This window comes from Bombina bombina, chromosome 4 (assembly GCF_027579735.1).
Source record: "Bombina bombina isolate aBomBom1 chromosome 4, aBomBom1.pri, whole genome shotgun sequence".
Lineage (NCBI taxonomy): Eukaryota > Metazoa > Chordata > Amphibia > Anura > Bombinatoridae > Bombina > Bombina bombina.
The window spans coordinates 867,116,705-867,260,883 of record NC_069502.1 but is presented as its reverse complement, the minus strand read 5'-3'; the positions used below and the strand labels follow the sequence as shown (position 1 = coordinate 867,260,883).

Below are 144,179 nucleotides of genomic sequence, written 5' to 3'. Positions count from 1 at the left end.
GTCATTTATTTCTAGACAAGACTGAGATAATGCTAGAAGAGACTGACAATATCCCCATGAGGGGAGGGTAAGCTATGTTCACAGACTTAGTAAGGAATTGAATGCTTACATAACAGGGCTAATTATGCTGGTTGACACTTATTCAGGGCAATCGATTGTTTGGCTAAGGAAAAATCGTTTTGCAAGACACTTTGAAAACCCTTTTGGGTTCTTTCTGGGGTTATTACCACATGGCCGTTTTTTAGTCACTTTGGAGTGATTTACTAGGCCTCACAGCTCCGGAGTAGAGTGGGAGGGGCCTAATTTTGCGCCTCAGATGCGCACTTAGAATTGCAGATAAGTTCATGCTGTTTCACATGGAGGGTCCTGCTGATGTTTGAGGGCCTAAAAGAAGCTATATTCCCCCAAATCTGATCCCTAAGGGCAGGTAGGGCCACAGCAAGGCTGTGGCAAGGTGCTGTAGTGATTTAACCGGGTGTTGGCTTTAGGCTGCTCCGGTTTGGGCATTAAGGGGTTAATCGTTTTGAAACTTGTGGTGCAATCTTATTAAGGCTTTAGCTACATACTGTGAAAATTTTAGAAAGATTGATGCATTTTTCACTGTTTTGTAAAATTGTGTGCTCTTTTTATCTCTTAAAGGCACAGTAACGTTTTTTTCAAATTGTGTTTTTTATTTGATTAAAGTGATTTCCAAGCCTGTTTGTGTACTCTACTAGTCTGTTAAACATGTCTGACACTAAGGAAAATCCTTGTTCAATGTGTTTAGAAGCCATGGTGGAACCCCGTCTCAGAATGTGTCCCACTTGTACTGATATGTCTATACACTTTAAAGATCATATTGTTGCACTTAAGAATGTGGCCCAAGATGATTCTCAGACTGAAGGTAACAAGGGTAGCCCGTCTGCCTCTCCCCAAGTGTCACAACCAGTTACGCCCGCACAAGCGACGCCTAGTACCTCTAGTGCGTATAACCCTTTTACATTACAAGACTTAGCGGCAGTCATGGATAATTCTCTTACAGCCTTCTTATTTAAACTGCCCGTGTTACCTGCGTGATAGCTCCGTTTTAAGAACAGATTATGAGCATTCTGACGCTTTGGTAACCGCATCCGATATACCCTCACAACGCTCTGAAGTGGGAGCGAGGGATTTGATGTCTGAGGGAGAAGTCTCTGATTCAGGAAGAGTTCCTCCTCAGACAGATTCAGATACATTGGCTTTTAAATTTAAACTAGAAAACCTCCGTGTTTTACTTAGGGAGGTATTAGCTACTCTGGATGACTGTGACCCTTTGGTGATCCCAGAGAAATTGTGTAAAATGGACAAGTACCTAGAGGTCCCTGTTTACACGGATGCGTTTCCGGTCCCTAAGAGGATTGCGGATATCGTTACTAGGGAGTGGGATAGGCCAGGTGTCCCTTTTGTCCCCCCTCCTGTTTTTAAGAAAATGTTCCCCATATCTGACCCCATGCAGGACTCGTGGCAGACGGTCCCTAAGGTGGAGGGGGCTGTTTCTACACTAGCTAAACGCACAACCATACCAATTGAAGACAGTTGTGCTTTTAAAGACCCTATGGATAAAAAATTAGAGGGTTTACTTAAGAAATTTTTTGTTCAACAAGGTTTTCTTCTCCAACCTATTGCCTGCATTATTCCTGTAACTACTGCAGCTGCTTTCTGGTTTGAGGCGCTGGAAGACTCGCTCTAGACGGAGACCTCATATGAGGAAATTATGGATAGAATTAAGGCTCTAAAGCTAGCTAATTCTTTTATCACTGACACCGCTTTCCAAATAGCTAAGTTAGCGGCGAAAAATTCAGGTTTCGCCATTTTGGCGCGCAGGGCGCTATGGCTAAAGTCCTGGTCGGCCGATGTGTCGTCGAAATCCAAGCTTTTGAACATTCCTTTCAAAGGGAAGACCCTCTTCGGGCCTGAATTGAAAGAGATTATTTCAGATATCACCGGGGGAAAAGGCCATGCTCTCCCTCAGGACAAAGCCTTTAAAACAAAGAACAAAGCTAATTTTCGTTCCTTTCGCAATTTCAGGAACGGCCCCGCTTCATCCTCTCTGGCTGCAAAGCAAGAGGGTAACTCTTCACAGCCCAAGGCAAACTGGAAACCTTACCAGGGCTGGAATAAGGGTAAACAGGCCAAAAAGCCTGCAGCTGCCACCAAGACAGCATGAAGGGGTAGCCCCCGATCCAGGACCGGATCTAGTAGGGGGCAGACTCTCTCTCTTCACTCAGGCCTGGGCAAGAGATGTACACGATCCTTGGGCATTAGAGATTGTAGCCCAGGGATATCTTCTAGAATTCAAGGACTCTCCTCCAAGGGGAAGGTTCCACATTTCTCGTCTGTCTACAGATCAGACAAAGAAAGAGGCGTTTTTTACGCTGTGTAGAAGATCTACATCCAATGGGAGTGATCCACCCAGTTCCAATTGCAGAACAAGGACTGGGGTTTTACTCAAACCTGTTTGTGGTTCCCAAAAAAGAAGGAACTTTCAGACCAATCCTGGATCTCAAAATTCTAAACAAATTCCTCAGAGTCCCATCATTCAAAATGGAGACCATTCGGACAATCTTACCAATGATCCAGGAGGGTCAATATATGACTACAGTGGATCTAAAGGATGCATATCTGCACATTCCTATCCACAAAGATCATCACCAGTTTCTCAGATTCGCCTTTTTGGACAAGCATTTTCAGTTTGTGGCTCTTCCTTTCGGGTTGGCCACTGCTCCCAGAATTTTCACAAAGGTGCTAGGGTCCCTCCTGGCAGTTCTAAGACCACGGGGCATAGCAGTGGCGCCTTACCTAGACGACATCTTAATTCAGGCGTCAACTTTCCAAAGAACCAAGTCTCACACGGAGATTGTATTGGCCTTTCTGAGGTCTCACGGGTGGAAGGTGAACATCAAAAAAGAGTTCTCTCTCCCCCCTCACAAGAGTTCCATTCCTAGGAACCCTGATAGACTCGGTAGAAATGAAAATATTTCTGACGGAGGTCAGAAAGCTAAAACTCTTAACTACTTGCCGAGCTCTTTATTCCATTCCTCGGCCATCTGTGGCTCAGTGCATGGAGACAATCGGACTAATGGTTGCGGCAATGGACATAGTCCCTTTTGCTCGGATACACCTCAGACCACTGCAACTATGCATGCTCAATTAGTGGAATGGGGATTATGCAGATTTGTCTCCTCAAATTCAATTGGACCAGGAGACCAGAGATTCCTTCTCTGGTGGTTGTCTCAGGATCACCTGTCTCAAGGACTATGTTTCCGCAGGCCAGAGTGGATCATTGTAAGGACCGACGCCAGTCTGTTAGGCTGGGGTGCGGTCTGGGACTCTCTGAAAGCTCAGGGCTTATGGTCTCGGGAAGAAACTCTTCTCCCGATAAACATTCTGGAACTGAGGGCGATATTCAACGTTCTTCAGGCATGGCCTCAACTAGCGGCGGCCAAATTCATCAGATTTCAGTCGGACAACATCACGACTGTAGCTTACGTCAATCATCAGGGGGGAACAAAGGGTTCCCTAGCGATGACGGAAGTAACCAAAATAATCAGGTGGGCGGAGGATCAGTCCTGCCATCTCTCAGCAATTCACATCCCAGGAGTAGACAACTGGGAGGCATATTTTCTAAGTCGTCAGACTTTTCACCCGGGGGAGTGGAAACTCCACCCGGGAGCTATTTGCCCAGCTGACTCAGCTATGGGGCACCCCAGAGTTGGATCTGATGGTGTCCCGTCAGAACACCAAACTTCCTATCTACGGGTCCAGGTCCCGGGATCCCAAGGCGGTATTGATAGATGCTCTAACAGCGCCTTGGTCCTTCAATCTGGCTTATGTATTTCCACCGTTTCTTCTCCTCCCGCGTCTGGTTGCCAGAATCAAGCAGGAGAAGGCTTCAGTGATTCTGATAGCGCCTGCGTGGCCACGCAGGACTTGGTATGCAGACCTAGTGGACATGTCATCTGTCCCACCATGGACACTGCCAATGAGGCAGGATCTTCTAATACAGGGTCCGTTCAAGCATCCAAATTTAGTTTAGGATTCCCAGGATATTGTCCTTTCTCCAAGAAGCATTGGAGAAAGGATTGCCAGTTAGTTCCTTAAAAAGGACAAATATCTGCTTTGTCTATCCTGTTACACAAGCGTCTGGCAGAGGTACCAGACGTTCAAGCGTTTTCTCAGGCTTTAGTCAGAATCAAGCCTGTCTATAAACCTGTGGCTCCGCCATGGAGTTTGAATCTAGTTCTTTCAGTTCTTCAAGGGGTTCCGTTTGAACCTTTACATTCCATAGACATTAAGTTGTTATCTTGGAAAGTTTTGTTTTTGATAGCTATCTCTTCTGCTCGAAGAGTTTCGGAATTATCTGCCTTACAGTGTGATTCACCTTACCTAGTGTTCCACGCAGATAAGGTAGTTTTGCGTATCAAGCCTGGTTTTCTTCCTAAAGTTGTTTCTAACGAGAATATTAACCAGGAAATAGTTGTTCCTTCTCTGTGTCCTAATCCATCTTCGAAGAAGGAACGTCTATTACACGATCTTGATGTAGTTCGTGCTTTAAAGTTCTATTTACAAGCAACTAAGGATTTCAGACAAACATGTTCCTTGTTTGTTATCTATTCTGATTAGAGGAGAGGTCAGAAAGCGACTGCTACCTCTCTTTCCTTTTGGCTGAAAAGCATCATCCGTTTGGCCTATGAGACTGCTGGCCAGCAGCCTCCTGAAAGAATTACTGCTCATTCTACCAGAGCAGTGGCTTCCACATGGGCTTTCAAAAATGAGGCTTCTGTTGAACAGATTTGTAAGGCAGCGACTTGGTCTTCACTGCATACTTTTGCCAAATTTTACAAATTCGATACTTTTGCTTCTTCGGAGGCTATTTTTGGGAGAGAGGTTTTACCAGCAGTGGTGCCTTCCGTTTAAGGTACCTGTCTTGTTCCCTCCCTTCATCCGTGTCCTAAAGCTTTGGTATTGGTATTCCACAAGTAAAGGATGAATCCATGGACTGGATACACCTTGCAAGAGAAAACAGAATTTATGCTTACCTGATAAATTACTTTCTCTTGCGGTGTATCCAGTCCACGGCCCGCCCTGGCATTTAAGTCAGGTAAAATGTTTTTGTTTAAACTACAGTCACCACTGCACCCTATGGTTTCTCCTTTTTCTTCCTAACCTTTGGTCGAATGACTGGGGGGTGGAGCTAGAGGGGGAGCTATATGGACAGCTTTGCTGTGTGCTCTCTTTGCTACTTCCTGTAGGGAATGAGAATATCCCACAAGTAAAGGATGAATCCGTGGACTGGATACACTGCAAGAGAAAGTAATTTATCAGGTAAGCATAAATTCTGTTTTTTAGAAAAAGATCTGATTTCTTTAGGGCAATGCCCTACAAAAAAAACCTTTTAAGGGCCCTTGGTAGTTTATTATAGATTAAGGTTTTTTTTTTTAAACAGGGTATTAGAATATGAATAATTTTTTATTGTTTTGGATAATTTTCGGCTAGACTACGAGTTTTGTGTTATGAGGGATGTGGTGCTAACTTGCACGTTTATGTCACCGCTTACTTCCCTACAGCGCTGGTATTACAGGTTTATAAAAACCCGGCGTTAACAGGCAAGAAGTGAGCGTAGAGCAAAATTGAGCTCCATACCGCACTCCAATACCAGCGCTGCTGAAAGCTGCGGTGAGCTGGTTTTATGTGCTTATCACCAATGGGGAGAGCCGGCTAAAAAAAGTCTTAACACCTGCAAAAAAGCAGTGTAAAGCTCCGTAACGCAGCCCCATTGATTCCTATGGGGAAACAAAATTTATGTTTACACCTAACACTGTAACATGAACCCTGAGTCTAAACACCCCTAATCTTACACTTATTAATCCCTAATCTGGCGCCCCCGACATCGCCGACACCTACATTATATTTATTAACCCCTAATCTTCCAGCCCCAATGTCGCCGCAACCTACCTACACTTATTAACGCCTAATCTGCCGCCCCCAACATCGCCGCCACTATAATAAACCTATTAACCCCTAAACCACCCCCGACGTTGGGGGCTGCAGATTAGGGGTTCAAAAAATGTAGGTAGGTGGCGGCGTTGTTAGGGACAGCAGATTAGGGGTTAATAATATTTAACTAGTGTTTGCGATGCGAGAGTACTTTTTAGTTTAGTTATGAGTTTTATGTTACAGCTTTGTAGCGTAAAACTCATAACTACTGACTTTCAGTTTACGGTATCGATCTTGACGGTATAGGGTGTACCGCTCACTTTTTGGCCTCCCAGGCAGACTTGTAATACCGGTGCTGCAGAAGTCCCATTGAAAAAAGGAGTTTTTGAAAGTGCCCCTAAACCTGCAAGACTCGTAATACCCATACCGCAAAACTCGTAATCTAGCCGTTTGTTATTTTTTGTAATTTTAGTGTTTTTTATTTCTTGTAATGTTAGTTGTTTTTTTGTTGTTGTAATGTTAGGTTTTAGTGTAAGGCAGTTAACTATTTTCTAACTAGTCTACCTAGTTAAAATAAATACAAACTTACCTGTGAAATAAAAGCCTAAACTAGCTACAATATAACTATTGGTTATATTGTTGCTATCTTAGGTTTTATTTTTATTTCACAGGTAAGTTTGCATTTAGTTTTAAATAGGTATTATTTAGTTAATAATTGTAACTTTAATTTAGGTCTATTTTTTTTATGTTAAAGTTAGGGGGTTTTAGGGTTAGGTTTAGGGGTTAATATAGTTTAATTTAGGTTGTTTTTGCGATGTGGGGGGCTGTCGGTTTAGGGGTTAATAGGTTTATTTAAGGGTAGTGATGTGGGAGGCCAGAGGTTTAGGGATTAATAGCTTTATTTAGTGGCAGCAATGTTGGGGAGTGGCGGAATAGGGATTAATATCTTTAAAATAGTGTGGGCGATGTTGGGGTATGAGGGAATAGGGGATAATAACTATTATAGTGGCAGCGATATCGGGATCGGCAAATTAGGGGTTAACAGATTTCTTTAGGTGGTGGCGATATCGGGAGAGGCAGATTAGGAGTTGTTAACATTATGTAGGTGTCGGCGATGTCGGGGGCAGCAGATGTGGGGTTTGTTAGGGTGTTAGGTTTAAACGTAACTTTTTTTTTCCCGATAGACATCAATGGGGCTGCGTTACGGAGCTTTTCATTCCGCAATCGCAGGTGTTCGTTTTTTTTCTAACAATCTCTCCCCATTGATGTCTATGGGGAAAGCGTGCACAAGTATGTCAAAGCAGCGCTTGTATTTTGTGCGGTATGGAGCTCAACGCCACCATATCGCACGCACAAGGCGGCTTTTTCAAAACTCGTAATGGCAGCTTTATGGAGGGTGAAATTGTTTTGCACACCCTTTATAGCGCAAAACTCGTAATCTAGGTGAGAGTGTTCTCTACTTTATTATGTAGCTAAAGATGATACGTTTACCTGTCTGCTTAGTATTTCTAAGTTTGTCTCCCTGCTATTATAAGACAATTATCATAGGGTTTAGATGTTATTCCGCAAACTATATATTCTTATAGTATCACAGGGGTTAAAAAGTGGTCCCTTCATATCATTATACCTTCTATACTCCAAGATTACATGTTGTGCGCTAAACCTGGTGCGTAAATAACTAAATATTTAGCGGTGTCACACTTTCCATAGCGCTGCCATTGCAAGTTACAGAAAAACCTTCTTGTGTTGTGCGTTGTGGTGCGATAAGCTCCATACCGCACAAAAGCCAAGTCCTAACGACGTGCTCGTGCACGTTTTCCCCCATAGACATTAATGGAGAGAAAGTGTTAGAAAAAAACTAACACCTGCGGTTGCGGAATGGCGATCGCTATAATGCAATTCTCATTGATGTCTATGGGTACAAGAAGGTTATGTAAAAACCTAACATAAATCCCTAGTCTAGATACCCCTAATCCGCCGCACACTCGCATCGATAACACCTAAACTAAACCTAACACCTCCTAACTTTAAATTAAAGTTACAATATACCTTTTTAAATAAAAAACTTACATGTGAAATTAAAAAAAATACGCTAAAACTATAAACAAACCTAATATAACTATTTAAAAAAACTAAAATAAACAAAAAATAAAAAACCTAAGTTACAAAATTAAAAAATCCTAACACTACGAAAAAATAAAAAGAACCTAACATTAACAAGAAAAACACTACAAAAAATAATAAACAAAATTATCCAAAATAATGAAAATTAAACCTGATCTAATGCCCCTATAAAAACAAAAAAGCTATCCCAAAATAAAAACACACCCTAATCTAACAATAAACTACCAATAGCCCTTAAAAGGTCATTTTATATGGCATTGCCCTGAAGCAATCCGCTCTTTTACATACATTTTTTTTACAAAGTACCCCCTAACAGTAAAACACTCCACCCAACCAACCACCCAAAATAAAAAAACTTACTCTAAAAATACCTAAACTACCCATTGCCCCCAAAGGGGCATTTGTATGGGCATTGCCCTTAAAAGGGCAATCCGCTCTTTTGTTGCCCATTAAAATAAAAAATCCCTAATCTAAGAGAAAAAAAACACCCAAAAAATAAAAACTAAAACCTAACACTAACCCCAAAAAATGTACTCACCGTTCCTGAAGTCTAAAGATGAAGGTCTTCATCCATTGCGGGACCATCTTCTTCCTGGAGGTGTGGAGCGGTCTTCCCCGATGCACGGATCCTGATCGGTGGTCCTCTTCAACAGCGGCGGCCTTCAGCGGCGTGGAGGCTCGTCTTCATGTGATTTCCGCCGCACACTGAAGATTGAATGCAATGTACCCCTTTTATATTTGGGGTACCTTGCATTCCTATTGGCTGAAATGTTCAAATCAGCCAATAGGATGAGAGCTGCTTAAATCCTATTCGTTGATTTGAACATTCAATAGGATTTAAGCATATCTCATCCTATTGGCTGATTTGAAAATTTAAGCCAATAGGAATGCAAGTTACCCCAAATATAAAAGGGGTACCTTTCATTCAATCTTCAGTGTGCAGTGGATATCGCATGAAGAGGAGCCTCCACGCTGGATGTCGCCGCCGTTCCTGCTCAGCGCCGCCACAACTCTGCACTACCGGGATGTCGTCGCCTGGATGAAGATGGATGTCCGGACTTCAGGAATGGTGAGTACATTTTTTGGGGTTAGTGTTAGGTGTTTTTTTGGGGGGGGGGGTGGTGTTTTTTTTTTTTTTTTTTTGATTAGTGCTTTTTTATTTTTTTATAGGAAGCAAAAGAGCTGATTGCCCTTTAGGGGCTATGGGTAGATTAGTTTTTTTTTTAGTTAGGTTTTTTTTTTATTTTGGGGGGTTGGTTGGGTGGGGGGTTTACTGTAAGGGGTTACTTTGTAAAAAAATTTATGTAAAAGAGCTGATTACTTCAGGGCAATGCCATATAAAATGCCCTTTTAAGGGCTATTGGTAGATATGGGGTTGTTTTTATTTTGGGGTGGCTTTTTTTAATAGGGGTATTCAATTAGGTTTAATTTTTATTATTTTGTTTATTTATTTTTTGTAATCTTAGTTCTTTTTTGTAGTGTTAGGAATTTTTAATTTTGTAACATGTTTTTTATTTTAATTTTATTTTGGTAAAATAGTAATGTTAGGTTTTTGTATAGTTTAAGCTTAGTTTTTTATTATTGCACAGTAAGTTCTTATTTATTTTAAGGTAGTTATATTGCAAGTTTAATTTAAAGTTAGGGGGTGTTAGGTTTTGGGGTTAATAGTTTAATTTAGTGTGTCGCGATGTGGGGGTAGTGGTTTAGGGGTTAATAGGTTTAGTTTAGTATTTGCAATGTGGGGGGGTCGGAAGTTTAGGGGTTAATAGGTTTATTTAGTGTTGGCAATGTAGGGGGTTGGCGGGTTAGGAGTTAATACTTTATTTTAGTGTTGGCGATGTGGTGGGTGGGTGGCGGATTAGGAGTTAATAGTTTTAATTTAGTATTTACGATGCAGGGTGTGGTGGTTTAAGGGTTAATAGTGTAGTTTATGGGTGTTAGTGTACTTTGTAACATTTTTGTTATGAGATTTGTGAAACATTTTTGTTTTGCAAAATCTATAACTACTGGTCTCTGATCGCGGAAAGGATTGTGGCGGAATAAGCTATAACGCGATCACAAAAGCCAGACCGCACAACCTGTTATACGGGAGACCCGAAAATTCCACATTCAAAAGCCATTTTTGAGTGCGGAATGGAGAGTTGCGGTATAGGTTAAAACGGTATAAGTACAGCTGTATCTCCGCGACTTGTAATACGGGAGACCTGGCATTCGGTGCGCAAAGGCGAATTTTTTAGCGGTATAGCTGTACCACAACACTTGTAATCTTGCTGATTATTATTTTTATAACCTATTCATCTAAGGTCCAAAGTGGAAGGTTTACATATAGATTGGCATTCTATGTCAGATTATCTGAAATTCTTGTCACATATACTTTAATCTTATGATTTTAATTGGGGTGACACCTTTACTATTTTTGTATTGGGTGATGTTAAACATGCTACTTTATTCCTTATATTTTTCTTATACATATTGTATGTATGCCAAATTTAAAACCTCAATTAAAAAAAAAAGAATAACTTTTCTGTGCATATTGAATGCTACCTCTTTTTATTAATAATATATAATAAACTAGAGGTTTCTTAGTGAAAGGGATTTAAAGTGTGCCAAGATGTACCTATAATGTGGAAGAGCTAGGAAACCATACACACTTAGGGGAAAATATTTCTTTTAAAGGGACATTAAACACTTTGAGACTGTAATATAAAATGATAAATTGTATATATAAAACAACTCTGCAATATACTTTCATTATTTATTTTGTCCTCTTTGCCTGCAATTCCATTCTGAAATTGTGAGCTTTTCAGTTCCTGTTAGAAATGGAAGTGCAGAACACTGTTCTATTCCACACAGCCATTGGCTGCACACTCTAGTGACCTATTTATAACTGTCCCTAATTGGACACAGCAGAGAAGGTAACACAAGTTACAACATGGCAGCTCCCACTGTTTTATAGACACTAAAACTTTACACTTATTTTGTCACTTTTTAAACAACTAATGAAACTTTAAAAAATACATCTACATGTTAGTCATGGACTAATCTTTTCTTTGAATGCATCATTCTATCTAGCGTGTATTTAGTGTTTAATGTCCCTTTAAGAGTATATAAGAATTTGTATAGTCCTCCTGTGAATTATATAATCACTCTTGGACCAATGGCAAACATTTAAACCAAGAACGAGGAAAGAAAAGTAGGGTCCACTTTTGGATCCTTAATAGCTAAAAAGTGTACTGAGACAGAAATCTGCACTATGATAAAGACTGAACACACTAGACTACAGTATTAATTATTAGATAGCAATGCTTACAAGTAAAATACAGAGCATAGAGAATAGAAAATTATAGCTATAACCGTCAAGTGGTAAAAATAAGGTAGAGTGGTTATCGGGAGCTATAATGCATTATACTATGTTGACTAGAGCCTACATATGAGATAAATTAGAAAGCTAAACAGAGCAGACTCCGACCTCACACTGTTATTGCTGATTTTAGAATTGTAATTACAACACATTGGGACAATTAGTGTTAAGTGAGAAAAATATAAAAGTGAACTTCATACAAAAAAGGGGTGGGGTTTAAACCATCAGCAGGAAAAGATACACTGTACGCGATGTGCGGCTTGCAGATATAAACAAACAATTGTCAGTGTCCATACAGTTATAATACGTGAGTTGCTTCACCCCTATAAGCATTAAGCAACAGTATACATTCAATAAATCAGCTTAAAGGGCCACTAAACCCAAAATCTTTCTTTCATGATTCAGATAGAGAATAGAAATTTAAACAACATTACAATTTACTTCCATTATTTATTTTGCTTCATTTTTTTAGATATCCTTAGTTGAAGAAAAAGCAATGCACATGGTGAGCCAATCACACGAGGCCTCTATGTGCAGCAACCAATCAGCAGCTACTAAGCATATCTAGATATGCTTTTCAGCAAAGAATATCAAGAGAATAAAACAAATTAGATAATATAAGTAAATTGGAAAGATGTTTAAAATTGCATTCTTTCTAAATCATAAAAGAAAAAATGTGGGTGTCATGTTCCTTTAAGCATAGTAAGAAGGGGAACTCACAGTTAAGATCACGTCCACTGACCGTAGTGTACTTCAGCGTCTTGCTGTGTCCTGCAAAAAAGCCGTTATTCCTGGAGTGCTGTATCCTGACACCCTCTCCGTCACGAGCCCTATGGATATCCTAGATGTGTCTGAAGATAAAAGCAGTGAAATCATCCAGTCCGGCTCCAGCGTGATAGGTAAAAGGGTACTTTATTCAACATTATTAAAAATTATACAATAAAACAAACCACTCGCAATTGAGCAAGCCATATTAAAAACACAAGTGCTACAACTCCGGCCCTGCTTACGTCACTGACGCGTTTCAGGATACACCCGTAATCATAGTTGACGTTCAGGTGCCGGAGAATGCATTAAAACCAAGTTAAACAGGTGTGTAGCTTCGTAATTAAACCTGTTCTACTCTGATTGGACGATTCAAATATACTCGCTAAGAACATAACGGGTCATCAAAATGTAATATAATATTACAATCATTTACATTCTACTACATTCTAGCATGTCGAGTATTTTTCTATTATTTTAAATGACAGTAATGGTCAATAATTTCTACATATTGGAACATATGTTAATCCAGACCCCTGAAGTCAATAATAAGGAGCAAAATCATTATGCCCTTCTGGCATTTTTACACTGGATTTGTTAGTTCTATCAGCACCCACCGATCACATATTGTATACATTAAACACACAAGGATGAACAGTGGCACTACTTAGACTTTTCCTCTAATAATAAGTCAAATTCAGAGGTAAGAGTTAGATTAATTCTACTGTGTGTTAGAGGAAATGGTGCTTGTGCACAAATATAAATATGAACACAAAGGAAGAATGGTATGGAGGATACCAGACTACCCAAAGTATGCACTTACAGCACTCTAGGTCTGAACTAAAGGTTGGGATTCCTCAACAGGATATTAAAATATAACTTTTATTGGTATTAAAATTAAAAAACCAAAATTGTTTGGTTAATACATACACGATTAAAATTTGCTCCAGTGCCCAAATCAGTATAATGAGTTTCACGTTAGATCACAATTTATGATAATTCGGCCTGAATAAATTCACTAGTAATAGTGATCTAAATAGTTCAATAAATCAACTCGGTAATGGTTACCATCATAGTGTTAATCTGAATAGTAGAGCTCATGTATAAATTCTGATCAAGGTTGTGTACTCTCAGATTCATAAACTTATGCTATCATCATTCAATATAATGGGTGATAGCAGAGTAATGAGTATTGTATATTAATAATGATTATCCACGAATAGGGGTACTAGTGAATTGAATATTCACAAAAACGAGGGTTTGATCAGTTATAACCTGGGCTATAATTTTAGCCTGTATACTTGTATAAATAGCAATGTGTGCGTGCTTGGTGCTACTGTAGTTTTCAATATTTCATTAGATATATATTCCTAAAAATTGGAATACAGTTATTGTCACAATAAGCCTAGTTCTGTGTCGCCCAGACCTCAGATCTGGCCACTTATGTTCACTTAAAGTTATTAGATAATTTGACCCTGATTAGTCCATGCAGCAATTGCTGCAAAGTTACTATGGCTTATATTAATCCACCTTCATAAATTTTAGGCATATGTTTCATAGAAAACTTAATCTGCTATCCCGGCGCCTCCCAGATTTTATTAATTGACAAATGTCCCAAAGTTTATTCACAGTGCCAAAGATTATTCTGGGCCAGTGTGTGGTAATTCGAATTATGTGCCCTTTGGCAGAGCCAATGTTATGATTCACAAGTATTACAATTATCAGTCATTAGTTTGTAACATTCTTCTAATACATATTCATTCATATACTGGGTTTTATAGCTCTAGTTAAATTTGGCACAACCCACTTTCAATAAATGCTTTCTATGATTTCGTTTAAGTTCAATATCCGTGGTACAATATCTATTAATTTCGAAAGCTCTGAAAGCTGTATTTAAAGTTAAAGCTCGGTCTGGCACAACCCAGATTATATGTATAGAGTTAATAGTCCATTAATTTATAATATGAATCTCCATTGAAACACACATTCATTCTCAAAATTCGATTTAACAATAAAAGTAAATCTAATCTGGTACAACCGAGGTTATATAAGTAATGAATATCTTGCAGTTTTTCAAATGATAAAGCCCAATCGGGCGAAACGCGTCAGGGGAGAGTGTTGAACTCGTTCACGCTCTATTTTCTATGTATTTTAAACTAGCCCAGTACCGCTAAATCATGTGGAGCATAGGGTTACCGCAATCATAGAGCTAATCATAGATATTTGACCTATCTGGGTCAGGGTACCGAATAGGGACCTTTACATGGTGCTTATAGTTAAAAAACCTTTCTTACCATATATGTAATAACGAGTTATAACCATATAGCCTGGGTTGTGCCAGACTTTATTTCATTAATAGTTAACTAAGTCTTTTAATAATTATACGCTACGCCGCAGATACTGTTATAGTAACTTATAGTATACACAATAACAAGTTATACTCATTCAGTCAGTGTTATGCCAGACTTTATTTTATCAATTGCTAACTAAGTCTTTCAATAATTATACGCTACGTCGTGGATATTGTTATAGTAACTGGGTTGTGCCAGTTTTAACTTAAACTACCAAACTGGTGTGTGAATGAGCGTGTATTGTAAGACCTTACAGACGTATGAGTGTGATTGATACTGCCCGATAGTCACAGCATTTGCTGTACCACACAGCGCTCAAACTGAAACATATATATCAACCTGCAACATAGTTGCGAATTAAACAAAAACTGCAAGATATTCATTACTTATATAACCTGGGTTGTACCAGATTAGATTTACTTTTATTGTTAAATCGAATTTTGAGAATGAATGTGTGTTTCAATGGAGATTCATATTATAAATTAATGGACTATTAACTCTATACATATAATCTGGGTTGTGCCAGACCGAGCTTTAACTTTAAATACAGCTTTCAGAGCTTTCGAAATTAATAGATATTGTACCACGGATATTGAACTTAAACGAAATCATAGAAAGCATTTATTGAAAGTGGGTTGTGCCAAATTTAACTAGAGCTATAAAACCCAGTATATGAATGAATATGTATTAGAAGAATGTTACAAACTAATGACTGATAATTGTAATACTTGTGAATCATAACATTGGCTCTGCCAAAGGGCACATAATTCGAATTACCACACACTGGCCCAGAATAATCTTTGGCACTGTGAATAAACTTTGGGACATTTGTCAATTAATAAAATCTGGGAGGCGCCGGGATAGCAGATTAAGTTTTCTATGAAACATATGCCTAAAATTTATGAAGGTGGATTAATATAAGCCATAGTAACTTTGCAGCAATTGCTGCATGGACTAATCAGGGTCAAATTATCTAATAACTTTAAGTGAACATAAGTGGCTAGATCTGAGGTCTGGGCTACACAGAACTAGGCTTATTGTGACAATAACTGTATTCCAATTTTTAGGAATATATACCTAATGAAATATTGAAAACTACAGTAGCACCAAGCACGCACACATTGCTATTTATACAAGTATACAGGCTAAAATTATAGCCCAGGTTATAACTGATCAAACCCTCGTTTTTGTGAATATTCAATTCACTAGTACCCCTATTCGTGGATAATCATTATTAATATACAATACTCATTACTCTGCTATCACCCATTATATTGAATGATGATAGCATAAGTTTATGAAGCTGAGAGTACACAACCTTGATCAGAATTTATACATGAGCTCTACTATTCAGATTAACACTATGATGGTAACCATTACCGAGTTGATTTATTGAACTATTTAGATCACTATTACTAGTGAATTTATTCAGGCCGAATTATCATAAATTGTGATCTAACGTGAAACTCATTATACTGATTTGGGCACTGGAGCAAATTTTAATCGTGTATGTATTAACCAAACAATTTTGGTTTTTTAATTTTAATACCAATAAAAGTTATATTTTAATATCCTGTTGAGGAATCCCAACCTTTAGTTCAGACCTAGAGTGCTGTAAGTGCATACTTTGGGTAGTCTGGTATCCTCCATACCATTCTTCCTTTGTGTACATATTGTATACATACTCATAACATTATCGTGTGCCAACCTTACAGAAAAGAGTTATCAAAGTTTACATAAAGAAATTTACATTAAGAAGTTAGATTCTGATTCCTTTAGCAACGAACCATGGAAAAAGGCATTTACAATATAATGCCAGCTCATTGAGCGATCCAAATTTAAATATATTTTAACCGTATGTAATTACAGTCAAAGCTCTTCTAAATAAGCTCAAAGGAAAACATAAAAGGGATTAATATACTATTATTTTAAATCTTTACTTTTATGATAGATTGAAATGCTAAACTATAAATGTAAATATGTTAGGTAATTAATTTAGTTCTCCCTTTCTGTTATATATCCAAAAACCTTAAGATGGAAATCACTCAAATTATTTTAGCAAATAAATGAGGAATATAGATACAATTTGAAGGTTGACTTAATATTTTTCTGAGCCACTGAATTATTTCCTTGTCCTTTTATAACCAGACCAATAGAGCGAAAGCTATCTATTAAAGTTGAAATACAACAAAATAAATAGTTAAGGAATCACAGGGGATTGAGTTCAGACTTACTCATATCTCACTGTATTGTTGTATTTCAACTTTAATAGATAGCTTTCGCTCTATTGGTCTGGTTATAAAACCAGACCAATATTTAAAAATTTAATCTATTTACAATGTCATGCTCTCCCAAGTGTTTCTCAGATTATTTTGGACATTTTCTCTATCTTGAAAAAATTAAATCACATATTATTGGTTTTGTAGTTCTCTAAACTGTGAATTTGTGCCTGCAGAAATAGCATGCTCCTTATTTACAGCAAAATGTTATAAAATAAATATACAGAGTTTATAAATGGACTTTAAAGGGACATAATAATGAAAGATAACTTTTAGGTTTCAGATAGAGCATACAATGTCCTTCTAATGACAGTGAGAGTGCACAAAAACATTTATAACTATGAGAAATACCTCACCTTGCACCAAGGAGGAGGCAAAGAGACTCCAAACAGAACTTTGAAGTATCCCTCCCACTTCCCCTACCCTCTCAGTAGTTCTTTACCTCGTATCAAGAGAGAGATGCTCTGCTGAAGTTTCTGGATATAATGCTCTAAATGGATTGTTTCCCTCAAGAGAGAGCAGGGGAGCTGTTAGTAGCCATGTAATCCTCTTAGTAAGACTTGTGGTGAATGTAAACTTCTGGATGTCGTTCGGAAGTACCCATGCCTTCTTCTAGTATACTTTGTTATCCTCCCTTTCTTTCATGTAATTAGCAAGAGTCCATGAGCTAGTGTCGTATGGGATATACATTCCTACCAGGAGGGGCAAAGTTTCCCAAACCTCAAAATGCCTATAAATACACCCCTCACCACACCCACAATTCAGTTTTACAAACTTTGCCTCCTATGGAGGTGGTGAAGTAAGTTTGTGCTAGATTCTACGTTGATATGCGCTCCGCAGCAGGTTGGAGCCCGGTTTTCCTCTCAGCGTGCAGTGAATGTCAGAGGGATGTGAGGAGAGTATTGCCTATTTGAATGCAATGATCTCCTTCTACGGGGTCTATTTCATAGGTTCTCTGTTATCGGTCGTAGAGATTCATCTCTTACCTCCCTTTTCAGATCGACGATATACTCTTATATATACCATTACCTCTGCTGATTTTCGTTTCAGTACTGGTTTGGCTTTCTACAAACATGTAGATGAGTGTCCTGGGGTAAGTAAGTCTTATTTTCTGTGACACTCTAAGCTATGGTTGGGCACTTTTTTATAAAGTTCTAAATATATGTATTCAAACATTTATTTGCCTTGACTCAAAAATGTCGGCGTTCCGGATGTGGCGTTTTTCATTGCTTCTGGTTGCTAGAAGCTTGTTCCTTGGCATTTTTTCCCATTCCTGAAACTGTCATTTAAGGGATTTGATCAATTTTGCTTTATATGTTGTTTTTTTCTCTTACATATTGCAAGATGTCTCACGTTGCATCCGAGTCAGAAGATACTTCAGGAAAATCGCTGTCTGGTGCTGGAACTACCAAAGCTAAGTGTATCTGCTGTAAACTTTTGGTAGCTGTTCCTCCAGCTGTTGTTTGTACTAATTGTCATGACAAACTTGTTAATGCAGATAATATTTCCTTTAGTAATGTACCATTACCTGTTGCAGTTCCATCAACATCTAATGTTCAGAGTGTTCCTGATAACATAAGAGATTTTGTTTCTGAATCCATTAAGAAGGCTATGTCTGTTATTCCTCCTTCTAGTAAACATAAAAAATCTTTTAAAACTTCTCTTTATACAGATGAATTTTTAAATGAACATCATCATTCTGATTCTAATGACTCTTCTGGTTCAGAGGATTCTGTCTCAGAGGTTGATGCTGATAAATCTTCATATTTATTTAAAATGGAATTTATTCGTTCTTTGCTTAAAGAAGTACTAATTGCTTTAGAAATTGAGGATTCTGGTCCTCTTGATACTAAATCTAAACGTTTAGATAAGGTCTTTAAATCTCCTGTGGTTATTCCAGAAGTTTTTCCTGTTCCTGGTGCTATTTCTGAAGTAATTTCCAGAGAATGGAATAATTTGGGTAATTCATTTACTCCTTCTAAACGTTTTAAGCAATTATATCCTGTGCCATCTGATAGATTAGAATTTTGGGACAAAATCCCTAAAGTTGATGGGGCTATTTCTACCCTTGCTAAACGTACTACTATTCCTACGTCAGATGGTACTTCGTTTAAGGATCCTTTAGATAGGAAAATTGAATCCTTTCTAAGAAAAGCTTATCTGTGTTCAGGTAATCTTCTTAGACCTGCTATATCATTGGCTGATGTTGCTGCAGCTTCAACTTTTTGGTTGGAAACTTTAGCGCAACAAGTAACAGATCATGATTCTCATAATATTATTATTCTTCTCCAACATGCTAATAATTTTATCTGTGATGCCATTTTTGATATTATCAGAGTTGATGTCAGGTTTATGTCTCTAGCTATTTTAGCTAGAAGAGCTTTATGGCTTAAAACTTGGAATGCTTATATGTCTTCTAAATCGACTCTACTTTCCATTTCTTTCCAGGGTAACAAATTATTTGGTTTTCAGTTGGATTCTATTATCTCAACTGTTACTGGTGGGAAAGGAACTTTTTTACCACAGGATAAAAAATCTAAGGGTAAAAACAGGGCTAATAATCGTTTTCGTTCCTTTCGTTTCAACAAAGAACAAAAGCCTGATCCTTCTTCCTCAGGAGCAGTTTCAGTTTGGAAACCATCTCCAGTCTGGAATAAATCCAAGCCTTCTAGAAAAGCAAAGCCAGCTTCTAAGTCCACATGAAGGTGCGGCCCTCATTCCAGCTCAGCTGGTAGGGGGCAGGTTATGTTTTTTCAAAGAAATTTGGATCAATTCTGTTCACAATCTTTGGATTCAGAACATTGTTTCAGAAGGGTACAGAATTGGTTTCAAGATAAGACCTCCTGCAAAGAGATTTTTTCTTTCCCGTGTCCCAGTAAATCAAGCATTTCTGAAATGTGTTTCAGATCTAGAGTTGGCTGGAGTAATTATACCAGTTCCAGTTCTGGAACAGGGGCTGGGGTTTTATTCGAATCTCTTCATTGTACCAAAGAAGGAGAATTCCTTCAGAACAGTTCTGGATCTAAAAATATTGAATTGTTATGTAAGGATACCAACATTCAAAATGGTAACTGTAAGGACTATCTTGCCTTTTGTTCAGCAAGGGCATTATATGTCCACGATAGATTTACAGGATGCATATCTACATATTCCGATTCATCCAGATCACTATCAGTTCCTGAGATTCTCTTTCCTGAACAAGCATTACCAGTTTGTGGCTCTGCCGTTTGGCCTAGCTACAGCCCCAAGAATTTTTACAAAGGTTCTCGGTGCCCTTCTGTCTGTAATCGGAGAACAGGGTATTGTGGTATTTCCTTATTTGGACGATATCTTGGTACTTGCTCAGTCTTTACATTTAGCAGAATCTCATACGAATCGACTTGTGTTGTTTCTTCAAGATCATGGTTGGAGGATCAATTCACTAAAAAGTTCATTGATTCCTCAGACAAGGGTAACCTTTCTGGGTTTCCAGATAGATTCAGTGTCCATGACTCTGTCTTTGACAGACAAGAGATGTCTAAAATTGATTTCAGCTTGTTGAAACCTTCAGTCACAATCATTCCCTTCGGTAGCCTTATGCATGGAAATTCTAGGTCTTATGACTGCTGCATCGGACGGGATCCCCTTTGCTCGTTTTCACATGCGACCTCTTCAGCTCTGTATGCTGAATCAATGGTGCAGGGATTACACAAAGATATCTCAATTAATATCTTTAAAACCGATTATACGACACTCTCTGACGTGGTGGACAGATCACCATCGTTTAATTCAGGGGGCTTCTTTTGTTCTTCCGACCTGAACTGTAATTTCAACAGATGCAAGTCTTACAGGTTGGGGAGCTGTGTGGGGATCTCTGACGGCACAAGGAGTTTGGGAATCTCAGGAGGTGAGATTACCGATCAATATTTTGGAACTCCGTGCAATTTTCAGAGCTCTTCAGTCTTGGCCTCTTCTGAAGAGAGAATCGTTCATTTGTTTTCAGACAGACAATGTCACAACTGTGGCATACATCAATCATCAAGGAGGGACTCGCAGTCCTCTGGCTATGAAAGAAGTATCTCGAGTTCTGGTTTGGGCGGAATCCAGCTCCTGTCTAATCTCTGCGGTTCATATCCCAGGTATAGACAATTGGGAAGCGGATTATCTCAGTCGCCAAACGTTGCATCCGGGCGAATGGTCTCTTCACCCAGAGGTATTTCTTCAGATTGTTCAAATGTGGGAACTTCCAGAAATAGATCTGATGGTGTCTCATCTAAACAAGAAACTTCCCAGGTATCTGTCCAGATCCCGGGATCCTCAGGCGGAGGCAGTGGATGCATTATCACTTCCTTGGAAGTATCATCCTGCCTATATCTTTCCGCCTCTAGTTCTTCTTCCAAGAGTAATCTCCAAGATTCTGAAGGAATGCTCGTTTGTTCTGCTGGTAGCTCCGGCATGGCCTCACAGGTTTTGGTATGCGGATCTTGTCCGGATGGCCTCTTGCCAACCGTGGACTCTTCCGTTAAGACCAGACCTTCTGTCGCAAGGTCCTTTTTTCCATCAGGATCTCAAATCCTTAAATTTAAAGGTATGGAGATTGAACGCTTGATTCTTGGTCAAAGAGGTTTCTCTGACTCTGTGATTAATACTATGTTACAGGCTCGTAAATCTGTATCTAGAGAGATATATTATAGAGTCTGGAAGACTTATATTTCTTGGTGTCTTTCTCATCATTTTTCTTGGCATTCTTTTAGAATTCCGAGAATTTTACAGTTTCTTCAGGATGGTTTAGATAAAGGTTTGTCTGCAAGTTCCTTGAAAGGACAAATCTCTGCTCTTTCTGTTCTTTTTCACAGAAAGATTGCTAATCTTCCTGATATTCATTGTTTTGTACAAGCTTTGGTTCGTATAAAACCTGTCATTAAGTCAATTTCTCCTCCTTGGAGTTTGGTTCTGGGGGCTCTTCAAGCTCCTCCGTTTGAACCTATGCATTCATTGGACATTAAATTACTTTCTTGGAAAGTTTTGTTCCTTTTGGCGATCTCTTCTGCCAGAAGAGTCTCTGAATTATCTGCTCTTTCTTGTGAGTCTCCTTTTCTGATTTTTCATCAGGATAAGGCGGTGTTGCGAACTTCTTTTGAATTTTTACCTAAAGTTGTGAATTCCAACAACATTAGTAGAGAAATTGTGGTTCCTTCATTATGTCCTAATCCTAAGAATTCTAAGGAGAAATCGTTGCATTCTTTGGATGTTGTTAGAGCTTTGAAATATTATGTTGAAGCTACTAAGTCTTTCCGAAAGACTTCTAGTCTATTTGTTATCTTTTCCGGTTCTAGAAAAGGCCAGAAAGCTTCTGCCATTTCTTTGGCATCTTGGTTGAAATCTTTAATTCATCATGCCTATGTTGAGTCGGGTAAAACTCCGCCTCAAAGGATTACAGCTCATTCTACTAGGTCAGTTTCTACTTCCTGGGCGTTTAGGAATGAAGCTTCGGTGGATCAGATTTGCAAAGCAGCAACTTGGTCCTCTTTGCATACTTTTACTAAATTCTACCATTTTTATGTATTTTCTTCTTCTGAAGCAGTTTTTGGTAGAAAAGTACTTCAGGCAGCGGTTTCAGTTTGAATCTTCTGCTTATGTTTTTCATTAAACTTTATTTTGGGTGTGTATTATTTTCAGTAGGAATTGGCTGTCTTTATTTTATCCCTCCCTCTCTAGTGACTCTTGCGTGGAAAGATCCACATCTTGGGTAGTCATTATCCCATACGTCACTAGCTCATGGACTCTTGCTAATTACATGAAAGAAAACATAATTTATGTAAGAACTTACCTGATAAATTCATTTCTTTCATATTAGCAAGAGTCCATGAGGCCCACCCTTTTTGTGGTGGTTATGATTTTTTTGTATAAAGCACAATTATTCCAATTCCTTATTTTATATGCTTTCGCACTTTTTTCTTATCACCCCACTTCTTGGCTATTCGTTAAACTGATTTGTGGGTGTGGTGAGGGGTGTATTTATAGCCATTTTGAGGTTTGGGAAACTTTGCCCCTCCTGGTAGGAATGTATATCCCATACGTCACTAGCTCATGGACTCTTGCTAATATGAAAGAAATGAATTTATCAGGTAAGTTCTTACATAAATTATGTTTTTAGGCAAACAGTGTTAGTTACACTGATTTTCCTTGTGTCACAGGTCCCTGTCAGGAGGAAAATGCTACTGTCTGACCTGGTGCTACTGAGAAGGCTGCATAGATGGCAGATAAAGATGTTTGACCAGCAAGTCCTGGGAACCCCTTATGGCTAATTGCTTATTCGTGGGACTTTAATGACTGAGGGTAGGGGACTTTTGTTTATTTGCTGGGTAGGCTCCATTGGGGGTGGGCAAGCATGGAAGTGACATTAAGGGCACATTTTATTTTGAAGCTTTAGTGGAAGCTTATTGTATACTGATGCACTTTCTCTCAGCGGCGGTGGCTTCGTTTTTTAGTACAAGAAAGATTGGATGCCAATGCTCGCTGTTGTGATATATGCATGTCATGACCCAGCCTGGAATTGAACCTGGGACCTGTTTTCTATTTCTGCTGCTGTTTTTTCCCAGCCTGTTGTCTTGCCTTTCTGCCACCAGATGGCTTGATCACAGGCTAAGAATATTGGGGTTTTGTGTTTGCTACAACTTTGGCTCTCTGGCTTCACCTGCTTACCAGCTGAAACAAATCAGATAATCAGCAGCCTGCTATATCTGGGAGGTTTGCTGGCAGTTCTGGGCCTTGACATTGAGTGTTATACTCAAAGACCCTCTGGTCCTGTTTCCTGAGTGAAATACAGATTTGTTGGATTTCCTGATTTCTGCTTCATTTCCCGACTACTCTTCTGGATATTCCCTTGGCACTGTGTTTCGTTTTTGGACCGATTTCCTGGCAATTGATCTTGCCTAATTCTCTATTTCCTAAAGACTGACTCAGGTACTTTTGCTTGCTTGTTACCTGATACTATAGAGTTCCAGTTTGCAGTCTATGCAAGTTTACTGTTTGTTTTTACACAGTTCCAGTCTACAGCATATGCAAGTATCCTGCCTGTTATACAAAGATCTGCATTCCTGCCTGTTATTACACAGTTCCAATCTACAGCATATGCAAGTATCCTGCCTGTTATTACAAAGATCTGTATTCCTGCCTAATACTACAGCCTATAGACATTGTCTTATCTAATTGCATATCTCTGCATTGCTAATTATCCTATAAATAAAACATCACCTTTTTTTTCCTAAAACCTTGTACCTGTTTAATTATGCCAAAAAGGAAAGACACACGCAGACAAAACACAACTTTAACCCCAGAACCTGACACCTCTGCACAACAGCTCCCAACTCCTGAACCTGCTCCCTTGCAGAGTATGACAATGCATAAATTCTGAGGTAGATATATGTATAAGAATGCAAATGTGTTAAGAACTTCCCTTAAAAGAGATCACTGGCTGCCCCGGTCCTCCTTAACCGTATAACTTGAAGTGTAGATATGAAGATGGCGGTGCAGTGACTCTTAGGGATATAGCTGTATTTCTGGCTTGGTTCCACTTGTCACGTCAGACTGTATCAACCTTCAAGAGATGAAACCAGATAGTGTAGTAACATCATACACTGGAGAAAACCAATGCAGTACACTCACAAAATAGTTAATGGTAAACAGCCTTTATTTCCATCTTAATGGGAGGAGAGTCCACTGCTTCATTCATTACTTGTGGAAATTAAGAACCTGGCCACCAGGAGGAGGCAAAGACACCCCAGCCAAAGGCTTAAATACCTCCCCCACTCTGCTCATCCCCCAGTCATTCTTTGCCTTTCGTCACAGGAGGTTGGCAGAGAAGTGTCGGAAGATTGGAGTAGTCTCTTATGGAGGGTAGTACTCTTCGAAATGGGACTGGAGTTTTAAGTAGTCCTGTCAGCCTTTCAGTGAAAGCCTGGGTGAAAGTTAGTCTAGAGATGCAGGGGGAGTTCTGCCAAACCAACCCGACTCATATTAACAGCTCCTTAAGCAATCAGCGTTGACGAGTTTCGCTGCCTGCTTTATTCTCTCAAGTCCATGGCAGGAGTGATTCTACTAACCTGTCGCTCTTGAAGGGCCGTGTTCCTGTTCCACGGCATAGATTCTGGTAACCAAACCAGAGCAGGGGAGTACAGCACAGTAATAGAAGAGGGTGCTTGTGAAGACGGAGGACACTGCCAAGTCTCAGACATGTAGTAAAGAAGTTAGTACACAGCACTCCAAAAGTATCTTTCAGCAATTTATTAATGAAAAACATTTCGGGGTCATAGCCCACTCCAAGCATGAATAAGGGGCTGTGACCCCAAAATGTTTTACACTAATAAATTGCTGAAAGATACTTTTGGAGTGCTGTGGACTACCTTCTTCACTACATAGATTCTGGTAAGATTGTTTCATTTTATACACATATGATAACGCAAGAAGACAGGGTCATAGTATGTCTCCTTTTATCTGTATAGAATCATGGGTTAATATCCCTGGAAAGGGGATTATTGAACAGGGGGGATATATGCATAATATTTTATTGTGTTTGATGCTATATCATGTGTGAGATAAGGCTCTAACAATGTGTGAACAGTCAGGCGTAATATCGGCACGGCCTTCTTTTGGCACGTTTTTTCTTAGTGCAGGGGTGGTCCTGCGGGGCACTCAATGTGACCGGGTGTGGCCTCTTTCCCGATTAGCAGTTGCGGGAGACGTAACGGTTTCTCTGTGGTCCGGGTCATAGGAGGTGGTGAGTGCCCCGGCCATTGGTGTATAAAGATGCCATTTAATATCTCTAGTCCGTATTAAAGGTGTAAGCTATAAATCTAATACCTGTGTTTATTGTGAAGAAATACAGGTTGTTCCGTCTGCTCAACTGTGTTCCACATGCTTTGATAAGATTGCAATATCTAAAAAGAATAAGATATTTAGTATTACTGAGCCGTCCACCTCTGAGGATTCTCCGCCCCGCAAGGTGCGTTCACAACATTCTTCTACCATGCCCTGCGAAGCGCAAGCAAAGGGAAAGACACAGCCTTCCGTCCCAAGGGTCATCTACTCTGATGTCTCTCAGCCTTAGAGATTATCCGATGACGCCTCTGACTTGTCGGAATCAGTGTCTTCGAAACCTCCGACTACGGAGGAGCCAGATTTTAAGTGGTGCTTGCTATGTTGGAGGTCCTGGAACCGAAACTCCCGGAAGAATCTTCGATTCCATAACTAGATGGGGGTTTACGAGGACAGAATGTTAGATGTCAGATCTTCCCAGTGCCCGTGAAAATGACTACTATTATTAAGAATGAGTGGGAGTGTGACGGACCCCCTGGTACCACAAATGAGTACCTCGATCAGAACACTTCCCTTGTCCGACATCCCTTTATCCAGAGCAATAGCTCCTGGTATCTCCCTTTGACCGCAGTCTAAAGTTATATAGGTGAACAGAACTAAGGCAACACTCAGTTGTCTGAACACAAAAATAAACACTTTATTTAAAAGTAGCACACATATTTATACACCCTGGCATTCCAGAGTCACAGAGCTTCAGGTTACAGAGGGCATTGGTTAAACAGTAAAGCAAACATATGAACAATACATCAAACCTCTAACAATTGTCTATTCCCAGGTAAAACAGATTAAAATATCAAGTTAATTAACTGGGGAGGAAAGTTTACTCAGACAATCTGATTTTGGGCAGTCTAGTTAACAATCATACAGGATCCCAGACAGACTCCTGAGACACAATCGGATCAGAAACGTAAATAAAATACATCTTATTACAAAAAATAAAAACGTGTTAACTATTAAGTCCTTTATGCCCAATTGGTTTATAGAGTCACAATTGCTCCCACAAGGGGCACTCACACCCTGTACCCATCCTGTATTTATGGATACAGGGTGACATGGACATAAGATAGTTATGAAAGTACATGGGGTGTCCAGCATATAAAATTCCACATTTCCATGCAGTCTCTGGGTATCCTTAAGCCCATGTACCTCCTGCCCAAAGAATGTTCTATAACAGGTCCTAAGATCTTGGTGACTCACTTCACAGGGAGAAATTTGGCTCCTATCTCTTTTAAGAAGTTGTTCTCCGTTCCGGACTCTCAGCTTGAGCTATGAGGGGCCATTCCTAAGGTGGATAGATCTATCTCCACGCTTGCTAAGTATACGACTATTCCCCTTGAGGATATTTCGTCGTTCAAGAAGCCCATGGATAAAAAGTTAGAGTCCATGTTAAGAAAGATGTTTCAACTTACAGGGTGGGTTTTCCAACCAGCAGTTGCAATCACTGCGGTGGCGGGAGCGGCTACCTACTGGTGTGATGCACTGTCCGCTCTGGTCGAGAAGGAGACATCTCCCGAGGAGATACAATTAAAGATTAAGGCCTTAAGGGTAGCTAATTCTTTTATCTGTGATGCAAATATGCAGGTCATTCGCTGGCATGACTTCAAAGTCGAGATTACTGTCCTTCCGGTTTCAAGGGAAAGTTCTCTTTGGTCCAGGCCTGGATATCATATCCACGGTCATGGGAGGCAAGGGTGATTTCCTTCCGCAGGATAAGAAGAATAAGCCTAAGGGCTCTACTTTCATCCCTTTCATTCAGACAACTCTTCGCTCCAGCAGCCTGCTGCGAAGGCCGATCAGTCCAAGGGATCTTGGAAGCCAGCTCAATCTTGGAACAATTCCAAGCAGAGCAAGAAGCCCCCCGAGACAAAGTCGGTATGAAGGGGCGGCCCCGATTAGTCTCTGGATTGTGTAGGGGGCAGACTATCTCTGTTCGCAGAGGCTTGGATGAGAGACGTACAGGATCCTTGGGTTCTGGAGTTTATCGCCCAGGGTTACAGGATAGGGTTCAAGACTCATCCGCCCAGGGACAGATTCCTTTCTGGAGTGTGTGAGGGATCTCTCGGTATAATTGTTCCAGTACCTCTAGCAGAAAGGGGTCTAGGGTACTATTCAAACCTTTTCGTGGTCCCAAAGAAGGAGGGCATGTTCCTCCCCAATTCTGGACCTAATGTGCCTAAAAAAGTTCCTGTCAGTTCCATCGTTCAAGATCGAGACGATCAGGTCAATTCTGCCCCTAGTTTAAGAGGGGCAATTTATGACGACTATAGACTTGAAGGATGCCTACCTTCACGTGCCAATCCACAAGGACCACGTCAAGTTCCTAAGATTCACTTTTCCGGACCAACACTTCCAGTGCCCCAAGAGTCTTTACGAAGGATCTGGAAGCACTGCTCACGGTATTGAGAGCCAGAGGTATTGCGATGGCTCCTTATCTGGACAATATTCTGGTACATGCTCCGTCCTGTAGTCTCGCGGAGGACCAATCGAGGGCTCTTTTTCTCCTTCGATCCCACAGATGGAAGATAAACAAGAGAGAGTTCTCTGGTTCCCAGCAACAGGGTGGAGTTCCTGGGTACGATAATAGATTCCATATCCATGAAGACATTTTTGACAGACCAGAAATATTCCAAGATTGCGTCCAGCTGTCTTGCCCTTCAGATCTCCTCAAGGCTAGCTGTGGCCAGGTGTATGGAAGTAATTGGGCTTATGGTATCCAGCATAGATGTCATTCCATTCGCAAGGTTCAATCTCAGATCTCTTCAGTTATGCATGTTGAGACAATGGAACGACGATCACTCAGATCTATCCCAACAGATATCTCTGGACAACCGAGTGAGGGAATCCCTCTCTTAGTGGATCCGTCCGGGACAGCTGTCCCAGAGGACATCCTTCTTGAGGCCATCCTGGGAGATTGTGACCACAGACCCAAGTCTGTCAGGATAGGGAGCTGTTTGGGGTGCCAGAAGGGCACAGGGCAGGTGGACTTGAGAGGAGTATACTCTATCAATAAATATTCTGGAACTTCAAGCAATATTTAACACTCTGAGGGCTTGGCCCCCCCTGGGGTCATCTTGATTCCTCAGATTCCAGACGGACAACATTACCTTAATGGCTTACATAAACCATCAGGAGGGAACGAGAAGCTCCCTTGCCATGAGGGAAGTATATCGGATTCTGGAATGGGCAGAGGCCCACAATTGTTCGCTCTCAGCGATTCACATTCTGAGTGTGGACAACTGGGAAGCAGATTTTTTCAGCAGACAATCGGTTCATCCCGGGGAATGGTCTCTCCATCCCGAGGTGTTTGCGGAGATCTGCAACAGATGGGGGACGCTGGAGATAGACATGGCGTCCAGACTCAAATTCAAGCTACCTAGATACGGGTCGTGGTCCAGGCATCCCCAGGCAGAGCTGATAGATGCCTTGGCGGTCCCTTGGGAGTTCAACCTAATTTACATATTTCCCTGTTGCCACTTCTTCCTCAAGTGGTGGCCCGCATCAAACAGGAGCAAGCTTCGACCATTTTAATTGCTCTGTTATGGCCACAGAGAACGTGGTTTGCGAATCTGGTGGTAATGTCGTCATCTCCTCCATGGAGGTTACCCTGTCACAGAGATCTGCTGGTACAGGGTCCCTTCTCCACCAAAATCTCGATTCTCTGAGGCTGACTGCGTGGAGATTGAATGGCTAGTCTTGGCCAAGAGAGGGTCCTTGGAGAGAGTGATTGATACTCTCATTCAAGTCAGGAAACCAGTCACTCGTCGCATCTATCATAAGGTGTGGAGGACCTATTTATCCTGGTGTGAGGAACATGGATATCCCTGGCACAAGATTAGGGTATCCAGGATTCTGGCTTTTCTTCAAGATGGTCTGGATAAGGGCCTTGCCGCTAGTTCCTTAAAGGGACAGATTTCGGCCTTATCAGTTCTGTTACACAAGAAGCTAACGGAGCTTCCTGATATTCAGTCCTTTGTTTAGGCTCTGTCCAGAATCAGACCGGTATTTAGACCTTCGGCTCCCCCTTGGAGCTTGAACTTGGTTCTCAATGTTTTGCAGAGGGCTCCTTTTGAGCCTATGCATGCACTTGACATTAAGATTCTTTCCTGGAAGGTTCTGTTTCTTCTGGATATTGCATCAGCTCACAGAGTCTCTGAGTTAGCGGCCTTTTAACATGAGCCCCCTTACCTGTTTTTTCACGCCAATAAGGCTGTGCTTCAAACTGGTTTGGGATTTCTTCCCAAGGTGGTGTCAGATCGTAACATCAATCAGGATATAGTGGTTCCTTCCTTGTTTCCGAACCCTTCCTCGCCTAAGTAACGGTTACTTCATAACTTGGATGTGGTTTGAGCTTTGAAGTTTTATCTTCACGGAGGATTTCAGACAGACTTTGTCCTTATTTGTGGTGTATTCAGGGAAGCGTAGTGGGCAGAGGGCCTCTTCCACTTCACTGTCTTTTTGGTTGAGAAGCATTATCCGTTTGGCCTATGAGACAGCAGGACATAAGCTTTCTCAGAAGGTTACGGCTCACTCAACTAGGGCTGTGGCCTCTTCTTGGGCCTTTAAGAACGAGGCCTCTGTAGAGCAGATTTGTAAGGTGGCTACTTGGTCCTCCTTACATATGTTACAAAATTTTACAAGTTCGATGTTTTTTCTTTGGCGAAAGCTGTTTTTGGAAGAAAGGTTCTTCAGGCTGTGGTGCCCTCAGTATAGGGTCCCCTACTTTTACCCTCCCATTTTTGTTCATTCAGTGTCCTCTAGAGCTTGGGTATTTGTTCCCACAAGTAATAAATGAAGCAGTGGATTCTCCTCCCATTAAGATGGAAAACATAAATTATGCTTACCCGATAATGTTATTTCCATCTGTGGGAGGAGAGTACACTGCTAATTAATTAATTGCGAATTAATGCTTCCTCCAAGTTATCCCCGTTCATGGTGAATTATGGGTTTCAACCATCCTTGTTGCCCGATTCATTCATGTCTCGGGGTATTCCAAGCTTTGGAGGAGCATCTCCGGCAACTCCGTTCCACGTGGGTGCAGATTCAGGATTGCCATCATCATTCTATGCAGCGCCAAAAGTTCCAGGTTGATCGTAGGCGTCTGCCCGCGCCTTCCTACCAGGTTGGTGAGAGAGTTTGGCTGTCCTGCCACAACTTGAACCTTTGTGTGCCTTCCAATAAACTGGCTCCCCGTTATGTTGGACCTTTTTGAATACTCTGACGGGTCAATCCTGTGGCCTACGCTCTTGACCTTCCTCCTGCAATGCGCATCTCCAGTGTTTTTCATGTCTCCCTCTTGAAACCATTGGTTTGTAATTGGTTTACCACTGTGTTGCCTCGTCCCCGTCCGATCTTTGTTGACAACCATGAGGAGTATGAGGTCAGCAGCATTATTGACTCTCGTATGTCCAGGAGCCGCGTACAGTATTTGGTTCACTGGAGGGGCTACGGTCCGGAGGAGCGTTCATGGGTTCCCTCCTCTGATGTTCATGCTCCCGCCCTCCTCCGTGCCTTCCATGCCCGTTTTCCCCAATAAGCCTTTTGTCCTCCCGCGGGGGAGGGGTCGTTGAGGGGAGGGTACTGTCAGGGTTTTTTCCCTGCTTTGAATGCCATGTGCTGCTGGCAGCCATTTTACTCACCTCTCTTGCTGACTCTGGTGCATACTGTGTGATGCTCCTCATTTCCTGCACTTCCTTTTATGACCAGACTGGTGTACATCATCCGTGTGAGACAGGATGCAGTCTCAGAATTGTGATGTCATCACTTATTATTTAAAGGGCCTCTGTTCAGTATGCTTTACCCTTGCGTTGTGTCAGACCTGTTTGTGAGAGCTCCTGTGTATTACCTTGCTGTCTGACGTCCCTCCTGGTTCCTGACTCTGCTGTTCTCCTTGTTCCTGATTCCGGCTCGTCTGACTACTCGCTTTGGCTCCTGACTCGGCTCGTCTGACTACCAGCTCTGGTTTTGATTCCTGGCTTGTTAATTGACTTGTGGGCTTTTTATTATTTTTTGCTACTAATAAAGGTGTGATTATTTTTGCACTTCTCGTCTCAGTCTGATTCCTGGCAATCTGACAGTTTCCTTGCAATGTTATATAGATCCTTATTTATTCATTTCATGACAACTATACCCTATACGTTGGGGTTGTCCTCTGATTAAGGTGTTGTGTTTAGTTATTTCATCAACATATCCGTGTTATTCTCACATGTGTTTCAGATGTGCATAAAATTACCTTGATATATGGTATTGCTTAGTTTCTGAGGCTACTACATAGATCCTCATTTTAGTATTATGGCAATTTATCCCTAATTAGAAATTGAAGGGTTGCCCTCTGATAGAGGTGTTGTAAGTTTCCTCTCTAGAAATTAAGCATTGCATCTTTACATGTGTATGTTCTTTATTGACAGGACAATTGTCTGGGAAAATTCACCATTTTGATATTGCATATTAATCAAATATGTCTGTGCTATGTAATATAGGGGTAAAATTGACCGTGTGTATTTACTTATAGATTCAGGTACACATACACATATATATATTATTTATCAGTATTAATATGTAGCTATCAGCTAGTGTTGCTTGTCAGTATATAATTGCTTACTGTGAAGTTTTTGTACTTTTTCCATAAAATACACACTCACCCACAAAAGGGGGAGAAGGGGACACAAGCAGACGGCACAAGGGGTCACACTAAGCATGCAGGATGACCACACCATATCCAGAAGAGATGGGAGGCTAAGCTGACCAGATAGACAAGTCAGGATAATGGCAAGAGAAGGTCCAGGGGTAACCTAAGAGGGTCTTTTTACACTGAACCCCAGTGGAGGATCCCACAATGTTGATAAGTATGAAACAAACCTATATGAAACAGTTTTATTAATATGATTTATGCTCTTTACATTTATATTCAAAGTTGTATTATTAAATCAGGTGAGTTAATCAATTCTGGTTTGCCCTTTATAGTGACAAATGTTTTTGTTTGGTAATTCCTGTTAACCTGGTCTTATGTGTTGACAATAACACTGGGTCAATCAGGAATCTGGTAATAATATTTTCTTTCTTTGCTAGGATTATTAGTTTACCTGATTCTTGCCAGCTATGCTGATAATTTAAATACAAGTTTATGTTTCTCTATTATACACACAAGCTACTGCAAGTAAAATATTTGGTGCTCTGACAAAATGCAGAAAGACTTTTGGCAGAAGGACATTTATAGAAAATACTTGAGAGGAGCGCTAGACTCGACCCACTTAGCCAACCTCTGGTCCTACCTCCTTCCTAGGTAGTTAAAAAATAGGAGAATCTGAATGTGTGTAGTGTAGGTGGCGCTAAAATATATATTAAGTATACCTAGCAGTGGGCTAATAAACCAACGATACTATGTTGTCCTAGGACAGTTTTTTAACAATCCTCATATAAAAATTCTTGAGTCAATAATTGGAGGTAACTCGTGCCTGGATTAGAATTATGTACAACTTTTTAATGATATAAAAGGTAAAAACACAATAAATCAAAACCACAGTAAAAATAATCCAAGCAATCTCTCATGCAATTAGCCCAAACACTCTTCAATCACAACCGCTTCTAAATAAAATTGCTAATACAAATTACTATATTGATATTAAATCCTCTATGTGAATGGTTAAGGAGATATACGTCTAAGGAAAAAATATGCAGAAAGAGACAGGTATATGTTTGACTATCTGGCTTGGGTTCTATTCCCGATACAAGTCTCTGTGTATAGGGGACTTTCTTCTGTTGCCGTAACAGACAGACGTGTAACTGCCTGTTTCTACTCGGCCCGTAATATCAAATAGTCCTTGTTTTGCCTTGTTACAATGGTACACCTGCTTGAAATCTCATGAGAAGGGGGAGTTCCCCAGATGAAATATGCAATCTTATGCAAATAGGGGCAAATCCCCACTCGGAACAACAGTCTTATGATGTATTCAAAATAGTAACACCGGAGTCTGTATTCAATGAACAGTTTCCACAGACAATCTTAATCCGGTTAGGTGGTATGGATCACACTTTCACAGACAATCTTAATCCGGTTAGGTGGTATGGATCACACTTTAGCGGGGAGTTACTGACATATAGATACTCTCACCTGCTGGTCTTTGTCCGGGTGCATAAGCTCTTATAGCGATATTGAAAGTCTGGTTAAGTAGTGGACCTTCTTGTCCCTGTGGGTAACTATCTTCACTTGCGCAAGCCTTATCTGAGTTACCTTTTCACCGCAGCCTCTCCGTGACACTCTGCTCTTCAAGTACTTCGTACGCAGAGCCGGTTACTGCTGAGTTTCCTCTTTGTCTTTCACCTTTCTACGCGTTTCACCCCTAAGGTGTGGGGCTTTTTCAAGATGCCTTGAAAAAGCCCCACACCTTAGGGGTGAAACGCGTAGAAAGGTGAAAGACAAAGAGGAAACTCAGCAGTAACCGGCTCTGCGTACGAAGTACTTGAAGAGCAGAGTGTCACGGAGAGGCTGCGGTGAAAAGGTAACTCAGATAAGGCTTGCGCAAGTGAAGATAGTTACCCACAGGGACAAGAAGGTCCACTACTTAACCAGACTTTCAATATCGCTATAAGAGCTTATGCACCCGGACAAAGACCAGCAGGTGAGAGTATCTATATGTCAGTAACTCCCCGCTAAAGTGTGATCCATACCACCTAACCGGATTAAGATTGTCTGTGAAAGTGTGATCCATACCACCTAACCGGATTAAGATTGTCTGTGGAAACTGTTCATTGAATACAGACTCCGGTGTTACTATTTTGAATACATCATAAGACTGTTGTTCCGAGTGGGGATTTGCCCCTATTTGCATAAGATTGCATATTTCATCTGGGGAACTCCCCCTTCTCATGAGATTTCAAGCAGGTGTACCATTGTAACAAGGCAAAACAAGGACTATTTGATATTACGGGCCGAGTAGAAACAGGCAGTTACACGTCTGTCTGTTACGGCAACAGAAGAAAGTCCCCTATACACAGAGACTTGTATCGGGAATAGAACCCAAGCCAGATAGTCAAACATATACCTGTCTCTTTCTGCATATATTTTTTCCTTAGACGTATATCTCCTTAACCATTCACATAGAGGATTTAATATCAATATAGTAATTTGTATTAGCAATTTTATTTAGAAGCGGTTGTGATTGAAGAGTGTTTGGGCTAATTGCATGAGAGATTGCTTGGATTATTTTTACTGTGGTTTTGATTTATTGTGTTTTTACCTTTTATATCATTAAAAAGTTGTACATAATTCTAATCCAGGCACGAGTTACCTCCAATTATTGACTCAAGAATTTTTATATGAGGATTGTTAAAAAACTGTCCTAGGACAACATAGTATCGTTGGTTTATTAGCCCACTGCTAGGTATACTTAATATATATTTTAGCGCCACCTACACTACACACATGCAGAAGGACATTTGGCAGACGGACATTTGGCCGACAGACATTTGGCTGACAGACAGAAAGCTAAAGAATGTTCCGATTTCGGCCGAGGGCAGATGCGTTACCAGAGTGCTCTGTTCTAATCACAGCCTCGGGCGCCGCAACTGCCTCTGGGAACCTTACCATGGGTCCTAGGCCGCACGTTTTGTAATTCTCTGTCTGGGAAACTATCTATCTATCAAATCTATCTATTTATCTATCAAATCTATCTATCTATCGTATCTATCAAATGTATCTATTGCATCTATTTCCCTCAGTTATCTATATAACATTTTCAGTGCCTATTGTGTGAAGTGAGGAATCTGAGTTAAGAAGACTTAAGCTGAAAGACAGTCAAATAAGGCATACCAATGGACTGTATATATATATATATGTATACATACATACATATAGGCATCGGAACATGTGAAGCATAAAACAAACATCAACAACGTGAAACAGGGTGAACATAAGGCTAATAAACAGATTTTGAGGTGAGAGAAGCATGATACTAACATTTAACATGGGTATAGCGATCTAACCGTGTGACCCAGTGTATAATCAGCTAGTTAGAGATCGCTCGGCACAGGCAGCTCAGTCAATACCCTGCGTGTCTCTAACTTGCCCTAAGACAAATTTCTGCAGTAAGCTCAGCCAATGCCTAGTTTAGCGACATTTTGTGCTGACATCAAGGAGAGTCCGCATTGCCGAGTGCCCCCAAGCAAGCCACCTTGCAGTGACAACACCAAATGTAGGAGGCCAGAGCAAAGTGAGTCCCATGCTTGAAGACTGTCCGTACTGACATATGGGCAATTCTCTTGCGAGCTCATGTCAGCAGTCCAGACCTTCAATGTTGTAGAACTTTGACTGCTTAATAAAAGATTGTATTTCATTACCGGTCTTAATACTTCCCCTCCATGATCTTGTGGCCCAGCAGGTGCAGTCGCGTCTGTTGTAGTCACCTTTCGCAGTTGAGCTGGGTTAAGGGCTGGTGCCTGCGTTGTAGTCAGACTTTGCTCGCGTTCAGGCTGAGCAGTTCCATATATCGCCCGGTCCGACCATCCGATAACCGGCTTCGTAATAGGAGCGGTCCTTGAAGATGTCAGTTTAATGCTCTGTGCATCTGTGTCTGCAGCTCCTCCCCAAGCCGCCATCATGCTTCTTTCAAGGCTCAAGAAATGATTGCACAGCAGGTCTTGTAGCGCCTCCACAAAAGCATAGCTTAAGAGCTCCATTATATTTATTTATTGTTGCGCTAAAGTCCATAGGAGCCCACTATCTAAATGAGTAAGAGCGGTGATCGTGGCAAGCAGTTCTCAAAAAGTAGATCTGGCCGAGATTCTGATAATGGCCGCTCCCTGGAGTATCTGCAAAAGGGGCCTCATTTGAAAAAAGGTTATCTCGCTAGCTGAAGAGGTGTTCTAGACTACAGGCTTCCCATGCTGGTTCCTTGGGGCTCTGATTGTCATGTTGTTTAAAGTTGAAGTTGATCAGATCAGTCAGTATGAGGTTGAAAAGTAAAAATTTAGCAGAGCTATGTAGGCATGCGACCTCTCTGTTTCAGTGTTGGCTCCGCCCCCCTATTGCATCTATTGATCTATCTATCTAATCTATGTATCTATCTATCTATCAAATCTATCTATCTTGTGCCGGACTGTTATCTGACAGCCACTTGTGTTTCGGCCAAATGTCCGTCGGCCAAATGTCCGTCGGCCAAGTGTCCTTCGGCCAAGTGTCCGTCGGCCAAAAGTCCGGCCACGAAATATTTAGTGATTGTTTTCATTAGTTTTAACCTGATAATCATTAAATCATTGTAATGATGTATGCTTATTGATTTGCTTTATTCAATTATTGCTTATTATTTCTAATAATTATTTTAATAAACTATCGCCTAGATTTAGAGTTTTGCGGCCAAAGGGGTGCGTTAGCTACGCGTGCTTTTTTCTGGCCGCACCTTTTAAATACCGCTGGTATTTAGAGTTCACAGAAGGGCTGCGTTAGGCTCCAAAAAAGGAGCGTAGAGCATAATTTACCGCAACTTCAACTCTCGATACCAGCGGTGCTTACGGACGCGGCCAGCTAACACCTGCAAAAAAGCAGCGTTCAGCTCCTAACGCGGCCCCATTGTTTCCTATGGGGAAACACTTCCTATGTCTGCACCTAACACAATAACATGTACCCCGAGTCTAAACACCCCTAACCTGCCGTCCCCGCTATCGCTGACCCCTGCATATTTTTTTTAACCCCTAATCTGTTGCTCCGTACACCGCCGACCCCTATATTATATTTATTAACCCCTAATCTGCCCCCCACAACGTTGCCACCAGCTACCTACAATAATTAACCCCTAATCTGCCGACCGCATCTCACCGCTACTATAATAAAGTTATTAACCCCTAATCTGCCTCACTCCCGCCTCAATAACCCTATAATAAATGGTATTAACCCCTAATCTGCCCTCCCTAACATCGCCGACACCTAACTTCAATTATTAACCCCTAATCTGCCGACCGAATCTTGCCGCTACTGTAATAAATGGATTAACCCCTAAAGCTAAGTCTAACCCTAACACCCCCCTAAGTTAAATGTAATTTAAATCTAACGAAATAAATTAACTCTTAACTAAAGTATTCCTATTTAAAGCTAAATACTTACCTGTAAAATAAACCATAAGATAGCTACAATATAAATTATAATTATATTGTAGCTATTTTAGGATTTATATTTATTTTACAGGTAACTTTGTATTTATTTTAACCAGGTACAATAGCTATTAAATAGTTAAGAACTATTTAATAGCTAAAATAGTTAAAATAATTACAAAATTACCTGTAAAATAAATCCTAACCTAAGTTACAATTAAACCTAACACTATACTATCAATAAATTAATTAAATAAAATACCTACAATTATCTACAATTAAACCTAACACTACACTATCAATAAATTAATTAAATACAATATCTACAAATAAATACAATGAAATAAACTAACTAAAGTACAAAAAATAAAAAAGAACTAAGTTACAAAAAATAAAAAAATATTTACAAACATTAGAAAAATATTACAACAATTTTAAACTAATTACACCTACTCTAAGCCCCCTAATAAAATAACAAAGCCCCCCAAAATAAAAAAATGCCCTACCCTATTCTAAATTAAAAAAGTTCAAAGCTCTTTTACCTTACCAGCCCTGAACAGGGCCCTTTGCGGGGCATGCCCCAAAGAATTCAGCTCTTTTGCCTGTAAAAAAAAACGCATACAATACCCCCCCCCAACATTACAACCCACCACCCACATACCCCTAATCTAACCCAAACCCCCCTTAAATAAACCTAACACTAAGCCCCTGAAGATCTTCCTACCTTATCTTCACCATGCCAGGTTCACCGATCCGTCCTCGGAAGTGTTGATCCAAGCCCAAGCGGGGGGCTGAAGAGTGACGTCCATCCTCGGGCTGAAGTCTGGATCCAAGCGGCGGCTGAAGAAATCCATCATCGGGCTGAAGTCGGAAGTCCATCATCGGGATGAAGTCTTCTATCAAGCAGCATCTTCAATCTTCTTTCTTCCGGAGCGGAGCCATCTTCTTCCCAGCCGACGCGGATCCATCCTCTTCTAACGACGCCTACTAGCCAAATAACGGTTCCTTTAAATGACATCATCCAAGATGGCGTCCGTCGAATTCCGATTGGCTGATAGGATTCTATCAGCCAATCGGAATTAAGGTAGGAAAATTCTGATTGGCTGATGGAATCAGCCAATCAGATTGAGCTCGCATTCTATTGGCTGATCGGAACAGCCAATAGAATGCGAGCTCAGTCTGATTGGCTGATCGGATCAGCCAATCGGATTGAACTTGAATCTGAATTGAGTCATCTTGGATGACGTCCCTTAAAGGAACCGTCATTCGGCTAGTAGGCGTTGTTAGAAGAGGATGGATCCGCGTCGGCTGGGAAGAAGATGGCTCCGCTCCGGAAGAAAGAAGATTGAAGATGCTGCTTGATAGAAGACTTCATCCCGATGATGGACTTCCGACTTCAGCCGCCGCTTGGATCCAGACTTCAGCCCGAGGATGGACGTCACTCTTCAGCCCCCCGCTTGGGCTTGGATGAAGACTTCGGAGGACGGATCGGTGAACCTGGCATGGTGAAGATAAGGTAGGAAGATCTTCAGGGGCTTAGTGTTAGGTTATTTAAGGGGGGTTTGGGTTAGATTAGGGGTATGTGGGTGGTGGGTTGTAATGTTGGGGGGGGGTATTGTATGTGGGGGGTTTTTACAGGCAAAAGAGCTGAATTCTTTGGGGCATGACCCGCAAAGGGCCCTGTTCAGGGCTGGTAAGGTAAAAGAGCTTTGAACTTTTTTAATTTAGAATAGGGTAGGGCATTTTTTTATTTTGGGGGGCTTTGTTATTTTATTAGGGGGCTTAGAGTAGGTGTAATTAGTTTAAAATTGTTGTAATATTTTTCTAATGTTTGTAAATATTTTTTTTATTTTTTGTAACTTAGTTCTTTTTTATTTTTTGTACTTTAGTTAGTTTATTTCATTGTATTTATTTGTAGATATTGTATTTAATTAATTTATTGATAGTGTAGTGTTAGGTTTAATTGTAGATAATTGTAGGTATTTTATTTAATTAATTTATTGATAGTGTAGTGTTAGGTTTAATTGTAACTTAGGTTAGGATTTATTTTACAGGTAATTTTGTAATTATTTTAACTATTGTAGCTATTAAATAGTTCTTAACTATTTAATAGCTATTGTACCTGGTTAAAATAAATACAAAGTTGCCTGTAAAATAAATATTAATCCTAAAATAGCTACAATATAATTATTTATATTGTAGCTATATTAGGGTTTATTTTACAGGTAAGTATTTAGATTTAAATAGGAATAATTTATTTAATAAGAGTTAATTTATTTTGTTAGAATAAAATTATATTTAACTTAGGGGGGGGGTTAGGGTTAGAATTAGCTTTAGGGGTTAAAAAATTTATTAGAGTAGTGGTGAGCTCCGATCGGCAGATTAGGGGTTAATACTTGAAGTTAGGTGTCGGCGATGTTAGGGAGGGCAGATTAGGGGTTAATACTATTTCTTATAGGGTTTTTGAGGCGGGAGTGAGGCGGATTAGGGGTTAATAACTTGATTATAGTAGCGGTGCGGTCCGCTCGGCAGATTAGGGGTTAATAAGTGTAGGCAGGTGGAGGCGATGTTGAGGGGGGCAGATTAGGGGTTAATAAATATAATATAGGGGTCGGCGGTGTTAGGGGCAGCAGATTAGGGGTACATAGCTATAATGTAGGTGGCAGCGGCGTGCGGTCGGCAGATTAGGGGTTAAAAAAATTTAATAGAGTGGCGGCGATGTGGGGGGACCTCGGTTTAGGGGTACATAGGTAGTTTATGGGTGTTAGTGTACTTTAGAGCACAGTAGTTAAGAGCTTTATGAACCGGCGTCAGCCCAGAAAGCTTTTAACTACTGACTTTTTTTCTGCGGCTGGAGTTTTGTCGTTAGATTTCTAACACTCACTTCAGCCAAGACTCTAAATACCGGCGTTAGAAAGATCCCATTGAAAAGATAGGATACTCAAATGGCGTAGGGGGATCTGCGGTATGGAAAAGTCGCGGCTGGAAAGTGAGCGTTAGACCCTTTCCTGACTGACTCCAAATACCAGCGGGCGGTAAAAACCAGCGTTAGGAGCCTCTAACGCTGGTTTTCACGGCTACCGCCCAACTCTAAATCTAGGCCTATGTTTACTTATTGATATGGTCTCAGCTTAATTAATAGACAAATCAGAACTTAAAGGATTCAGGTTTTACATCTATTATCCTTTGCAAATGATATAATTCAGAGTGTTAATAAATTGCACACATTGCCCTTGCAAAGTTGGTAACCGCTATTATATATATATATATATATATATATATATATATATATATATATATATATATATATATATATATATATATATATATATATATATATATATATATATATATATATATATATAATGAGCTACATTATCAGAATGGTATAGAGGTTCCATAATATTTATTGTGTCTCTAAACACATAATACACTTTGCGCGTACACTACTGATAAAATAATAATATTTATAATAATAAGGATAATATTCACAACAACCCTATACGTTGGTGTTGTCCTCTGATTAAGGTGTTGTGTTTAGTTATTTCATCAACATATCAGTGTTATTCTCACGTGTTTCGGATGTGCATGAAATTACCTTGATATATGGTATTTCTTAGTTTCTGAGGCTACTACATAGATCCTCATTTTAGTATTATGGCAATTTATCCCTAATTAGAAATTGAAGGGTTGCCTTCTGATAGAGGTGTTGTAAGTTTCCTCTCTAGAAATTAAGCATTGCATCTTTACATGTGTATGTTCTTTATTGACATAATTTAATCATATATGTTTTGTTCTTGAGGTTACTACATAGATCCTCATTTGCTTTTCATGGTAAAATATCCCTCATTACAGTTTGTGGGGTTGCCCTCTGATAGAGGTGTTGTAGGTTTCCTCTTTTCAAAACTAATATATTAGTCGAGCTCCTCATTTTATATTACTTTCCCCATAAGAGACGTCTCTCATAGATAAGTTACTTTATTTATTTTTCCTTTTTTCATTATTTGTAATTAATACATTTATTTGGCTTAAAAACACATGGTGGTCTGGAAGTATTATTCACTGTCTTTATTGAGTCTTGCATGTAAGACATTATAACTAGATTTTTCGATTTTTGGGACTTCATTTGGGTATTGAGTGTGCTGAAATCCCTATCTTTTTTAGTATTTAAATGATTTTTATTTTGTTTTTTAGAAAACAAACGTACAGAAATAGCAATCATATTAAAGTTTCCATATGTCGCAACGACAGTTCAACCAGAGTATAAACGGTTACATTTTGAGACAAAGGTGCATGATAACATAAAATGTAAAACAGCCAAGACATCAACATCCCCATCAATAAACCTCAAGACTATGTGTCGAAGCCTAGACAGAATAATGAACCATTATTTTAATTTTGCCTTTGTTCCAGATGTATATCATGTCAGCAATAAAATCTTGTTTAGCCATGAATGTGTAGTATATTTTTTCCAGGGCAAGAACATGTTTCACCTCTCTCTCTAACATAAAAAAATCAGGGATTTGGTGTTTTTTCCAGAATTGTGGTATTAAACATTTAGCACAACAAAGCATGTGTCATTCAATAATACCATGGCAGGAGAAAGTGTGACCGAAATTCCTAAGATTGTATTAATACATTCAGCTATATCTTCCCAATATTTCTGTAGGAGAGGGCAATACCACCAAATACGGGACAAAGTGCCCCTTCCTCCGCAGTGTCTCAAGCACATGGGTGAGGAGTTGGGGAATATACTGTGAAGGCGGTGTGGGGTCAGGTACCACCTGGATAGCAATTTATAATTCATTTCTACGATTTTTTGGTCTCAGAGAAAATATGGTTCCATTGGGAGTCTGAAATATTGATGTCTAATTCTTTGTCCCATTTAGATATGAAGGACGTTTTTTTGGGGGGGAAAGAGCCTCTCAGCAGTTTATAGATTATAGAGATGTGAGACCTAGTCATAGAAGGGGTAATGCATAGGGTCTCTAAGGGGGTGAGAGGTCTGGTGAGGGCCGCTTCATGGGGACTAGTTGCTATGGCGTGCCTAACCTGCATGTATGGAAACCAGAGTTGGAACGGGGGCCCCAAAAACTGGGAGAGTGCTGCCTGGGGGCGGGCAAGTCCTTTATGCAGAACCATGTGTACTGGTATATTAGAAGGAAGACCTGCTACCGTCAGTGTGGGTATGCTGCATGTTTGCAAGAGTGAGGGATTATTTAGAAGTGGTGTAAGAGGAGATGGCTGAGACAAAATCCTACTATCAGAGGCCAGAATTTTATCCCAAACCCGTAGAGTTGCTCTGACTTAATAGTAGGCTTAAGAGTTGGGTGGTCAAAGTTTGGGTGGTATCCAGCACAGGTCTCCAAGAGTATAAGTACCTGTCAAGTGGGCTTCCAGTTGAACCCAGGGTTTGTTAGATTGTGCATGTTTCCAAGCAGTGATACAAGCGATATGTGCTGCATGATAGTAGGCAAGTAGATTTGGGACATCCAGACCGCCATCCTCCTTGCTGAGATATAAGGTGTGCCTAGCTACTCTGTATCCTTTATTTGGGCGCAGAAAAGAACTAAACAGCCTTTGTTGTTTTGTTATAAACATTAAAAGGAGGTCTAAGGGAAGCACTTGAAATTAGTATACATATTTCAGAAGGGACATTTTTATTGCATTAATACGCCCCATCCAAGAGAGGTGACCCTGTCTATGCCATGTCTCAAGGGTAGACCTAGAATGCTCCGGGAGTGGAGCGTAGTTCAGATCAAATAAGTCTGAGTGTTTAGTGGAGATGTCTACGCCTAAGTATCGTATAGTGTTGATAATTTGGAAAGTGTTTTGGGTTGAGATAAGGCTGGTTTCCTCATCCAATAAGTGTAGCGGCATCTGCATGGACTTCTCCATGTTAATAGAGAAGTTTGATACATTTTTATAATCCTCCAACTCTACTAGGAGGGCAGGTAGAGAAGTAGTCGGGGAACGTAGTGTAAAAATATCGTCTGCATAATGTAGACACTTCTGTTGGGCCTCCGCGAAGATGATGCCCTGTACTTGGTTGTTATTCCTGATTTTCGTCACCAGTACTTCCACCACCAGAGCAAAAAGTAAGGGGGAGAGAGGGCATTGTTGTACATGGCTTGTATACAGGTGATCAGAGTGCCAGAGAATTCAAACCTCGACAGCGCAGCCCAGAGAAAGTCCCAGTCCACCCTGTCGTAGGCCTTCTCTGCATCTGTTGAAAGTAAGATTAGGGGAGTCTTGAGATCATTAGTGGTAAAACATAATTTATGTAAGAACTTACCTGATAAATTCATTTCTTTCATATTAGCAAGAGTCCATGAGCTAGTGACGTATGGGATATACATTCCTACCAGGAGGGGCAAAGTTTCCCAAACCTTAAAATGCCTATAAATACACCCCTCACCACACCCACAATTCAGTTTAACGAATAGCCAAGAAGTGGGGTGATAAGAAAAAAAGTGCGAAAGCATATAAAATAAGGAATTGGAATAAGTGTGCTTTATACAAAAAAATCAAAACCACCACAAAAAAGGGCGGGCCTCATGGACTCTTGCTAATATGAAAGAAATGAATTTATCAGGTAAGTTCTTACATAAATTATGTTTTCTTTCATGTAATTAGCAAGAGTCCATGAGCTAGTGACGTATGGGATAATGATTACCCAAGATGTGGATCTTTCCACGCAAGAGTCACTAGAGAGGGAGGGATAAAATAAAGACAGCCAATTCCTGCTGAAAAAAATCCACACCCAGAATAAAATGTTAATGAAAAAATATAAGCAGAAGATTCAAACTGAAACCACTGCCTGAAAAACGTTTCTACCAAAAACTGCTTCAGAAGAAGAAAACACATCAAAATGGTAGAATTTAGTAAAAGTATGCAAAGAGGACCAAGTTGCTGCTTTGCAAATCTGATCAACCGAAGCTTCATTCCTAAACGCCCAGGAAGTAGAAACTGACCTAGTAGAATGAGCTGTAATCCTTTGAGGCGGAGTGTTACCTGACTCAACAGAGGCATGATGAAATAAAGATTTCAACCAAGATGCCAAAGAAATGGCAGAAGCTTTCTGGCCTTTTCTAGAACCGGAAAAGATGACAAATAGACTAGAAGTCTTTCGGAAAGACTTAGTAGCTTCAAAATAATATTACAAAGCTTTAACAGCATCCAAGGAAAGCAATGATTTCTCCTTAGAATTCATAGGATTTAGTACATAATGAAGGAACCACAATTTCTCTACTAATGTTGTCAGAATTCATAACCTTAGGTAAAAAATTCAAAAGAAGTTCGCAGCACCGCCTTATCCTGATGCAAAATCAGAAAAGGAGACTCACAAAAAAGAGTAGATAATTCAGAGACTCTTCTGGCAGAAGAGATGGCCAAAGAAACAAAACTTTCCAAGAAAGTAATATAACGACCAAAGAATGCATGGGTTCAAAAGGAGGAGCTTGAAGAGCCCCCAGAACCAAATTCAAACTCCAAGAAGGAGAAATTGACTTAATGACAGGTTTTATACGAACCAAAGGTTGTACAAAACAATGAATATCAGGAAGATTAGCAATCCTTCTGTGAAAAAGAACAGAAAGAGCAGAGATTTGTCTTTCAAGGAACTTGCGGACAAACCTTTATCTAAACCATCCTGAAGAAACTGTAAAAATTCTCGGTATTCAAAAAGAATGCCAAGAAAAAAGATGAGAAAGACACTAAGAAATATAAGTCTTCCAGACTCTATAATATATCTCTCTAGATACAGATTTACGAGCCTGTCACATAGTATCAATCACAGAGTCAGAGAAACCTCTTTGACCAAGAATCAAGCGTTCAAACTCCATACCTTAAAATTAAGGTAATGAGATCCTGATGGAAAAAAGAACCTTGAGATAGAAAGACTGGTCTTAACGGAAGAGTCCACAGCTGACAAGAGGCCATCCGGACAAGATCCGCATACCAAAACCTGTGAGACCATGCTGGAGCTACCAGCAGGACAAACGAGCATTCCTTTAGAACATTGGAAAATACCCTTGGAAGAAGAACTAGAGGCGGAAAGATATAGGCAGGATGACACTTGTAAGAAGAGATAATGCATCCACTGCCTCCGCCCGAGGATCCCGGGATCCGGACAGATACCAGGGAAGTTTCTTGTTTAGATGAGAAGCCATCAGATCTATTTCTGGGAGTTCCCACATTTGAACAATCTAAGGAAATACCTCTGGGTGAAGAGACCATTCGCCCAGGTGCAACGTTTGGCGACTGAGATAATCCGCTTTCCAATTGTCCATACCTGGGATATGAACCGCAGAGATTAGACAGGAGCTGGATTCCGCCCAAACCAAAATTCAAGATACTTCTTTCATAGCCAGAGGACTGTGAGTTCCTCCTTGATGATTGATGTATGCCACAGTTGTGACATTGTCTATTTGAAAACAAATGAACAACTCTCTCTTCAGAAGAGACCAAGACTGAAGAGCTCTGAAAATTGCACGGAGTTCCAAAATATTGATCGGAAATCTCACCTCCTGAGATTCCCAAACCCCTTGTGCTGTCAGATACCCCCACATAGCTCCCCAACCTGTAAGACTTGCATCTGTTGAGATCATAGTCCAAGTCGGAAGAACAAAGAAGCCCCCTGAACTAAACGATGGTGATCTGTCCACCATGTCAGAGAGTGTTGTATAATCGGTTTAAAGATATTAATTGAGATATCTTTGAGTAATCCCTGCACCATTGGTTCAGCATACAGAGCTGAAGAGGTCGCATGTGAAAACGAGCAAAGGAGATCGCATCTGATGCGGCAGTCCTAAGACCTAAAATTTCCATGCATAAGGCTACCAAAGGGAATGATTGTGACTGAAGGTTTTGACAAGCTGATATCAATGTTAAACTTCTCTTGTCTGACAAGGACAGAGTCATAGACACTGAATCTATCTAGAAACCTAAAAAAGGTTACCCTTGTCTGAGGAATCAATGAACTGAATGGTAAATTGATCCTCCAACCATGAACTTGAAGAAACAACACAAGTCGATTCGTATGAGATTCTTCGAAAATGAGAAGACTGAGCAAGTACCAAGATATCGTCCAAATAAGGAAATACCAAAACCCTGTTCTCTGATTACAGAAAGAAGGGCACCGAGAACCTTGAAAAAAAAAAAAATTCTTGGAACTGAGGCTAGGCCAAACGGTAGAGCCACAAAACTGGTAATGCTTGTCTAAAAAGAGAATCTCAGACACTAAAAGTGATCTGGATGAATCGGAATATGCAGATACACATCCTGTAAATCTATTGTAGACATATAATGCCCTTGCTAAACAAAAGGCAGGATAGTCCTACAGTGACCATCCTGAATGTTGGTATCCTTACATAACGATTCAATATTGATAGATCCGGAACTGGTCTGAAGGAATTGACCTTCTTTGGTACAATGAAGAGATAAAATAAAACCCCAGCCCCTGTTCCAGAACTGGAACTGGCATAATTACTCCAGCCAAGTCTAGATCTGAAACACATTTCAGAAATGCTGAGCCTTTGCTGTGTTAACTGGGACACGGAAAAGAAAAAAATCTCTTAGCAGGAGGCCTTAACTTGAAGCCAATTCTGTACCTTTCTGAAACAATGTTCTGAAACCAGAGATTGAGAACGGAATTGATCCAAATTTCTTTGAAGAAAACGTAATCTGCCCCATACCAGCTGAGCTGGAATAAGGGCCGCACCTACATGGGTACTTAGGAGCTGGCTATAGGTTTCTATAAGGCTTGGATATATTCCAAACTGGAAATAGTTTCCAAACTGATACCGCTCCTAACAGTTGAGATAATAATTTATTACCCTGGAAAGAAAGGGAAAGCAAAGTTGACTTAGAAGACATATCAGCATTCCAAGTTTAATCCATAAAGCTTTTCTAGCTAAAATAGCTAGAGACATATACCTGACATCAACTCTAATGACATCAAAAGATGGTATCACCAATAAAATTATTAGCATGTTATAGAATAATAATAATAATGCTATAAAATTATGATTTCTGACTTGTTGCGCTAAAGCTTCTTAACCAAAAAGTTGAAGCTGCAGCAACATCCACTAAAAATATAGCAGGTCTAAGAAGATTACCTGAACATAAGTAAGCTTTTCTTAGAAAAGGATTCAATTTTCCTATCAAAAGGATCCTTAAATGAAGTACTATCTGCCGTAGGAATAGTAGTACATTTAGCAGGAGTAGAGACAACCCCATAACCTTAGGGATTTTGTCCCAAAAAACTCTAATCTGTCAGATGGCACAGGATATAATTGCTTAAACGTTTAGAAGGAGTAAAAGAATTACCCAAATTATTCCATTCCCTGGAAATTACTTCAGAAATAGCATCAGGGAGATTAAACACTTCTGGAATAACTACAGGAGATTTAAAAACCTTATTTAAACGTTTAGATTTAGTATCAAGAGGACCAGAATCCTCTATTTCTAATGCAATTAATACTTCTTAAAATAAAGAACGAATAAATTCCATCTTGAACAAATACAAAGATTTATCAGCATCAACCTCTGAGACAGAAACCTCTGAACCAGAAGAACCATTATCAGTATCAGAATGATGATGTTCATTTAAAAATTCATCTGAAAAAAGAGAAGTTTTAAAAGACTTTTAAGTAAACTAGAAGGAGAAATAACAGACATAGCCTTCTTAATGGATTTAAAAAATAAAATCTCTTATGTTATCAGGAACACTCTGAAAATTAGATGTTGACGGAACAGCAACAGGTAATGTAACAGTACTAAAGGAAATTTTATCTGCATTAATAAGTTTGTCATGACATGCAATACAAACAACAGCTGGAGAAACAGATACCAAAAATTTATAGCAGATACACTTAGCTTGGTAGCTCCAGCACCGGGCAGTAATTTTCCTGAAGTATCTTCTGACTCAGTTGCAACGTGGAACATCTTGCAATATGTAAAAGAAAAAACAACATATAAAGCAAAATTGATCAAATTCCTTAAATGACAGTTTCAGGAATGGGTAAAAAATGCCAGTGAACAAGCTTCTAGCAACCAGAAGCAATAAATAATGAGACTTAAATAATGTGGAGACAAAAGCGACGCCCATATTTTTTTAGCGCCAAATAAGACGCCCACATTATTTGGCGCCTAAATGCTTTTGGCGCCAAAAATGAAGCATTTTCAGCCCCCGCGAGCCTAACAGCCCACAGGGAAAAAGTCAAATTTTTTAAGGTAAGAAAAAATGATTGGTTCAAAATGCATTAACCCAAATATGAAACTGACTGTCTGAAAATAAGGAATGTTGAACATCCTGAGTCAAGGCAAATAAATGTTTGAATACATATATTTAGAACTTTATAAAAAAGTGCCCAACCATAGCTTAGAGTGTCACAGAAAATAAGACTTACTTACCCCAGGACACTCATCTACATGTTTGTAGACAGCCAAACCAGTACTGAAACGAAAATCAGCAGAGGTAATGGTATATATAAAAGAGTATATCGTCGATCTGAAAAGGGAGGTAAGAGATGAATCTCCACGACCGATAACAGAGAACCTATGAAATAGACCCCGTAGAAGGAGATCATTGAATTCAAATAGGCAATACTCTCCTCACATCCCTCTGACATTCACTGCACGCTGAGAGGAAAACCGGGCCCCAACTTGCTGCGGAGCGCATATCAACGTAGAATCTAGCACAAACTTACTTCACCACCTCCATAGGAGGCAAAGTTTGTAAAACTGAATTGTGGGTGTGGTGAGGGGTGTATTTATAGGCATTTTAAGGTTTGGGAAACTTTGCCCCTCCTGGTAGGAATGTATATCCCATACGTCACTAGCTCATGGACTCTTGCTAATTACATGAAAGAAATATGGTTTGCAGTACTCTTATGGTGTTATCCTTTGCTTCTCTTTCAGGAATAAAACCCACTTGATCAGTGTGGATGAGGGTGGGAATGATTTTGTTTAGTCTAGAAGCCAACAACTTTGCGTATAACTTAATGTCTATGTTAATCAGGGATATTGGGCTATAATTGGTAACATGTTCCGCATTTTTACCTGGTTTTGGCAGTATCGAGATTGTGGCTTCCAGTAGGGGTTGTGAATTGACGCTCATTATCTATAGAATTGTACATCAATAGAAGATGGGGACTAAGTTGGGATTTAAACAGGTGGTAAAATTTCGGCGTGAAGCCATCTGGTCCTGGGGCCTTACCCTGGGGCTTGTCGCAGCTCCTGCACGGAGAATGATTAGTCCAGTGATGCACTGGCCTCCTCTGTAAGGGTAGGGAGATGGGCTTGTGCAAGATAATCTTGGATCATCTGGTGTTTTGTGTTTATATTAGAGGTTGGTAGATTGTATAGAGAGGAGTAGTATTCAGCAAACTGGTTAACTATGTCTGTATTGGTTGTGGAGGAGGATCCAGAGGGGTCAATTATTTTAGCAATAAAGGACTTGTATCGTTTCTTTTTAAGGGATCAGGCAAGAAGACGGCCTGCTTTGTTACTTTCAATGAAAAATTTAGATTTTATTGTGAGGGCCCGCAAATGAGCGTTTTTAATCAAGTATTGTTTAAGGGCCTCTCTAGACTCTTGTGATTGTGCTAAGAGTTGCGGGGAGTTGGGGTTTTGCTTTAGGGCTTTCTCGTTATTTTGGAAGTCTTTTGTTAATGACAGGTATTGGGTTGCTCTTTGATTCCGCAATTTGTGTGTGTGACTCATTATCAACCCTCTTACGATACACTTATACGCCTCCCAGTTATTCGTGGGAGAGGTGGAGGGGTTAATGAAAGAGGAAAAACTCAGTTTTTTCACATATATCTGTAGTGATTAATGTGTCGGAAAAGATTTAGTCATTTAATTTCCAGTATTGGTGATGTTGGGGCTTGGAGGACCATCTGAACGTGGAGCTCACCATGTTGTGGTCAGACCAAGTTGTGTGATGGAGTCTGGAGTCTATTAGGGTAGTCAATGTGTTTTGGTCGCAGAGGATGTAGTCTAACCGGGTGTAAGAGCGCTAAGGGTTAGAGAAAAATGGAAAATCTTTTGTTGTGGGATGGGTTATTCTCCAGGTGTCGAGGAGGGGTAATGCACCTATCGCTTGGCAATTGGCTTTTATTTGGCTGTTTCGCAAGTAGGATCTACCCGATGAAGTGTCAAGTGCAGGGCAGAGGGGGAAATTGAAGTCCCCTCCAAAGAATATTGGGCCTTTAGAGATGTCTAGTAATAGGTTAATGATGATTAGGGGCATTAATATTGGCAAAAGTTATAGGTCTGCTGTAATAAAGTCCCACCAATATAAGTATTCTGCCTTCCTGGTCCTGGGATTTTTGTAGTAGTTAAAAAGATATTCCTTTCCTAAATGAGATACATATACCATTATGCTTAGTCGGGCCAGAGCTCAAAAAATGCTGGTCATAGTAAAATTGTGACAGAGTGGGCTCGTTATTCTTCTCAAAATGTGTTTCCTGTATCATTACTACGTCTAAGTGTTTCTTATAGAAATCATGAAATGCTATGGAACGTTTATGTGGTGCTTGGAAGCCCTTAACATTTTGTGTAGCGACTATGAAGCAGCTGACTGGGGAGAGAGGGTCCATTGCTGTCCAGGTGTGGTGTGGTTGAGGTAGAGATATGGCTAGTTCAGTTGATATAAGCTTCAGCATCAGTAACCAAGTAAAGTGAAAATTATTATGTACTTAATTTCAGAACTCTTAAAACAAGGTAGGCAAAATAAAAAACTAGGAAAGCTAGCAAGAAAGGGGAAGGGGTGATGAATAGGGTGGGCTAAGGGGAATCGGGGGAAGGAGGGTTAAGGAAAATAGGTACTGGAAACGGGAGAGAAGGAAAGTGCCTGACAAGACTCCTGTCCGGCAAGAAATGGAGAGAAAAAAAAAAGAATAAGAACAGTAGGGGAAAGATCGGCTCGACAGAGCCCCCTCTAACAGGCATCAAAAATTAGTAACTTATTTAAACATGTCAAGTGTATGAACATACAATAATGCAACAGTTTATATTACAGGGTGTCAGAGTAAAACAAAACAGGCATAAACTATATTAAACAGTGTAAACCATTTTAAACTGGGACAATGCTGCTCAAATAATTTCAGCAGTCCTTTTCTAGCTACGAGGCCAACCACTGAAATTCCCCTTTGGAAGAAGCTACAAGCTTCGCATTAGGGCCTCTATTATATAGACAAAATATCTCCTACTGATATGAGAAAAATATAAACATTGTAATAATAAACAAGAAATGTCTATTTTCAGTATAACAGCAGCGTACAGTACCGGAGTTATCTTAACTTCTGAGTTCTTAATCTCTCCAGAAGTCCAGAAGTAATATAGGTCGTTAGTCTCTAACAAAGTAAGAACAGAGCATGTGAAGTTGTATTATTCTCTCAGTGTGTGAGATTAGTAGAGTAATTACTTGCAAACATTCTAAAATTAAACAGGAATGTCTATTATTTTATACAGAAACAGAATACAATGACAGGGTTATTTTTCAACTTTTCATCCAGCATAGGTCGTTAGTCTCTATCAGTACAAAGTCAGTGCATGTAAAGTAGTGACATCCTCTCGGTGTATGAGACCAGAAGATTAATACTTACAGGTTCCATGAGACACAGACTGGGTAACCATAAGTTCAGGTAACGTCTAGAGTGCTTGGTGGTTCGATGCATTGTTTTTTTCTTGTTTTGTTTGTTGACAGCTTGAGACCACACTCTTCTCTGTGGTTTAGGCGGCTTTGACGTCTCCTTCTCTGGGAGAGAGGTTGGTGGCTCAGGGAGAGGTATATCCAGCTGATTACAGAAATCTGGCACCAAGGTTGGGCTAGTGTACTCGTATCGTTTCTCATTCTTAACGATTTGCAAGGAGACGGGGAAACCCCATCGGTAGGGTATCTTTAGGGTTTGTAAATGGGCTGTGAAAAAAGCAAACTCCTTTCTCATTTGAAGTGTTCTTATGGAAAGATCCTGGTAGATTTGTATTTTAGCTCCCATGAATGTGAAGGTAGGATTTGCCCTTGCAAGTTGGAATATCTTCTCCCTATCGATGTAACTTTGGAAGCATACAATGATGTCTCTGGGAAGTTGATTGTCCGTAGGTTTGGGTTACAGAGCACGATGAGCTCTTTCGAGGGGAACTTCTTCAATTACTCGTTGATTGGTGATGGCCAGGGACTGAAACAGGTCAGGAATGTCTTCTCCTTTTACTGAAGCTAAGGTATCATAACCTAATGTTGAAATTTATGCCAGTATTGTAAAGAAGATTAACCATGCGGCTCCTGCCTGTCAGTATTATTGGCAAATCACTGCCCCATATTTTCAAACTATCGTAGCCTTATACAGCTAAGGAGAGAGGAAATAGATTCATAAATGAGTTGCAGCTATATTAATGCACTAATTGCGAAATTATCAATGTTCCTGTGACTAGAGCACACTGAACAGTACTTACCGTATCAGTAAGGGGTAAGAAGGAAAAAGTAGTTGCTCCTCTGACTTATCCCGACAATCCGAGTGGGTGATATATGGAGGAGTTTAGGTTTTGAGAGCTATGATGCGCCAGAAAGATGGCTGCCCCCCAATGGCTTCTGTATCTCGATCTGGAGATTGTGATAAATGACTCACTGTTTTCAGACTGATTTCTCCTGGGTGTTAATGGGCTGTAGGCTTGCAAACTAATTCTTCTGTAGATCCCCTCTTTTGCCTAAAAAAAGCATTTTATACAATTCTGGCTATGGAGCTCTATCTCTGTGTGTCCGCTCTGGTCTACAGCTAGCTCCGCCCATTGGCTGATTATGTGTGTTTTTCACGAAGGTCTGCAAAAATCCTTTTAGGTTTTCTCAGTGTAGAAAATTCAGATATTCTGTTTATATTACATACAGAACTTGACTAATCAAACAGCTCAGGGGCTGGTGAGATAGGGCTTAGTGCCAGCAGCAGTTTTATGTACAATAGGTTGTACATAAGGATTATCTAGTTACAGAAGCCTATAGTTTTATTTGACCCTATAACTAATAGATGGATTAATAGGGATTTTGTATTAAAAAATATCATTAATACGAGCAGAATTTTTCCAGTTAATGTCCTTCTGGATGTGTATACATGTCATGTGTTGACGGACTATAAGTGCTATGTTTTTGTGTGTACATGTCATGTGTTCCTGGGGTATAAGTATTGTTATTGTGTATATGCATCATGTATTCCTGGGTTATAAGTACTATGTTATTGTGTATACACGTCATATGTTTCTGGGCTATAAGTACTATGTTATTGTGTAAAAATGTCATGTGTTTCTGGGCTATAAGTACTATGCTCTTGTGTATACACATCATGCAATCCTGGCACCCAGCATGTGCTGCCCCTACTGCCACCTCAACCAATCAGAGAGGCTGTAAAATACATTAAAAATATATATAAAAAAAAGTCTAAAAGTTTGGTCTTTGACAGTAAGAATATTTCTAGTTGTTAAAAAAATAAAACTGATTTATTTTAAATTGATATTAATGCATAAACATCAGTTCAATCTCCACGCAGTTAAGTTTTGAGACTGAAGATTTTGATAAAAGAACGGACCTTGACCAAGCAAATCCTGATGAAGAGGAAGACGCCATGGAGGCGCACTGGACATTCTGATCAAGTCTGCATACTAAGTCCAATAAGACCACACCAGAGCCACTAACATCTACAGAACACCCTCCTGTTTAAGATGAGCAACCACTCTGGGGAGAAGTACAATTGGAGGGAAAAGGTAGACAAGATAACGCCATGGAGCTGTCATTGCATCCGTTAATTCTGCTGGTGGATCCCTCACTCTGGACCAATAGGGAGGAAGTTTGTGATTGAAGCAGGACACCATTGGATCTATTGCTGGCCATTCCCAGTGAACTATAAACTGATCAAATATCTCTTGATTGAGAGGCTATTCCCCTGGATGTAATGACTGGTAACTCAAGTAATCCACTTCCCGGTTGTCCACTCCTGGGATATAGATGGCAGATATAGAGCAAAGATTCACTTCTGCCCATGTCTAATTTTTATACTGGCTTGATCTCAGCCTGTTTAGTGTCCTGAACCTCCTGCATTTTTACATTTCCTTAAGTAAAACTTAAGTTATCCATAGTCATCAGACTCCTTGTCAGGGCCGGATAGGGCCGTCAGGATACCGGGAAAAATCCTGGGGGGCCGGCAGCTGCACAGAGAGAGCACTGTGCACAGCACTCAGCACAGTGTGAGCAGCCGGTGAAGGAGCAGAGCGACCGACTTGATTTTTGAACCTCAGAAAAGACCTCTCCATCAGATGTTAATGAGGATCTGTCCAAATCATAATCCTTTGATTGTCTACGTATTGAAGGATTAACAGATTAAATGCCCTTGGAGGAAGAACTTGAAGTATGTTTTAGCTTGCTTTTGAGCTTACTTGCAGGCGGAATAGCAGCAATAGCCTCTGTAACCACTGATTGAAGTTGGGCCTTAAACTGAGGAGATAATTTGGTCACACCACCATGAGTGACAAATACCGGTGGAGGATCAGATTTAGGAGCTGGACCTGGATCTTGCGGATGGTTCTGCAAAACTGATGCCAGGTAGACGCCACAAAGTGGAGCTGGAGGGCATACTGTTATAGAGTTACACAATAAGCACTTGTCAGGGGGAAATAAAATGTTTGAGGAATCCTTCCCATGAGGATCCTCCCTAATGGCTGAAAAACCTTTCTACCAAAGGCTGCTTCAGAAGAAGCAAAAACATCAAAATGGTAGAAGGCCCAAGAAGTGGCAACTGACCTTGAAGAATAATCAGTTATCCGTTGTGGTGGAGGCTAAAAAGAAAAAACAAACTAAATGTTTGACTAAAGTCCTTAGTAGCATCAATGTAATATTTCAATGCACTAACAACATCCAAAGAATGCAAAGATCTCTCTAAAGCATTCTTAAGATTAGGACACAAAGAAGGAACAACAATCTATTTGCTAATATTGTCTGAAGAAAGGATTTAGCAATCTTTCTGTGGAACAAAACTGAAAGAGCAGAAATCTGCCATATAGGCCCTTATCTAGACCATCCTGCAAGAACTGCAAAATCATGGGAATTCTGAAAAACCATGATCTATACACCAAGAAAAAGGCCTTTCAGACATTGTGATAAATTCTCCTAGTTACAGGCTTATGAGCCCGAATCAAGGTTTCAATCACAGAATCAGTGAAACTGCTATGTCTAAGGACTAAATGTTCAGTTTCCATGCTATCAAGTTCAGAGACTTGAGATTCAGATGAAAAAATTGACCACTCAAAGAGGCTTAATCTGCCCCTACCAGAACCTCTGGATTGGGGACCACACCTTCATACAGTTTTGGTAGTAGGGATAGAATTCTTACCCTGCTTTGAATTGTTCCAACAAGAGGTGGCTTGCTTTTGAGCAGAGGAGTCAAACTTTTGTTCCCTAATCTTATGAAAGGAACAAAAACGATTAGAAGCTCTAGACTTCCTGAGGAAGAAAAGCCCCTTTACCTCCAGTAACAGTAGATATTATAGAATCTAAATCAGAACCAAACAAAAAAAAATTCTGAAAATTTAGAGATAATAATCTGGATTTTGACACCAAATCAGAAGACTAGGATTTAAGCCATAAGGCTCTCCTGGTAAGGAGACTTAATCTTCATAATATCAAGCATCAAATACAAGAATTGGTGTTCTTAAGTAAACCCAAAAGATTTGCACTAGCAGAGTCATCAGAATACTACTCTGAAAGACTAGACAACCAGTAAGTAGAAGCAGCAGCTACATCAGCATTAGAAATAGCTGGCCTGAGAATATAGCCTGCATGTTAAAAGTACCTTTTAAGAAAAGACACTAACTTCTATCTAAAGGGTCTTTAAAATAAGTACTGTCTTCCAAAGGAATAGTAGTACATTTAGCCAGAGTGGGAATGGCCCTGTCAACATTGGGAACTGTTTCCCTCAAATCAATATTAGCAGCAGGTAAAGGATTTCACTTTTTTTTTTTTTTTTATAATAATTTTTATTGAAGTCAAGAGCATAATACAACATACAAATGACATGGCGAACTGCAGGGGTACAGCATACAACAAGCATAATATACATAGTGTTAGAGATACCCGCAACATCACAAACCAGTTGGAATACATACTAGTCTCAACCTCACTATTTTATATTTTTTCTAGCTTAATAACATGACTTAACCCAGAATAGTAGAAAGCATAAGTATCATATGTCGAATCTCAAATTGAGGCCCATAGTAAAAAAAAAAAAAAAGGACCATCAAAAATGGATGTAAACACATCAGGACCTCCTGGGAAAGAATATCCAAAAGATAATTAACATCGTATTAGCCCATAGTAACATAAAACATAAACATTAAACTAAAGCCCACAATAAATGCGGGCCTAAACATAGCAGGGCTTCCTTGAAAAGGGTATCAAATAAAACATAGAAGGGAAGGATACAGATTGCGGTATGCTACAAGGAAAACCGCACAGGGGGACCCCTAACACCGTTCCACAGCGCCAGGACACCCCCACAAGGAAGAGGGGAAGGGGAATGGGGGAGGGGAAGAGGGGGCGGAGAGCAGTCTTATGGCATAGTAAAATTTGACCAAGGTTCCCGATATGAACTAAAACACTTGCTTTGTTTAGCTTCACACTGCACTATGACAGCAAATTGTGTAGCTGCCGATCTAAATTTACCCATAACATTTTTGTCCCAAAGAAATAGCTATAATTTTGGTATTGTATAACAGTGAAAAGCTGTTGAGGTAACTACCAGTTACAGATAAGAACAAAGTTATATATGTGCTGGTAATAAAAGTATTATAAAGCTCTAGCTGTTAAAATAAAAAATCTGCAGTCCCGAGACAAATAAAGTCAGGCCATTTCCAATTTCAGTAAAGAACCTAATTCCAACTATGCTAACCCATGAAAAAACAGAATTTATGTTTACCTGATAAATTTCTTTCTCCTACGGTGTATCCGGTCCATGGCTTCATCCTTACTTGTGGGATATTCTCATTCCCTACAGGAAGTGGCAAAGAACACACAGCAGAGCTGTCCATATAGCTCCCCTTAGGCTCCGCCCCTCCAGTCATTCGACTGACGGTTAGGAGAAAAAGGAGAACCATAGGGTGAAGTGGTGACTGTAGCTTGGAAAAAGAAATTTAAACCTGACCAAATGCCAGGGTGGGCCGTGGACCAGATACACCGTAGGAGAAAGAAATTTATCAGGTAAACATAAATTCTGTTTTCTCCTACATTGGTGTATCCGGTCCACGGCTTCATCCTTACTTGTGGGAACCAATACCAAAGCTTTAGGACACATATGAAGGGAGGGAACAAGTCAGGTAACCTAAACGGAAGGCACCACTGCTTGTAAAACCTTTCTCCCAAAAATAGCCTCCGAAGAAGCAAAAGTATCAAATTTGTAAAATTTGGTGAATGTATGCAGTGAAGACCAAGTCGCTGCCTTACAAATCTGTTCAACAGAAGCCTCATTCTTGAAAGCCCATGTGGAAGCCACAGCTCTGGTGGAATGAGCTGTAATTCGTTCAGGAGGCTGCTGTCCAGCAGTCTCATAAGCCAATCTGATAATGCTTTTCAGCCAGAAGGAAAGAGAGGTAGCAGTCACTTTCTGACCTCTCCTCTTACCAGAATAGACAACAAACAAGGATGATGTTTGTCTGAAATCTTTAGTTGCTTGTAAATAGAATTTTAAAGCACGAACCACATCAAGATTGTGTAACAGTCGTTCCTTCTTAGAAGCTGGATTAGGGCACAGAGAAGGAACAATGATTTCCTGGTTAATATTCTTATTAGAAACTACTTTTGGAAGAAAACCAGGTTTGGTACGCAAAACAACCTTATCTGCATGGAACACCAGATAAGGTGAATTACACTGCAAAGCAGACAATTCAGAAACTCTTCTAGCCGAAGAAATAGCTACCAAAAAAAAAACTTTCCAAGATAGTAACTTAATATCTATGGAATGTAGAGGTTCAAACGGAACCCCTTGAAGAACTGAAAGAACTAAATTTAGGCTCCATGGAGGAGCCACAGGTCTGTAGACAGGCTTGATTCTGACTAAAGCCTGTACAAACGCCTGAACATCTGGCACGGCTGCCAGACGCTTGTGTAACAAAACAGACAGGGCAGATATCTGTCCTTTCAAGGAACTAGCTGATAGACCTTTCTCCAATCCTTCTTGGAGAAAAGATAATATCCTTGGAGTCCTAGTCTTACTCCATGAGTAGCCCTTAGATTCACACCAACAAAGATATTTCCGCCATATCTTATAGTAAATCTTCCTGGTGACAGGCTTTCTAGCCTGGATCAGAGTATCTATAACTGATTCCGAAAACCCACGCTTCAAGCGTTCAATCTCCAAGCAGTCAGTTGCAGAGAAACTAGGTTTGGATGTTCGAATGGACCTTGAATTAGAAGGTCCTGCCTCAAAGGTAGCTTCCATGGTGGAACCGATGACATATTCACCAGGTCTGCATACCAAGTCCTGCGTGGCCACGCAGGAGTTATCAGAATTACCAAAGCCTTCTCCTGTTTGATCCTGGCTACTAGCCGGGGGAGAAGAGGAAACGGTGGAAAGACATAAGCTAGATTGAACGACCAAGGCGCCACTAAGGCATCTACTAATGTCGCTTTGGGATCCCTGGACCCGTAACGTGGAACTTTGGAGTTCTGACGTGACGCCATCAGATCCAGATCTGGAATGCCCCATAGTTGAGTTAACTGGGCAAAAACCTCCGGGTGAAGTTCCCACTCCCCCGGATGGAAAGTCTGACGACTCGGATAATCCGCTTCCCAGTTGTCTACTCCTGGGATGTGAATTGCTGATAGATGGCAGGAGTAATCCTCCGCCCATTTGATGATCTTGGATACCTCCCTCATCGCCAGGGAACTCTTTGTTCCCCCCTGATGATTGATGTACGCTACAGTCGTCATGTTGTCTGACTGAAATCTGATGAATTTGACCTCCGCTAGTTGAGGCCATGCCTGGAGCGCATTGAATATCGCTCTCAATTCCAAAATGTTTATCGGGAGAAGAGATTCTTGCCGAGACCATAGACCCTGAGCTTTCAGGGACTCCCAGACCGCACCCCAGCCTAAGAGGCTGGCGTCGGTCGTGACAATGATCCACTCCAGTCTGCGGAAACTCATTCCCTGAGACAGGTGATCCTGAGACAACCACCAGAGAAGTGAGTCTCTGGCTTTCTGGTCCATTTGTATCTGGGGAGACAAATCTGCATAATCCCCATTCCACTGTTTGAGCATGCACAGTTGCAATGGTCTTAAATGAATTTGAGCAAAGGGAACCACGTCCATTGCCGCAATCATTAGTCCTATTGCCTCCATGCACTGAGCTATGGAGGGTTGTGGAATGGAGTGAAGAACTCGACAGGTGTTCAAAAGTTTTAACTTCCTGACCTCCGTCAGAAAGATTTTCATTTCTACCGAGTCTATTATTGTTCCCAGGAAGGGAACCCTTGTGAACGGGGACCTGAGAACTCTTTTCTATGTTCACCTTCCACCCGTGAGACCTTAGAAAGGCTAGAACAATGTCCGTATGAGCCTTTGTCTTGTGAAAAGACGACGCTTGTATTAAAATGTCGTCTAGATAAGGTGCTACTGCAATGCCCCTTGGCCTTAGCACCGCTAGAAGGGACCCTAGCACCTTTGTGACAATTCTGGGAGCAGTGGCCAATCCGAAGGGAAGAGCCGCGAACTGGTAATGCTTGTCCAGAAAGGCGAACCTTAGGAACTGATGGTGATCTTTGTGGATAGGAATATGCAGGTACGCATCCTTTAAGTCCACGGTAGTCATATATTGACCCTCCTGGATCATTGGTAAAATTGTCTGAATGGTTTCCATTTTGAATGATGGAACTCTGAGGAATTTGTTTAGGATTTTTAAATCCAGAATTGGCCTGAAAGTTCCTTCCTTTTTGGGAACTACAAACAGGTTTGAGTAAAAACCCAGCCTTTGTTCTGGTGTTGGAACTGGGTGTATCACTCCCATTTTTAAAAGGTCTTCTACGCAATGTAAGAATGCCTGTCTCTTTATCTGGTCTAAAGATAAGCGAGACATGTGGAACCTTCCCTTTGGAGGAAATTCCTTAAATTCTAGAAGGTACCCCTGAGAGACAATTTCTAGTGCCCAGGGGTCCGGAACATCTCTTGCCCAAGCCTGAGCAAAGAGAGAAAGTCTACCCCCTACTAGATCCGGTCCCGGATCGGGGGCTAACCTTTCATGCTGTCTTGGTAGCAGCAGCAGGCTTCTTGGCCTGTTTACCTTTGTTCCAGCCTTGCAATGGTTTCCATGCTGGTTTGGGCTGGGATGTGTTACCCTCTTGCTTAGTGGCTGTAGAGGTAGCAGCAGGTCCGTTCCTGAAATTGCGAAAGGAACGAAAATTAGACTTATTTTTAGCTTTGAAAGGTCTATCTTGTGGGAGGGCATGGCCCTTTCCCCCAGTGATATCCGAAATAATTTCTTTCAACTCTGGCCCGAATAGGGTCTTACCCTTGTAAGGAATATTAAGCAATTTTGTTTTGGACGACACATCCGCCGACCAAGATTTTAGCCAAAGCGCTCTGCGCGCCACGATTGCAAAACTTGAATTTTTCACCGCTAATTTAGCTAACTGAAAAGGGGCATCTGTAATGAAGGCATTAGCCAACTTCAGAGCGTGAATTCTGTCCATGACTTCATCATAAGAAGTCTCCTTCTGGAGCGAGTTTTCTAATTCCTCAAACCAAAAGGACGCTGCCGTGGTTACAGGCATAATGCAAGAAATTGGTTGAAGAAGAAAACCTTGTTGAACAAAAATTTTCTTAAGCAAACCTTCTAATTTTTTATCCATAGGATCTTTGAAAGCGCAACGATCTTCTATTGGTATAGTCGTGTGTTTAGCTAGTGTTGAAACTGCCCCCTCTACCTTAGGGACCGTCTGCCACGCGTCCTTTCTGGGGTCAACAATGGGGAACATTTTCTTAAATATAGGGGGGGGGAACAAAAGGTACACCTGGTCTCTCCCACTCCCTAGTCACTATATCCGCCACCCTCTTGGGTATCGGAAACGCATCAGTGTGTACTGGGACCTCTAAAAAATGTGTCCATTTTACACAATTTTTCTGGGACCACCAAGGGTTCACAATCATCAAGAGTAGCTAGGACCTCCTTAAGTAGGGCGCGGAGGTGTTCTAGCTTAAATTTAAATGCTATGGTATCAGGCTTTGCCTGCTGAGAAACTTTTCCTGTGTCAGAAATTTCTCCCTCAGACAGGCCCTCCCTCACCGCCAAGTCAGATTGATGTGAGGGTATTACAGATAAATTATCCTCTGCGTCAGCTTGCTCATTTTCTGTGTTTAAAACTGAGCAATCACGCTTCCTAGGAAAAGCTGGCAGTTTAGATAAAAATGCTGAAAGAGAATTATCCATTACTGTCGCTAACTGTTGCATAGTAATCACAATTGGTGCGCTAGATGTACTGGGCAACGCTTGCGCGGGCATAGCTGGTATTGACACAGGAGAGGATAGCGAGCTATCTTCACTACCTTCAGCTAAAGAATCATCTTGGGCTATATTTTTAAGTGTAATTGTATGGTCCTTAAGCTGCTTGGACGCTATGGCACACTTCACACATAAATTTAATGGGGGAACCACCTTGGACTTTGAGCATACAGAACATAGGCTATCTGAAGGATCAGACATGTTTGACAAGTTCAACAGAACTTCAATGCAATAAAAATTATTTTTTACAAAAATGTTACTGTCTCTTTAAATAATAAAAGTGCACACTTTATTACTGAAACATCAAAAAACCATCAAATAAACATCCGATTTTAATGAAATTTTCACCACAGTGTCTTAATGCTTTGAAAAGATTGCACACAAGTTTTCAGACCAATTAACCCCTCAATGCCCAAACCGGAGCTAATAACAGTTATTAACCGGTTAACACAGTACAGTCCCCTGCCACAGCTTCCACTGTGGCCTTTACCTTCCTTAGGGATAATTATGGTAGCAAATAAGCCTCTCTGGAGTCCTTTTCTGAGCCTCTGGACTCCCCACGTGAAGCTGCATGAACTGCCTAGTCAAAAAACACTGCGCAATTGAGGCGCGAAAATGAGGCCTCCTCCCTCTTCATTCCAGTGTGGAGGGGCCTTTCTGACTAGAATAGGTGTCTAACTAAGTGCCAGGTGCAAATTAAACCCCAAAAGTGTTTTAAAGTTTGAAAAAACACCGTATTTATAGCCAAAAACATGCTAAAAAGCAATTGATTAAACCCACAATTAGTGTCAACCAGCATAGAGCCCTTAATATAAGCCATCAATTTATACTGAGTCTAAGAAAAATAGCTTACCTATCCCAGAGGGAATTTCTGACAGTCTTCTAGCATTACATGGTCTTGTTAGAAAAATGACTGATCATACCTGAAGCAGTTAAGCCTGCAAACTGTTCCCCCCAACTGATGTTCTCTGGTTTCAACAGTCCTGCGTGGGAACAGCCATGGATTTTAGTTACTGGTGCTAAAATCATATTCCTCTTAGCAGAAATCTTCATCACTTTCTGCTGCAGAGTAAATAGTACAAGCCGGCACTATTTTAAAATAACAAACTCTTGATAGAATAAAAAACTACAACTAACACCACATACTCTTTACCACCCCCGTGGAGATGCTACTAGTTAGAGCGGCAAAGAGAATGACTGGGGGGGGCGGAGCCTAAGGGGAGCTATATGGACAGCTCTGCTGTGTGTTCTCTTTGCCACTTCCTGTAGGGAATGAGAATATCCCACAAGTAAGGATGAAGCCGTGGACCGGATACACCAATGTAGGAGAAAAGGATATTATACTGTGATCCAGCAATTGGGCATGGGCCCTATACCCAACCGCAGTGGAATCTATCAAACTAGAGATTATAAAGGTCCTAACCATAAGCTATTCTTTGTCCCTAACATATCCAATCTTATGGACACATAAGAAGGTTATCTAAGTTGATGGGGAAGCTCATGAGGCTGCTGGTCTAGTAGAGCTATATAATAAAGCAGAAAATATCATGTCAACAGCAGATGTTTAACCAATAAAGGTTTACACGCATAGGGATGCTTGTCAAACAAGTGAAAGAAATATCAGGACTGTTATAAAAAAATCTGTCAGTGAAGCTCCAACAAGATAAATGAGTATATGAGTTATATCAAATCAACTATCCAACACATGTGGGAAACTCCAGCAGATCTGTTAAATAAACTGACTGAAAACCCGATAGAGTGGCAGGAGACCAGCCACCCAACAATACAAAAAAGAAAGAGAAAAAAACAACTCTCACAATGCCTGTTAACAAGAGGGTTGCTATAAGCTTGATACAGGATTTATGATTCATAGTATCAGAAATAGTAAAGTTCAAAGCATTGGATCATATTTAATAGGCTCTTATGGCAGATTTATTAGCAATTTCAGTGTATTGTATATGTAAAGATGATATATGGCGAAAACCCAATCTGTAACTTATCACCTCATATAAAATATTGTTACTGGTAATCAACAACCAACTACTAACAGTGTGCGTCCACAAGAGGTGTAACAGGATAAGTTGTGTGCACCTATATTTCTAATACTAGACTTAAGGTCATCATTGTACATTGAACAGCTATTATTCTGAAATACTTAGAAGCTAAACCGAGCATAACAGTGACTATACCAGCTCTTCAGAAAAAAATAATAAATGTACTACCTTTTGAGTATAAACACTTGCTCAAGTCGACGCCATATGTTCTATCAGTATGTAAAGGGTATGGGGTATATCCATATATCTAAAAAGATCTGCCGCCCCCCCCCCCCCCCCTTATGAACCTACATAAAATATTATAAGTCTATAGGAGCATTAGTGAGTGAGACCCCATTTGCTCCACGTATAAACCCTTGAAATTAGGGACAAAATAAACATGTCTGGGTAGTTTATGGGGCTAACGGTCACCAGGATCATTCACAGGAATTAAATCTTCACCAATACAATATAAGATACAATCATTCACTATTGCATATGTAATCATATTATGGTCTTATAAAAAATGAATAACATATACCAAAGACAAAGGGGCATTGTCTTCTTCAAAGCAAGGCAACCTATAGTGTGCATGACTAAAATATAAACGATTAACTCAAGTGACATTTAAACATCACAAACCTATGTCAACAATAAGCTTAACAGGACTATAGACTATTATTTAAAAACCTAAAGTAGTAGAGTAGGGTTCCCCAGAAAGTTTGAATCTCAAGAGTCAGCAAAGGCCAATAGAGTTGAGCCATATTATTTACTGATTAACATAGAAGCTTATCCCACTCCTATTCTGCTCATAGAGTGGAACACAACATTAGTGGGCAATTTTCTTCTTTGACTTTGTGGTGAGCTCCAAAGAGGTAAGATCAACAGATGTTTCCCTTCAGCAATAGCAATCTCTGAGACTCTGCACCTGAGCCAAGGGATAGTAGAAATGGACCGGAGCTTCAGAGCAGATCGCAGCATGTGTGCTCCCAAAACTCGATTCTGAGCGCAAGGGTTCCCCACAGCAGCAGGGACACAAAGTGAACCTTTTACATCAGGAGACAATACGCCACAACTATCCATTTGTTCCTCAAGGATTTGACTAGGTTGATGCATGAGTGATGGGACCTCTGCCGGGTTGTGGAGCTCAGATGTTAACATGTGGGGTTTTGAAATGTCCCTCATAAATTCCATCTCCTGAATCCTGCAGTCCCCCAAATGATCCAGTGACGATCCGGCCCCACAGAGTATCTTGAAATCCCCTCGTATATGTGTGGGGGACTGTACGGCTGTCCGCAAAGACTCAGTCAAAGTAGTATGGTGGTTTTGCAGGAGACTCCCTATCTCCATTAAAATGTGGTCCGCCATCACTCAATATTATAAGGCTGCAGTGGTTTAGAAAAGTCCAGGCAAGATGGCCGCCACTCGTGTTTCTGGATCTCTGATCCCGGGCTAAAAAGTATGTCCAGCTCAGCATATATAAGTCTCAGCAGACCAGTAACTGAATATTCTTTGGCTCCAATAAGTTATGCAGCCTAGCGATAACGATTTACACATAGGTAGCAGTCTTGAATTAACAAGTTTACTGCATTCGTAGCGGAGCTGTGTTAAAACATGACCGCTCCATTTCCTGGCTGACTCCGCCCCTGAGGATTTCACTTTTTAAACAAATTTCCTGAGCTTAGACCATCTCCTAAAATCATGTCAGAGACAGCATTAGGAATAGGGAAAACACCAGGTAGATTAAAAACTGAAGTTAAACAATGACAAGGCTTTTAATCAGAAACTTTAGATACTTAATTACTTTAATTAAAGTAATGAAGACCTTTAAAAGAAAACAAATGTTTAAATTTAAACAAAAGTAGAGGAAATATCAGGTTCAACATCATATGAAGATTCCTCATCACCAGAGGAAACTTCACCATCTAAAGACATAACAGAATCCCTGGTCTCAGGGCACATAGAACTTGTAGAAAGTTAAAATCTTAACTGACCTTTTACACTTGTTTGCAGGTAAGAGAGCAGCTAGCGCCTCAGAAACTGCCTGCACTGATAAACATTTTCACAGTAAGTAAAGCTATGTTTTTTTCTTCTGTAATGAGCAAACAGATGGTGCATTAATACCCAAAGAAACTGCTTTAGGTTGGTCTGATTGCATTAACAATTCTAAACATGAGACACATAAATCAGCTGGAAAAAGCACTTCAGAAGCTCTTTTACAATACGCACACTAATAATGGTAGAAAGGTGTTCAGGGGACTTAGTTTATTGGGTAGATTAAGGGACATCAGACTTCTCAATTATAGCATATGGCAAAGCAATGCAATGCAATAAACACTATAACCCCATTAAAAAGCTCTTGAGGAATGAAAATCACTTACCCCCTCCAAGTAGCTTTTTTAAAGGGATACACCCACATTTTTTCTTCCACGATTCGGATAGAGCATACAATTTTAAGCACATTTCTAATTTACTCTTATTATCAATTTTCTTCATTCTCTTGGTATTTTTATTTGAAAAGCAAGAATGTAAGCTTAGGAGCCAGCCCCCACTTTTGGTTCAGAACCTGGGTAGTGCTGATTGGTGGCTAAATGCAGCCCTCAATCAGCAAGTGTTACCCAGAGTGCTGAACCAAAAAAAGGCTAATGTGTGCAAACAAAGGCTGTGTGCAATGTTAAAGAACATTTTTAACAGGATTTAAAGTCTCCACAAAAATATTCCACAAAGACATCAGAAATTAAAAAAAACCAAATTGAGATAAAAATAATATATAAATAAGTATATTGCATAGTAGTTTTATTACACATAATTAAACATTTTATATTACAATCTCAAAGTGCTTAATGTCCCTTAAACCGCTTAGCTGCTGAACCATTTAACACTCTTTGTTGAGCTGTTTTTGAGCTTTTAGATGCTGCTGACACTACTGGAAGTAATTTTTTTTTTTTACAGTGAGAAACACACACACACACACACACATATATATATATATATACATACATATATATATATATATATATATATATATATTTATTTATATCTGGTAAGTCATAATTTATGTTTTCCTTCTTAATATGGGAAGAGTCCACAGCTGCATTCCTTACTTGTGGGAAACATATACCCAAGCTCTAAAGTACACGGAATGCTAATCGCAAGGCAGCAATCACAGATACTCTGCGCAGAAGCAATAGCCAATAGAAAAGGAACCTTCCAAGACAACAATTTATTGTCTACCTCAAGCATAGGCTCCAACGGAGCCCGTTGCAAAACTTTAAGAACAAGATTTAAACTCCAAAGAGGAGCATTAGCTCTAAACACAGGTCTGATCCTAGCAGAACCTTAACAAAACACTGCACATCTGGAGGCTCAGCGAGCCTCTTGTGCAGTAACACAGACAGGACCGAAATCTGTCCCTTCAGGGGACTTGCAGAAAAGCCCTTCTCCAGTTCATCCTGGAGAATAGATGCGACGAGCAACCAGCTTATGAGCTTGAATGAGAGTAAAAATAACTCTCAGAAAACCCTCTCTTGGCTAGGACTAAGCGTTAAATCTCCATGTAGTCAGCCTCAGAGAATCTAGAAATTGATGAACAAAGAGACCTTGGTCAGCAGATCCCTGCGACAAGGTAACTTCCACGGAGGAGATGATGATATCCCCACTAGATCCGCGAACCATATCCTTCGCGGCCAAGACGGAGCAATCAGTATCACTGACACCTGCTTGATTCGAGCCACTAAACTAGGAAGTAGTGGTAACGGCCAGAAATATATATTAGATTGAACCTCAAAGGCACTGCTAATGCATCTGCTAGCTCCGCCTGAGGATCCCTGTACCTCAACCCATATCTGGGTAGCTTGGTATTGAGACTTCATAAGATCTTCCTCTTGCAAATCTCTGCAACGCCCGGGATGGAGAGACCATTCCCCCGGATGAAAGGATTGTCAGCTGAGGAAATCCGCCTCCCAGTTGTCCACACCTGGAATGTGGATCGCTGACAGCGAACAAATGTGGGTCTCAGCCCACTTCAGAATCAGAAATTCTTCCCTCATAGCTAGGGAGTTTCTTGTTCCCCCCTGATGGTTGATGTAAGCCACCAAGATTATATCGTCTGATTGGAATCCGATAAACTGGGACAAACCCAGCAGAGGCCAAGCCTTTAGAGCTTGGCCTCTTAAGGATGGTCTTAAGACGGACGTCCCTCGGGACAAGGGATCCGGACAAAACACCAAGAGAGCGATTCTCTCGATCGGATGTCCATAGAAATCTTTTGAGTCAAATCCCAATGATCGCCGTTCCACTGTTCAGCATGCGCAGTTGCAACAGTCTGAGGTGAAACCTGGCAAAGGAAATGATGTCCATGCTGGACACAATGAAACCAATCACCTCCATACCCCGAGCCACAGATGGCCTTAAGGAGTTCTGGAAGGCAAGACATGTTGAAGCTAGCTTGCAACATTAGGGTCCGTGATTCTACCCTGGTACTTGATACAAGAGAACTCTCTAATTATCTTCCATCCATGGGATTGAAGAAGACAGAGGAGAGATTCCGAATGGTCCACTCTTTGAAAAATTTCTTGGAGCCATAGCTAGACCAAACGGAAGTGCAATAAACTGGAAGTGCTGGTCCAGGAACGCAAACCTTAGGAACTGGAAGTGGTCCTTGAGGATTGGTACGTAAAGGGAACATCCTTCAAATCTATTGTGGTCATGAACTGCCCTTCTCGAACGAGGGGAAGAATGGACCTTATTGTCTCCATCTTGAACAAGGAAGTCATTTAAAAACTGGTTTAAGCACTTTAGGTCCAGAATCGGACGAATAGTATCCCAAACCTCTTACTGCGATAGGCACCGGGACAATAACTCCTAAGAGGACAGATCCCATACGCACCCCAGAAAGGCTTTCCTCCTTTCTGGTCAGGAAGACTGGAAAGAGAGAAGGATCTACCCTTGGATGGATGAGACTTGAAACCTATCTTGTTACCCTGAGCTATGACCTCCAGTACCCATGGATCCTTCACGTCCCTCAACCAAGCGACTGAAAGAGCAACAGACTGCCCCGACACAATCCAGAAGAGGACCGGGGACCGTCCATTCATGCCAACTTAGACTCGGTGGGCTTCTTGCTCTGCTTGGATTTATTCCAGGACTGAGCCGGCTCCCAAGAGCTCTTGTTTTGCTCTGGCCTAGCGGAGGACTGCTGACATGGACTTTATCAGAACGAAAATTGTCCCCTAGACTAGTTCATATTCTCTTGCGGTAGGAGGGCACCCTTGCTCCCTGTGACCATTGAGATAATTAAGTCCAGGCCTGGACCAAACAAAATCATTGCCTTAAAGTGAAAAAAGTCTAGACATATCCGCAGACCATGACTTCAGGCAGAGCCCGATGGGCCTGAACAGAAAAAGCTGAAGCCATAGCATTCAGGCGAATAATCTGCTTATTAGCATCACCGATAAAAGAATTAGCAACCCTCAAGGCCTTAATTCTTTCCTGAATAACATCGAGGGGACCCTCCCCCTCGATCAAATCCCGTAAGGAGTTGCACCAGAAGGTAGCAGCTCCAGCAACCATGGCAACAGCCGCCGCCGGTTGAAACAAATATCCTGTATGTTATCCATGGGCTCTTTAAACGAAGAGCTATCCTCAAGCGGGATAGTAGAACGTTAGCAAGGGTGAAAATGGCGCCATCCATTTTTTGGGACAGATACCTCAAAAACTCCATTGAGAGTCCAGGACCGGGAACAAATTGTTAAAGGGAGAAGAGGGGAAAAAGGAATCCAATCATGTCCCAATCCTTCTCAATAATGTTCGTCATCTAACAGGAGCAGGGAAGGATAAGGTACAACCCTGTCCTCAAACTCTATCCAATTTAGGAATCAAAGGTTCATCGGGGAATTTGGCCTCTGGAACCTCTGAATTCACCAAAAACTTCTCTTAGAAGAAAGTGGAAATTTCTAAAACTCAATCTGGTTCCTCCACAGCCGGGGGTTGAGTGGCAGCAGACTCTGACCCAGAATGTTCATACTCTGAAATCTCAGAAAGAACTTCATCCTCAGATAACCCTATCAGTTAAATCCAATAAATTATCTGAAGTACTCTAGGAAGAAGTGCAATATGTAACCTTTCGTTTGCACTTAGCAGGGCGAGGTAAAGCATTAAAGCCACAGACACCGCCGTCTGAACTGCGCAGTAACACCTGGTGAAAAAAAGGCCCCCTCCAGATGGAGGATCAGCAATGCTACGGGAAACTGCATGTGTAGAGGGATAAGAATGTAGGGTACGCACCTCACTGGACGACAGCTCCTCAGAGGTGGACAGCTCAGTAGTATCAAACATGTTTGATATCATCACATTATCAAGGCATATGGAACATAATTGAGAGTGCGGATCTAAGGCCTCCTCACAATATAAACAGGAATTACTCTTTAGGAATATAGGGACTACCCTCTAAAGTAACAGAATCCTCCATCGCTAGTGCAATAACCGGATAAATATAGAAATAAAACAATCTTATTTTATTCAAAGTAACGACACCTTTATACCCCAATGGCTGGGGCACTCACCACCTCCAATGACCCAGACAATACAGAGATTTATGACTCCTCTCTTATAGACACCTGGTCAGGAAAAAAAGGAATAAATCACATGGTGCACAATGCAGGACCGTCCCTGCTATAAGAAAAAGCGCGCCAAGCTTGTAAGCTTCACAGCTCTCAAAGTGAAACCTGTATATTCCATAACAGCCTATGAGCCCATAACATTGCACACATAAAAGCAGCATAAAATCAAATAAACATATAAGATTATTCCCCACTGTTCAATAATCCCCCTCAGGACATATTAACCCTTGATTCTATACAGATAAAAGGAGTCACACTGTGACCCTGTCTTCTTGCGTTATTATACATGCATAAAATATGAAACGATCTTACCAGAATCTATGCCGTGGAACAGTAACACGATCCTTCAAGTGTGACAGATTGTAGCAGCGCTTCTGACATGGACTTGAGTGAAGAAAGCAGGCAGTGAAACTCGTCAACGCTGATTGCTTATGGAGCTGTTAATGTGAGTCGGGATGGTTTTGCAGAAAGACTCTCCCTGCATCTCCGGACTATAACTTTCATCCATGCTCTCACTTAAAACTCCAGTCCCATCTCGAAGAGTACTACCCTCTATAAGAGACTACTCAGAAATCTTTGAACAATTCTCTGCCAAACTCCTGTGATGAAAGGCAAAGAATGACTGGGGTTATGAGGAAGTGGGGGAGGTATTTAAGCCTTTGGCTGGGGTGTCTTTGCCTCCTCCTGGTGGCCAGGTTCAGTATTTCCCACAAGTAAGGAATCTAGCTGTGGACTCTTCCCATATTAAGAAGGAAAATTTATTTTTGTTATATTTCAGCACAATGTATTTTATGCAGTCAAGTGGGGGGGGGGGGCTATCCTAATCTAGACAAGGGCTTTTGGAGGCCTCTTGCATGTTGATGTTAACATAGGGGCAAATCCTGTTCACCTATAAACCTCAATTTAATTCCAGCTATAGAAATATGATCACCTCAGTGGACACTTCACTATAATGCCTCAACAGCACTCTAGACATTGTGTGGATGTGTCGCCCTATGCATGTGAGAGGTTAAAGGGACATAAAACAAGTTGCGATAGAGACAAAATATAATAATAATATGTACTTTAATTACTTTACCAGCAAATTTATACTGCAGTGCCTCACCATTAACCCTTTCTTTTTTTCTGAATTGTAAAGCTCTAACTCCCCACACACATTTCCTTCTATGGATTTATCTATATCTATTGTTGTTTTGGTAGAATGCAAAAGTGCATAGGGATTATCTGATGGAGTATGCCTAGAAGCTGTGGACTCAGTTGAAATACAATGCCTGTGTCTAAACAGTGATAAGGGGGGTGGAGTTGGCTGATCCAGACAGCTTAGCTATGCAATTCATTTTGCTTATTTTTGAAAATTTATTTAAAAATATTTGCCAGCAATTTTTAAACATTTTTTATGCAAACTATTTTTAATTAATTTGTCCTTTTAGTATATCCACAGATCTTAACCTGTTTATGTGCCTTTAAGCTCTATTTTTTCTTTTTTTAACATGAATTTTCTGATGGGTAATAAGATTTGATTTCTGATTAAAACATTTCCCACATTCAGAACAGGAAAATTCTTTCTCCGCTGTATGTATTTTCTGATGATTAATAAGAGATGACTTCTGAGTAAAAGATTTCCTACATTCAGAACATGAAAATGATTGCCCCGTTGTATGAATTATCTGATGCCTTATAAGATGCGACTTCTGAATAAAACATTTCATACATTCAGAACATGAAAATCCCTTTTCTCCTGTATGAATTCTCTGATGAGTAATAAGAGATGACTTCTGAGTAAAACATTTTCCACATTCAGAACATGAAAATGCTTTCTCTCCTGTGTGAATTTTTTGATGAGTAATTAGAGATGATTTCTGAGTAAAACATTTCCCACAGTCAGAACATGAAAATGCTTTCTCTCCTGTATGAAATGTATGATGTCTACCAAGTTGTGAATTACTAGTAAAGCATTTCCCACATTCAGAACATGAAAATGGTTTATCACCTGTATGATTTTTTTCATGTCTAACAAGATCTGATTTCTGAGTAAAACATTTCCCACATTCAGAACATGAAAATGATTTCTCTCCTGTATGAAATTTCTGATGTCTACCAAGTTGTGATTTAGTGGTAAAACATTTACCACATTCAGAACATGAAAATGGTTTATCAATTCTGTGCTTTTTTTCATGTCTAATGAGATCTAATTTCAGAGTAAAACGTTTCCCACAGTCAAAACAAGAAAATGCTTTCTTTCTTGTATGACATTTCTTGGTAAAACATTTCTCAGAGTCAGAGCATAAATTTCCGATGTGGCTTCTTTGATTTTGAAAAAGATTGAAGGAAGCATCAGCACTCTGATCATGAGCAGGATAACTGCAGTTTATGAAGCTACCTGATGAAAAAGAATACAGAAGAATAATGTTATTTATTAATGACATTATTTTATCTTCAGAACATTTTTACAGTTCAGAATTAGTGTTTACTACAAGGCAAGGCAACCAGCTATGACTACTACACCTTTTCCTAGCCTCCATGCTAAAACATAAAGGGAAATTCAACTGTTGAGTACAACTATATTAGAATGGTTACTACTCACCATACTGTTGTTTGTCTTCCTGTGCCCGCCCCTTACAATTAGCAGTTTGTGAAGTTCAGCATCTTCGTACTGGGCACCGCCCTCTTGGAGTTTATATTTGTTATGTAATTTCTAAGCTGTGTAAAAATATAACACTCCCACTCTCTTTTACGTAATCTAAGTGCAAGATACAGCTTAAAAAAAAAAGCTATTAAAATCACAAATTTGTGAAAGTGCACTGCTTTGTCACAGGATGCAACAATATGCAAGCTTCAAAATGGCAGTGCCCAGGATAAAATGCTGAGCTTTAGCAGCTGAATTGTGTAATGAGTGAAAATAAGAGAACAGCTTTAAAAAGATATGAAACCAATTTTTTTTTCTTTCATAATTCAAATAGAGCATGCAAATTTAAAGGGACAGTCTACACCAGAATTGTTATTGTTTTAAAAGATAGATAATCCCTTTATTACCCATTCCCCAGTTTTGCATAACCAACAGAGTTATATTAATATACTTTTAACCTCTGTGATTATCTTGTATCTAAGCCTCTGCAAACTGCCCCTTTATTTCAGTTCGTTTGACAGACTTGCAGTTTAGCCAATCAGTGCCTGCTCCCAGATAACTTCATGTGCAAGAGCACAGTGTTATCTATATGAACTAACAAAAAGAGGTGGCCTTCAAGGTCTAAGAAATTAGCATATGAACCTCCTAGGTTAAGCTTTCAACTAAGAATACTAAGAGAACAAAGCAAAATTGGTGATAAAAGTAAATTGGAAAATTGTTTAAAATGACATGCTCTATCTGAATCACAAAAGTTTTTTTTGGCCTAGACTGTCCCTTTAAGCAACTTTGTAATTTACTCCTATTTTCAATTTTTCTTCAGTATCTTGGTATATTAAGTTAAAAAGCAGGAACATAAGCTTAGGAGCTGGCCCATGTTTGCTTCAGCACCTGGGTAGCGCTTTCTGATTGGTGGCTAAATGTTATACTTAGCATGGTAAGTAGTAACTAATTATTTTAGTTCTAAAACAGTCATAAATATTGCTTGTGTACACAAATCATTCAGCTTTATTTTCATAGAATGTTTAATTTATACTACATTTTTAATTGTAATGAAGATTTCCTTCACATCAGATTATCATTTCATATAAAAAGTATTGTGTAATGTTTAAAACAACTATGTAGTGAACATAAGCAAATAAATATTTCTGGAATTGTTTTTTGTAATGTAATATAAAAATATTTAGTGACTTTAAAATGGTGTTAACATAACATTTCATTAATACGACTTCAGTCACCGAACTACACTTTACAACTACTGCTTGCATGCATACATGTTGCTTATGTTATTTGCACTTATTGGGCTAAACAACAAGTGTTGTCAGCAAGGGTCGTAATAAGCAATATCATGCATGTGCTAAATGATGCGCTTATTACAAGTTGAAAGTAAACACGCTCACTCAAGCACAAACTAAATTTACGTGGTGGCTTAGCGCGAGTGAAGACCAAACGTAAAGAGTAAGATTACAAATTTACAAAAAAGTCCGCCAAACACAACATACATACATTAACATAAAGTGTTACACTCATATACACACTATATTATAAAAAAATATTCATATGAATAGTAAAGGGACACTCAAGTCAAAATTAAACCTCCATGATTCAGATATAGCATGCAATTTTAAACTTACCAATTTACTTCTATTAACAAAATGTGCACATTCTTTTTATATTTACACTTTTTGAGTCACCAGCTCCTACTGAGCATGTGCAAGAATTCACAAAATATACGTATATGCAATTGTGATTGGCTGATGGCTGTCATATGATGCAGTGGGTGTGGAAATAGACATAACTTTGAAATTTGTCAGAAAAAAGTCTACTACTTATTTTAAATTTAGACTAAGGGGTAGATTTATTAACTATTGGGCGGACGGATCATGTCTGCCTGACATACGCTGTCATCATTTAACATTGCACAAGCATTTCACCAGAAATACTTGTACAATGCCACCCCCTGCAGATTTGTGGCCAATCGGCCGCTAGCAGGGTGTGTCAATCATCCCGATGGTTTCCGATCGGGATGATTGCAGTCCGCCACAAGTTAAGGAGCAACGTTCTTATGACTAATGCTTCTTAACTTGTTTCAGGTGGACCTGAAGCTTCGGGGGTAGATTGCAGCATCCGCTGCTTAATAAATCTACCCTCATGTGTTTTTGCATTGTCTTGTTATCATGCATTTGTTAATTTTGCAAATGTACTGTATTTACTGGTCCTTTAATACAATGTTTTTAACCTAGGTACTCAAGACATATTTTTTCCTCACCTACAGGATAGACTACATCATGCTTGATCATTTAGCACTACTCTTATTACTGACTGTTAGGCATATACCCACATCGTGGACTGACCTTGCAGATGTCCTGAGTACAATGAACTGGCCATCCTTTCCTGTGGAGTTTAGATGAATCGCTCCTAGAAGACCCACTAGTTGTTACACAAATTGAGTCCTCTCTAAAATATTTTTTTCAGATAACCCAACCTAATATTATTGGGGAGATACATAAATATTTAATAAGAGGAGAAGTAATAAAAACCAAAGCCCTCAAAATTAAACAAGTCAGAGAGGAATTTAACAAGCTAACAAACAAATGACTTCATCATGCATATAAATTACAACCTACAGATAAGGAACTTTATGCCAGACGGTTATGGGAAAAATAAACGACAAACTCACTATCTCTGCACAAAAACAGGCTCTGGGCTACAATAAAGATTTTACACTGATGGGAATCGAGCCGGTAAGCTTCTTGACAAAACCTTCAAATGCCTTTGTGCCCAAACTTATATTCATACATTAGCCACACAATCTGGAGGTAAAGTAGAAGCCACTCATGACATTGCAGAGGCTTTCTGTAATTACTACTAACCTGCTGATGACAATCTTTCACATATAGAGAACAGTAAAAAAATACCTCTAATCTGTTACATCCACTAAACTCTCCCTTGACATGATTGAAGCACTAGAATGCCCAATCACCATTGAAGAACTATTATTGGAAGCCACAAAATCCTTGAAGTTAGGAAAGAGCCTAGGTCCAGACTGTCTAAGTGGTAAATATTATAAAGTATTTTAACACCTGTCTTTATTTTCCTCTCTAGACAATAATAATTTTTTTCACGACAGAAGCCCACATCCCGATAGTACCCAAACCAGGAATACTCCAAGCAACTTTAGACCCATATCCCTTTTGAAAATTGACATCAAATTATTTGAAAAAAAATTGTATTAATAATTTCCATCCTTCCCTCATACATCCTGACCAGGTGAGTTGTATTCCCCAAAAAGGCAAAGGATAACACTGCTAAAAGTTTTTAACTAATAGAATACACAAAACTACATATTACTTCTATCTTCCTATTAACTGATGCAGAGAAAGCTTTATATAGGATAGATAGGACTGTCCTCGAATTGACCCCACAACATTATGCTTTTCCTTAATTACTCATTTCCAGAATATTTTCCTTCTACTCATTGCCATCAGCTGAAGTTAAAATTAATGGTGTCCTTTCCCAAGCATTCCAAATCCAAAATGGACCAAGACAGGATTGCCCTCTATCTGACGTCTATTCACACTCATGCTGGAAACCTTTGCATCATGTTTAAGAGCTTAATGACAACATAAAAGGGTTTAGAATACTCAATAATATCTACAACTTGGCACTTTCTGTTGACATTCTGTAACACTCATATCTCCTACATCTTCCCTTTCCTTTGTGCAAAAACAACTTAATACTTATGGCTCCATCTATCTCCACCCATCCTAAATTCACTTCAAGAGACATTCCCATTTTGCTTTAATCATAAAATGCTAAAACACCTGGGTATACATCTCTCCTCTGACAGGGAGACCCTGTTTCACACAAACAATGACTCATATATGTGACCCAACAACTTCTACATGAATGGACATGCAAAACAAAATGACCATATTGCCAATTTGGCTATATTTATTTCAAGCACTTCCTATACCCATCCCACCTTCCTTCCTCCACAAATACAGGGCATGATTATTAAATTTGTATGTAATGGCAAACCCCCTAGAATAGCAAAACATGCTGTCTACCTCCCCACAACATTAGGGGGGCTAGGATTGCTGAATCTACGAAAATACAGGATGGACACTTCCTTCAGCGAATTGTTGAATGGCACACTCAAGATAATAAAAGTTGGGTGCAGCTGGAACACAAGCTAACTTACAACACACAATTAGGCAGTAACTGTTGGCTCACATCTCCTCTTAAACATACCTACCTTTCTCATAATCTATTTATTCAAGAAACACAGAGTATGGACAGAAATTTTAAAAATTCATTCTAACATTTCTACCTCCCCCCCTAACTGACATCAAGGGTAAACTGAAATCCAAAGAGTCCACAGATATGCATGACGACAATTTTCTAACCTCCTGTGTCAATTACTTCCAGCTGAACCACTTTATATTTACCTAAAAACATAAATATTTGACTAGAGGGTTGACTTCGTTTGAACAGTTATGTTGTACTTTCCCTACCATTCGACAGACTTTAACCATGACCAATTATTATTTTATTCCCACGGGACCCCACTCCCCCAATATGTAGAGTCTTGGCACAAAGAATTTCTACACCTCTAAATCCTCAAATCCACTAGAATAATTGAAACTAATTATAAATGATTGATGTATGGTATATGACCCAGCAGTATTTAATATATATCTTCCCAAGAGCTACAGACCTCTGTTGGAGAGGTTGTGGGGAAAGAGGATCAATGTTTCATATCTGGTGGTCACAAAATAATGTTATATAATTCTGCACATAGTGCAGAATTATATAACATCAGATTAGCGCCAGCTTTCTACCTGAAAGGATTTCAGAGAAAAATTCCTACGAAAATTACTTTTAAAGTACGCCGCTCCTGGCTCTACTGAGCGGGTCTGTTTGTTTTCCCTAAGCACATCGAGCGCGCTGTCTATTCACAGCCGGCCCGATCGCGCCTTTAAACTCAAATGTAGCTCGCTCCTGCTACCGGACCAGAGCGGGGGAGAGCTACATTGAGTTTAATGGTGCGATTGGGCTGGCTGTGAATAGACAGCACGCTCGATGCGCTTAGGCAAAACAAACAGACCCGCTCATTAGAACCAGGAGCGGCGTACTGTAAAAGTAATTTTTGTAGTAAATTTTCTCTGAAATACTTTCAGGTAGAAAGTTGGCGCTAAGCTGATGTTATATAATTCTGCACTATGTGCAGAATTATATAACATTTTGTGGGTTTACTGGCCCTTTAATTGACCTGAAGCGTTGAGGCCTAAGGCAGCCCTTGTGAGGAGATACTCTTAATCACCTCCCCCCGGTTATATTGCAGACAGGCTAAGCAGTGCAGTGTCACTGGCAAACAAGTAATTACCAGCATAATCCTTCTATTTACATGATATAGCCTATTAAAGGTTATTTCTCACGCCTTAGAGTGTCTAATAGTGGCTTGGGGAATGCTGGACAGCATAAAGAATGACAGTTTTGTAGCTACTGAGAGCAATTTTCACTTAGGAGAGCAAATGAGACCTATACTGCCTATATCTGCTAAGGAAATTTAGGGGACAGCAGAGGGAGCCAAATCCTTTTCTGGTAAGCGTTATATTCAATTGCCAGCTGCTTTTGGGCTAGATTACAAGTGGAGCGCTAATTATTGCTTCCACTCACTTTGTTCGACTTCGGATTTTGTCAGGTATAGTGCATATTACAAGTTGAAATTAAAAAGTTTTCTATCACAAGCTAATCTGATGCGTGCAAAAAGCTGAAGTTACAATATCGCAACCATAGACTTCAAATGTGAGTGAAAAGTGGGAAAAAAAATAATTATGCTTACCTGATAATGTAATTTCCATCTGTATGGGAAGAGTCCACAGCTGCATCCAGGAGGAGGCAAAGACACCCCAGCCAAAGGCTTAAATGCCTCCCCCACTTCCTCATAACCCCAGTCATTCTGCCGAGGGAAAAGGGAACAGTAGGAGAAATATCAGGGTGAAAAAGGTGCCAGAAGAAAACATTTCAAATTTAGGGCCGCCCATCAGAGAACACGGACGGGAGCTGTGGACTCTTCCCATACAGATGGAAATGAAATTAACAGGTAAGCATAATTTATGTTTTCCATCTTAATATGGGAAGAGTCCACAGCTGCATTCCTTACTTGTGGGAAACATATACCCAAGCTCTAGAGTACACGGAATGCTAGTGGGAGGGAAAAAAGAGAGGCGGACCTTAATCTGAGGGCACCACAGCCTGCAAAACCTTTCTCCCGAAGGCTGCTTCAGCAGAAGCAAAAACATTAAACTTGTAAAATTTTGGAAAAAGTATGTAAGGAGAAACCTTACAAATCTGATCCATAGAGGCCTCATTTTTGAAGGTCCAAGAGGAAACCACTGCTCTCGTAGAATGAGCCGTAATCCTCAAAGGAGGCTTATGTCCCGCCATTTCTATGCTAAATGGATGACACCTCTCAGACAAAAATATAGGGAAGTCGAAGAGGCCCTCTGACCCCTACGCTTCCCGGAAAAGAGAACAAACAGAGAAAGAGGTTTGTCTAAATTCCTTCGTGGCCCGAAGATAGAACTTCAAGGCACACACCACATCCAGAAATACGTTAAACGTTCCTTCGACGAAGAAGGATTAGCACATAAGAAAGGAACCACAATCTCTTGATTGACCCAACCTTAGGAAGAAAACCTAAATTGGTTCGTAGAACAGCCTTATCGGCATGAAAAGCCAGATAAGGAGAGACGCATTGCAAGGCAACAATCACAGATACTCTGTGCACAGAAACAATAGCCAGTAGAAAGGAACCTTCCAATACAACAATTTAATGTCTACTTCATGCATAGGCTCCAACGGAGCCCGTTGCAAAACCTTAAGGACAAGATTTAAACTCCAAGGAGGAGCCTTAGATCTAAACACAGGTCTGATCCCAGTAGAGCCTTAACAAAGGGCTGCACATCTGGAAGCTCTGCAAACCTTTGTGCAGTAACACAGACAGGGCTGAAAACTGTCCCTTCAGGGGACTTGCAGAAAAGCCCTTCTCTAGTTCATCCTAGAGAACAGAATAAGTAGGTCCTCCACAGCTTATGATAGATGCGACAAGCAACCAGCTTACGAGCTTGAATGAGAGTAAAAATAACTCTCTCAGAAAACCCTCTCTTGGCTAGGACTAAGTGTTCAATCTCTACGCAGTCAGCCTCAGAGAATCTAGACATTAATGAATAAAGAGACCTTGGTAAGCAGATCCCTGCGACAAGGTAACTTCCACGGAGGAGATGATGATATCCCCACTAGATCCGCAAACTATATCCTTCGCAGCCAAGACGGAGCAGTCAGTATCACCGACGGCTGCTTGACTCAAGTCACTACACTAGGAAGTAGTGGTAAAGGTCAGAAAGGATAAACTGGATTGAACCTCCAAGGCACCGCTAATGCATATGTTAGCTCGGCCTGAGGATCCCTGTACCTCGAACCCTATCTGGGCAGCTTGGTATTGAGACGTTATAAGATCTTCCTCTTGCAAATTTCTGCAAACACTCAGGATGGAGAGACCATTCTCTCGGATGAAATTATTGTTTGCTGAGGAAATCTGCTTCCCAGTTGTCCACACCCGGAATGTGGATCGTGACAGCGAACAAATGCGGGCCTCCCCCACACCAGAATCCGAGATACTTCCCTCAAAACTAGGGAGCTTCTTGTTCCCCCCCTCCGGACAAAACCACCAAGAGAGCGATTCGAATGATCCGAATGATCGCCGTCCCACTAGTTCAGCATGCGCAGTTACAACAGTCTGAGGTGAAACCTGGCAAAGTAAATTATATCCAAGCTGGACACCATGAGACCAATCACCTCCATACACCGAGCCACAGATGGCCTTAAGGAGATCTGGAGGGCAAGACATGTTGAAGCTAGCTTGCAACATCTCTGGTCTGTTAGAAATATTCTCATGTCTATGGAGACTATAATAGTACCCGAGAATTCTACTCTGTTACTTGATACAAGAGAACTCTCTCTAGATTATCTGCCATCCATGGGATCGAAGAAGACAAAGGAGACATTCCGAATGGTCCACTCTTCGAAAAATTTCTTTAGCTGGAAGTGCTGGTCCAGGAATGCAAAGCTTAGGAACTGGAAGTGGTCCTTGAGGATTGGTATGAGAAGGGAGCATCCTTCAGATCTATCGTGGTCATGAACTACCCCTCTCAAACGAGGGGAAGAATGGACCTTTTTATCTACATCTTAAACGAGGGGACATTTAAAATCTGCTTAAAGGGACAGTCAACCCAAATTTGCAAATAGGTCATTCTTATAAAGTTGCTAACGATATTTAGTTTGCACTGTAGCATATTTTATTATCCTAAATAGTTTATAAGCATTGCCAATTACTTGTTTGTTACTTGCTGTTTAAAATGCCCGCCTGCCCCCTCCCATATTTCGTCATCATGATCCTCAGTTTCTTCAGTGTCCAGCTCTAACTCGGATATTTCTCGCAATTCCACGCTCCCTGTGATTTTGCGCATGCGCATTGCGTTGCTAACACTAGGGGGAAGGAACTCAAAATACTTTCTCAAGTTCCGACACGTCTGTTATTTCAGACGTACCAGTGTGCTGCCAGTCATCTGTGAACAGTCTCCGGCAGTGTGTACTAATAGTTGATCTAATAGAGGGTACATAGGAAGCAGCTAAATGATGTCTAGAGCTCTATCTTACATTAGTACATTACTGCAATTATTGCCCACCACCGCATCTGCATGTTTTAACCATTTAGCTGTCAAGAAATAGGGCTGCAACGCATCACGTAGCAGTTCTCTGGTAACAAAGAATGTGTTATGTCTTTTCTGTGTAACAGAGATAGCTGTTTATTGGCAGCTGAGTGTTCTTTCGATAACTGAATAAAATATAATTGCCATTCCTTTGACCTACCCTAGAATCACTGTTAGCAATCACCTCTTCTTGCAATCCTTCATACTTGCGTGACCTCTCTGTTACAACTTTCATTTTTACTAATTTTTTTTGTATAGGCTGTATTGATCTTTATTCCGTTTTATCCTATTTTAGTATAGCCTCTTACTACTGTACGTCGTTTGTCATGTTCCTTTATTTTATTATTTTGTTTTGGTACATTTTGTTGAAAAACACATCACCAATTCTCCCCTGCCTGAAAGATTTCTAAGCTCCCTCTATTCCCTCAATTATCAAAAGAACACTCCGCTGCCAGTAAACAGCTGTCTCTGTTACACAGAAAAGACGTAACAGGATATTTATTGCCCACCACTGCATCTGCATGTATTAACCATTTGGCTGTCAAGACATGTTGCATTATACATTTTGTTGCAAAACACATCACCAATTCTCCCCTGCCTTCTCTGGTAACAAAGAATGTGTTACGTCTTTTCTGTGTAACAGAGACAGCTGTTTACTGGCAGCGGAGTGTTCTTTTGATAATTGAGGGAATAGAGGGAGCTTAGAAATCCTTCAGGCAGGGGAGAATTGGTGATGTGTTTTGCAACAAAATGTACCAAAACAAAATAATAAAATAAAGGAACATGACAAACGACGTACAGTAGTAAGAGGCTATACTAAAATAGGATAAAACGGAATAAAGATCAATACAGCCTATACAAAAAAAATTAGTAAAAATGAAAGTAGTAACAGAGAGGTCACGCAAGTATGAAGAATTGCAAGAAGAGGTGATTGCTAACAGTGATTCTAGGGTAGGTCAAAGGAATGGTAATTATATTTTATTCAGTTATCGAAAGAACACTCAGCTGCCAATAAACAGCTGTCTCTGTTACACAGAAAATACATAACACATTCTTTGTTACCAGAGAACTGCTACGCGATGCGTTGCAGCCCTATTTCTTGACAGCTAAATGGTTAAAACATGCAGATGCGGTGGTGGGCAATAATTGCAGTAATGTACTAATGTAAGATAGAGCTATAGACATCATTTAGCTGCTTTCTATGTACCCTCTATTAAATCAACTATTAGTACACACTGCCGGAGACTGTTCACAGATGACTGGCAGCACACTGGTACGTCTGAAATATCAGACGTGTCGGAACTTGAGAAAGTATTTTGAGTTCCTTCCCCCTAGTGTTAGCAAGTGGCTGAGACTTAAAACCTATCTTGTAACCCTGAGCTATGACCTCCAGGACCCATGGATCCTGCACGTCCCTGAACCAAGCAACTGAAGAGAGCGACATACTGTCCCCTACACGATCCAGAAGAGGACCGGGGACCGCCCATTCATGCCCACGTAGACTCGGCAGGCTTCTTGCTCTGCTTGGATTTATTCCAGGACTGAGCCGGCTTCCAAGAGCTCTTGGTTTGCTCTGGCTTAGCGGAGGACTGCTGACATGGGCTTTATCAGAATGAAAATTGTCCCTTAGAATAGTTCATATACTCTTGTGGTAGGAGGGCAACCTTGTCCCCTGTGACCGTGGAGATAATTTGAGTCCAGGCCTGGACCAGACAAAATCATTCCCTTAAAGGGAGGGAAGAAGTCTAGACTTAGAAGTCATATCCGCAGACCATGAGTTCAGCCAGAGCCCGACGGGCCTGAACAGGAAAAGCTGAAGCCATAGCATTCAAGCAAATAAACTGCCTAATAGCAGCACAGATAAAAGAATTAACAAACCTCAAGGCCGTAAATCTTTTCTGAGTAAGGTCAAGGGGATCCTCCATCCGATCAAATCCTATAAGGAGTCACACCAGAAGGTAGTTTCTCCAGTAACCGCAGCAACAGCCTCCGCCGGTTGAAACAAATATCCCATATGTTGAAACTACTTTCTTAACAGACTTTTCATCTGTTATCCATGGGCTCTTCAAACGAAGAACGATCCTCAAGCAGGATAGTAGCAAGGGTGAAGATAACGCCATCCCATTTAGGGAAGGAACCTCACAACTCGGTCCAGGACCGGGGACAATTTGTTAAAGGGAGAGGAGGTGTAAAAGGAATCCAATCCTGTTCCATTAATTCTTAACAATGTTTGCCATCTAACAGGAGTAGGGAAGGATAAGGTACCACCCTGTCCTCAAACTCTATCCAATTTAGGAATTAAAGGTTCATCAGGCAATTTGGCCTCTGGAACCTCTGAATTCGCCAAAAACTTCCTTTAGAAGAAAGCGCATATTCCTAAACTAAAGTCTGGTTCCTCCGCAGCCGGAGGTTGAGAGGCAGCAGACTCCGACCCAGAATGTTCATACTCTGAAGTCTCAGAAAGAACTTCATCCTCGGATAACCCTCAGTTAAATCCAATAAATTATCTGATGTACTCTAGGAAGGAGTGCAATATGTAACCTTTCACTTGCGCTTAGCAGGGCGAGGTAAAACATTAAGGCCGCAGACACCGCCGTCTGAACTGCGCAGTGAAAAAAGGCCCCCTCCAGATGGAGGATCAGCAATGCTACGGGAAAACTGCATGTGTAGAGATATAAGAATGTAGGGTACGCACCTCACTGGATGACAACTCCTCAGCGGTGGATGGCTCCGTGGTATCAAACATGTGTGATATTATCACATTATCAAGGCATATGGAACATAATTGAGAGGGCAGAACTAAGGCCTCCTCACCATATAAACAGGAATTACTCATTAGGAATAGAGGGAGTGCCCTCTAAAGTAACAGAATCCTCCATCACTAATGCAATAACCGGAGAACTAGAGAAATAAAACATCTTATTTTAAAAAAACTGCACCCTTATACCCCAACGGCTGGGGCACTCACCACCTCCTATGACCCAGACAGTACAGAGATTTATGGCTCCTCTCTGATAGACACCCGGTCAAGAAAAAAGGGAATGAATCACATGGTGCACAACGCAGGACCGTCCCTGCTATGAGAAAGCACACCAAGCTTGTAAGCTGCATGGCTCTCAAAGTGAAAGTGAAACCTGTATATTCCATAACAGCCTATGAGCCCATAACATCTCACACATAAAAGCAGCATAAAATCAAACATACATATAAGATTATTCCCCCCCTGTTCAATAATCCCCCTAAGGAGGACCCTTGATTCTATACAGATAAAAGGAGTCACATTGTGACCCTGTCTTCTTGCGTTATCATACATGTATAAAATATGAAACAATCTTACCAGAATCTATGCCATGGAACAGGAACACGGCCCTTCAAGTGTGACAGATAGTAGCATCGCTTCTGACATGGACTTGAGTGAAAAAAGCAGGCAGCGAAACTCGTCAACGCTGATTGCCTATGGAGCTGTTAATATGAGTCAGGATGGTTTCGCAAAAAAGACTCTCCCTGCATCTCTGGACTCTCTTTCATCCATGCTCTCAATGAGAGTACTACCCTCCATAAGAGACTACTCCGAAACACTTCTCTGCCATCCTCCTGTGACGAAAGGGTTATGAGGAAGTGGGGGAGGTATTTAAACCTTTGGCTGGTGTGTCTTTGCCTCCTCCTGGTGGCCAGGTTCAGTATTTCCCACAAATAAGGAATGCAGCTGTTGACTCTTCCCATGTTATGATGGAAAAACTAACAACCAACAATTTGAGCAAACCTGATTGCATCTTTTTCAAGTGCACTAACCGGACATAAAATATTTCACTTTCACATTCCAATGTTCTTCACATAGAAGAATATGTTCTATTTATTCTTAAAGGGACTGTCAACATCAGAATTTTTGTTGTTTAAAAAGATAGTTAATCCCTTTATTACCCATTCCCCAGTTTTGCATAACCAACACAGTTATAATAATATACCTTTTACCTCTGTGATTAACTTGTATCTAAGCATCTTCTGACAGCCCCCTGATCACATGACATTTTATTTATTATCTATTGACTTTCATTTTAGTCAATTAGTGTAGTGTCTGCCACAAGCCACGGGTGTGATCACAATCTTATCTATATAGCCTACATGAGCTAGCTCTCCCCTGTTGTGAAAAGCAAATAAAAAAGCATGCGACAAGAAATCATCATATGAGCCTTCCTAGGTTTAGCTTTAAACTAAGAATACCAAGAGAACCAAGCAAAATTGGTGATCAAAGTAAATTGGAAAGTTGTTTAAAATTACATGCCCTATTTGAAACATGAAAGTTTTTTTTAGACTTGACTGTCCCTTTAAATACATAGTTCTATATCTATTTGATGTTTTTGGTAAAATATATATATCTAGAGCAGTCTCACATGAAACATACTGCCCACTGTACCAGACTAATACTCGCGGCCATATTGGAACTTCACACGACCCTATATGAACGGTAAACTGTCACTATGGTTCTAGAAAATAGAGCACCAATAAGGAACATAGGATTGTCCCTCACATTAGGCAGACTAATAAAAAAAATGATATGCCCCATGGCTAATAAGAGAAGCGCGGCAGTGCGGCATGTCACAGTGCATAAAACACTACCCATACACATGAAAAAGGAGCTCCGGTGCTGAGAGGGATACACCGGGGAGTCCTATATAAATCCCACATAATTTTAAAAAGGGGATAAGCTGCTCAAAGAAGATAAGGAGTGCCGAGCCCAACCAAGACCTTATCGATCTTATCTCCCATAGAAATGAGAAATCCACACGCAGCACTGCCGCGATTCTCTTATTAGCCATGGGGCATATCATTTATTAGTCTGCCTAATGTGAGGGAAAATCCCTATGTTCCTTATTGGCGCTCTATTTTCTAGAAGCATAGTAACAGTTTACAGCAGTGATGTGCAGTGAGGTCAGAGGCAGGTGAGGCACTAGATATGATACGCCGGAGAAACACATATACAGAGGGCCGCAAGTACCCCCAACAGGGCAGGTTTAAATGATAGCTGAACCAGTGCACATGTGAAATAATCAGCTGATGGGTGAGAGCAAGTTAGTAACCACTGAGTTACTGATCAGCTGATTACTTCACCTGTGCACTGATTCAGCTATAATGAAAACCTGGCCTGTTGGGGGTACTTGAGGACCATTGTTGAGAAACACTGCACTAAAGCACCAGCTAATCGGAAATGTATTGATTACCTGGAGAATAAAGCACACATACTCTGCTCACTGACTCCCACACACACTCTGCTCACATATACACTCACACAATTCTGTGGCACAGTGCCAGTTACTAAGCAATTAGAATGATACACAATCTCTTCTCTACTCACTACTGTATTGTAAAAATAGAAATAATTTTACACATAGGACAAGTTATCAATACTGCCAACACAGCTGCTGCAATATGGTGCTCAAGAAACGCACGTGCACATCCCACTTAGGTATGCTCTTCAACAAAGGACATATAAATATTGTGGTGTACTGTGTATGAATTGAATATTTTATGGCATATTCCATTATTGTTTTAACCTGGGAGTATGCGTTTTTGAATCCCAATTTTTTTAATTATAAATGACATCATGTTTGTCCTTGTAAAATTCATTATTGGGTTCTGAAATTTATAAACAAACATCTCTAACAAACAACCCTGGAATCTGACTGACCTCACGTGGACAGTAAGGACCGCAGCACCAGTAAGTAAAAACTGGATTTCACTACTTAATCACTGCCTTTCTTTCTTTTAAGTCTAAATGATAAACAACCAGGCCCCTATTTTATATATTGGGTTTTTATTTTGTTTTGTTTTTAAGTCAATGACAGTCAGTTTGTGGGAAAATTAAATTATATTTGTACTCTATGTTTAATTTACAAGTGTATGAAGCACAGTGGATACAAACTATTAAAAAAGGTAAAGGATTAAATGATTATTAATTCATTCCAGGTCAGACATTTAGTAGCCTTCCAGCAGAGAAAAATCCCAAAATATAAATGTGCACATGCACAGTATTTTGTGCCAATCCAGAATACTATGTAGGATGCTATTAGAAGCAGATGGCTGATTACACCCCTTGCATAAGTGTTGCATCGCATTTATTGATAAGCAATTTACCTCATTGCCTCAAAATACTACACACAGATTACATTTGAAAACTAAAAAATAGAAGAAAAAAAGTATAGCAACTAATATAACATGAGATTGTTTTTAAATTATGTTTACTTTATAAGACATGTATACATATAAATATGTTGAATGTGACTTAATCACAATAAAATGCTGTGAATGTATAATTTAACAAGAGAGCATGATAAACTAGTTAGAGTTAGTTATGTAACAAGATATGCAACTTATTCACATCAGACAACTGAGTCACTAAACTTGCAGCCTTAACCTTTATTTGTTAAAACATTAGTGTGGGTGATATTTTGGTGTTAAAATTCACAGAAACTTTCTCTGAATTTTTTTATTGTGGCTGCCAGAAAGACAAACCCCTAATTTGTGTAGACATAGACTAAATCAATATTGTAGTGTATAGGGCTAGGCAACAACTAAAAATAATGCATCATAATATAATAAGCAGTTGAGATAGAGGAGTAAGAAATACATCACTTACCAGTATATGTTGTTTAGTAGGTTAAAGTGAAGCACTCTTCTAATTCTAAAGTTACAGAGCTGTGCTAATTATCTCCTTGTCATCCTCTCCGAGTCCTACACAAAAAAGGATACTAGATGAGCTTCAAAGCAGTGAAAGAAGGAGGTGTAGCTGCAGCCTGCAGGCAGACAAACCAAGGTCCAAGGTAATCCTCCAGACGCCGGGCAGAAGGCTAAGCCTCCCTTTCGGTGCTGCAAACTGTCAGCGTTGTAGCTTTAGAGGCAGAGCAGAGCTGCAGCTGCTATAAAGGAGACTGGTCACTGGGGTGAGCAGAAAGCAGGTGCAGGCTCAGGATAGGGACCAAACGACCCCAAAAGTAACAAAGTGGAAGAATGAGCAGCACACTCAATATAGCAAAAAATGGATGTTTAATCCGACAGTCTCTCATCAAAATACAGAAACACACACAGGTAACCTGTGTGTGTTTCTGTATTTTGATGAGAGACTGTCGGATTAAACATCCATTTTTTGCTATATTGAGTGTGCTGCTCATTCTTCCACTTTTGAGCTTCAAAGCAGAGAGCAGACCTGCCTGCTGCTTACGGCTGAGAGTCCACTCCTCCTGCTTAGTAGTCGCACTCGAGTCTCGCACATGTCCCGCCCGGCAGGCCAGCATCACTTCACCACCAGGCCAGCTCAGAGATCACCAACACGACGTGACTGCTCATGCTCATCTCTCACTCCATGCCAGTGTCGGCTCAGTCAGCAGCAGCGCACATGCTCAGAGCTCGTACATGAAAGAGAGCTGGGCGCTGATTGGCTCCGAGGCGCTTAGAGAGCAGCCTCTATGGGTGCTTTAACAGCGGTATGGCCATTGGGCTGTGAACAGAGACTTCAGCGCATTAAGCGCCACTGGGGGCAGTCTCTAGTAGCAGCTTATACAATAACAGCCATAATATTGCGCAAACAAGGGGAGGCGAGCTGAACGGCTCACACACACAGCTAGGCAGCCTTATTGTGAAAAAATGTTGGAGGAGTCATTGGCGGGGGGTGGGGGGTTAGGGGGTACATTTAGTGTACAAAAAAAATGTAAAAACTTTTTTTTTAATAACGTTTTTTATTTTATTTAATAAAAGTCTTTACAAAGTGTAATTACACTCAAAGGACAGGTGAGGCGCTGCCTCACCTGCCTCCTATGACTGCACGTCACTGGTTTACAGTTCATATAGGGTCGTGTGAAGTTCCAATATGGCCGCGAGTATTAGACTGGTACAGTGGGCAGTATGTTTCATGTGAGACTGCTCTAGTCATATCGGACTCGTTAGTCGCTGGTAACAATATCTCATAAAGATCTTTGTAAAACAATCCGTAGGTCGCTTAGTGACAGTGCGAGTCAGTCCCAACCGCATATGCAGTTAATCGCCCAACCCTCAATATATATAAATATATATATATATATATATATATATATATATATATATATATATATATTATACACACACACACATATATATATATATATATATATATATACATACATACACACACATATATATTTAAAAATACATAGAACATATTCCCCTATGTGAAGAGCAATGGAATTTGAAATATTTACACTAAAAACACAGTATAACTCTTTATTAAATATGAATACTGGATAAATATGCTTTTACATGTTTTCATCTACTTAACTGCTCCAATGCACACAGACACACACATATATATATATATATATATATAAAAATTTAATGTTTTTATATGTGTATATATGCCTGTAAATACATATATACACATATACATGGAAGAAGAGGTTGAAAAAGGAAAGAAGTCCATAGAGTTCAACCTATGCAAATCTCCAGTTGAGCTTAAATTAATCCCATTAAAAAAGGTGACCAATTTAAAACAAGCAATTATATCCCTAAATACTGTTTCTAGCTAGAAATGTATCTAAGCCATGTTTTAAATGTATCTAGGGTATTGGCATTTACTACCTCATAGCTTAATTTCTCCATTCCCCTTATTAGCTTTGTGGCTGTTCTCTGAACTTTTTTTTTAAGTCTGCAATGTATTATTTTGAGATTGGTTCCCAAAGCTGCACTCCATACTCAAGGTGAGGTCTTACCAGGGATTTATATGGTGACAGAAATATGCTTTCCTCCCTTCCATCAATGCCTCCATGCTAGTATCTTATTAGCTTTAGATGCCGCTACCCTGCATTGTGCACCCATCTTTAGCTTTTTATCTATTACTACTCCCAAATTCCTTTCCTCCTCTGTTTTGCTAAGTTTAGTCCTTTTTAAATAATTGGTTGCCTGTTTATTTTTACTTCTAAAATGTAGAACCTTGCATTTTTCAGTATAAAAATCAAATTTTCCATTTTCTGCCCATTCTTCTAATTTTTGTAGATCCCCTTGTAAAGCAATTTCATCCTGCACTGACCTAATGCCCGTACACAACTTTGGATTACCTGCAAAAATAGAGATGTTGCTATTTAATCCTTGCTCCAAATCATTAATACAAATATTAAACAGAACAGGGCCCAGTACTGATCCCTGGTGGACCCCACTGATTACTTTTGTCCAATCTGGGTATGATCCGTTTACTACTACTCGTTGTAAACGAGTAGTCCAGTATACGTATTTGCATGGAAGAGAAGGGATGACAGCTACTGTCAGGATAAAGTGAAAATCTCATGATATAAATATATAGGAGTAACACCTCATCCAGTGTGATACTGGATCTGTTTGCTTATGGGTAATGTTTGTGTCTCGTGTTCTCATGAGCAGAGTGCTGTATGTGCCCAGTACTGCCAAGATAGATTACTTTGTGTTTCAGGGGCATAGTGTGTTTATGAGGTGAATAAAGTATGTGCTTTCAGGTGCAGTGTGCTCCAACAATCAATTTAGAGTGGTTGTCTAAAAGCAAAATGCTTTGTTCTCTGTGTTTAAAAACAGAATAAAATACTTATTCCACACTGTGAAGTGGAAAAAATACTGTATCATATGTCTTTATTAGCAAAGTGCTATGTGTCCAGTGAGTTTATAACCAAAACATAGTATGTATTCAATGTCTAGGATCAGGCATACAGGATATGTGCTATGCTCTCAGAAGCGGCAAGGAAGTGGTGTGTGCGCCCTGTGCTTTAATGAGCAAATTGTTATGGAGATCCTTTACTCTCTAGAGCAAAGTGCTGCGTCTGTAGTTTTGTGTTTGACTAGTGTAATGTTAAATGCTTTCTGTTGTAACAGTTGTGTAAGCAATATCTGTTGTGTAAGCAATATGTTTCATGTGCTTTATGAGCAAGGTGCTGCATCTATACTGTGTTGGGAGAAACAGAGAGCAGTCTGTGTGCAACGCTCTCACAAGATCAGTATGCTGTGCGAGTCTCATGTAGTACAACCTAGTGAAGCAAAGTGGTATTTGTAGTCCTGCTTCGAATTTAAAAATCAAAAAGGCATACATTCATCAGTCTAAATGAATCTGTACAAAAAGATCAGTATTTGTAGAAAGGTTCAGGTGCTATGTTGCACAACACAAATTACTTAAAGTGAGGGAATTTAAATTATACAAGTATACCAAATACCTCTCTAGCTACAAAGGAAGGTCGTGATAAGATAAATGGCCCAACATCTAGAATTCTGCTCTGCACTCTTCCTGGAATTGATAAAACAAAAAATAAAAAAAAGGAGCTAAATAAGGTGAGGGGTTTAAGAAAAAGAACTTCCCTTCTCATTGCGAGAAAGGGCTGTAGACCAGATACACAGAATAAATGGTGCAATCTCCCTAGGGCCTTGTGCGCACTGAACTGAATTGGGGGGGGGGGGGGAGTCTGGGTCCCCCTGTCCTAGTGAAATTAACCCCTTCAATGCTGCAATCTTCTCAGCAATGTAGGGGTTAAATCCTCACAAGGACAGTTGGCAGTACAGCCACTCTCATTTGGCCGTGGTTCTCAGGAACTGATATCAGTACTGGGCCTTGTTAAGTTACCCACTTCTTTTCCTCCTGATCTGGACCCACAGGGCTAATATTTGGGGCATGATAGCAGTTGGGGCTATGGGTCCTCTATGTCAAGGAACTGCTGTTTGGGAGGAGCTGTCCCTCGGTACCAGGAGCAAGAACCATCACTGCGTTTGATGCAGGCATAGTGTTTTCTCTGTCACCCAAATCGGTCCACAGGCATTCATCTTGGGAAGTGACAAGGCATGGAATGAAAGGACATCGTGAAATCTTGCATTTACAGCCCATCTCATATCGCTGGTTGAGACTCTTTTTTTGAGTTGCACTCAGAGAATCCCATGGAAAAATGAAGTCACACAGTGTGATGTACATCTTTCCATCACCTTCAGCCTTTCCTGCAATCAAATATTCCTTCTTTCCAGATGTCTCCAGAGTCACATTGCACATAGCAGAAGATGCAGCAGTGAAGATGAACTCAATATCCTTATCAGGACCGTTAAACATCTTTATCTGTTTGATCTCATACTGAATCCTTTTGATGGGATTCAAATAAACATCATTCCCACTATCCACTTCTTTGCCACTGATTACCTTAGCCCGGATTACTATATCCGCGTTGCAGAATGCCTGTTGGGGGTGCACGAGGGAGCAGCTGCATGCGGTTAACCTATTTGAAGGCCAAAGCAGGACGAGCAGAGCCACGGGGGCCAGGAGGCCAGACACCGGGGCTGACCGCATTCTCAGTACCACATGTAGGCCGCGGGGATCCGGGGAAAGGTGTGTTGGGTCCAGGGAAGGCCGCTAGTTGCAGTGCGTTATATCCAGGCTGTATCTCCTTTCTGCGCCTCGCTGGGACTGAGAGACTCCGGGCTTAGACTCCTCCTCCCGGGCAACTAGCCAGGACAGCTGAGAGTTTCTAGCACAGGGGTGTTGGTGTGTACACCATGTAGTGGGTGTATGTGTCAGTGTGTGACACGCATATGGGGGTGTATGGGAGTATGTGTCAGTGTGCCACTTGCATGTTAGTACTATGAGTTTCTGCGGCTACGTGTGACACGCGTCTACGGGTATGTTTGTGTCTGTGTGTGACACGCGTCTACGGGTATGTTTGTGTCTGTGTATTGTGCCTGTGTGTGACACGCGTCTACGGGTATGTTTGTGTCTGTGTGTGACACGGGTCTACGGGTATGTTTGTGTCTGTGTATCGTGTCTGTGTGACACGGGTCTACGGGTATGTTTGTGTATTGTATCTGTGTGTGACACGCGTCTACAGGTATGTTTGTGTCTCTGTATTGTGTCTGTATATGACACACGTCTATGGGTATGTTTGTGTATTGTCTCAGGTCTAGGGGTTAAAACTTTCCAAGATAACAACTTAATATCAACTGTATACATAGGCTCCAAACTGGGCCTGCTGCAGAACTTTAAGAACAAGATTAAGACTCCAAGGGGGAGCAATAGGTTTAAACACAGGCATGATTCAGACCAAGGCCTGCACAAAGGATTGAACATCTGGTAGATCTGCTAGACGTTTGTGCAAAAGAATAGACAGTGCAGAAATCTGACCCTTCAGACTGCTGACTGACAAACCCTTCTCCAGGCCATCATGAAGAAGAGACAAAATTTGGGGTACCCTTACCCTGCTCCAAGAGAAACCCTTTGATTCACACCAATAAAGATATTTACGCCATAACTTATGGTAAATCTTGCGAGTAACAGGTTTACAAGCCTGAAGCATGGTATCAATGACCTTCTCAGAAAAAAACACATCTAGCTAAGACTAGACGTTCAATCTCCAAGCAGTCAGCTACAGAGAATCTAGATTTGGATAGAGGAAGGGACCCTGAAGTAGAAGGTCCTTCCTCAGAGGCAAACTCCAAGGGGGAAGAGATGACATCTTCACCAGATCCTGCGAGGTCAGGCAGGAGCTATTAGAATCACAGACAACCTCTCCTGTTTGATACGAGCAATGACTCGAGGAAGAGGGCAAATGGAGGGAACAGGTATGCCAGATTGAAGTACCAAGGCACCGCCAGAGCGTTGATCAGAGCGGCTTGAGGATCTCTTGATCTTGAGCCGTACTTTGGAAGCTTGGCGTTTCGGCACGACGCCATCAGATCCAACTCCAGAACCCTCCACCTGAGGGTTATCATTGTGGATACTTTCGGATGGAGAGCCCACTCCCCGGGATTTAAAAATTTGCCTGCTCAGAAAATACGCTTCCCAGTTGTCCACCCCCGGGATGTGGATGACAGGAGACAATCATCAGATTCAGCCCACTGGAGAATGCGGGTCACTTCCTTCATAGCTAATGAACTCCAAAGTACCTCCCTGGGGGTTGATGTTGTCCGATTGGAATCTGATAGACTGGAGTAAAGCTAGTTGAGGCCAGGCTGTTAAGCCATTGAAGATCGCCCTCAATTCTAGGATGTTTATGGGAAGAGAAGACTCCACTCGAGACCAAAGACTCTGAGCCTTTAAGGAGCCCCAAACTGCTCCCCAGCCCGACAGGCTGGCGTCCGTGTTAACAATCACCCAGGATGGTCTAAGGAAGCATGTTTCCTGAGACAGGTGGTCCTGCAAAATCCACCAGATCCAGAGCTATCCTCTGCGAGAGATCTGAGTGGTCTCAGTTCCATTGACTGAGCGTGCATAGCTATAGGGGTCTCAGATGGAACCAAGCAAAAGGAATTATGTCCATGGAGCCACTGCTATTCCCTGAGATCTGACCACTACCAAAAGGGCCCCTAGGACCTTTTGTAAAGATTCAAAAGGGCCGTAGCAAGGCCAAAGGCAACAAACTGGAAATGTTTGCCCAGAAAGGCAAAACGCAGGAATTGGTGCTGTTCCTTGTGAAAGGGAACATGAAGATATGTGGCCTTCAGATCTATGGTAGTCATGAATTGACCCTTCTGAACCAAGGGTAGAATGGAACGAATAGTCTCCATTTTGAAGGACGGAATCTTGAGGAATTTGTTGATACACTTTAGGTCTTAAATGGGATGGAAAGTTCCCTCCATTTGGGAACCACAAAAAGGTTTGAATAGAATCCTTGGCCCTGTTCCTCTACGGGAACTGGAACAATCACTCCCAGGGAGGATAGGTCCTTTACCCACTTTAAGAAGGCCTCTCTTTTACCAGGTTTGCAGATAACATTGACAGGATAAATCTGCCCCGGGGGGGGGGCAAGACTTGAATCCTGTTCTGTATCCCTGGGATACTACTTCCACGGCCCAAGGATCTGGGACATCGCAGATCCAAGTCTGCCAAAAAAAGGAAAGCCTGCCCCACACCTAATCCAAGACTTAGAATCAGCTGAAGGCTTCTTGGTTTGCTTCCCCTTCTTCCAAGGCTGACTGGACCTCCATGGGGATCTGGATTGCTGCGGCTTGGAAGAGGAAGACTTTTGTCCCTTGAAGTTACTAAAGGAGCGAAAATTAGAATTTGGACGACCCTTAGATCTATTCTTCTTGTCCTGAGGTAGGAACTTATTGTCCTGTAATTTCGGAAATGATCTCAGCCAGACCAGGACCAAATAAAGTCTTTACCTTAAAAGGTAAAGGCAGAAGTTTGGATTTGGATGTTACATCTGCAGACCAAGATTTTAACCACAGAGCTCTGCAGGCTAGAACTGCAAGACTAGAAATCTTGGCTCCCAGTCTGACTACTTGCATGCTGGTGTCACAAATAAAAGTATTAGCCAACTTCAGAGCCTTGATCCTATCCTTGATCTCCTCTATAGTAGTCTCTTCTGAAATCAGGTCAGATAAGGCATCACACAAATAAGATGCTGCACCAGCAACCGTAGCAATGCTTACAACTGGTTGCCACTGTAACCCTTGATGAAGGTACATTTTTCTTAAGTAAGCCTCCAGCTTTTTATCCATAGGATCCTTGAAAGAAGAGCTATCCTCAATAGGGATAGTGGTTCTTTTGGCTAGATTAGAGATAGTTCCCTCTACCTTGGGTACAGTGTGCTACAAGTCACGAACAGAGTCAGTCACAGGAAACATTTTTTTGAAAATAGGGTACGGGGAAAAAGGAATCCCAGGCTTTTCCCATTCCTGAGCTATAATTTCTGACATACGGTCTGGAACTAGAAAAACTTCTACAGAGGAAGGAATGACATCAAACACTCTGCTAAGTTTATTAGACTTCTTAGGAGTCACAGCGACAGTAGAGTTGGAGTCCTCCAAAGTAGCAAGGACCTCCTTCAAGAGCTATCTGAGGTCCTCCAGCTTAAATCTAAAATTAACTTCTTCTGGATCTGTTGTACTAGGGCTTGCCTCCCTTTCCACCGTCTCAGAGTCAGAAATTTTGCCCTCAGAAGTCACTGAAGAATGATTCTCTTCAGATAAATGAGAGAGACTGACTAGCGCAGACCGAGCGGACTCATAACTCTTAGTATGAGAAATGTTCTTAGATTTCCTCTTTCTTTTACCAGCCACAGGAAAAGCTGAAAAGGTTATTTGAGCAGTGAAATCTCCTGGTAAATAAACACACCCAGGAGCTTGCTGAGATGAACCGCAGGGCACTGCATGTGAAAGAGCTAAAGCTTGTGACGTTTGAGGAGAAAGCTGAGGCATGGCAAGGACAACATTATCCTGAGAGAAATATGGCTCAGAAGAGGATATTTTATCCTTAGACAATATTTTTTTATTTAAACATGTTGAACAAAATTGCACAGGAAGAACAATCTGAGCACCTCCAAGCAAAACAAACATTTACCAAGACTTAAATCTAAATTTGAGTCCATAATGAAAAATCAATTTTCACAGTAATAGAATATATATATATATATATACTGATCACTTTACTTATTAGGGTTATTAAACTTATATAACTACCAGATTAATGCCGTTAAAACAAAAATATCCAAATAAAATTAATATTTTAAGGGAATGTAGGAGTAACCAAGTAACGATCCTAGCACCTCTATAACCTCAGTCTGACTGAGGCGACTTACCGCTCCAGAGACCAGGAGGACCCACTAGAAACTGGAAAAAAAAGAATTAGGAATGAGGACGATCAGAATCGTCAGCTCTCCTAACCGATAATTCACTTCTATGCACCAGTAAGATGTGCTATAATTTACTTTTTAATATAGCAATGAAATTTTAATAGAAGAGAGAGAACACTGCTTAGATCCCTTGTGCTGATGATGGGCTGATACAAAGAAGAGCAGGGAAACACTCCAAATACAGGGGCTGTGTGGTGCCGGCTGGAAGCGGTGGACAAACCGCAATATGAGCAAGCAAAAAGGAAACAAGCTGCAACTGGACAACAGTAAAAAGTGATCCACTTTATTGAAAAAATAGTAAAAGCACCATAGAAGGGGCAAATCTGACACGTTTCACGACGCAACAGGGCGCTTACTCATAGAGCTGAGTGAGTGCCCTGTTGCGGTGTGAAACGAGTCAGCTTTGCCCCTTCTATGCTGGATCACTTTTTACTGTTGCCCGGTTGCGGCTTGTTTCCTATTTGAATTAAATTTGAATACTCCGTGCTCCAGCTGCCCACTTCAAAAGTAATTTTATTTTGTGAGCTAATGGCTTTAAATGTTTTCCAATCAGGTGAGTGCTGTATGGCAAGAGCGCCGATTGGATAACAGCCAAAACTATCAGCTCACAATAAAAAAAAAAAGTTACTTTTGAAGTAGGTGGCCAGAGATTGCGGCATATTAGAATTTCAGTGCTATATCAAAAGTTAAGTTATAGCGCATCTTCATAACAAAGGACGAATTAAAGTTCATCTAAAATATTGTTTTCATTCCCGATCTGATTATACGAATTGGAAACTTTACCATCACTTTAAAAGGTACATATGAGGTGTGTCTTATTCTGTGGATTACAGGCATTTTTTTAAAGTATAAAAGTTTGGAATATTCTGTGTAAATGAGTGTTTTGTATATTGAAGATGACTTACCCCCAAAAGCCCACTACCAGGAATTAATTCCATATCAGGAAAGGCAAGTATTACTTTTAGTCTTTTTATGATCTAATTTTTAAATACTATAAGTCCCTTTAATGCAACAAAAAAAGTAAGCTTTAAAGGGACAGTCTAGTAAAAAAAAAAAACTTTCATGATTCAGATAGGGCATGTAATTTTAAACAATTTTCCAATTTACTTTTATCACCAATTTTTCTTTGTTCTCTTGGTATTCTTAGTTGAAAGCTTAACCTAGGAGGTTCATATGCTAATTTCTTACACATTGAAGGCCGCCTCTTAAGAATGCATTTTAACAGGTTTTTCACCACTAGAGGGTGTTAGTTCATGTTTTTCATATAGATAACACTGTGCTCGTGCACGTGAAGTTACCTGGGAGCCATCACTGATTGGTTAAACTGCAAGTCTGTCAAAAGAACTGAAATAAAGGGGCAGTCTGCAGAGGCTTAGATACAAGATAATCACAGAGGTAAAAAATATATAAATATAACTGTGTTGGTTATGCAAAACTAGGGAATGGGTAAACAAGGGATTATCTATCTTTTAAAACAATAACAATTCTGATGTAGACTGTCCCTTTAAAATGCATTAAAGTTAAATAATGGAATATAACTGATTAAAGGGTAGAGTAAAACCACAGAGATTTTCTCTTTATTTAATTATTTATAAAGGACTGTGATTTTTTGTACGGGGTACTGCAAGGATGATAAGTTTGTTCGAAATAAAGAAGCAAACACAAAAATTCAGTTGGTAGTTTTGGAGTGGGCTCATGATGACTTAAAGGGTTAGTCTTGTCATAAAAAAAAAAAAAATCATGATTCAGAGAAAAAAAAATCATGATTCAGATAGACAATGCAATTTTAAGCAACTTTCTAATTCAATTCTATTATCAAATTTTCTTTTTTCTCTTGGTATCTTTATTTGAAAAATCAAGAATGCAAGCTTAGGAGTCAGCCCATTTTTGGCTCGGCACCCTGGGAAGCACTTGCTGATTGGTGTCTAAATGTAGCCACCAATCAGCAAGGGCTACCCAGCAAGGGCTGAACCAAAAATGGGCAGGCTCCTAAGCTTACATTCCAGCTTTTTCAAATAAAGATATCAAGAGAACGAAGAAAATTGATAATAGCTTTTTCAAATAAAGATATCAACAGAACGAAGAAAAATTGATAATAGAAAAAAAAGAAAGTTGCTTAGTATTGCATGCTCTATCTGAATCATAAAAGTTTAAGTTTGACTAGACTTTCCCTTTAACCCTTGATTGCTGAAAAAAGGTGTTAAACAATGCATTTCATAGAAGCACTGCTGGTGCACAGCATAAGTTTGGTCACAGGGGCACCTAGGCGCATGCACTCTACAATGTCTGTGGCACCAGCATATGGAGGAGCAGGCCAAGCTAGCACAGAGGACAATTGTGTTAAAATAACAAGTTATTCATTTGAATAACTTGTTTATCAAACTATTTAAAGTAGCATGATTGTTTCAGAAACTAACAAGTTACTCTACTTTGAGATCCATGTTTCTTACTAGGTAATATCCCTTTAAAACTCTACTGCAATCCATAGTCACAGCACTGATTTAGACAACGTGTGTAACATACATGGGTGATGAACGGGATAATTAACTGATCACTCTCATAGTAGTTACTTGGTTGCTCAGAACATCCCACAACAGTGATGGAACCTCTGCTTGCCCTAACCCACACAGACAATCAAGTATTCAAATCACAGTTATACGCACAGCAGCGGTTTAATCTCTTGATTGTCTGAGATGTAGGGAAGAGAGAACTGATTATCTTGCTACAAAGAAGCTGGGAAACAGTAACAAGTGCCTGTGCCAAAAGTGCGGGCAATGCAAAGGGGAGAGGTGTGGCTGTCTAGCAGCAAAGACCAAAGCCCATTTTCTAGACATTGCTAGTGCTGGGGTTAATTTAACCCTTGGGTAGTGGAATTCTAGGTTTGCTTCTTGTAATAATGTCAGTTAAAACATAAAAAGCAGAGAGTTTAATAATGCTCAAATAAAATATATATATATATATATATTTTTTTTTTTTAAATATAAGTAGACAAATCACTGCTGAGCCATATCATATCCCTGCGGCATCCAGTCTTTTGTATGTGCTGAATTTAGACTTGGATTTCAGTCCTACATAAATTATATCACAAGTGCCTACAAATAACAGTTGAGTTTCTACTGTGTGTTTTATTGGGAGTAAATGAGGGCTCTGAAAAAAGTCTCTTTTCCCTAACAAAATCCCCCCCTGTGTGGAGCAGATGATCTTTATCTAGGGTTGCCACCTTGGCCATGTTTTTCTGGACACTTTTGAGTTACGCATGCAGCAGGGTAAGCAGGGAGGAACATGTATTGTAATTGCAGCATGTGTAACTCATGAGTGTCCAGCAAAACATGGTTATAATAACTTTTTACCTCTGTGATCACCTGTATCTAAGCCTCTGCAAACTGCCCCTTCTCTTTTTACAAACTTGCATTTTAGCCAATTAGTGCTAGTTCCTGCATAACTCCACGGGACTGGCACACATGAACTTGCACTATCTGACTGTGAAAAGCTTTAAAATGCACTGAGATAAGAGGCAGAAGTCTGCTGGGGCTTTGAAACAAGCAGAGACGAGGTTATAAAGTATATTAATAGCTATTATTACCCCTCTGTCATGTTGCACAAGAACACTCTACCTGTGCCCTGCAGCCCTCAGACTCTTTACACAAGTACACATACCAGTGCCCTGTGTCCCTTAGACATGTAACATGTACATTCACCTGCCATATAGTGATTAATACGTTAACTCTCCTGCGACTACCTAGGTATGCTCTTTAACAAAGTCCTGCTGTCCTATTTCTGCTCTGGGAAACCAGCAAAATTCCTCCCCAAACCCACTGCTGCACCACCCATGTTTCAATAAAGTGCTCTGGTGATAGATCGGTGTGTTGTCAAGAGGGGAAGACCCAGTCTGTATATCATTATAATCTACTAATCTTGAACTGGGCTTAAAGGACCACTCAATTAGTGTATAATACAAAACCTAAAAAATGTACAAGTGCATAATGTATATAAAGTATAATGTATATGAGGACTCAAATGAAAAAGTTTGAATGTAAACTTTTGAGAAAATCTTACTTTTAACTTGTGTTAAAGATTGCCCTGCAGTTCGACCACCCAACTTCTAGGGGGGATGCGCTCAAGTTGATTGACATTTTGTAGCATCCAATCTTACGTTCTCAAATTTGCATGCTAAATTTCTGTGTGCGCTTGCATGCACTCAAGTGATCCCCTGGTGTGCAAACGCAACCCCCAATCTCGTGCGCATGTGACATGCCCCCCCCCCCTTGCGCGCACACCTTATCTTATGTTCAGTCTTGCTGCATGATCCTTTGCAGTGCCTCACCTTGTCTCCTAGATGCTGACAGTCAGACAGCCTGGAGCAGGCGCAGTTAAAACTAAAATTTCGCCGTGCACGCTTCTTTCATGTAAACTATTGCGAGTTCTCGGAATGCCGGTGACGTCAGCCACATCACCATCTAAGAAGAGCATGCGTAGTTCAAGAATTTTGCATATACGTATATGCAATTTTTATTGGCTATTGACACCCATATGACAACAGGGGACGAGGAAACGATTTTATAACGATCGATTTCAGACAATATGACTCTGTTTTTCACAAGGTTAGTCTCAAAATGCTTTATTTTTATTAGTACACATGTTTATGTAAAGATCCAGCAGTGTTGACTGGTTCTTTAAAAGGACATGAAACCCAATTTTTTTTTTCACAATTTTGACAGAGCATGTAATTTTAAACAGTTTTCAATTTTACTTCTATTTAATTTGTTGTTCTCTTGGTAACCTTTGTTGAAAAGCATGCCTAGGTAGGCTCAGAAGCTGCTGATTGGTGGCTGCAGATATATGCCTCATGTTATTTGCTCACCAATGTGCATTACTGTTTCTCTAATGAAGGATACTAAGAGAATGAAGCAAGTTAGATAATAGAGGTACATTTAAAATTGTATGCTCTATCTGAATTATGAAAAAAAATATTTGGGTTTCATGTCCCTTTAAAGGGAGATTCTAATGCGCTGAGACTGGGACCATTTACATGCTCATGGTGCCCATGGGAGCGTGGCCGGACTTTTAGCCGACGGACATTTGTCCGAAACACAAGTGGCTGTCAGATAACAGTCTGGCCACGAGATAGATAGATTTGATAGATAGATACATAGATTAGATAGATCAATAGATGCAACAGATACATTTGATAGATACGATAGATTTGATAGATAAATAGATAGATTTGATAGATAGATAATTTCCCAGACAGAGAATTACAAGATGTGCGGGCTGTGACCCATGGTAAGGTTCCCAGAGGCAGTTGCGGCGCCCGAGGCTCTGATTAGAACAGAGCACTCTGGAACGTATCTGCCCTCGGCCGAAATCGGAACATTCTTTAGCTTTCTGTCCGTCGGCCAAATGTCCGTCTGCATTTTGTCAGAGCACCCCATGGGAGAATATGAGGCCTCCAATTGGTGTGTATGCTCTGTGCATGTCCTTGATGTAACAATCAGAGGCTTAATGTATGCTCAGATTGGCACCGTGTGTGCTTCTGCGCTGATCTCTCAGAGATAAAATAAAGATTACGCGCTCACTGAGCCCTACATTGTATGTAATCATTTTGGCCACCATTTATCAAGCTCTGAAAGCAGCTTCTGGAGCACCTGAAATGATAAGTTAAGTAGCAGAGGTATTAAGACCGCTGCTGCTTAATCTGTCTGCCACCTAAAAGGTGGCGGATTGAAATCATCTTGTTACGATCTGGACAATTGACAGCCCCGGCTAGCGGACAATTGGGCACCAACGAGCAATGCTTGTGCAATGTTAAATGTGGAGAGCATGTGCTGTCCACTCGCAAGTCGGGCTGACATGGATTTGTAGTATTCATTCATTGTTCCCAGTTAGTAAAATTACAAATGAACATCAATGTTTTTCATTTGAATCTGTGTGTCTTGAGCGCCATCAGTTACATAATTATTAACTAGAATTAAATCATTTCACAAGGTGAGTTTTCAAAGAAGAAAAAAAAAAGCATCTTCTGCCATAGTTCCCTCACCTGCAGCAACATCTGATGGGGTCTCCACTGGCTGAATATTCTGTACAAGTTCTCCTTGTGCTCCTTGATTTTCAGCACTGTGACCTATTAGTTCTAATAGAAAATAAATTCAGTTCAAGTATCTTACAATATATTCTAATTTGTTGTTTTTTTTTCAAAGATGATCTGTTGCTGGATAAACCTACAATTTCCCCATCAGCCTTGAAGATGCTCATTATCAAAATCTAAGAATGTGACCTGCATTTCCTGCTAGACTGTTATAATAATAACTATTTACTTTAATATTCTCGACAAACTTTTTAACACTGTTTTAAAAATGTTTTTATATTGATGTGGAGTAAAAAATTAGTTTATAATCAGACAGCTTATTAGATCACACATGACGGATTCACGGTAGATTTACTCTCTGTCACTCACTTTATTAGTATATGTGCATATCCGGAGTGAGATATTTATTACTACACAGTGTTACCTGAGCTCTCATTTCCTGTGATCTCTATAGTCCTTCGAGCTTGGTGAGTCTCCATCATAACGTCCTTGTAAATCTCCTTGTGTCCCTCTATATACTCCCACTCCTCCATAGAGAAATACACAGCAACATCATCACACTTTATAGGCACCTGAAACACACACATCTCATTTAGCGCTGACACCGGGACTGGTTCTGTCACACACTTTTACTGACAGAGACAGAATAATGTTATTGAGTGCATATAGCGAAACAGACAGTAAGTCACTGTGCACTGACGCTAGTATAATGTCATATTCTCCAGTGAATGCTGCTGTGGTGGGGGATGACACTGAACAAGGTAGGAAATAAAAACAGGGCCAGACGGGTCAGTAAAGGGAGTCACTGTGCCCTGCTGCTGGTATAATGTCCCATTTCCCAGCAGTACTCAAATCTCTGGTCAGCTGGTGAATGCTGCTGTGGATTTGGGGTGAGAAAGTTATTTATTTTATTTTTTAGTAATCCTGAATTTCTATAGAACAAATTTTCTAACCATTAGACCACAGGCTGGAATATGACCCATAAGATACAGATGCCGTCACTTAGCCAAACTAATACTAGGGGCTGAGTATAAGTATTGTGATAATGATTGTGTGCGGTGCACTACTGTGTTCTAAACCTTGCACCATCAGTATTGCTTGATTTGGTATCAGAAGTCATTGGTTAAAAAAAATCTAACATAAGACTTGTTTGTTGTTGGCAGCTAAATTACTGCATCCCGCACTCATAATAGGACTCACTAATTAGCGAGATAGCCAAATGTACCATGATATCACCAGCTGATTATCACATGCACGATGTACACAAGCAGCTCTGAAGTAATACCATCTGCTGTTCCCCCAAAACCTTTAACCTCTAAACTGCCAGACCCCCCCAATTGCAATAAACCCCACCACAAAAACACACCGGAACCTGTTTTTTAGGTGCTTGTAACTTTTCTTTACATAAACACATTTCTTTAAAATATGGCAGTTTTGTGGGAATCCTTAGTGAGTAGAAATGTTACAAATATTTTGTAAATTATTGAATATTTTTTTAATTATATATACTACTATATTAATTGATAACTGCGTTTAATTTCAGATTCCCAGCGCTTTTTAAAGTATAAACACAACTATATATAATTTTAGGCTTTCCAATAAAAACAAAACAAAAAAACAAGTGCACCCATCCAATCACAGGGCACATGCAGCTGTTATTATGACGTATTCCATCTCACCTCCCCTGTCAGCAGGTACATGATCTGCAGGGTGTGGGTCATTATCCTCTCTGTTGTCACCTTGTTATCTATCATGTGACTCGCTGTCAGTGAGTTAGTCATACGCTGCAAGAGTGAAATGTAAAAACATCAGACTCACTGGCCCCTCTCACATCATGTGTTTGTCCTGTTATCATATTCTCCATCTCATCATGGTCACATTGTGAGCACTTGTGTAAAACTTAGTTTTGAGTTTGGCATGACAGTGCAACTGCTAAAATACCACCCTAAGAAAGATTTAACATTGATGATTCAGACAAGGCATGCAATACTAAACAACTTACTTGTTATCTAATTTTGCTTTTTCTTGGTATCCTTTGTTGAAAGGCATACCTCTGAAAGCTCAAGAGCGGCAATGCACTACTGGGAACACGCTGCTGATTGGTGGCTGCACATACATGCCTCGTCACTGGCTCAGTCAAGGTGTTCCGCTAGCTCCCAGTAGTGCATTGCTGCTCATTCAACAAAAGATACCAAGAAAATGAAGCAAAACTGATAGAAGTAGATTTGAAAGTTGTTTAAAATTGTATGCTCTGTCTGAATGAATCATACAAAACACACTATACCCAGAACAACTCAACACTTTTGTATTTGCACAAACACCTTAAACAGCGGCTTTTTCGTTACCTCTGAGCATCTGCCACCTCTTGTTGCTAAGCAACTAATACACATATTCACTGCAGGAGGTTAGTGGTGTTGTTATGATGTTTTCTCACCTCTCCCGTCAGCAGGAAGAGAATCTCCAGGATGTGATTCAGGATCCGCTCAGGCAACTTCTTCTTCATCTTGTTCATGGTCAGTGATATTGTGTAACACTGAGACCTGCAACAATGGGGAACAGAAATTACACATATGGAAATAATGGCCACACAATCAAAACCAAACATGCATATGGATCTCCACATCCATATATCTATACTGATCAATCTATACACACACATCTAGATAGACATGTAGCTATAACAAACTCCACCCCTGAAATATATGTAAACCAAACACACATATACCTTATTACTTTATACATACACTATCATACCTACTTATACGGCACACACTTAACTGATGATGAACTTTATTTTGTTTTAGCCACATTAAAAGCTAGGGAAGAGGGGGCTAAGAAGAGAGTCAGAGGCTGTGTTTGAGTGAATGAGAGGGGGTTTAGAGTGAGCAGAGGCTGTATGTGAGACAGAAGGGAGGTTGACAGGGCTCGCATAAAAAAATTGGAAAAGTACAAGTATCTTATACACACAGTTCATATTTTACAGAGATTCACTTTCTCTCACACACACAGCTCCTTCCCAGTACTGTATACTCAGAGATATATATATATATATATATATATATATATATATATATATATATATATATATATATATATATATAAAATAGAGATTCCATCTATCTTACATACACTGCCCTCTCCCCAGTACCTCATATACAGCTATATAATATTATAAAGAGATTCCCTCTGCATCACGCACAAATAGCCCCCTGCCTCAGTACCTTATATACAGATATGTAATAACAAAGGTTCCCTCTGCCTCACACACAACCCCCTCCCAAGTACTTTATACACATATATTATTATAAATTCCCTCTGCCTCACACAGTGAATTATATATATAATATATACTGTTACACACTATAGAGGTGATCATTCTGACAAATACTGCAGGAGCTTATAAATAGATATTTATAACTGTTGCGATGCTCATACTGACACGCACACGTAGCGCACGTTTTTAGTTGCCGACATCAAACCACCATTTTCAGAGCGGAAACCGTAGTAGCTTGTTCCTAATAAGCTAAAGGACCACGTGTGCCACAGTAACCACGTGACTGCCGCAATCAAAGAGGAGTCTAGCTGCAGACTGGAGCTCCACTCTAGATAGGAACATGTGACCTCCACACAAAGCTTTTTTTCTTTGCTTTTTTTTTTAAATCAACTTTAATGTAACAAACAGCCTATAGACAATCATTCTGAAAACTAAACATTTTGCAGCTTTCTTATTCTTAATGTGCATTCACAGTGGTTACCTTATAAGTGACAATCAGCATAAACCACTGTGAGTGCACATTAAGAACAAGAAAGCTGCAAAATGTTTAGTTTTCAGAATGATTGTGTATAGGTTGTTTGTTACATTAAAGTTGATTAAAAAAAAAAAAAAGCTTTGAATGGAGGTCACATGTTTCCTGTCAAGAGTGGAGCTCGATTACTTTAAGACACCTGTCTACAGCTAGACTCCCTTGGGAAGCTTTTGGTGTCTCGCCCCAACTACTTCCTATAGTTCTCTTTAGCTGGTGGTTGAGGCAATCAGAAGTCCTTTAGCTGGATGGGAACTAGCGTAATTCGTCTCAGTGTTAAACGGTTTTCAAAGGTAAACACGAGCAAAGCCACATTCATATACTGTCATATACCTGAATACACTTTACCAAACAAGGTCTGTGTTTGTATGCATGTGTGCACGCTTATGAGGCAGCAGGAACTGGTGTGTGTTAGAAGGAACCTCTCTGTTACATTTTCTATATGTATATAATTAATTAACTAGTTACGAAAAAGTGTCTCACTTCAGCTGGGTCTAGGGAGAGGCTTGTGTGTTTGAGTGAGGCAGAGGGAACCTCTGTGTAATATATATCTGTATATACAGTACTGGGCAGGGTGCTGTGTGTTAGGCAGTGGGGTCCTCTGTATAATATATATCTTAATATACAGTACTGGGCAGATTGCTGTGTGTGAGGCAGAGGGGTCCTCTGTATAATGTATATCTTTATATACAGTACTGGGCAGGGTTTGTGTGTGACCTCTGTATAATATGTACCTGTATAAACAGTACTTGGCAGGGTGCTGTGTGTGAGGCAGATGGAACCTCTCTCTAAATATATATATGTATATACAGTACTGGCCAGGGTGCTATGTGTGAAATCTGTATAATATATATATATATATATATATCTGTATATACAGTCCTGGGCAGGGTGCTGTGTGTGAGGCAGAGGAGTCCTCTCTGTAATATATATCTTTATATACAGTACTGGGCAGAGTGCTGTGTGTGAGGCAGAGGGGTCCTCTGTATAATATATATATATATATATATATATATATATATATATATACACACACACACAGTACTGTCAGGGTGCTGTGTGTGTGAGACAGGGACCCTCTGTTTAATATATATTTGTTTATAAAGTACTGGGCAGGGCTCTTTGTGAAGCAGAGGGATCCTCTCTATTATATTATCTATCTGTATATAGGGAACTGGGCAGGGTGCTGTGTGTGAGGCAGAGGAAACCTTTCTATAACCTTTCTATTTTTTTACTACAGCACGTATGATTCAGTACTTTTTTTTAACACTGAATGTTTGTTAGCATATGTAGCAATCTGCAACAGACAGTGTTGCCATTTTTACATTGCCACTCCTCCATACAAAAGTAGCTATAAGGTTTCCTTTTTCTTCTTTCTTTTTGATACATGTTACTTTTTGATACACAAGTAGCTATTATGTTTTGACTATAAGATTAGTCACTTTCTATTTCCCAAACCACTTATTTATCCTCAGGACACTGTACACAACTTTAACACAGTGTTACCTCTCTATACACTTTTCGTTATATTGTATTAAGTTTCCTAAACATGTACTCTTGCATTTTATTGATTACAATTGATAACCACTGATAAAACATTTTTTTTATAATCTCGATCTGGGTATGGTCAGACATACTGCCAGACACTGTATATAACTTAAATAATGTTACACTTGTTTACATAATACATCTCTAAGCTCCTATCTTGTATATCTATATCTAATATTAGGAACGATTGTGTTGGGCTATCGTTTACCTCCAGTGAGCTTGTGCGGTATTGTCACAAGGCACAGAACACTATAACTTTTTGTCTATAATATATATCTGTATATACAGTACTGTGTAGGGTACTGTGTGTGAGGCAGAGGTATCATCTCTATAATATATCTGTATGTACAGTACTGGGCATTTTGCTGAGTGTGAGGCGGTGGAAACCTGGTACGTCAGCATTTAGTTTTGTTCTACTGTGTAGTGTACTTCACAATTAACCATAAAGCCTGATGTGCTGCAGAGATGGCACTGGTGACAAGGGGGAAAAAACAATAAAGGTTTACTTATTTTTTTTCCCATGCATTGCCACAAACTGGACTGTAGTATAAAACAATGTATGGGCACACAAGATCATGTTTTAGAGGTTTGTCACTGATTTTGACACATGCTCTCAAAGTTACACCCCAATATCTATACAAATTACACCAGTTAAATGTGTTGGGGACCAGTAACTCATATATCACTTAGACTTTTTTTTATTACAAAGAGATGAGATTTAACCCATTGGATGCCAGTAACACACAGAGTGTAGTTGGTTGACCATTTAGCTGTTGCCATACACTGATGCGTAAGTACATAATTTCTCAAAATAAAGCAAGTCAACCCTCTGTTGAAACCAAAATTTGAATTAGTTTAAAACTGAATTTTATTTTTTATTTAAACCTTTGTAGTTCTTTGAAAGATGAACTGACGCTAAATGTGTTATCATAAATTATTTAGGAAATAATGACTCCCGTGCTGTTTGTCATGTAAATTACACAACAATCAGTTTTCCATGTGTTACTCCCCCCCCCCCCCCCCCCCCCCACACACACACTGGTTTTTAAATACAAAGATGTACAAATGGTTAGAAACCGCTTCAGTATAGGGTGTCAAATGGCTCAGAAATAAAAGGGTTAAAGATCTACAATTAGTGACCTAAATATATGTATTGTTAGAACAGTTTATTTATGTAGGGATTTATTTATTTAATACTCATTGTTTTCTGTTGGATTAATCAGTTTTATTCACTTTAATCCCTTTGTGACCAAGCACAGTGATACCTGAATCCTGGTCTGTTTATGATGCTGACACAGGTGTTGCTCACACATATTTCACAGCATTTACCCCTATGACAATGAACTGTACATGAGACATCTCTCTCTCTTTCTGTGTTTAGGCTCCTGTTACTGTGATGATCACGTACAATACACATCACTGCATTTGTCCGTAAAGGAGAAACATAAGAATATCTGACAAATTCAGTTGCTGAACAACACAATGTCTGAGAAGACCGAGAACCAAACCTCAGACCTTCCTGTTGCATACAAAGGTAAGCAGGACGTCACATGCATGTCACCTGGTTTTGTCATCAGAATGGGATAATATTTACAGTAACCAACCAGAAACCTCAGTGATCTGATTACCATAAAAGGATTTAACAGTAGTGTGCAGAAGTTTATACTAAGCAGCATTTAAAAAACCTTTACCCTTCTTAAAAACAAGTTCAGCACCAAATGTTCACGGACAGAACATAGAATTGTAAGACACTTTTAAATTCACTTTTATTATCAAATGTATTTCTGTATCCTTTGTTAAAAAAGCATAACATATTAGCACATTTTCTTTCATACCCACAGCAGCAGCAGTGCACTACTGGAATCTAGCTGGTGATTGGTGACTACTAACATTAAAGGGACAGTTTACTCAAAAAATTTCTCCCCTTTAATTTGTTCCCAATGATCCACTTTACCTGCTGGAATGTATTAAATTGTTTACAAGTAGCTCCTTTACCCTTGTATTGGCATTTGAAATTGTTGATTTAGCATTTGGTATCCCCACCTATTCTGAAAGTTTGTGGCCGCGCGTTCCAGCTATAGATAAGCTTTGTAAACACAGCCAGCAGAAGAAATTACACTCCCAGTCAGTTATAGCAGAGATAAGGTAATACAATGTTGATTTTCCATTGTTCTCTCAAAGTACTGGTGATTGTTTTAAGGACAGATATAAGATAAAGAAGCAAGTATATGTGCACAATGTGATACAGTAATGAGATCTGATTATACCTACAAGCTCAACCCATTTTATTAGGTTGTGGCTTCAAAACACAAAATCAGAGCTTTAATATACACAAATAAGCCTTAAAAAGCTAATTTTCATAAATTTTTTACTCTGCAGTTGGTAAAAAAGCAATTGTAAACACATTAAGGGAAAGTGAAAAATCCTATTGGCGGAATAGGAAATAGCATGCGCCAATTGTTAATAATATGTAATAGTGATAAAATTCATATAGTGGTATAATTTATAGTGAAACTGGAAAAAGAAAGGAGCAAATATGTATTTGGTGATAAGTTATGAAACTAGAAAATAATTTCTGAATAGTGCAGGTGATATCTAAATGGTGCAAATAAGAAAAAATTGTGTCCTGGTGGGTAATATGTGTAAAGACGGGATGCTTGATGATACAATAAAATCACATAAAAAATATATGTACAAAAAACAAATGCATAAAGAAAAAACGTTAAAATATCAAGAATATATATGAATATATATATTGGTGATCAAGCAATTCTTAATATATAACCAACAAACTTATCGTGATTAGAGTCCCAAAATGTGTATGTATATATTGGTGATAAAACAATTCTTATTATATGACCAACAGACTTATCGTGATAAGAGTCCCAAAAAGAACGGTGCTGATAAGTGAAGCCGACAAATATCAATGTCTCTGCTAGCACATTTCTTTCAAACTTGTAGATGTTTTAGTGGTCAGAAGGATTCACAAAAGGAGCAGGCAGCTGGTCTTGGGTGTGTCTGATCGAAATACACAATCTCTAAAAATGGTAAAGGAAAAGACAGCGCCTCATAGTGCAAATAAGTTCCAACAGTGATGGATAACACTGAAAAGATAACAGAAGGTAATATACTCACAAGGAGATTGGCACCTTTGTTGAAAGAGGTGCAAACAGGCAGGCTGACATTTAAAACAGCAGTCAGTACGCTGGAGCCAAAAAGCGGTTCAGCTTTCCTGAGTGGGCCGCTGCAAACTCTCCTCTTTGGACGAGGGCAGAATGTTCAGATGTTGTGCTGAATAAATGAGCAGCAGGCAATATTGTATTGGCAGGCGAAATCAAAAGCAATAGTGCTAAGATGCATAAAGTTAAAAACACTTTATTAAATGAGCTTAGGACGCGTTTCTCGGCCGCAAGCTCCTGGCCGTTTCATCAGATAAAATGTACATTTTATCTGATGAAACGGCCAGGAGCTTGCGGCCGAGAAACGCGTCCTAAGCTCATTTAATAAAGTGTTTTTAACTTTATGCATCTTAGCACTATTGCTTTTGATTTCGCCTGCCAATACAATATTGCCTGCTGCTCATTTATTCAGCACAACATCTGAACATTCTGCCCTCGTCCAAAGAGGAGAGTTTGCAGCGGCCCACTCAGGAAAGCTGAACCGCTTTTTGGCTCCAGCGTACTGACTGCTGTTTTAAATGTCAGCCTGCCTGTTTGCACCTCTTTCAACAAAGGTGCCAATCTCCTTGTGAGTATATTACCTTCTGTTATCTTTTCAGTGTTATCCATCACTGTTGGAACTTATTTGCACTATGAGGCGCTGTCTTTTCCTTTACCACATTAAGGGAAAAACTATTTTACAGTATACTGTCCCTTTAATCTCTTGTTATTGGCTCACCAGATGTGCTCAGATATCTCCCAGTAGTGCACTGCTGCTATGGAGCTGGCTTTAGCTATTTGTTTATTTATTTTGCAGGAGTTAAATATATAGTTATATGCAAGCAACACTGCAATAATAAAATGCTGTAACATATTAGAGCATTTTTTTCCCTGCACTTTAATGTCCATTTAAATGGGGGCTAATTGGTAGATAAACTATGTGCACATTGCACACATTGTACCCACTAATCAGTGCTGCTTCTATTAGTGCTGAGATCAGTACCAGGCACTTGCACATGATCTGATGTAATGTTAAACAATGGCTAAAGCATTTTTTCAAGGCACTGTGTATTGTACAATTTCTTGCACTAATGTACATGGACTGTAAATCAATCAAGTGAAGAAAGGCTAATTCAGCACCAGTGTTGCCTGTGCTAGCTGCTGGACTTCACACCAAAGCCCCAAAGACAATCACAGTTTAAAAATTGCAGCAGCACCAAGAAAGTAATTTCAAAATGTATTAAAGTACAACAAACGATTCAACGTTTCGGACACTATAGTTCTTAATCATGCATACATTGATACAAGTGTAACACACTTAAATACCCTTTACATAGCTCCACCTATTGTGACATCACAATTTCACTGCAACTTGTCTGAACATTTTAACCTGTCTGAACATTTCACATTTGAAAAGTTCAGACAGAATGCAGTGAAATTGTGATGTCACAATAAGTGGAGCTATGTAAAGGGTTGGAAATCTTTTCTTTTGTAAAGATTTAAGAATTACACCATTCATTAGTTTAAGTATTAGAGAATTAAATGCACCTACTAATTTTTCAAAACGAAGCTGGCATATATTAAATAATTCTATTTTAATTTTGGCAGAAAACGTCACCAACGACCGCCCCAAAAATAAAGGATGGACTCACTCATTCATGCAGTTGCATCGGCCAATAGCATGGCAGCACAAATAGCACAATTTTTAGATGCAAACATGCATGATAACATTGTTATCTGTATCTTACTATAGAGCTTTTGCGTCTTGGATTATTTGTCCTGCATATTTATATTTCCACACTATCTACTAACTAAAGCTGGGTAGAGTAGACTGTAATTAGAAGATAAATCAAATATTTCACATAGTGCAGGTCCAAAGCAAGAAAGAGTCTCACTTGGAATTATCCTATTTTAAGCCTGCTTAAACAATAAGATGCGCAGTATCACAAGGAAAATGTAATATAATAAAATGAACCAAGATTTAATAGATCATAAAACAATCCATTTAAATGGATATCATGGGGGGGCGTGGCCTGGCTAGAGACATAATTTTGGAGCTCTGTGTGGGGAAGTGAGCGGAGGCTTATCGGCACCACAGAAAACGGCTAGAACTATCATATTCCACTGTGGGAGGCAGAGGAGGTCTCAATGATATGCCAGATTGGAGCCGAAAAATGTGTTCACAGTGTGAACATCTGGATAACACAAGAGCAACAGATCCCATCACGGAAATGGCGCTGACGCCATCTTGCTTCCCACATGGCGATGCAGCTCTTCAGTGTCACAGCCGAGATACGACAGAGACCATATGAACAGCACACGGATGGGTGAGATATCTATAACTACAACCGCTGAGCTACCACTGCCACTTGGGCCAAGCTACCACGCGGCATAAGAGAATAAGGAGTTGCAACCGCATGACAGTCACAAAGTGTATGTAAAAGCATAGATGCTACAGAGCCTAACAGTTGCAGCGCGAAGCCGATATAGTATATCTCCCCCACTCATCGACATCTTAACCATAACAAAGGATTCAAAGTTGTTTGAAACAGTTACTCGATAGCAGTCATATTCACTTTGTTTCTTTAATAATAATAAGAAGAGGGGGAGGAAGACTTATGCTCTTTTCACTGCGCAATTAAAAACAGTCTATATACACAAACAGGATATGCAGTGCTGAAGAAGCATTTCTAAGAGGAGCAACTGGGTTGGGCATTACCAAACATTAAACTACATTTTGGTACATATAGACTCTCAGTAACCATAACCTAAGAAAAGTTTCTGTATAACTTGCAATGAATAACTTTTAAGTGGTTGGAAACACATTTGATAGCAGATTATTACTAACCACATAGGTCAATATTGAACCAAGGACTTTCATAATACCGGAAAAGACTGATTTATCCCACATCACGCTCTTCAGCTGACAGGCCAAGACTGAAAGTCTAAAAACTTAAGATGTCTTCTAGACAAGTAAAGAAAACTGGTTTAACAGGCAAACAAACAGCTACCACTCTCTTTTTCAAATCATCTAAAGGGGACAAGACTACGGAGCTGCCGGAATCGGAGATAACTATCTCATCAGACCAATCCTTTACTAGCGGATCTAGTACACTCGACCTTACACCGGTCACCAAAGCAGATTTGAGAGATCTAGTGTCTAAACAAGACATCAACATGAATTTCGAAAAAATGTGGACAAAACTAGACTCCATACAAACAACAATGACTGAGAGTCTAACGGAACTAAAACAGGATATACAGGAGCTAGGTATGAGGGTAGATACACTGGAGGAGAATGAAAACCTAAGAGATGAAACAGCAGATAAGGTATCACAACAAGTCCAGAATCACAAGCAAGAAATAGAAGAGCTTCAAGACAAATTGGAGGATATAGAAAACCGCACGAGAAGGTGCAATATTAGACTCAAGGGAATCCCGGAATCCATAGCACCTACGGATCTACAAAGCTACTTACAACAGCTATTCAAGGCCATTACAGGCCACAAAGAAGAAGATCACTTTCAAATCGAAAGGGCACATAGAGCCCTAAGGGCCAGGCCCAAGGGAGATAAACCACCAAGGGATGTCATAGTTAAGCTGTTACGCTTTCCAGACAAGGAAGCAATTCTCTCAGCGGCTAGGCAGAATCCAACATTCAAGTTCCAAGGCTCAATAATCCAATTCTTCCAGGATCTATGTGTGCAAACACTCCAGAAACGATACTCCATGAAGCCCCTAACCCTGCTGCTCCGTAAAAATCAAATACCCTACAGGTGGGGCTTTCCATTCGCCTTAATTATACTACACGAAGGAAAAATGCTGACAATCAGAAAACGTCAAGATATTTCGGAAGCATGTTCATATCTGAATCTAGAGCCTCCAGATCTACCGCCCTCCGAGCAAAATGCAGAAGAGGCTCCTAACTCGCACAGGGAAAACAACCACAAAAGAACCAAGTGGACCACAGTACAGAAAAAAAGACCAAAGTGACTGGTGACTCTATGTGGAAAGAAAGCTGCTACTGCAAGATCCGAGATGGAAGCTAATTACTGATCAGATGAGTATGATCTGATGAACTTAATCTTCTTCTCTTTTTTCCCTTTCCCCCCTCCCCGGATTTGACTTGCTGAAAGTGATATTTCCCCCATTGATTACAGCTGCCAAGTTTAGACCTTTCACACAGACTCAGGGTGATTAAACCCTTATTTGTGAGGAGTTGTCTTGTTTACTATGTTTAGACTTAACATTTGTTCCTTCAAGTTTCACTTCTATTAGAAAACTGCAACATGCTTAGGCATAAGTCGTATTCCTAATGTATGTTATGAAAATGTGCTGATTTGCTTCCGCTCCCATGACCGCTGCTCCGAGCTGATTCTTTCTTTTTTTTTTCTTTCTCTCTCCTGTCGCCTCGTGGTGGCGGTCATGGCAGCTCCCTACATCTAGTTAGATGTTCAATTTTTTGTATTTCAATATGAAATTTTTGTGTTCTCAGTTTGACATGTTAATAAGTTTATTTTTTATTTATGTTCTCATGTTTGTGTGGCCTTTAAATGTTTGTCAGACAGAGTATAAATGCCGACTGCTACACCTACCATTCACTTTTGGGTCTGTTACCATAAGACATGGTTACACACTTAACACCCGTGACCTCATTATTCTCTCACACAATGTGAGAGGCCTTAACACCAATATCAAACGCAAGGTGGCCCTTACCCAATATATAAAATTGAAAGCTAAGATCATCTTTCTCCAGGAGACACACTTCACACAAACCCTGATCCCCAAGTACTGGCACCGACAATATCCAACTCATTTCCACTCCACAATAGAACAGAAAAAAAGAGGGGTCTCAATACTTATACATTCTTCCCTACAATTCAAAACAGATGAGGTCATAAGAGATTCTGAGGGAAGGTTTCTCATTGTTAGGGGTCGTACACAAGGTATGAAGATCACACTATGCAACGTATATGCCCCAAATGAAGGCCAACACACCTTCTTTCGACAGATCTCCCGCATGTTAACACAATGGTCCCACTCCAGAATAATACTCGGTGGAGACTTTAACATCAATATTTCAACTCACTATTCTAGGATGATAACTAAACCCTCAAACAACTTAGGCAACTATCCATAGTGAAATCTATAAGGGAATCAATGTCAGAACATAACCTACTGGATACATGGGAAACAATATTTGGTAACATCAATGTCATTAAGGATTTAAAAGCAGGCAAAGCTGCATGCCCCGATGGCCTACCCAGCGAGTATTATAAGTTATTTAAAGTACCCCTAATAACCCACCTACAGAAATTATACAATGATATCATGCTAGGTTCCGATATTCCCATTGATTTACTTCGAGCCAAGATTATAGTCATCCCAAAACCAGGAAAGGACCCTAAGTGGTGTAATAACTATAGACCCATATCTCTGATCAATCAAGATCTTGATGAAAATTTTGGCAAATAGACTCCAGACGCTACTACCCCGCCTGGTCCATCCCGACCAGGTGGGTTTTATTAAGGGTAGGGAAGCCCCAGATAACGTGCGTAGAACCATAGACCTAACCGACCACTTGAAAAGGAAAGGGACGCCTTCTCTGCTCCTTTCACTGGACGCGGAGAAGGCGTTCGATCGCATAGACTGGACCTATATGTTCCAGATACTTACCACAATGGGTTTTGAGGGATCATTCATGAAAGCACTAAAGGGGATATATTCAAACCCTAAAGCAACGGTCAGTGCAGCAGGCTACATGTCCAGGACCATAGACATAAAAAACGGAACAAGACAGGGTTGCCCCCTCTCACCACTCCTGTTCGCCTTATGCATGGAACCACTAGCAGCAGCCATTAGAAATGCAAACGATATCAAAGGTGTGATGATCCGTAAATCAGAATATAAGCTTTCGCTTTTTGCGGATGACGTTTTATTGACCCTGACAGACCCATTCAGCTCCCTGACTAACCTTTATCAGATCTTACAAGACTTTGCAGAGATTTCGGGTTATAAGGTAAATGTTGACAAATGTGAGGCCTTGCCACTAGCACTAACTCCCCATGCCAAAAAACTGACTGAAATCAACTTCAATATAAAATGGGCTAAGAGTTCACTCACCTACTTGGGGACAAAAATTTCAGACACTCACAATAGTTTGTACAAGCTAAATTATTCCCCACTATTTCAATCTATTAGATGAGATCTTAGATCCTGGAGGAAGGGGACCTTCTCGTGGTACGGGCGCCTTTCGTCCATAAAAATGAATGTGCTCCCGAGGATCTTATACCTCTTTAGAGCACTTCCGATCAAGGTCCCTCCCTCGGAGCTCCAGAAACTACAATCAGAACTAATCTCATTCTTAAGAGGGGATGGTAATGCTAGGATAGCATCTCGTACATTAACCAGACACAGACGCCTAGGAGGAGTAGGAATACCACATTTACAAGATTACTATTTAGCAGCTAGAACAGCACAAGCTTCGCTCCTCCAGAAACCACTAAGGGAGATTCTCTGGACAAGAATAGAAACTGATAGTATAGAACTGGATTACACGGATGACCTTCTGTGGAACTCCAAGAAAGATGTACACCAAGACAGCCGAAGCTTACCCTCAACAGTAGACACACTTTCACACTGGGAACAAATAACAAAGCATCCAACGGTGCTGCCCCTAGGCACATGGGTCAAACCGATCAGACTCCTGCTTCCCAAGGAAACTCACAACACAATAGATAAGTGGGCCAATAAAGGTCTCTACAGGGTGGCAGACTTTCTCATCCACTCACAAATAATCTCATTCAATCACCTACAGGAGCAAATAGCCCCACACAAACTACATTGGTTCCTTTACCTCCAAATCTCTTCGGCCCTTAAGTATGATATCTCCCGTGGGAAACACCCACCTACAGTTTTGGAAAGGATATGCTCAAACCTGACCAGGGAAAAGCAACTCATTTCTAAACTATATATATAACGATTCAGGACACTCATTACACAGATAAATCGCCTATAGTGATAAAATGGGAAGAAGATGGGGTAGATCAGCTTTCAAAAAATGAATGGGACCAATTATATTTTGAATCCTGCAAGGGGCTCATTAGTGCGGATCATAGGGAAAACTCTATAAAAACAATATTTCGATGGTATCTTACACCCCTAAAAACATCACACTATTCTGTAAATAAGTCCAAATTATGCTATAGAGGTTGTGGGATACAAGGATCTTATAGACATATGTGGTGGGACTGCGAACCCATCAAAAAGATATGGAGAATGCTCAATGACCTCCTCCGTAAAGTTTTAGACGAACAGATAGTACTAACCATAGACCAAGCACTTCTTCATAGGCGATTGCTCAATTTGAACCCTGCCATTAATAAATTCATTAAAATACTTTGTACGACCACTAGAGTTTGCATAGCGAGGCACTGGAAAGATGGACCCCCTACCTGGAAAGAGGTACTAGATAAAATAAAAGACATCTACGCAGCATCCGAAAGGGTAGCATGGATACAGGGAGACACAGAACAGTTTAACAAAATATGGTTTTATTGGATAATGCACTCGACGACGGTGGATAGGTAGTAGACTCTACAAGTAGAAGACTTTGATAGAAACTCTACAAACTCTGTGCACATAGATATAATTAGGCCAAATGACGTATTCAGTTTAGACTCCAGACGCAATTAACCCACAACACAGACATGATTTAATGTTTATTTGTATTCTTATTTTTATTTTTTATTCAGGTTGGATAATTTTGATTATTCATGGTATTTATCATGGATCAGTGTTAAGGATTTATGAGTTAAAAAAATGTTCCCATGTTGATTCAAGATGACTCATTGTCTGAGGCACTGTACTTATTGCTCTCAGGATGTACACGCTGTTATATATTCTGTGATATGGAAACAAATAAAAATAATTTCAACATAAATGGATATCATAGCTAAAAAAAAATCAATACAATGATGCTAAAAAATCATAAATAATGACACAATACAATAACCACTATGTGGAAAGAAAGTCACTTGTAAGTCCCAGGTCGTGTAAATAGCCACACAAAATAAAAGGTGCAAGGCATACTGCACATGCAGGCCGCCATTAATATTCTACCTAGGTAGAACACTCCAATTTGATATGCATAATGAGGATCCGGAGGGGTTTGGCAGAAAACAAAATTTATATGTAAAATTACAGGTAAACCAAAATAAATTGCTTAACGATGTTATTTGTGAATTATAAGTATAGTTTGAGATGTTTGTAAATCTGAAAAGTTGTTTTTTTGGGTTTCCTATCCCTTTTAAGTGTGTTACACTTGTATCAATGTATGCATGATTAAGGACTATAGTGTCCGAAACATTGCATTGTTTGTTGCAGTTTAAGACATTTTGAAATTACTTTCGTGGACTGTGTATAGCCAGCCATACTATCTATAGGGCAGCAGTGCTTGTCATGAGTGTACTGAGGTACACACAGAAGTGTGATATATATATATATATATATATATATATATATATATATATATATATATATATATATATATATATATATATATATATATATATATATATATATATATATATATATATCTATCTCAGGAGTGTTTGTAACAGAATTATACATACAATGCTCAGACATGTGCACGCTCCTGTCCTGAGTATACTCTGATTTTGTTTCTTGTAAATGCAAGTTTGTCAAAAGAACGGAGATAAGGGGGCAGTCTGCAGAGGTTTAGATACAAGTTAATCACAGAGGTTAAAAGTGTATTAAAGTAAATGTAAAGTTTCATCAAGTAGTGCCCAGTTTTTAAAAATACTGTTAAAAACTGGCACTTTCATTGATCAAACTTTACATTGCACCATATTTGTAGAAATAATTATTTATTTGTCTTGAAAGCCGCTCCAGTGCTTCGCCAGCCCGTTGCAAGCCTCTTCCTACGTCAGCAGTGACGATTCCAGCATCCTCCAATCACAGCTTCCCCCACCCGGGGGAAGCATTGCCTAAAGCAATGCCGTGATTGGAGGAAGGCCGAAATTGTCATTTCTGACGTAGGAAGAGGCTTGTGACGGGCAGGGGAAGCGACATCATCAGCGATCCGACTTTCAAGATGAAGAGGTAAGTATTTCTACAAATATGATGCAATGTAAAGTTTCATCAATGAAAGTGCCCCTGTTTTTAATAGTATTTTTAAAAACCAGGCACTACTTGATGAAACTTTACATTCACTTTAATATAACAGGGTTGGTTATGCAAAACTGAGGAATGAGTAATAAAGGCATTATCTATCTTTTTAAACAATACAAAGTACATATTTTTGTTATACCCTGTACTGTGTACTATCGGGTAGTTTCCTGCTGTAATTACAGGGCGTCTAGAGGAAAACCCAGGCACTGGGCTATTAAATGTGAAGAAAGAGGATGAGACAGATGACATGAATAGTCATCGGACTGAAATACATTGGACTCTCCCTGCTGGTGAGTAGTAATACGTGAGAGTCTGCCGGGGCTGTGCACACAGTTACTTACTGCGCTCCCTTGTAGTTTACTGTATGGTTTATAAGAGCAGATAACACAATGATTTAACCCTTGCTTAGTTCATGTTGTATTTTTATACTGGAATATAGAGGATCATGGCACAGAAACAAAAAGTAAAATAATATTGTCTGTCTGGGAAATAAACAAACTATTTTATGGTAAAGATATAAAAAAAAACTAGATCATGTGATATAAAAACTGAATCTGCTTTATTTGTATAGATGAAGATAAGGCTGATATAGTGAAAGCTGAGATAACAGAAGATCTGTGTGTAAGACAACAGCTGGAAGCACCAGGTGAGAAAACTAGTGACAGTGTCAGCCCAGGGGAGTGTGCACGTGTGTTCTGTCTGAGCAATGCGGGTTGCAGGTGAGTGAGTGTGCCCATGTGTTTCTGATGGATGCATGTTACAGATGAGTGTGCACATCTGTTGATGAGTGTTACAGGTGAGCGTGGACGTGTGTTGTGTCTGAGCAATGAGGGTTACAGGTGAGTGTGGACGTGTGTTGTGTCTGAGCAATGAGGGTTACAGGTGAGTGTGGACGTGTGTTGTGTCTGAGCAATGAGGGTTACAGGTGAGAGTGGACGTGTGTCTGAGCAATGAGGGTTACAGGTGAGTGTGGACGTGTGTTGTGTCTGAGCAATGAGGGTTACAGGTGAGTGTGGACGTGTGTTGTGTCTGAGCAATGAGGGTTACAGGTGAGTGTGGACGTGTGTTGTGTCTGAGCAATGAGGGTTACAGGTGAGTGTGGACGTGTGTTGTGTCTGAGCAATGAGGGTTACAGGTGAGTGTGGATGTGTGTTGTGTCTGAGCAATGAGGGTTACAGGTGAGTGTGGATGTGTGTTGTGTCTGAGCAATGAGGGTTACAGGTGAGTGTGGACGTGTGTTGTGTCTGAGCAATGAGGGTTACAGGTGAGTGCGGACGTGTGTTGTGTCTGAGCAATGAGGGTTACAGGTGAGTGCGGACGTGTGTTGTGTCTGAGCAATGAGGGTTACAGGTGAGTGTGGACGTGTTTTGTGTCTGAGCAATGAGGGTTACAGGTGAGTGTGGACGTGTGTTGTGTCTGAGCAATGAGGGTTACAGGTGAGTGTGGACGTGTGTTGTGTCTGAGCGATATGGGTTACAGGTGAGTGTGGACGTGTGTTGTGTCTGAGCAATGCGGGCTACAGGTGAGTGTGCACATGTGTTGTTTCTTAGGGATGCATGTTACAGGTGAGTGTGCACATGTGTTGTATCTGAGGAATGTAGGTTACTGTTGGGTTTACATCTATATAATGTCTGTGGTACACAAGTTACATTTGAGTGCGCACACGTCATGTCCGAGGCACATGGTTTACAAGTGAGTGTGCATATATACTATGCTTAAACGTCCCTTTCAGCTAATAATAATGTTGAGATAGGTTACAGGTGAGTGTGCGTTCATGTCTTGTCTGGGGTATACAGGTTAAAGGTGAGTGTGCACATGTTTTGTCAGCATTACGCCATTTGCAAGTGAGCTGTAGAGAACTAAATGTATGGGGAACTGATTCATTAGGTTTATTTTTGTAATAAATTGGGCATCTGTGATAATTATCTGCATAGTCTGTTGGAGCTCTACATATAACTGATAATAATAATGTACCCCTAGTCATTTCTGGGTGGCTGTATAATTTTATTTCTATATAAGGAATGAGACAGATATTTATTCATTCAAAAATGCTACAAGCAACTTATAGATTCTCACTGTACAGGGCGCATGAATGTGACACCACCAGATGGCTCAGCGGTTGAGCACGGAGGAGAACCGTCTGTGTGTGATCAGCTGAAGACCGAGGAGGATGACGTTCCAATAAATGCGACTGGAGGTGAGTAGCGCATATTAAAGGATCATTATAGTAAAAAAATTGCATGCTCTAATCCTTTAGAACATGTCATTTTAATACTATCAACCCCAGACAAGTGTGTTTTTAACCACCACAAAGGCGTTAAACACACAGTAGAATTACCACTCAGGACTCGGAGCACTGCTGGTCCCGAGCGGAAAATGCTGCTGATCCAATCAGCAGCGCTAGCTACACATAAGAGTTGTGAGACTAGTGCTGCCGATTAGATCAGTGGTGTTGTCCGCTTGGGATCAGCAGTGCTTTCCGAATCGAGAGCGGCATTTCTTCTATGTGTTTAACCCCTTTGTGGTGGTAAAAACACACTAGTCTAGGATTGATAGCATTAAAATGATATGTTCTAATGGATTAGAGCATGTAACTTTTTTTGCTATAATAAACCTTGAAGTAAAGGTAAGATTCTGTGATGGCGACATTTTGAGCCAGTTTACAAGTGGAGTGCTAAATATATAAATATATTGTGCGCTCTGTTATTACACACGTTGACCTTAAAGGGACAGTCTAGTCCAAAAAAAACTTTCATGATTCAGATAGGGCATGTAATTTTAAACAATTTTCCAATTTACTTTTATCACCAATTTTTCTTTGTTCTCTTGGTATTCTTAGTTGAAAGCTTAACCTATGAGGTTCATATGCTAATTTCTTAGACCTTGAAGGCCGCCTCTTAAGAATGCATTTTAACAGGTTTTTCACCACTAGAGGGTGTTAGTTCATGTTTTTCATATAGATAACACTGTGCTCGTGCACGTGAAGTTACCTGGGAGCCATCACTGATTGGCTAAACTGCAAGTCTGTCAAAAGAACAAATAAAGGGGCAGTCTGCAGAGGCTTAGATACAAGATAATCACAGAGGTAAAAAATATATAAATATAACTGTGTTAGTTATGCAAAACTAGGGAATGGGTAAACAAGGGATTATCTATCTTTTAAAACAATAACAATTCTGGTGTAGACTGTCCCTGTAATGCGAACGTGAGCTTGCATTTGTATTGCTGGGAAGCGTTGCGTGCACGAGAGTGCGCTTCCATAGGCTCCAATGGGAGCCTCTTTCTCATGCCTTGAGACACGGCATAAGAACCTAGCGCAGCAAAGAGGGTAAGTTGCGCAGCGATTTTAATATATATGTATATGATTAAATATATATTTACAGGGAACACACAGTTCCCATAGACCGCAATGTAAAGGCACTTTGCAGTGCCGTTTTTTTTCTAACACCCCACACCCGCTCACTTTAACCCCTTAAAACTGCCTAGTGCCGTTTTTTTTTTTATCAGAAAAAATGCTACTTTATATTTTTTTAAATAATAAACTAAAAGACCCTTTATTTTGGGGGGCATTTTAGAAAATTAGCCAGAGGTCTGTGGCCCAATCCGATATGCAGCGTCGCCCGCAAAAGCTGGCGACACCAAATTTTGCGCTGGTTTGGTATCACATATACAGCGTAACATAGAAGTTACGCTTGTATATTTCACCCTTCGGCCGTAGTTTTTTGGCCCATAGAGTGATATACCAAACCCGCGCAATTTGGTATCCAATATACAGCGTAAGGACTTACGTGGCGAAAATGGAGAAATCTTACTCCATTTTCACCTCGCCACAAAATGTAGGCGTAGTAAGCCTTACGCTGAGTAATGGAGCCCCGTAACTCCCTAAACTACCTGCAAAATAAAACCTAACACCTAACGCATGCGCAATGTCTATCTACCTGTCAACCACAATCCCCCGCCGCAATACCTAATAAAGTCTTGTAACCCCTAAACCGCCGCTCCCGGACCTCGCCTCCACCTACATTATATGTATTACCCCGTAATCTGACCCCCCTACACCGCTGCCACCTATATTAAATGTATTACCCCCTAATCTGATCCCCCTACACCGCCGCCACCTATATTATATGTACTACCCCCTAATCTGACCCCCTTACACCGCCGCCTCCTATTTTAAATATATTAATCCCTAAATCTAAGTCTAACCCTAACACCCACTAACAATTATTATTGAAATAAATTTAAATAATATTAATATTAACTAAATTATTCCTATTTAAAACTAAATACTTACCTATAAAATAAACCCTAAGATAGCTACAATATAATTAAGAATTACATTGTAGCTAGCCTAGGGTTTATATTTATTTTACAGGTAACTTTGTATTTATTTTAACTAGGTACAATAGCTATTAAATAGTTAATAACTACCTAGTTAAAATAATTACCAAATAATTACCAAATTACCTGTAAAATAAATCCTAACCTAAGTTACCATTACACCTAACATTACACTATCAATAAATTAATTAAATAAACTACAATTATCTAAACTAAAATACAATTAAATACACTAAACTATATTACAAAAAACAAACCAACACTAAATTACAAAAAATAAAAAAAGATTACAATAATTTTAAGCTAATTACACCTAATCTAAGCCCCCTAATAAAATAGCCCCCCAAAATAATAAAATTTCCCTACCCTAAACTAAATTAAAAAAGTAATCAGCTCTATTACCAGCCCTTAAAAGGGCCTTTTGCGGGTCATTACGCCCCAAAGTAATCAGCTCTTTTACCTGTAAAAAAAAGAACAACCCCAACCCATTACAACCCACCACCCACACACCCCTACTCTAAAACCCACCCGATCCCCCCCCCTTAAAAAAACCTAAGTCTAACCCCCAAGTGGTCCTTACCTGTCCTGGAGACCGGCGGAGAAGTCTTCTTCCAGGCGGCGACCTCTTCTTCTTCCAGGATCCAGCCGGAGCGGAGGAGTTTAAGACAGATGACCGCGGAGCTGAAGACCGTCCACTCCGGAACTGAAGACCGGCGATGCTGGAACTGAGGACCGGAGCCATGGAGCGTGGAGGATCCTCTTCATACGATCTCCGCCGTACACTGAATAGGAATTCAAGGTACGCGATTAAAAATGGCGTCCCTTGAATTCCTATTGGCTGATTTGAGCCTTCAAATTCAAATCAGCCAATCGGATGAGAGCTACTTTAATTCTATTGGCTGATTTGAATAGCCAATAGAATAAGCTACTGTAATTCTATTGGCTATTCTAATCAGCCAATAGAATATAATCAACCTATATTAGATTCTATTGGCCTATATAGAACCTATATCGGATCGCGCCCCTGATCTCTGGTTAATTTTATGAGCGCTAATTGCTATCACGCACCACTTGTTATCTATCCCTTTATCTCTTGCTAATAACAGTTATATTTTATCAGATGGTTACACAGCAGATACAGGTTAAAAGATAAAGCGAATAAAGGGGCATTGAACACTAATTAAAAAAAAATGTAAACGTAGTATAGAGATTATTCCTTGCCTCCCTCTATTCATGGATGCTGCCATGTAGAAATCTGTCTTTCACTATATCCCAGTGCTGATGTGTTTGCTTTTGTGCAGCCACTCTACTTCATACCTGCAGTGTAACCTAGGTTCCAATATGGCAGTACCCATGATGAGAGGGAGGTGTATGAAATGTATTTAGTGTTTAGCGTCCCTTTAATATTTGGAGATCAGTTCAGCAGTAATCTTCATTTTGTATGTAATGATTACAAAGCAGCAGTGTATTAAAGGGACAGTCTACACCAGAATTTTTTTTGTTTTTATTTTTTTATTGTTATCACTTTTTACCTCTGTGATTACCTTGTATCTAAGCCTCTGCAAACTGCCCCCTTATTTCAGTTCTTTTGACAGACATCCATTTTAGATGATCAGAGCTGGCTCACCAGAACTCCATGTGCGTGAGCACAATGTTATCTATATGACACATGTGAACTAACACCCTCTAGTGGTGAAAAATTGTCAAAATGCCCTGAGAGAAGAGGCAGCCTTCAAGGGCTTAGAAATTAGCATATGAACCTCCTAGGTTTAGCTTTCAACTAAGAATACCAAGAAAACAAAGCAAAATTGGTCATAAAAGTAAATTGGAAAATTGTTTAAAATTACATTCTCTATCTGAATCATGAAAGTTTATTTTGGACTAGACTGTCCCTTTAAGGTTTTGTGCTCCCTCTACTGATATGCACTGTACATATTATAAACCAGGGCTATATTCGATAGGAGAGAAACCAATGGTAATACTTGGCATGTATACAGACTCTAATTGTCTCATAACTTGGCAATGTCCTAATACCGGAATAAGCTATAAGGAGTGGTGGTGCTGTGTATTGAGTTCAAATTTGAAAACAGAATAGGTAAAGAAGCCACAGAAAAATAATACACATATAGCACTCTAGAGTCTTTGGACACTGTAGCTGTAAAGGGTATATTGTGTATTGATCTTGATGGGGAGAGCGTGTTAGAAAAAACCTAACACCTACGATCGCGGAATGAAAAGCTCCGTAACGCAGCCCCATTGATGTCTATGGGGGAAAAAAAGTTCCATTTAAACCTAACACCCTAACATAAAAACCACGTCTAAACACCCCTAATCTGCCACCCCCAACATCGCCGACATCTACATCAAGTTATTAATCCCTAATCTGCCGCTCTCGACATCGCCGCCACTATGAAAATTCATTAACCCCTATTCTGAGGAGAATTGCCTGGTATTTCGGGACTGGACTGACCTAACTTGGCGGGATCAGACTAATATACTTCAGGAAAGTTTTCTTCTGTGAAAAGCACACTGGTCTAAAAGAGGCTCCTTCCGTGTGGTAAATCGCCATAGAACTAGCTGATGAGCTGTTCGTTCCTGGTAGATCGCTTCTCTCTTCGTATGCAAATGTTTAAATAGTGTTTGCGATGCGGGAGTGCCTCGGTTTAGGGGTTAATATGTAGTTTATGGGTGTTAGTTTACTTTGTAATACTTTAGTTATGAGTTTTATGTTACAGTTTTGTTGCGTAAAACTCATAACTACTGCTCTCAGATGGCGGTACGGATCTTGTCATTATATGGTGTATTGCAAGCTTTTTAGCCTCGCCGCAAAACTTGTAATGGCAATGCTATGGAAGTCCCATGAAAAAAAACATAATTTTTTACGAGTGCTGGACTGACGTTGCGTTACAGGCTAAAAGGCTTGCAGTACAGCTACACCGACAAGACTTGGCTCCGTTGCTGTTTTAACGCTGAAATGACCATTTTTTTAAAAGACGAACGCACAACTTGCAATCTACCTGATAGCTCATCAGTGAAAGTTACGATATTTACAAGCTCTGCATGGATTTGCAAGTGTGATATCTTTCCCTAAGGCAAAATATTTATTGTGTTAGATGAAACTGTAAGTCTTAAGTTATAACATTTGATTCAGTGAGCTTTTTGTGAGAAATTGTTACAAAGGTGATAATTCCAATACTCGCAAAAACGACAGCTGTATGTATATGCAGCCTGCTAGTGAAATAGGGTTGACAAAAGGTTCCTATAAAGGACTGATGTACTCCCCTACTGGCAACTAAAATAAATAGCAGTTGTGTTACTCTTATGTAATGTTAGCTAAATAGCAGGCGTGTTACGTACACGTTATGTTAGCTAAATTATAATAACCTCATAAGAGATAGAGTAGCACTTCTCCCAGAATGGTGCCTGGGTAAGGCAATATATGCACAGTCTTTATAGCTTTTATTGTATTAGTGCCTGCGACTGTTAATAGGTTTGCCTTTAGTCTGGCTATACGTTAACCTAGCGCTGTAGTAACACACTTTTCATTGTTGCTCTAATTGCTGTATCAACGTTAACATTGCGGTTAGAGAGGTGCTAACTTTAGATTATAGTTTATATTTAGCTTGCTGCCATGAATAATTAACGCCTAGATTTAGAGTTTTGCGGTAGATGGGGTGCGTTAGCTACGCATGGTTTAGGTCTAACGCGCTGAGTTTTTTAAAGCGGGTATTTAGAGTTTATAAACAACCTTCTAACGATACTCCTAACGCGTGTATTTCACACGCGGAATCCCGCCCGCGTTAGACAGTCTCCCATAGAGATCAATGGAAAAACAAACAAACACGCTTTTTTCATCTAACACTCAATCTCGCGAGAAATACGCACAGCTCGGTCATATGACGTATACCACATAATGCACAACAATAACACGCCGCAAATGTCACAACAACAATCACTAAACAAAGTACATAAGCATTACACATTCTGAAGCGGGGGGAAATTTTTAATAAAATAAAATACAGGGAATACGCATATCATTTAAGATGTGGAAATACGGAAAATAACAACAAGGAAAAAAAAATCACAATCGTACACTAGCAAAATACTCGCATTCAATATTACTATATATTAGGACAAACATACATATACAACACTTCACTAATACCACACCATCGCAAATTAACATTTACACATAATACTATGGGACAATGTTATAGAAAACGAGCACTATGACATCATCACATTCTACACATTCCACAAATACTAACTCGAAATGAGCATGCGCAAATTCACACACCTAATACACATTGCACAAATACTAATTACTAATAAAGCACACCTGAACACAATTTACAACGCAAACCGGTACATCATTAAACATTTACACAGGGTATATAAGCACCACACAAGCATGGCTTCTTTGACTGTGTTGCTGGTGGGTTTTTGGAGATTGGAGCTTAGAGATTTTGTGCATTATTGTGAGTGAATTAGTGTGAGAGAGTCAGTTAGTGTTATCGTGTGTGAGTTATTAAGAGTTAGTGGTAGTGTGAGTTAGAGAGTTAGTGGTAGTGTGAGTTAGAGAGTTAGTGGTAGTGTGAGTTAGAGAGTTAGTGGTAGTGTGAGTTAGAGAGTTAGTGGTAGTGTGAGTTAGAGAGTTAGTGGTAGTGTGAGTTATTGAGAGTTAGTGGTAGTGTGAGAGAGTCAGTTAGTGGTAGTGTGAGTTAGTGAGCAACAGTTGGTTTGGGTGAGTGTGCGAGTGCTTTTTCTGTACACTTAACACATTTACACGCAAACACATTCAATACATACATACACTTATCAATAACACTACATACACTCCATACCCCATACCCTCTCATACTACACTCCATACCCCATTCCCTGTAGTCCCATTCCCTTTCATCCCATTTACTCTTATCCCATCCCCTAGTTACATTTAGTTTACATATCCTCCTTTTAGTCTTCTTCTTCATTTTGTTTATTTAAATACTCCTTACCCTCTTTTATTTATATCCCTTTCACACTTTCAGCACTTTTTTGGTCTTTTTAGTTCTTTATTTTGACCCCCTTTCATTTGATCACACTCACTTTTTGTTTGCTTATTTGGGGTTTAGTTTAGGGAAGAGATAGAGGGCAGGCAGGGGAGAGGGAGGGGGAGAGGAACAGGGCAGGAAGCGGGGGTGGAAGAGGTGGGTGGACCCAGCCACTTGGTTCAAGATGAACAAGTGGCTGGGCTCAGTGGCGGACAGAGTAGGGCTTCACAGTCCGGGAAACAGAGGGCATCGTCACAGGGGAAGGCCAAGGCGACTAGGGAGGCAAGGTTTTCTATGGAGGAGAAGGAGGCCCTCGTAGAAGCCTATATGGCCAGGTATAGGAGGTTGCAGCATCAGAAGACCACCCCGACTGAGAAGAGGAGGCTCTGGCAGGAGATAAGGGATTCAGTCAATGCAGTGGGTGGACGGAATAGAGATATGGACTCTATTAAACATCGCTACCAGGACTGCAAGATGGATCTTAAAAAAAAAAAAAAGATAACCCGGGAGTCCCAACATGCCGCAGGAACTGGTGGCGGCCCTGCACTGGTAGTCGATTACTGCCGATGGGAGGAAATGTTGCGTCCCAGCATCTCCGAGGTGGATATAGTCGGTATTGGAGGAATCGATACCGGGAACCTGCCATTCTCATCTGACGGTAAGCTCATTTAAGAATAAATTAACATACGAATGTATTTCAAGGGACACTATACGCAAACATTTCCTTTCATGATTAAGGTAGAGAATACAATTTTAAACAACATTCCAATTTACTTATATTACCTAATTTGCTTCATTCTTTAGATATACTTTAATGAAGAAATAGCCATGCACACGGTGAACCAATCACAGGAGGCAGCTATGTGCAGCTACCAATCAGCAGCTACTAAGCATATCTAGATATGCTTTTCAGCAAAGAATATCCAGAGAATGAAGCAAATTAGATAAGAAAAGTAAATTAGAAAGTTGATTATAATTGTATGCTTCTAAATCATGAAAGATAAAACATTGGGTTTCATGTCCCTTTAAGGATAAGATTAATGCTATTACGCTGTTTAACACATTATTACGTAAACGCATTCACAATTACTTTGCGGTTACATTAGTATCTAGGCTATAGGTTAGGTGTGCATTTAAACAGACTGAAAACAAACGCTAAAACATTCAGATTGACCAGAGATATCACAAACACGGTTTAGAAAATGCGGAAATCGTATTGATTGTTAGATTTCAAAGTGGATTAATGAGGCTGCATTTGTAATTGTATCGTAAGCTAAGTAATTTAAAGCTTTATTTGTAAATATGCTAATATATACATTTATTTTTCAAATATACAGAGTCTGGGGAGGAGGCAGCACAGCAACTACCGGCTCCTCCTTTTCCCCGGGATGAGAGTGGTGGGGATGAATCTCCACCTCGGAGGGAAGAGGCCCCCCTTGACGAAGAGGCCGCGGAAGCAGAGGAAGAGGCCCCTCAAGCACCAGCAGGCCGCCGTGCACCAGCAGGCCGCCGTGCAAGGGCACCCCGCCGTGCACAGCAAGAGGAAATAGCGGAGGTGCGGGTTCTACTAGACTACATTGACCAGATGCGTAACTCCCGGATCCAAAATATAGAAGGCAGAAATAGAATTATTGAAGGCCAAAACCAAATCATTGAAGGCCAAACCCAAATCATACACCTCCTTACTCGAATAGAAGAAGGCCAAAACAGAACCTTTCGACTCCAACAAGAGATGTTTAATTTCTTCCGGGAGGCGCATGCTGGTCTGCCTCTTGCTGGTCTGCCTCCTGCTCCTGGGCCGCCATCTGCTGGGCCTCCTGCTCCTGGGCCGCCATCTGCTGGGCCTCCTGCTCCTGGGCCGCCATCTGCTGGGCTTGATCACGTAAGAACGCCATCCAATAAAAGGCGCATCCTTGATCGCGTATAAACGTCAGTCAATACAAGGAATCATTGGACAGCCTGGCAGGTGACGTCTTAAGCAACATGGCGCATCCGAGATCGCTGAAAAACCGCAGCCAATACAAGGACTCAGTTGATAGCTTGGCATATCAATAAGAAACGTATTTATATTTTAGTAACTAGTATGTGTCTATATTGCTATCTAGGAATGTCACGATAGATAACGAAATACTGTGATCTATAAAATATAATACATTATCGAAAATAAGGAGATATTTAATTAGAAGCAGAGGATTTATAACTAAACTATTTAGCAAGCAGCATGTTTTAAGTACAAATTAAATCAATATTGGTTACACGATTATGTACGACATTGCAATTTGAAATATATTGTTACAATAAATGTAAATATTTGGATTTTTGTGTTTCCTGTCCCTTTAAAAGAAAATTAATGCTAGGAGATGCATTAGTAAAATAGGGATGTGTTAGATATTATATGTTAAAGGGACAGTCAACCCCAGAAATTGAATTTTAAAAAATATAGCTAATCCCTTTATTACACATTACTCATTTTTGAACAACAGTTATATATTAATATACATTTTACTTCTGTTATTATCTTGTATCTAAGCTTCTGATGGCTGCCCCATTATTTAGGTTCTTTTGACAGACATGCAGTTTAGCCAATCAATGCTCACTCCTAGGTCACTTTACGTGCATGATCTCAATGTTATCTATATGAAACATGTGAACTAATGCCTTATAGTAGTCAATATTTTTAAAACATTAGAGGCAGTCTTCAAGGTCGAAGAACTTAGCATATGAACCTCCTCTGTTTACCTTTCAAATAACTATAACAAGAGAACAAAGCTAAATGTTGAATAAAAGCTAATTAGGAAGTTGGTTAAACTCGCATGCCCTATTTAAATCATGAATCATCTTTTCGGACTTGACTGTCCCTTTAACTATAGCTATGGTGTATATCTTTAACATTTAAAAGATACACATGAGAAATACATATGCCATTGATGTTTTAAGATATGTTTAGATTGTTTTGGAATAACAATAATGACACATGTATTGATCAAACGTGTCATTTATTCAAGTTGAAATATGGTCAGCCTACCTCTAGCCATATATGGGAGGAGAAGTATTTTTTACAAATATTTAGAAAAACATATTCCTCATCTAAAATATGCGCATTACACACAGATATTGATTTGGTTACACTACTACAATAAGATAGAATTGAAATACATGTGCTGTCAACATTACAATAAGATTGTTTATTAATAAGATTATATGTCCTTGTTCATGTAAAAAGGACAAAAACGCTTTAGAAATGGAAATCCATTCATTAACAATTGTGGTCATCATCACTTAAAGGGACATGATTTTTTTTTAAAAAAAAGAGGATACACAGAGAGAATACTATTTCAATAAAATGAACACTTTACAGGGATTATATCATTGTATCAATCCTCGGATCATTTGTTAAAGGTGCATCAATTCACGCAGAGTTTATAAATAAACACATGTATGTGAAATTTGCAATATACATATATATACAAAAATAACAATCTATATATACATATATAAATGAATTACTATACTAATCATAATCATGCAATGATAAAGCTTTACGAAAAATATATAAAGACAAATAATAAAATTAAATTGGAGATGTTAATCTTAAAGTCATTTACAATTGTATTACATATATGATTCAGGAAACACCATTATTTTTGCTAAGGTCCCTTTAAGGATTAACCAGATAAACTAGAGATTTCAATCAATGACATGAATAAAGAGGACAAAGAATCGTGGAATGACATGTCTTTTATTAGTATGTCAGAAAACATCAACAACGTTTATAAATAATCTTTTAAAGATCCTGAAAATTGGAGCCATATGACAAGGTAAAAGAGTGCATCACAGTCCATGAAGAGAGTTGCCAAGGGCCAGCATAGCCCCATTGGAGCCATATGACAAGGTAACAGAGTGCATCACAGTCCATGAAGAGAGTAGCCAAGGGCCAGCAAAGGGGTCCGACAGGGGCAGCTTAATCTCTCCTGCTCGCTTTTTAACTAGCTTACTCTTGTTGAAAAATATGTCTCATTGACCTAACCATATCCTTCCCAGCCTCTGGTCTTTAATAGTGTAATGGTAATAATAATTAGCCCTCGGATTGTAAGGGCTTAGTCTATTTGTTTACAATTTAGACTGAGGACTGGTGGATACTTTGGATATTTTTCTTTACACTATATTGCGATAGCGCAGTCAACAGAGTTTAAGTGTTTTTAAATTTCTCAGCCTTGTCATTTGTATGTGTGTGAGTTCCTTGTTGATTTAATAAAGTTTAACAGTATGAATGAAATGGAACACTTTTAATTTTAGTACACCTTTGCTTCAGCAGAGCTAACTAGCATTATACCTATGCAGCACTGGTTTTCTTTTTTTAAACTGGATTGTATCCTCTATTACAATTAGTTTAACTAGTTGTTGAAGGTAACAGAGTGCATCACAGTCCATGAAGAGAGTTGCCAAGGGCCAGCATAACAATAATAACAAAAAGGCCAAATGGCAACCATAAAAAACAACATCAACATGTGGACGGAGGAGTCTTATCTGCGCCCTTGGAGCATCTCCAGATCCTCCACTTACTGGTCATCCCCTTCATCATCCTGTGCCTGTCCAGCTACAGATTCAAGCATTGAATTGAACCGCATCATCTGACGCAGAGTCAAATGCTGAACCTGTAGCTGGGCCTGCATGGTGTCGTTCATCCCTCTCAGGACAGCTGCGTTCCTCAACACGGCCTGCTCTACGCGGGCTAGACCTTCTAGCGTGAGCCATGTTGAGTCACAGCCTAAAATAAAGAATAAATAAAATATTAATGATAATTACACAACAGAACAAAAAATAAGCAAAGATACATTGTCATCATAAAGACAAATCATTCTTTAAATTAATTTGTTGAAATTGATTATTTACACATGAAATATGTTATTCAGACAGACCTAAACCATTAAAGGGACAGTATACTCCAACATGTTGTCCCCTTTAATTGGTTTTTGATAATCCACTTTTACAGCTTGAGTGTCTAAAATCTTGTAAAAGGATTTACATTGTACTTACATTAGCAATTTAAATATTTTAGTTATACTGTGGTAGGCACACCTATCCTTAAACATTTTGGCGTTGAGGACAAGCTGTGTAAACATAGCAACCAGAAGAAATTACATTCCCACTGGGTTATACAAGAGATAATGTATGAACATTTGTACATAAATTGTTGGATCCAAGTAGTGGGGATTGGTATATGTAGTGATATCAAATTAAAGGGACACTAAACCAAAATATTTTAGTTACTGATTCAGATAGAGCATGACATTAAAAAAAATTATTAATTTACTCCTATTCTTTAAATGTTAGAATTCTATAGCTATATTTTAAATGCAAGAATGTAAGTTTATAGGGTAGCAAATAGTGAAAGACAGCACCTCTATTTTCCTTTCTGGGGCACAGGAAAGGGTTAGCCAAACCCCAATATGTATTCAAAATAAGTAGTTTTACAGCCTCCAGTTAAATTTAAAAGACCTTTATTAATTTCTTACAGGGTCCATCATATCAACCAACAACGTTTCAAACCTATTCCAGGTTCTTAATCATTAAGAACCTGGAATAGGTTTGAAACGTTGTTGGTTGATATGATGGACCCTGTAAGAAATTAATAAAGGTCTTTTAAATTTAACTGGAGGCTGGAAAACTACTTATTTTGAGTTTATAGGGCAGGCCATTTTTGGTTATCAACTTTGGTTGTCCCTGTTGATTGATGGATACATTCATCCAACAATAAAGAAATGATGTCCAGATTTGGTTTCATTTAAAAATAATTAGAGGCATTTCTTTGTTTCAATAAAGATAGCAAGAGAATGAAGAATAATTGATAAGAGTAGTAAATTATAAATTTGATTAACATTGCATGCTCTATTTGAATCACAATTGAAACAATTTGCCTTCAGTGTACCTTTAAGTATCTTATAATGTTGATTTTGAATGATACTTACAGCTGTGCCTGGGAAGGACAATCCGACACCCAGGACAATGAAGGTTGAGACAGGGGGGAGGGATGGGATTGGGTTGGGGAGGGATGGGCTGCTGCTCTGGTGTAGCCCGTACAGCTGGGGAGTGGTGAGTTGGGGGCTGGGCAGCTGGGGTAGCTGTACGGGCCAAAAGACGGGGAAGGGGGACGAAGGGGCGTTTTTTGGGAGGGACAGGATAGGAAAAATGGGAAGGGCCGGGAGGGTCTGTGGTCTGTGGAGGGGCAGGGGTCTGGGCAGGGGTCTGGGCAGGGGCGGAAAACTGATAACCAGAAGAGGAGGATCCATCTGAAATAAATAATAAAAATATATTAACATCTCATACATCATGAAATCAAATCAACGCATTTCAACTTGATTATGTTTGCAATATACTTAGAAGTGGTTGAATATCTAAACAATGATGACATGAGGATATGGTATGCATATAGGCACTCAGATGAATAGCAATGACTGTCTGTACAATTATAAAATTATTATTGTGGTTTGGCCTGGAATATGCATGTGACATCATAATGGCATGAATTAGAAATCCAAAAAACAAAAACAAAATCCAAGCATATTTTCATGCTGCCTGATATAGAAAGGGGGCAGTAGTGTATTTGAACAGACAAATAATATTCCTTTTTAAAGTGCAAAAGCTGTAGACTTTGAATGTCTTCAATAAAATGATTTCCAATAAAGAAACATGTTGGATACATGTTAGATATATTTCACATACCATCAGACTTCAAGGGAGCCTCTTCCTCCTCCGTCCCACATGTTAAATCAATCTCTGTAAAACATAACATGTTGTGTACACGTTAAGATCAGATATTATAACATATGTTACTGTTGCTCAAAGACACACATCAATGTTGCATTAAATATATACACACCCAAAGTTATGATTTACATCATTTTGATGGAGCATACAAATGACATTAGATTTGTTATTTTCAATTATACAGATTTTCGATTTATTGTTTGTATTAATTTAAAAATCATAAAAGCATAGTACAGTGAACATTTAAGATTTCTCATGTGTGTATCACTTGATGATTGTTGTCAAAATTGAACATGGAAACAAACATATGCTATACATCTTCTGAATAACAAAGGTGTAGACTAAGAAAATTGTAATTCTTAATCTTTCAATATTAAAATAAAATTGATATATAATCAGAGGAGTAAATTATATGTTTGTTTCAAATGTTATGCTTAATCAGAATCATGCTCATAATATTGATTACCAATACACCTTCAATGACATATAAATGAGTCAATGGACTTACCAGAAGACTGCAAAGGCAGCTCTGTGTCGGTGCTGGATCCCTCTGGGCTCCCCACAACAACTCTCTCTATGAATGATATAGATATATATTAGTGAACACATTTGGGATAGCACTAAATCACATCTGTATCGATTTATAAGAATAATCAACTTGAAAATGTGAAGAATAGAGCAGTCATTAGAATAAAAAATGCTTGATTGAATCAAGGGGATTCTGTAAAAAATGATGTATTTAACATATGTTTAATTTCTGACTATATTAGACATCAAACTCATCTCATACGATGCTATTGCATATCTAAATATACCCATTGATCAATGTTCTTAAAAGAATACACACAAACCACATTTTGAATAACAGCTGTTGACAAATATAAACAAAGACATGTGGCACATCGAGCCATTTGTGCAATGTACAGTAATCTTGTTTAAAACACAACACATATTGATCACAATACCAAACCAAATTGATTTGTACAAATATGTAATCATGGTGCTGTTAGAGTATGCTTATATCTAGAAAGTAACTCAAACAGTGAATATGTGAATTATATATCAATATTGTTTAATCCAAAGAATGTAAGGATTAATGAATCTATTGTTTATCAAAGGGACACTGACATGATTTATTTCAATCAGTGATTTCACTGTTCAAACTGTTCCAAATTATTTAACATTGACTCCTATTATAATTTTAATTTTGCTACATTTTAATCTTAAAGGCAGATAAGCAATATTGGATTCAATAAATATTGTTTGTTGAAGGTATCCACCAATCATCAATAAAAACCCAGGTTGGTCAACCAAAATGGAGCTGCAGATAAACGTACATTCTTGATTTTAAAATACATTTATCAATAGAATATTTAAAATATGATTATAGTATTATATTTAAATGTTGATTAATATTGCATGCTCTATCTGAATGACAACAGTAATAATTTTAGCTCAGTGTCCCTTTAATATAAAAATATATTGATTTGACAATGTTGCTGTTAATGAATTCTCTACTCCATATGTTGATGTAATGAATGGGATGGAGCATGCAATTACAATCTAATATGTTAGTTAAGGATATCCTAAAAATTATTTAATTATCCTCTCTTAAAGGGACATGAAGCTCAAAATGTGTAATTGTATACTTTTTGAAACTATGTACTACTGTTATCTGAACACATGATTTTAATTTTTGAAAAAATGCCAATTTATGCATAAAAAACCAGCCGGATAATACCAGTAATGCATTGTTTAACCTAAACCAAAATCAATATGTTTTTAAAAAAACTAAAACAATAGACTGAACCAATTTAGCTCATAAAATGTTTATACAAAACAATAAAATCACGTTTCAAAATCATTCAATGTAAAATTTAGTTGGCATGTCCCTTAAATGACGTGATCAATTTCAAAAATTGAATCTATATTTTAAAAATCAAAACATATGCAAAAGTGTGTGAATTTTGTCAAAATGTATCCAAATAAGATTAAGCAATACACAGGGGAAGAATATAAATTGGACATTCAAAGAATCTTACATTAAAATGAAGATATCAAGAATAGATGGGATATCTTAAATTCGAAAAAAATTCAGATTAGTATTACAATGTAATCCTATGTTTGTTTGTTTTTTATTCTTATTTGTAAATATTTTACAAATCCATTTTGCGGATACATATAAATATTGAACAATGTGGATTTTGTATGTAATGTTCTATCCATGTTTCTAAGACAAATGTCAATTAAAATGAGACATACCATACTGTGACAAGCCCTGGCTTGAGGTTCCAGCACCAACATCACGATCTGTAATATATTAAATGAGGATTGGATATCATTAATACAAATCATGCCATGTTTAAAATCTTTACATTATTACCAAATCAATTAAAAACTATTAATCTTTTGGTAGTCCCATGAGTTAATTGTTTCCTCAATTAAATTCATCATAAATATATCCCGTACTCTAATTTTCAATCAGTTGTGTTGTTTACTGTAGCTTTAATTAATTTTTTGTGTTATTTCATTCTCATCAATTGATGGACATATTTTATTATTTATTTTGATTCTGCTAGTCTTTTTTTTATTATGTATAATATTGAAAATAAGAATACTGTATTCTTCACATATATAATAATTCACATTTCATTTTGACCAACATGTGTAAAGCGATGCCACTTACATCAAACCCATGTTCACGTGTGTGCGCAATTCTATTTTTCGGGATCATTGCGCAATGATTCCAAGTGGAATTACGCATCCGTCATTTGACCAACATGTGTAAAGCAATGCCACTTACAGCAAACCCATGTTAACGTGTATGCGCAATTCTAATTTTCGGGATCATTGCGCAATGATTCCAAGCGGAATTACGCATCCGTCATTTGACCAACATGTGTAAAGCAATGTCACTTACAGCAAACCCATGTTAACGTGTATGCACAATTCTAATTTTCGGGATCATTGCACAATGATTCCAAGCGGAATTACGCATCCGTCATTTGACCAACATGTGTAAAGCAATGCCACTTACAGCAAACCCATGTTCACGTGTATGCGCAATTCTATTTTTCGGGATCATTGCGCAATGATTCCAAGCGGAATTACGCATCCGTCATTTGACCAACATGTGTAAAGCAATGCCACTTACAGCAAACCCATGTTAACGTGTATGCGCAATTCTAATTTTCGGGATCATTGCGCAATGAATCCAAGCGGAATTACGCATCCGTCATTTGACCAACATGTGTAAAGCAATGCCACTTACAGCAAACCCATGTTAACGTGTATGCGCAATTCTAATTTTCGGGATCATTGCACAATGATTCCAAGCGGAATTACGCATCCGTCATTTGACCAACATGTGTAAAGCAATGCCACTTACAGCAAACCCATGTTCACGTGTATGCGCAATTCCATTTTCGCTCTGTGACGCATATTCTGTAGAGCGCAAGAAACATCATTCCTATTTCATGTGTCACTAATCTAAAATCAGATATCTAAACATCATATGTAGCGTATGTTGTGAGATCTATATAGGTTTAGTATCTGACTATATACACATTTCTTAAATATCTAATCAAATATTAATATATTATATGAAGTTGGATAGTTACCTGGTTCAGATTCTCTTTCCGCTCCTCCCAGGCCACCGGACGGAGAAGCAGCTGCCCTGGCCCCCGGGTCAGGACTTTCAGATCCAGCAGCTGAGAGGGAAGAAGAGGAGGCCGAGGATGGAGAGGATCGAAATCTTTTGGGGACCCGGAGACTGAGGAGCTTGCATAAAGTCACCTCATAAGGGAGTAGGTAGAGTTTCCGCGGGGCCTTTCTTTTGCCCCCTCTTTTACGGGCTTGTAGCCACTCCATTATGAGGTCGACTTTTTTGGTCAAGCGCAACCTCATATCTCCGAATCTCCGCATGATCTGATCCTGGCTCCTCTGGACGCCACACACCAATTGAACCGCATTGGTGATAGACTCCCAGAGGGCCTTCTTAACAGGCGCATCTGTCGACCTCCTCTTGTTCCCAAACAGCTGGGGATAAAAGTCCTGGACAGCCTGGACCAGTGCAGCGCTCTCCTGCTTGGTAAACCTGGGAGGTTTCATGCCTGCCGCGTTGTATAGGTATATATAATATATAACAAATATATAAATTGCCAGCAGGCATTAGAGAACTGACAAAGATGGCAACGTGTAATGGACTTTTATATGGTGAAGTAAACATGAGATGCACCATGGGACAAGTTATCTGTACATCTGATTGGATAAACGTTTGAAATATTGTTAGAATGTCTGTGAGACCATCCTGACTCAAGTTGTGTTTGTGTGATGAACTCTGATTGGCCGTTCCTTAATGTTTCATATCTTAGCAACTTCCATACACATACCTCCTGGTGCTGCTGTTACTTCATTTTTCATGTAGACTTATTTGTAACTCATGGGCCTGTCATGCGGATATGTGTGACGCAGATTTAATATCCGTGATCCGTTAAATGTTAATGTTTAAATTCTCTTTAAAATCTAATACTGTCACATTATTAAATGTTGTAGACATTTCTCGGTTTAAAATTGTAATTCTTAATCTTTCAATATTAAAATAAAATTGATATATAATCAGAGGAGTAAATTATATGTTTGTTTCAAATGTTATGCTTCATCAGAATCATGCTCATAATATTGATTACCAATACACCTTCAATGACATATAAATGAGTCAATGGACTTACCAGAAGACTGCAAAGGCAGCTCTGTGTCGGTGCTGGATCCCTCTGGGCTCCCCACAACAACTCTCTCTATGAATGATATAGATATATATTAGTGAACACATTTGGGATAGCACTAAATCACATCTGTATCGATTTATAAGAATAATCAACTTGAAAATGTGAAGAATAGAGCAGTCATTAGAATAAAAAATGCTTGATTGAATCAAGGGGATTCTGTAAAAAATGATGTATTTAACATATGTTTAATTTCTGACTATATTAGACATCAAACTCATCTCATACGATGCTATTGCATATCTAAATATACCCATTGATCAATGTTCTTAAAAGAATACACACAAACCACATTTTGAATAACAGCTGTTGACAAATATAAACAAAGACATGTGGCACATCGAGCCATTTGTGCAATGTACAGTAATCTTGTTTAGGACACAACACATATTGATCACAATACCAAACCAAATTGATTTGTACAAATATGTAATCATGGTGCTGTTAGAGTATGCTTATATCTAGAAAGTAACTCAAACAGTGAATATGTGAATTATATATCAATATTGTTTAATCCAAAGAATGTAAGGATTAATGAATCTATTGTTTATCAAAGGGACACTGACATGATTTATTTCAATCAGTGATTTCACTGTTCAAACTGTTCCAAATTATTTAACATTGACTCCTATTATAATTTTAATTTTGCTACATTTTAATCTTAAAGGCAGATAAGCAATATTGGATTCAATAAATATTGTTTGTTGAAGGTATCCACCAATCATCAATAAAAACCCAGGTTGGTCAACCAAAATGGAGCTGCAGATAAACGTACATTCTTGATTTTAAAATACATTTATCAATAGAATATTTAAAATATGATTATAGTATTATATTTAAATGTTGATTAATATTGCATGCTCTATCTGAATGACAACAGTAATAATTTTAGCTCAGTGTCCCTTTAATATAAAAATATATTGATTTGACAATGTTGCTGTTAATGAATTCTCTACTCCATATGTTGATGTAATGAATGGGATGGAGCATGCAATTACAATCTAATATGTTAGTTAAGGATATCCTAAAAAATATTTAATTATCCTCTCTTAAAGGGACATGAAGCTCAAAATGTGTAATTGTATACTTTTTGAAACTATGTACTACTGTTATCTGAACACATGATTTTAATTTTTTTAAAAATGCCAATTTATGCATAAAAAAACAGCCGGATAATACCAGTAATGCATTGTTTAACCTAAACCAAAATCAATATGTTTTTAGAAGAACTAAAACAATAGACTGAACCAATTTAGCTCATAAAATGTTTATACAAAACAATAAAATCACGTTTCAAAATCATTCAATGTAAAATTTAGTTGGCATGTCCCTTAAATGACGTGATCAATTTCAAAAATTGAATCTATATTTTAAAAATCAAAACATATGCAAAAGTGTGTGAATTTTGTCAAAATGTATCCAAATAAGATTAAGCAATACACAGGGGAAGAATATAAATTGGACATTCAAAGAATCTTACATTAAAATGAAGATATCAAGAATAGATGGGATATCTTAAATT

General features: G+C 39.7%; 3 protein-coding genes across 3 annotated transcripts; 1 reads left to right on the top strand and 2 right to left on the bottom strand.

Moving 5' to 3' along the window:
* Positions 1-66,585: 66,585 nt before the first annotated feature.
* On the bottom strand, positions 66,586-107,540 carry LOC128657347 (zinc finger protein OZF-like). Its single transcript, XM_053711661.1, has 6 exons — positions 107,476-107,540; positions 106,465-106,570; positions 105,710-105,814; positions 104,455-104,602; positions 103,983-104,075; positions 66,586-73,335 (listed from the first exon to the last, which is right to left on the bottom strand). The coding sequence occupies exons 1-6, from the start codon at positions 107,502-107,504 to the stop codon at positions 72,419-72,421; spliced, it is 1,398 nt and encodes a 465-aa protein (XP_053567636.1). The 5' UTR covers positions 107,505-107,540; the 3' UTR covers positions 66,586-72,418.
* LOC128657348 (metalloproteinase inhibitor 2-like) lies at positions 92,916-93,663 on the bottom strand. The gene has a single exon (XM_053711662.1). It carries the CDS (start codon positions 93,661-93,663, stop codon positions 93,031-93,033), a length of 633 nt encoding a protein of 210 aa, XP_053567637.1. The 3' UTR covers positions 92,916-93,030.
* A 457-nt stretch (positions 107,541-107,997) lies between the features above and the next one.
* Positions 107,998-133,421, top strand: LOC128655668 (uncharacterized). The gene is made up of 6 exons (XM_053709252.1): positions 107,998-108,126; positions 110,763-110,915; positions 121,914-122,021; positions 122,303-122,377; positions 123,815-123,928; positions 132,443-133,421. Exons 2-6 carry the CDS (start codon positions 110,864-110,866, stop codon positions 133,030-133,032), a joined length of 939 nt encoding a protein of 312 aa, XP_053565227.1. The 5' UTR covers positions 107,998-108,126; positions 110,763-110,863; the 3' UTR covers positions 133,033-133,421.
* The last annotated feature ends 10,758 nt before the right edge of the window (positions 133,422-144,179 follow it).

What these genes read in the sequence shown, in the direction of transcription:
- LOC128657348 (XM_053711662.1), bottom strand. Translation starts at nt 93,663, where the DNA reads ATGCGGTCAGCCCCGGTGTCTGGCCTCCTGGCCCCCGTGGCTCTGCTC.
- LOC128657347 (XM_053711661.1), bottom strand. Translation starts at nt 107,504, where the DNA reads ATGTCGGCAACTAAAAACGTGCGCTACGT. An exon ending in ACTAAAAACGTGCGCTACGT is followed by an intron (nt 106,571 to 107,475) that starts GTGCGTGTCAGT and finishes CCATTGTTGCAG; the next exon opens with GTCTCAGTGTTACACAATAT. An exon ending in CACAGGAAATGAGAGCTCAG is followed by an intron (nt 104,076 to 104,454) that starts GTAACACTGTGT and finishes ATTTTCTATTAG; the next exon opens with AACTAATAGGTCACAGTGCT.
- LOC128655668 (XM_053709252.1), top strand. Translation starts at nt 110,864, where the DNA reads ATGTCTGAGAAGACCGAGAACCAAACCTCAGACCTTCCTGTTGCATAC. An exon ending in CCTTCCTGTTGCATACAAAG is followed by an intron (nt 110,916 to 121,913) that starts GTAAGCAGGACG and finishes CTGTAATTACAG; the next exon opens with GGCGTCTAGAGGAAAACCCA. An exon ending in ACATTGGACTCTCCCTGCTG is followed by an intron (nt 122,022 to 122,302) that starts GTGAGTAGTAAT and finishes TTATTTGTATAG; the next exon opens with ATGAAGATAAGGCTGATATA.